At 43.6% G+C, this 144,179-nt stretch overlaps 3 protein-coding genes and 1 long non-coding RNA gene across 4 annotated transcripts; 2 read left to right on the top strand and 2 right to left on the bottom strand.

Moving 5' to 3' along the window:
• Positions 1–7,551: 7,551 nt before the first annotated feature.
• On the top strand, positions 7,552–9,501 carry Tmem121b (transmembrane protein 121B). The gene has a single exon (XM_052174745.1). It carries the CDS (start codon positions 7,552–7,554, stop codon positions 9,277–9,279), a length of 1,728 nt encoding a protein of 575 aa, XP_052030705.1. The 3' UTR covers positions 9,280–9,501.
• An 8,657-nt stretch (positions 9,502–18,158) lies between these two features.
• Positions 18,159–39,915, bottom strand: Il17ra (interleukin 17 receptor A). The gene is made up of 13 exons (XM_052174743.1): positions 39,643–39,915; positions 31,227–31,251; positions 30,332–30,478; positions 29,308–29,420; positions 28,349–28,475; positions 26,028–26,075; positions 25,725–25,888; positions 24,171–24,254; positions 23,675–23,759; positions 23,489–23,500; positions 23,232–23,333; positions 21,744–21,785; positions 18,159–20,779 (listed from the first exon to the last, which is right to left on the bottom strand). Exons 1-13 carry the CDS (start codon positions 39,778–39,780, stop codon positions 19,269–19,271), a joined length of 2,598 nt encoding a protein of 865 aa, XP_052030703.1. The 5' UTR covers positions 39,781–39,915; the 3' UTR covers positions 18,159–19,268.
• Positions 24,629–24,965, top strand: LOC127679130 (uncharacterized). Its single transcript, XR_007976686.1, has 3 exons — positions 24,629–24,726; positions 24,762–24,832; positions 24,869–24,965. It is a non-coding gene; the product is annotated as an uncharacterized LOC127679130 (long non-coding RNA).
• A 30,798-nt stretch (positions 39,916–70,713) lies between the features above and the next one.
• Positions 70,714–141,768, bottom strand: Kdm5a (lysine demethylase 5A). Its single transcript, XM_052174742.1, has 28 exons — positions 140,838–141,768; positions 139,132–139,209; positions 136,950–137,072; positions 130,471–130,641; positions 124,685–124,819; positions 123,769–123,874; positions 122,550–122,641; positions 120,920–121,078; positions 118,949–119,068; positions 118,276–118,434; positions 116,932–117,113; positions 113,817–113,979; positions 109,522–109,641; positions 106,294–106,488; positions 102,805–102,986; positions 102,156–102,280; positions 101,304–101,454; positions 99,679–99,793; positions 95,039–95,394; positions 92,086–92,224; positions 89,035–89,214; positions 88,224–88,385; positions 86,181–86,732; positions 85,506–85,649; positions 84,844–85,003; positions 82,900–83,120; positions 80,327–80,737; positions 70,714–73,443 (listed from the first exon to the last, which is right to left on the bottom strand). Exons 1-28 carry the CDS (start codon positions 141,000–141,002, stop codon positions 73,237–73,239), a joined length of 5,073 nt encoding a protein of 1,690 aa, XP_052030702.1. The 5' UTR covers positions 141,003–141,768; the 3' UTR covers positions 70,714–73,236.
• Positions 141,769–144,179: the final 2,411 nt, after the last annotated feature.

Below are 144,179 nucleotides of genomic sequence, written 5' to 3'. Positions count from 1 at the left end.
GGGGAATCCAAGGTGAACACTTGCTTTTCTGCCTGTTTGTCTTCATGTCTTGCTGGTGAGTCTCAGCAGGCCTGCTGCCGCTGCCACTGTACTTTACCAATAAGAGAACCGAGCCTCTTCTGCCATCCGGTGTGAACTGAAGACCAAGTGGCTCTCCAGGAACCCCTCAGTCTTCCGTTCCAGACTGAGTGCTGAGGCTTCCATCTTCATGGACAGAGAAGATAGAGGTTCTCAGTTTGAAGACGGTCATTGTTGGGCACCCAGACTGTATCATCAAGCCAGTCTAATTAGTCTCCTTTTAATATGTATTCATTCTATTGATTCTGGTCTCCAGAGATCTGTAGCTAATCAGCTTCTGTTGTTGAATTTATTTAATCCTATGCCAGAGTGTCTACGCTGCCCTGGGGGCTGGCCAATTGGAGGTAAGAGCAGCCAGATGAAACATAGTAAGTAATAACTCAGGGTTGCCCATGGGAAAGTGCATTCTAATAGCATAGAGAGGAGATACCTGCCCAGCTCCTGCGCTGCTTAAGGCTTATTATAAGTAATAAAGGTGTATGTCTTTTATCCGGGAACTGAATGATCAAGGTAGTGTAGAATCCCCAGATTGGGATTAAATAAATTCTACAACAAGCTTCTTTCCGGGGTAGAGGCAGGATTCGAGCCTAGATAATCTGCCTTTAGAATATATCACTGATGAAATACCCCAGCCAAAGCAGCTTGGAGGAGAACGGTTTATTTTGCCTCACAGTTTGGAGTCCTCGTCCATCGTGGTAGGGATGCATCTCCATCAGGAGCTTGAGGCGTGGTCAGTGCTGCAGCTACAGTCAGGAAAGAGAATAAAGAAGCGTGTACCCAGAATACATTCTCATTTTTATACAGCTCAGGAGAGCAGCCAGCCTAGGGAATGCTACCACCCAAAGTAGGTGGGTGTCTTAGTCACTTTTCTGTTGCTGTAACAGAACACCATCACCAAAGGCAACTTATCAGAGAAAATGTTTGATGGGCTCATGGTTTCAGAGGGTCCGAGTCCACATGGCATAGCAAAGGAACGACAACAGGAGAGCTTGTGACTGATCCTCAAGCAGGAAGGAGGGAGGGAGCACTAAGAATGGCTCAAGTCTCTTGAAACCTCAAAGCCCACCCATGACACACCTCCTCTAACAAGGCCACGCCTCCCTCCCATGACACACCTCCAAAAAGGCCACGCCTCCCACCCATGACACACCTCCTCCAACAAGGCCACGCCTTCCACCCATGACACATCTCCTCCAACAAGGCCACGCCTCCCTCCCATGACACACCTCCTCCAACAAGGTCATGCCTTCTACCCATGACACACCTCCTTCAACAAGGCCACAACTCCTACCCATTACACACCTCCTCCAACAAGGCCATGCCTTCTACCCCATGACACACCTCCTTCAACAAGGCCACAACTCCTACCCATAACACACCTCCAACAAGGCCACACCTTCTACCCACACACTTCCTCCAACAAGGCCATGCCTCCCCCCCATGACATACCTCCTCCAACAAGGCCACACCTCTCACCCATGACACACCTCCTCCAACAAGGCCATGCCTTCCAGTTCTTCCCAAACAGTTCCACTGGTGGAGAATTTATTTGTATGCTTTCCTTTAATTTCATAAATGAATTTTCTTTAATTCTAAAACATTTAAAATAGCTGTTTTAATTTAATATGTGAGCTTTCTCAGCCAGTTACCATCAACTGCTTTCCTCAAGTGTACAAAAAATACCTTTCTGGTAATTTTGTTTTTACATGTCTTATATTCTGTTGGTAACTAGATATTTCAAAGCCAGGCAGTGGTGGTGTATACCTTTAATCCATCACTGGGGAGGCAGAGGCAGGTGGATATCTGTGTGAGTTTGAGGTCAGCCTGGTCCTTAGAGTGAGTTCCAGGACAGCCAGGGCTGCACAGAGAAACCCTATCTTCAAAAACCAAAATAAATAAATAAGGAAGGAAGGAAAAGAAGGAAGGAAGGAAGGAAAGGAAAGGAAAGGAAAGGAGAAAGGAAAGGAAAAAGGAAAGGAAAGGAAAGGAAAGGAAAGGACACTAGACACTCCAGGTCTATGGATCTGGCTCAGTTGGTAGCATGGCCTTGGATACAGAAAGCATCAATCTCCAGCACCACATAAACCAGGCAGGGTGGCACATGCCTATCATCCCAGTACTAGGAAGGTAGAGACAGTAGTCCCAGAAGATGAATATTATCTTTGGCCATATATCAAGTTTGAGGCAAGGTTGAACAATGTGAGATTGCATGTCTCCAGAAAAAGCACACGTGGAGGTGGGGACCTGGAAAATTTAAATATAATATGGAAATGCTGAAATTTAGGTTTTCCCCGCCCAGATCTGTTATTATTGCTGATTTCTTTTCTCCGGGCCGTGACAGTTAGTTCTCACTGTCACTTTGACTCTGGAGCCATCTATGAGACATGCCTCCCATGAGGGTGTTTCTGGAGTAGTTTAACTGAGGGAGCCCTGCTCTGAGGCCCAGGCTAAAGAAAAGGTATAAGCCAGCTGAGAGCCAGCATTCAGTTCTTTCTTCTGACTGCACACATGACAAGTGGCCTCATCTGCCTGACACCATGCCTTCCCCACCATGGGAAACTGTATCTCTTCAAGCAGTGAGCCAAAATTATCCTGTCTTAAATGGGTAGGTATTTTATCATGATCAGGTAGTAGAGGTATACGTCGTTAATCCCAGCACTGGGCAGGCAGAGATCTCTGTGAGTTCAAGGCCAGCCTGGTCTACAGAATGAGTTCTAGGACAGGCAGGACTACACATAGAGAACTCTTGTCTCAAACAAAACAAAACAAAACAAAACAAAACAAAACAAGGGACTGGAGAGATGGCTCAGTGGCTAAGAGCATTGACTGCTCTTCCAGAGGTCCCAAGTTCAATTCCCAGCAGCCACATGGTGGTTCACAACCATCTGTAATGAAATCCGATGCCCACATCTGGTGCGTCTGAAGACAGCGACAGTGCACTCCGATGCATTTAAAACAACAACAACAACAAATAAAAATAAAGTATAGTATCACAGAAGTGAGAAGGAGCCAGTGCAGTCCAGGCTCCTCCCGACACAGCTGCTCAGGAGCTATAACTCCAGTCCCAGGGATCAGGTGCCTTCTGGCCTGTGAAGACATTCATGGGCACGGTGCACAGACATGTTGGAAATACTCAGTGGTGGAGTGCTAGCCGCGTGAGGCTCTGGGGCTCTGTCTCCTGCACCATAGATCAAAAGAGGAGCCAGGTTTCTGGCACACACTTAATCCCAGCACCTGGGACACAAGGGCAGGCAGATCTCCGAGAGGCAAAGGGTCTATGTGATGAACTCCGGACAGCCAGGGCTACAAGGGAGGCCCTATCTCAAAAACAAAATTGTCCCTTGCATTCTCTTTAGATGAACTATACGTTACAAGGTTGCTATGTTTTGCTTAGGTCTTTTGTAAGATGGACATTTCTCCAATATGTAGTTCACCAGCCGGCACCATCCTCAGAGACTGGGCTCTCCATCTTGCTTCTGGGATTCTCTCTACCCTCATCCCAAGCCCAGCTTCCTGCCAACATCCTTTCCTTCAGAATGGCTCTCATCTAGGCAGGCCTTACTGCCTGGCTCCTAACGCAGGGCTTAGGTGATCCGGGATGTGGAATTTAGTCTACAAGCCACACCACCCAGTGCTCGCTGGCTTCCCTGCTCCTAAGAGGAACTTGTTTACACTTTTCAGGGAAAATCTGTGGAGCCCCAACGCCTAGCCCAGGCTGAAGCATGGGGGGACTGTCCCTGTGGATGGTGGCATCATCGTGAGACTTTCACTGGGCAGCCAGGGCACACCCCGAGCTCTATAAGAGCTCTCTGTGTCTGTGGAGATGCAGCATCTGCTCTCTGAGAGTACCGAGTCGCTGAGGCTGAGGCTTCAAGCCCTCAATGGCCCGAGTCTCCTGCTTTGGTCTCCGGCTCCCGCCAGGTTTGTTCTTTGAGTGCCGCGCATGCTGACTGTGACCGAGAACAGGTGGACTCCACTTGTCTGTCCTCATGTTCACACAAGAGGCCTCCGCAGGTTCCTCACAAGTTCAGACAGCTCCCTTTGAACCTGGACTTTATTCTTGCGCCAGGGGTAAAAGGCAGTGATTCCTAGTAGAGAAAGAATCTGGGAACAGGGCCTCCGTCAGTGCAGGGAAAGGCTGCCCTGCCCCACTGAACCTTCCTCCGCTGCTGAGCTGGACAAGGCCACTTCTTCCTCCTGGTTTGTCTCTTGTTCTTCAGGAAGGCCAGGAGCCATTGGCTTCGTAGGCCAGAAGCACAAGGTGTTATGTTGCCAGAGGAACTTTCTCCAGCGTCTAGGACATGAGGAGTGCTTGGGGAAACAGCTCTGACTGATCCCTTCCTCTCATTGTGAGCCTCTCACATCTGGGTTTGGGAGGAGAGCAGGCAGCCAGGCTGATGGGCAGAGTCTAGATACTCTGCTCTTCCTCACTGGCATTGTGACCTGGACAGGTTGGGGTCCTTCTCTCCAAATGCTTATAAGGGACACTGTGGCTGTTTTCTTTCCTTTTCTAGATCCTTTGATACATTACCCGCCCTGTGTGTGTGTGTGTGTGTGTGTGTGTGTGTGTAAAGAAGCCTGAAAATTATCCAGTCTAAAGAGAGGAGAGAGGCCTCCAGTACTCTGGCCACCAACTTGTTCCTAGCTGCCCTGACTTATCCTGATTATTGGCACACTTGTTACTCAGAACCCTGCGTTCTACAGGAAATTCAGCTAAAGAGCCTCCTCCAGAAAAGCAACTCTATGCAGGGGCTGGAGAGATGATAGCTCACTAGTTAAGAGTACTGGCTTCTTTCCCAGGGAACTCAGATTTGATTCCCAGCAACCGAGTGATGGCTCACACCCATCTGTGACTCCAGCCCCACGGGCTCCAACGCTTTCTTTTGACCTATGCAGTTACCAGGCACGCATATAGTGCACAGAGATACATGCAGACAAAACACCCATGCACACAAAATACGCTAATAATAATAAAATAAAAAAAGAAAGGTAACCCCACTGGCTGGTAGTACACTTCAACAGACGCTTAAAATAATCTGGTCCTGGTGAACGAGAGGATTCAGCGGGATGGGTGGGTCTGAGGCAGGGGCATCAGGTGTGGGAAGATTGGTTCTTTGGTGTTCTCAGGAGTCCCGGTGCTTTCTCGGTGATGTCAGTCTTTTCCAGCTGCCTTCGCCTGCTTCATTGATTAACAAGGAATCCCAGGCCAGCTTCCATGCTCGCTGCTGACTGACATTTTCCCTGGGGAAGACTAGGGAACTGGTCCGTAGCCACTCACAGTAGAAGCCGGCAACTCCCTGAGCCTGTTTCTACCTGGACCGGCTCGACCCAGACATCTGCTGGACTTGGTGGGGCATGCACAAGCAGAAGCTACATCTTCAAAGCTGTCATTTTCACACTGTCTCAAGAGGGTGGCCTTGGGACCAGCTAGCATGGCTGAAGCTCTCATACCATGAGGCTGTGAGGATCCGATTTAATGTAGCACTTTTGCCTGATACTAGTCAAAGTGTATGTGTGTGTGTGTGTATGTGTGAGAGAGAGAGACAGAGAGGGACAGAGACAGAGAGAGACAGAGAGAGAGAGAGAAACAGAGAGAGAGAGAGAGAGAGAGAGAGAGAGAGAGATCATTCCAGGACATCCAGGACATCCAGTGCTACACAGAGAAATCCTGTCTCAAAAAATGAAAACCAACTAACCAAACAACAACAAAAAATGCAGATAAGGGCAAGGCTGTGGCCAGCAGTGTGATGACCCCACCCTGACAGGCAACTGTGGCAGCAGTTTTGAGGCAGTGAAATCAGGGCAGGGGACACAGAGCCTGCAGCAGGAGGAGGAAGGCTCAGGCAAGCTCCTAACTTGATCCTAAGGACTGGGAGTGGAATTACACAGAAGCCCCAGAACCTTCTTGAGCCGAGAATGCTATTGTAGTTTTCTTCTCCCCTAACTCTAAAAGCAGGACTTTACCTCCCGCCCTGCAGAAATCCTACTTGGGGGGCAGTGGAGGTGGGGGGAAGGGGGTGGGGCAGCCTCTGGGCAGATTGAGCTCATGGAACCGTCCAGGCTGCCCTTGAACTTTCAATGCTCCTGTTTCAGCTTCCTGAGTACCTGGGATTACTGAGGAGCTGTCCTGTGACCCCCCCAGATTCAGCTGGAGTCTATTCATAAGCATACCCCCATATCTCTAAGGATCCATTTCCCCCCTCTTCTTCATCAGACATATTTTCCTCTTATTTCATCTCTTTTAGCTTGTTTGTTTTTGTGACAGGGTCTTACGTAGCCCAAGCTGGCCTCAAACTTGCTATGTAAGTTGAAGATGACTTTGGATTTCTGATCCTTCTGCTCTCCCTCCTCAGACCTGGAAGCAGATGTGGGGCGACGGGAAGGAACCCAGCGCTGCATGAATGCATGCTAGGTACAAATCTTCCAGAATACCAGACACGGGCCTGGCTAAGTAAGCAACCGCCCGGTCCCAGGTCTCCCGCCTTGGCCCTGGCCTCGGCTCCCCAAGACTAGACAGTGGTACTTGCCCCCCACCCTCTTTCTAAGCTCTCTCCTCAGCAATTATATTCAGCGAGCTTTTTCATTTACTGGAAACTGAGGATCTCCCGGGGGAGGACAGTATTTGGTTGGGGGTGCTCCGTCTGAATAATAGAATTGGGGGGATGGTTGTGTGGCTGGATGGTTTCTGGTAAAGGATTGGACGTCAGGACAGAATGTATTCAAGGCAGGTCATTCTACCAAATGAGATACATCATCCCCTGTCTCCTTCTGGTTCTCTTTTATTTAACTTTTAAATTATTTCCATTGAGTTTTCGGGGCCTTACAGAAGGAGATGGCAGGATGGTCGGTGGCGCACAGAGGTGGCAGGATGGTCGGTGGTGCACAGAGGAGAAAGTTGGCCTGTGCTTCTTCTTAATTGGCAAAAAAGGATCGTGGTGCTTGGAAGCTCGAAGGTGTGGTCTACACCAAGGCCACCCAGCAGTTCAGGTTCAGCCCTTAGGGCAGCGGAGCTAGCGACTTCAGGAAACCTATGCTCCTGTCCCGCCTGGCTGATGCGCTTTCAACTCTACTCCGGCGCCTCAGTTCTCCCTCCTTTCCTTCCTGCTGATCCGGCCAGCCAGGCTTTCTCCTCCTCTATTCTCGCCTCCTCTCTCCCTCGAATCCAGTCCTGGTTTCCCTGCTGCCGCTCCTTCTGCTGCCTGCTGGGCTCGCTCCCCTCCTCCGCCCCCGCCTCTCCAGTCCCGGCGGTCTGCTCGGCTCCCCGGCTCTCCCCCAGCGCAGCCACCCCGCGGCTCCACTCGCCCAGTCCGGCCGCTCCAGTCCGGATCTCTCTGCCTCCCGACCCGGGTGCGAGTTCTAGCAGCTGGCGAGGAGGCGGCAGCGGCTGCCCCGGGTTCCCCTCTGCCGCCTCGTCAGCCCGAGGTTGGCGGGGAGAGAGCGGCCGGGCAGCCCCCTGGAGCCCCTCCGAGGACAATGCACCCGGCGCTGGGCCACCCTCGCGCGCTCTCGTCCGCGACCGCCTCCTTTCCGCCGCCCCCCGCCGCCTCCCGGCTCCAGCCCCTCTTCCTCCGGGGGGGCTCCTCCCGCGGCCGGAGAGGCTCGGGCGACAGCAGCACCAGCACCAGCACCAGCCGCGGGGGGGGCGGCGGCAGACGCGGCGGGGGCGGCGGCTCCCCGAGCAGCAGCACAGGCGCGGAGCGAGAGGACGACGACGAGAGCATCAGCATCAGCAAGCCCCTGGTGCCCGCCGCCGCCGCCGCGCTCCCGGGGCCCCCGGCTCAGGGGGGCGTCCCGGTCTCCGCCACCGCGCCCGCCGCCGCCTCCTCCACTTCCACGCCCACCTCCTCCTCCTCCTGCAGCATGACCGCCGCGGACTTCGGCGCGGGCGCCGCGGCCGGCACCGTCGGGGGCCCCGGGAGCCGCTCGGCGGCGGGCGCAGGCGGCACCGGGACCGGCGGCGCCGCCTCCTGCTGCTCGTGCTGCTGTTGTTGTTGCGGCCGCCCCACTCGCTCGAGCCGCAGGGGTCGGCGCCGGGGCTGCTCGCCGAGCCCCGGGTGCCGCTGGGGTTACCAGGCGCTGTCTGTGGTGCTGCTGCTGGCGCAGGGCGGTCTGCTGGACCTGTACCTCATCGCTGTCACTGACCTGTACTGGTGCTCTTGGATCGCCACCGACCTGGTGGTGGTGGTGGGCTGGGCCATCTTCTTCGCCAAGAACAGCCGGGGCCGTCGGGGCGGACCGGTGAACAGCACGCACAACCACCACCAGCTCCACCACCACTCGGCTCCGCCTCTGCACCTATCCTCTGCGGCGTCGGCGGGGGCCGGGGCGAAGGCCCGCGGGGGCCGAGGAGGTTCTGGAGGCTCCGGGGCCGGGCCGGGGCCGGCCGGGGCAGCGGGCGAGTTCGCCTTTGCGTACCTGGCCTGGCTCATCTACTCCATCGCTTTCACTCCTAAGGTTGTGCTCATCCTGGGCACATCCATCTTGGACCTCATCGAGCTGCGCGCGCCCTTTGGCACCACGGGCTTTCGCCTTACCATGGCGCTGTCCGTGCCGCTGCTCTACAGCCTGGTGCGTGCCATCAGCGAGGCGGGCGCGCCCCCGGGCTCGGCGGGTCCCCTGCTCCTGCAGCCTCAGCAGCATCGCGCCGCGGGCTGCTTCCTGGGCACGTGTCTGGACCTGCTGGACAGCTTCACGCTGGTGGAGCTGATGCTGGACGGCCGCGTGCCGCTCCCGGCGCATCTGCGCTACCTGCTCATCGCCGTCTACTTCCTCACTCTTGCCTCCCCAGTGCTCTGGCTGTACGAGCTGAACACAGCCGCTGCAGCTCCGTCCTGGGGCCAGGCCTCGGGGCCTGGAAGCTGCAGCCGCCTTTTGCGTTTGCTGGGCGGCTGTCTGGTGGACGTGCCCTTGCTGGCGCTGCGCAGCCTCCTGGTCGTGAGCTACCAACAGCCGCTGTCCATCTTTATGCTCAAGAACCTCTTTTTCCTGGGCTGCCGTGGCCTGGAGGCTTTGGAGGGCTGCTGGGACCGGGGGAGCTGGGTATCCCCAAGTCGGGCCAGAAGCAGCTATGGTGCTCCTCCCTCTGCTCCTCCGCCACCTCCTCCACCACCACCTCAGGGAGGCTCCCAGCGAGGCCACTTGGAAAACGAAGGGGGCCCTCATGGCTATGTCAACACTCTAGCAGTGGCCTCTCAGAATTGAAGCAGCGAAGTGCAGGGACCCTGATCTTGGCTTTAGGGTTTCCGGCCCCCTTGGCTGTGTTTGAAGGTAACTGTTGATAAGGCAGAAGGCCAGTGAATTCTTCTGCACCCCATGGCTAGAGACTCCTTGGAGGGAGACCAGCACTATTTCGTGAGGAAGAAAGGCCCATGTTCACCACAGTCTTCCCTGGCCTGACATTCAAGGGATTGGATACATGCGCCCAGCTGCTTTTCTGATTCCTAATCCTGTGGGGAGAAGGGAGGGAAGGGGTTCAGGCAGGGATGGTGAACTTTGATAGGTGTGTGCGTGCGAGCATGTGTGTGTGTGTGTGTGTAGTGTGTTTGTGTGTGTGTGTGTGTGTGTGTAGTGTGTTTGTGTGTAGTGTGTTTTCTGGGTGTCTGCCCCATGCCCCTTGCAGTGGGAAGGAGATCTCGAGAGGCCTTGCTTCACCACACGCCTACCACCATGCTTTCCTGCCTGAATTGATGGCCGGGATTCCCAGGAGTTGCTCCGTTGCTGTCTGTACTCCAAGGGAGAAGCTCACCAGGCTCTTCCTCCCTCCTGCTCCTCTCTGCTCAGCCTGGGGAGGAGCGGGTCTATGTACAGGGAGGGACCAAACACCGCCCTTTCTTGGGTGAGCGCGTATTTCTACCTCTGTGCTTCCATTTCCAGCGCATCACACACTGATGCTGCTTGCAAAAAAAAAAAAAAAAAAAAAAAAAAAAGACTACTCAGAAGTTGCATTCAACAGGGCCACTGGATCCCCTTGGGGTTTGGGGCCAGATTTTACAGGGTCTGTGGAGTATCAGCCATTGGCTTGTTCTCTCCTGGTTCCTCCCTCTGCACCAGAATAATTATCCTTCCTGTGTTGGTGCTGGCCGGGTGGGAACCGGGTTCAGAGCAACTTCTTTAGTGGGTTCAAGTGTATGTGAGGTCAGGCCTCTGGGGACCCTGGGGAGCAGCACCTGCTCCTTTAGAAAGCTTGACACAGAGCCGAGAAGGTGTCACCTTTCACCTCTCCTCTGCTTCAGGTCTCCTCAGGGAGAAGGCACACCGTGGAACTCTCCTGCCTGGCCTTCCCCAGCAGGGTCCCACCTGGAGAGGCTGTCCTCGGGATTGTCCTTCAAGGGAAGTCAGGGTTGGCTCCAGCAGGCTTCATGCGGGATGTTATTGTTGGAGTCTTTAAGGCAGTATATGTATTCTGAAGGCAATCGAGGTTCAGAAGGCACAGGGAACCAGGCCAGGATGTGCTCACCCCAACAATGGGATTGGGGGATGGGGGAGAGAAAAAAATAACGTTAAGAATTTTGGTTCCTTTTCTTCTGTTTTGGGAGTTTTATGTGGCGTTATGAACCTAGACAAGGGACCAGAAAAAAAGATCTGTAGTTCTGTCTGTTACCTGCTAGGTTTGAACGCCATACCGTTTTACTGCTTAGGCCTCTAGAGTAGTATTCTTTGAGTTCAGGGCTTGAAGGCTCTGGTCACAATGCTACATAAACGTAGACAGGGGAGGAGCTATCCAGGTGGACTTGAGGAGGGCTCTGCTTCTATACTGTGTCCAGCTGGGAGAGCTGAGGGAGGTTTGCTGACTAGGTTGGGGGACAAGCATTGCAGGGTCCCCTAAAGCCCGAAACACAGGGGCAGGCCCAAAGTGCCAAGCCACTGGCTGCTAATAGCAGCCGGGCCCAAGTCCCTCAACCCCTTTGACTCTATTAGGACCTTCTGAGAACCAAGGGCTGCATGGGCCTCTCTTAGTCCACTGCTTGGGGCAATGGGCTGAGGACATCTCTGCATCAGAAGCATGAAGGCTGTGACACTCGGGCCTGCCCAGCTGGTGCCGGCCATGTGGAGGGTGTTTATACTCTGCGCTCTCTGCTCCTGCTCTCTTGACCTCGGCCAGTGCCAACTAGCCGCTTTTCACAGTAAGCCTGCCCTTTCTCCTCACCCTGGCTGACTCTTCTTCTGACTGACTCAAGGCCCTGGGCCTGAGGCCTGGATGGGGGCTGTAGCTGCTCCCTGTGCTCTGATTTTGTTTTCCCAGTTTTGCTGTGTTTCTTGCTACCTAATTCCAATGACTGTGAAAAGAAATGATCTCTGAGCCATGGCCGGCTCTGGCTGGCCCCCAACCCACCCTCTTTCTACTGTTTGGATAGCTGTCCCTCTGCTGTGGAAATGCTGTCCGCTACTGAGAGATTGCCACTGGATTTAAGACAGAAGGCTGCTATTTCCCTGGTATATCAAGAGACACGGTCACATGGCCACTTGTGAGAGAGGCCAGGGCTGCTGAGGGCCTGGTGAAGGCCCAGCGCATCTCCAACACATCAACTTGTCTTCTGTGAGTACTCTGACTCAGGGCGGGACCCTTCCTCTGGGGTATTTATTTTGGGTCTTTTCAGTCATTTCCCTGTTCCATTCACACATGACCCACTACTAGTAAGGTCTATTTGTTCCTTCTCTTGCTTTCTAGGGTATCTGTAGGTAGAGATCAGACTTGAGATGTCCCCAAAGTGTCATGACCAGAATAGTACACTGTCCTGAGGCTTGTACCCGCATGGAAAAGAGGTCTGGGCTCAGAATTTAGCCTTGTCGGCTCTTAGCCTTTGAGCACAGAAGCAGAGGGCCTAATACCTGAGCTTCAAATCTGTGTTTTAAAAACAAGTTAATTACTTTGTAGTGCTGAGGATTAAACCCAGGGCCTCAAGCACGCTTGGCAAACGCTTGCCAGCCTTGCTTGCAAATGCGACGTCCCTGACACCAAATCGTCTTATTCAGTCTGTGCTCTCTCTAAAGGCTGGCGCCCCACCTTTTAAATATTTCTTTGAGTGGGCATCTCACTGTGTTCCCAGGACTGACTTAGAATTTGGGGGTTTAGGGGACCCTCTTTAACCTGCCAAGGAGGCAGGTGTACCCTGCTTCGTCCAACCAAGACTATTCCTGTTAGACACGTCCTGGGAAGCAGGCCGGTATGGGGGCCGCAGAGCTGGGAATTCGAGCCCAGAAGAAACAGAGAAGCGGCACCTCGCTAGCGCTCATCACATTTTTTCTCTCTTTTTAAAAATAAAACCAGACTCTGTTCTGAAAATAAAAACTTGAGACTTGTGACACGCTTCCTGTGTGGTTTAAGACCATTCCTGTCCTGATTTCCTCGCTGAATTCTTAAATGTCACCGTGACATTTGTCATTATTTTTGTAGGTTGGTGTTGGTGTTGTGGGCAAACCTTAGCAAAGTATTTGGCGTGTGACTCGGGGAGACAGTGACTGGGTTGTCTCCTCAGACCTTCTGTTGTTTACCGAGGAATTTCCCAGTTGTTTCCGGTCTTCTTTTACTCCAGGGGTAGCTTGCTAGGGTGGAAAGCAGGAAAGATAATCTGCTTGTGAGAGGGGTTCTCATTATACTGCTCAGACTAGTTTCAAACACCTAGGTGCAAGGAATCCTCCTGCCTCAGTCTGCACAGTGGCCGGGACTACAGCAACGTGCCCAGCAAGAAACTTTCTACTCTTATGATGTGACTCTTCGCCCAAGCGGAAGCAGAGGGGATAAATAAGGTCATTGTTTCTTTTCTTTTTTTAAAGATATATGTAAGTATACTATAGCTGTCTTCAGACACCCCAGAAAGAAGATGTCAGATCTCATTACAGATGGTTGTGAGCCACCGTGTGGTTGCTGGGATTTGAACTCGGGACCTTTAGAAGAGCAGTTGGTGCTCTTAACCGCTGAGCCATCTCACTAGCCCAAGGTCATTGTTTCAAAACAACACAAAACACCAACAAACAAAAACACAGGAAGGAGACTAGTGAGTCTCAGGCAGGCCATTGGGAGTTCATCCACAGTTGCAGGGGCTGCAAAGATGGCTCAAAAGTCAAGAGCACTGGCTGCTCTTCCAAAAGATGCAAGTTCAATTCCCAGCACCAGCGGGGTTGGGAGGGTGGAGTTGTGGGGGGCTCATAGCCACCAGTCTCAGGGCAACTCCAGTCCCTGGGGATCTGATGTTCTCTTCCTGCCTCTCCAAGCACCAGGTACAGGTGGTGAACAGCTATATAGACCAAACAAATAAAAACATTTAAAATGTACATACAAGCCAGGTGGTGGTGGCGCACGCCTGTAATCCCAGCACTCTGGGAGGCAGAGGCAGGCAGATTTCTGAGTTCAAGGCCAGCCTGGTCTACAGAGTGAGTTCCAGAACAGCCAGGACTACACAGAGAAACCCTGTCTTGAAAAAACCAAATCCAAAAAAACCAAAACCAAAACCAAAAAAAAAAAGAAGGGAGTCTGGTAGATGGCTCAGTGGTTAAGAACACCGACTGCTCTCCCAGAGGTCCTGAGTTCAAATCCCAGCAACCACATGGTGGCTCACAACCATCTGTAATGAGATCTGACGCCTTCTTCTGGTGTGTCTAAAGACAATTACATATAATAATAAATCTTTGGGCTGCATTGAGCCAGACCAGAGCAAACAGAAGTCCTGAGTTCAATTCCCAGCAACCACATGATGGCTCACAACCATCTGTACAGCTACACTGTACTCATATAAATAAAATAAAATAAATAAATCTTAAAAAAAAAACATGAAAAAAAACATGAAAAGAGGGGGAAACAAAGTGGTAGTACACACCTTTAATCCCAGCACTCAGGAGGCAGAGGCAGGTGGATTCTCTGAGTTCAAGGCTAGCTTGGTCTACAGATGCTCCAGGACAGCCAGGGAGATACAGAGAAACCCTGTCTAGAAAGACTGGAATGCAGTGGGCGAACAAGATGGCTCCGAGGGTGAAGGCACTTACTTGCCCCTGAGCCGGGTGCCCTCAGGATGGACGGAGCTGTGTCTCACAGCTGTTCCCGACCTCCACAGACGAACCACCACGGCACTGGACGTGTCCTTCCCCACACCACACACAAAATAAATTCACAAATAAATAAAAGTAAGAACATTTTCTTTAATTAAATGAGGTGACATAGGCCGAAATGGTTCTTTTCTCAAGCCTGTGTGATAAATCTCACAAGCCAAAATATGTATATACAGAAAACATCTCCAGGACAACGCAACAGCACATTTTCACTTCTTCTTAAGTTAGACAGAATTAGACACATCTTCCAGGAAGGCCAGCAGTGCCTGTTGGCCTTGCTCAGCTGGCGTTTCTCAGAGACACCTGGGAAGGCTGGAGGAGGGCTCTGGAGGACTGGTTTAGTGTGGGGACAGGGAGGCCACCCTGGGATAACCAGTGGTAGTGCTGGTGCCAAGGAAGAGGACAAAAGTCACACCCTGAGGGACCAGGCCGAGCGAGTGCAAGCTTCTCACTCCTCAGCAGTCACCTGTCAGGGGCTTCAGCTCCTTCTGAAGCACTGGGGGCTAAGAAGCTAGTGGAGGCTACCCGCGGCCAGCAAAGGCTACCCGCGGCCAGCAAAAGCTACCTGAGGCCACTCGGCCTGGGTCTGTGGCCTCTCAGACCTTTACTCCACAGGAGCCTTCAGCTGTCAGCCTCTCAGTGGGGTCAACTTTCCCTGCGTTTAAGCTCAATTGTATCTGAAAGCAAAACTGACTTCTACTTTCTGAACAGGTCTCACAGAAAAGGAAAATGTTAACCAATGGAGGCCTCCTGCCAAGGTGTGGCCGCTCCCTTCTCAGGACACGATTACATCACCTTCTCCCATCTGAGACGAAGGATCCCGGATGCTAGCTCTTACTAAGGTGCCTATAACCCAAGGGTGATCCTTTAGGAAAAGTATCCAGGTGAGACAGGGCAGGCCAGACAAGACCTTTACTCATCCGTAAGCAAGGAAACAGAGGATGTCACATTCCAATAATAGACAAAGGTTCTCTCCATGCAGTGACCACCCACTTTCATTGTTGAAAATGGACAGGGCTGGAGAGGGGACCTGGTGCCAGCAGAGGCCACAGTGGAGAGAGCTGGAGAAAGAGCAGGAACAAGTGGATGGCCCTGGGGGTCACCTGGGTATGGGATGAGGAGGACAGTCAGGAGCGTGCCACCTGCCAGCTCCTGTGTTAGCCTCCACAGCACGCTCTAGTGTGCTGCCTGTGGCTACTTTCCCAGTGATACATTCCCTTGGAGTGAGCCAAGCCTGGGCAGAGATGGCTTTCATCATCTCAGAAAGCAAACACGAAGGGAGAGGGCAGGAAGCAGCAGGAGGAGAGGCTGAGCAGCGCCTGAGGACCACAGGCTGCTCAAACCCAGAACCAGGTCAGAGGCCTGGACCGAGGGAGGGGCCACTGGGCTTGTGGGGAGGGGCAGCAGTTGGCCTCTGTGGTCCAGGAGCCACAGAGGGGCTGTTGGTGGTTAAAACGTTTCCAGCACTTCCTGGGTGTGGAGACATCAGTTCCTCTCATGTGACCGGCAGCTGTGAGGTAGGAACTAAGGCTGTGCCCCTTTTAGAGAGAGCATCCTGGAGCCTGGGCAAACTGTCGATCCAAAGCCTCTGAGCAGCAGGCCCCGGACACTCTTTGTAAGGAACTTTCTGTCTATCACATCTGGCTTGTGAGACACAAGTCCTGAGCCACAGAGCCAACCTTGCCCTGACTGCACCAAAGAGCTCTTGGACTGTAGCTCTCTTACCCAGGCTGGCGCCCATGGTGTCGCCGGGTGGCCCTTGGTGAGCAGGTTTCCTCAGGAGGTGCCGCAGCAGGGCAAAGCCCATCCTTAGAACGGGAGTCTAAATACCTCAGCATCTAAGCATCCATTACACCCCGGACACCATCCTCCTCCTTAGTGCCTACAGTTATTATTACTAAAAACTGGCGTGTGTACCTACACACTCTCGTGTTGTGTGTGTATGTGTGTGCGCATGTGCGTGTGTGTGTGTGTGTGTGTGTGTGTGTGTGTGTGAGAGAGAGAGAGAGAGAGAGAGAGAGAGAGAGAGACATGAAATCTGTGTTGAGATCAGATTCTCTCCTTCCAGGCAGGCCCTGGGGATTGAACTTAGCACATCAAGTTGACACATTTTATTATCTTACTTCCGGGGCTGGGGACATAACCCAGGGTCTCAGGCTGAGCGAGCCATCTGTCACTGAACTGTGACCCTTACCTGTGTCATTTTCATAGGTAAGTAAAAACTAAGCAAATCCATCTTCATTTCCCATCACAGATGGCAGCTCCAACGCAGCTCCAATGCAGCTCCACACAGCAAGGGTGTGTGGCTGAGGGACTGAGTGCTGGCCTTCCGGAGCAGTGCCAAGAAATTAGATCTGGACTGAAACACTGTATCAAGTGACACCCCGGCACCTCTAATTGTCCCTTACTCCTTCCTTGTTTATCTCCCCCACCCCCACCCACACCTCATTTCTTTATTAGGCTCAAGACAGGAAAAGGCAGTCAAGAGCTTGCCTGGAGCTGCACTAAAGTGGCAGTCAAGGGTACAGGTCCCATGCCCGTTCTGGTCACATGCTGAGCCTCCCCTTGCTGCTTTCTAGGGGACAGGCAAAGAGCCAAGAAAGCAGAACACGGTGGCAGCGGCTTCGGGGGGGCGGGGGGGGGGGTGGCTTTTCTTACAAATAAGGCTTATGTGTGTGCACTGTGTGCGTGTGTGGTACCTGGAGTTATAACTGGAGTTTTAGGTGGTTGTGAGCTGCCGTGTGGGTGCTGACTACTGAGCCTGGGTCCTCTGAAAAAACAGCAAGTGCTCTTCAGCCATCTTTCTCTGATTTCGCAGAGGCGCATGCGCGCTAGACGCATCTCTCTCACTGAGCCACACCTGGTCCCCCAAACAGGGGGCCGCTTATTTCTAGTTACTGGCGTGTGTACCTACACACTCTTATGTTGTGTGTGTATGTGTTTGCACGCACACACGTGCGTGAGAGAGAGAGACATGAAATCTGTGTTGAGATCAGATTCTTTCCTTCCAGGCAGGCCCTGGGGATTGAACTTAGGACATCAAGTTGGGCGGCAAGCTCCTTTACCTGTGGAGCCACCTTTTTAAATGTTTTTTTCCTGCCTTGGGACAGGGTCTTGCTCTAACCAAGGTTGGCCTAGAACTCCTGTTGAGACTCAAAGGTGCACCATGTCGGGCCAGAACAGTTTCATGAAGCGTAGTTCAGAGTAACACAAGCATAAAGACATGGCTCTGATGTTCTTGATGATCTTGGCATTTGTCTGACAGCAGACACCAGATTCTAGAATTTCTAACATTCACGACAAGCAAAGACCTCTAAGGATGGATGGGTATGAAGAACATGAAATAGCCAAGAAGCCCCTGAGAATTCTGATCCTATCGTATGAAAAGTCTAGAACCGACATGTCTAGAGAGGGAGGGAAAGCGGGCCTAATGCTGCCTGTGGCTGAGGAGGTAGGAGGGTGAGGAGCACCAGGCTTCACGCTGGGGCACAGACGCGTTCTAAAGCTGATTACACTCTTAGTCACTGAACTCTGAATATGCCAAGCCACTCAGCTGCAGAGGGACGACTGTGAACTGTATGATGTGTGGGCGTCTCTGTAAGATCTCAGGAGAAAGAAATCGTGTGGAAGAACCAACATACTGACGCGGTCTAACGGCAGCAGCTAGAAGCTGGGCTTTGTGAGCCCTGAGTGGACATGGACACTGCGGGAGCAGCTCTGGGCTGATGTGGGGCTGATCTGCTGCTGGGAGAACTTATGTTTAAGCTCATATCTGAAGCTGGGGTGGGGGGTGTCATAGGCTTGACTAGCATCTAGACCCAAAGACCCTTGCTGCCTGAATTTCTGAAGAAACAGAGCTGGAAAAGGCCGATGGGTGGGAGGGGCTTTCTCTCTCTCACTTGACTGCTGCAGGGTTGAATATAGGCCACACACTGTCTGGGACTTGGAACCTCAAGGGCTTGCTAAGGCTAGGCAAGATTTGTCTGTAACAACTCAAAAGGTTGGAACTTCTTGACCTATAGTAAGAGGTAATTCAATTACAACTAATACAGCAACTTTATTAAGTCTTCATTACTGCATACACATAAGCACACACACAATCATTGAATTTGCCCTTCCCACAGCACTTCATGGTCCTTTTCTCACGGAAGTCTAGACAACTGGCAGTGGGTCGCCAGGGCTTGCAGACCTGTGCATTCTCTAGAACCTAAGCCGCAAGGCTGCTGACTGCCCCAAGAGGGCGCCCCCGAGCTACTTTAAACAACTGCTCATACTGCAGTTACACAGTGACATACTTTCCCTTGACCATGTTCTCCACTGTCAGGCCACGCCCCCATTCTCACTATCCTCACATCTTAACTCCTTCACTGTATCCTGAGGTAGGGCTGAGGATCTCAGACCCCCAAGCTCCCGGGATCTGGTGGCTGCATTGCCACAGCCCTCCCACGGCCTGGCAGCTGGTACTTGAGCACAGGATTTCACACGCCTCTTCCTCCTTCTCAAGTTTTGCATCACCGATTTCTATACTGACTCTTTCTAAAAAACTGATCTGAGAAGACTTCTGGGTATATTTGGCATGCAGTTTTCTCCCCCACAGGGCAACAGATGCCCTGGTGACAGGAGTTCCCAGCTGCTCCCCTCCCAGGAAAGCAGCACCCCTCTTGCCCAGCCCCAGACTCTGGGGGTTCTTCTGCAGCCAGGGCAGCCGCCCTCTATTCATCCTGGCTAATTTTACATCCTTACTGAAGTTTAAGCTTCTTTGTGGCCAAGGCTGTGTCATGCAACTTGCTTTTGAGTTCCAAATGCCTGGTGACTAGTAGGCGCAGAGGAAGTGTTCAGGGAACGAGCCTGGCTATGCGCTCTGGGGACGGGCTGTGGATTCTTGTGCAATGATGACCACAGATCAGGTGAAGGGGGTGTTTAGGGATCAGAATCAAGATGTCTGCATTTATTTCTCTGAGGTCTTGCTATGTTTTCACACTGGCCCTGAACCTCTGGGTTCCGAGGATCATCAAGTCTCAGTCCAAGTGCTGGGACTTTAGATAAACAACACTATGTTAGACTCAGAGTCTGCATCTCCAAGCCGGACACCGCCCCCCCCCCCACACACACACACAGTACAGCATCCATCCTCTTAAGTAGCACGGTCAGGAGGTCTGGGAGGGAGCCTGCTCTTCTGTGGTGGATCTCCGTGGCTCCAAGCTGTCCCAGCAAGGGTTCTTCTCAAGCTCCCAGAAGAAAAGCTGCCTCTGGAGGCTCCTCAGGCTCTGTAGTTCCTCGGGAGAGAGAGACTCAACTGACTCACCCAGTCCTAGCTCTCCCTCCTCTGTGAGCCAGTCGGGGGGCTGCGGGGAGCTTCTGGAGATGTAGCCCTGGTCTGACTGCACCGACTGCCGTTGCTCCTCCTCAGAAGGTGTGCAGTCCTTGAGGACCACCTCAGACCTTGGCCAGCTCTCCTGGGCCTGTCCGCTCAGACTCTGCCTCAGCACTGAGAGCATTAGGCTTTCTAGCTGTTCCCTTGCATCGCCTTGCAGGTGGTCAGGTGACATCATTGGAGTGCTACAGAGAGGCAAGGCGTCTGAGTCCATGGAGAGGCAAAGGATGCTGTTCCTCTGGCCCCCCAGCAGCGGGCAAGCCTCACTGTCCTCTGCCATGGTCAGCTGAGTAGCTGTTCCACTGCCGTCTGGAAGATGGACAGGTTCTACCACCTGAGCTGCAGGGACCTGTTCTGCCGGCAGTACCACGGTTTGGAAGGTCTGAGCCACCAGCTCTCTCTGTGGACACAGCTGAGGATCCAGCTTGGCCACCCCACTTTCTTCCTCACTGACACAGACATCTACCACAAGGCAGCCTTCAGAACCGAGCTCCCGCACCAGGGGCTGCTGTTTGACAATTCGTCCCCCTGGTGGCAGTAGTGGGTCTTCAAACACTTCTTCATCCAGGGATGGGAGATCTTGGTCATCCACTAAGCAGAGGTTCTCACGCTCAAACCAATCGGGACACCGGGTTTGCCACTCCTGGAACCTAACCACAGCCTCCTTGAGCTGCCGGCCACTAGGGCTCTGCAGGTAATTTTCCCCTGTGAGCTCTTTGACATGGTGCATCCGGCCAGGTTCAAACATCTCCAGGTCCTGGATCCGGAAGTAAACCTCCTCAAATTTGTCCATGAGTGGGTACCTGGAGGTGATGTTGAAGAGGTCGGGGACATCCTTCTCACTACAGATGCCACTGAAGTAGCAAACAATATAGGTGCCGAAGCAGGCTGGCCTCTTGAAGTCTGGCAGGATCATGTTCATGGCCGCTGTGAAAAGGTCCCCAGCAGGCTTCCAGTGGTCGCACCGGAGCTGGACGGCAGGCTCAGCCCAACCCAAGATGGCTTTCCACTTTGCCTGGGTGCCTCGGGAACACAGCACGATGATTTTGGAGTTGCTCTCCACCATTTCCTGCTTCTGTCGGCTCACCCAGGTCATGACCCCCACCTCAGAGATAACCTGCTCTTCCAGGAGGTCAAGAGCGACTTCAGTGCCACAGGCAGTGATCAGGAATTGGGCAAACTTTAGGACCACCTCCACATAGAGGGGGTGGTCAGCTGAGTAGACGATCCAGACCTTCCTTGGCTTCAGGGGTGGGGGAGTCAGGTCTGTTGTTGGCAAGATGTCTGCAAGAGACAAACACACGCTGATCCTCATGCCCAGGACAGGACCTGGTCATCGATCGCCCTCTAGAATAGCAGTTCTTAACCCTTCTGGGGTTGAACGACCCTTTCGAAGGATCGGATATCAGATATCCTGCACATCAGATATTTATGTCATGAATAACAGTACAAAGGCTACGTAACAATAGCAGAATTATAGTTATGAAGTAGCAGCAAGCATAATTTTATGGTTGGGGTCACCACAGTATGAGGAACTGAATTAAAGGGTTGCAGCATTAGGAAGGTCGAGAACCACGCTCTAGAGCCAGCCTATGAACTATCCGCATTGAAGGCAGAGTCTGGCTTTCTATCTTCAGCAAACAGCCTTCTGGTAGACCAGATGCTGCTACACTGCCTTGTAATGTCTGAGGAAGCAGTGAGGGTCCCCTGTAAACAGGAACCAATCTCTCTCCCTCTTTTGCCACCACCACTTTCCTCCATACAGCTCCAGCTGGTCATTGGCTGATATGTTCATCATTTTAAATGAAAAATGAGTAAAAAGTCAGACATATTGGTGCACTCCTTTAATCCCAGCACTTGGGATGCAGAGGCAGGAGGATCTCTACGCCTGATTTACATAGAAAGTTGCAGGCCAGCCAAGCCTACATAGTGACACCCCCTAAATCAAAATAAATAAGAAGAATTAAAGGTACAATGCCCACAAAGGAGAAACAGCCATTCAGGAAGGGTTCTCTCCAGGAATGTTCCTTCTCTTCTTTGTCTAAGCAATTAAAAAAAAGGAACACCAGACCGTGTGGTTGGAGCATCCCAAAGCCCTCTCTGCACATGGTGGAGACTTGTGTCCTAAGTAAGGATGGGCCTCTGAACAGACTCAGGAGTCTGACCAGAGACACAACAGATCCATCAACCCCAGGGACCCAGCAGGCTTCAGAAAGCAGGCAGACCCCTCAGAGCATGCACTACTGACCATTGTGTTTGGAGTCATCGCCATGTTTCTCTTGATCAGCTCCTGCAAGGAAAAGAAATCTATCGAGTGCTTATTCCAAAGAGAAACAAAGACTGACCGGCTCACAGGTGTCTGATGGAAGGACACTTAGTGATGCAGGCGGAGCAGTCCAGCTGGTGACCACTAGACATTTCCCGGCCTCTGCAGAGACCGCGTCATGTGAGTGTGTAGGTGGGTGGGCTGGGTGAATGGGGACTAAAGCGTCTGACACGGCATTGTTTCTGAGGAGGGAGGGGTGGGGGCTATGGAGGGTCATTCTCAAGGTTATATGGGAATGCTGGGCCCTTCAGTCAGCTGGGGTCTGGATTATTCTATGGCATTGGCCAAGCTGGGAGCCGCAAACCTGAGCTGGGGTGGACTCCCTGGCCCCTTTCTGGAGGGAAGGGCAGTCCGCACAGGAAGCAGACATCTTGCAACACTGCCTGACAGAAGCAGCCCCATGGCCCTTTCAACATTTCCTCCTGGTGTCCTTGAGGTAAAGAAAGGGAACTACACTCTTAAGTAATTGTTCTCTTTAGACATGTGACCAGGAGGGTTATTTCTTTGTGGTCCAGGGTGGGAAACCGGGGCCTTGGGCATATTGGGCAAGTGCTCTACCCCTGAGTTACATCTCAGTTCCTAAAGAAGAGATTTAGAATCTTAATTTCAGTCCCCATCCTTTGGGCCTTTGTCTAGAACTGTCAAAGATGACTCTAATGATTAGTGAGTAAGCTTTCTCCTCTTCTCTTCCCTGTGGTGGGGACACTCAAGGAAGTAGTAGAAAATGTAATAGCAGCTGGGACCTGGTTCAGCATCAGCCAGAAATGTCATGTGACCCTCCCCAGAGTCTGTGGACCCCATGATTCAAGATAAACCATGATCTGGATGATCGTCAGCCAGTGCAGAAGCAGGTTTCCCAGGTCACCAGAGATACATCGTATCACAGGGCAGGGAACCCCAAGTCAACAAACCTTCTCCCTGCTAATGCAGCCAGTGGAGGAGCAGGCGGGGACGAACAAAGGAAATGGAATCTAAGGTCAGGTCTCAGGTAAAGAGTGAGCACCTTCCCTGGAGAGTTCAGGGTCTGAGCCTTTTCAGCCACACCCTGCTATTCCTGCGATTCCTCTCTGACCTCAGAGGCAAAGGCTGGGGACTTGGGGGTGAAGTTGTGTAGGCTGCTGTTGACCTGATCACGGCTGACGTGGGGAAATCCCACAGTAGGTCCTTCCAACCTGCTGACTTCAGAAATACTAACTAACAAAAATCACCGTAGTGAACAGCCTTGAGCGGACACCAAGTGCCTGCTTCTGAGGAAAGAATTCTCGTTCATTGTGTTAATCCTCTCCACAGCCTTATGATGCGCATATCACTATAACTCCCATTTCCATTTTGCCAGAGAGAAGCCTGAGACTCCAGGTCCCACATGGAGCTAGCCTTTAATTCCAGGGGACAGGGAAGCGCACTCCTTACCAGAAAGCCTCCAGGTCATGCAGACGATCAGCAGGATGACAGAGCCCACCAGCAGGATGGCGATGAGTGTGATGACTCCGTACACCCACAGGGGAATATAGTCTGTAACTTACAGAGAAAGTGAGTCTGGGCAGGCCCTGCACCCCCAGCCCAGGCACTGTCAGCTATGGTTATACCAGGCCATGCTGATGATTCCACCCATTGGCTAGCTGTGGGTGCAGCAGGTCTTCAGGACTGACCCAGGGATCAGGACTTACCTGGCTTGGGAACTGTAACAGAACAAAAAGAAACAGGGACAGGATTAGCCATCTGCACTCCACCGTGGGTACAACAGCACTCAGCTAATTCTCGCGTCCCCGTCCCCACAGTCAGGACTTCTCTCCAGTGGACAGCGTCTTACCCCTCCCCCTCCCCTCCCCCAACAAGGATGATTCTTCTCCTACCTGGGGTCTCGGAGACTACTTGGCAGGGCACAGTCACAGCATGTCTCAAGCAGTCATTTAGGCAGCTACTGAAGAAGGGCTGGACCTGGGGGAGCACAAGGGTGAAGACGATGCTAACTCTCATGGCAAAAGAAGCAATCTGTGAGGAACAGACGCTGCTTGGCCAGGCTCTGATCTCCACACGACTGTTGAACAGCATGTGATGGTGTGCACCTATATATTCCAGCTGCTTGGCAAGCCAAGGGAGTCTCCTCAGGCCAGCCTGGGAGACACAGTAAGATTCTATCTCAACCCGTCTACCCTCTTTAGTTTTCAATAAGGTCGCCCACCCACACAGAAGGGTAAAAAGCCCCTACCAGGCTGGGAGGAGCAGCAGGAGAAAGGCAGAAAGGCGTTGTGAGCCAGAGGCTCCTAGCAGTAGTGGCTGGAGCCACCCATCACCGGCCGGCCTTACCCCCCTGAATGGAAGGCCACCTGCGCATGCTCTCCGACTCACCTGCACACGGTGGTGACAGCACCAGTGAGACTTGCTTAGAGTGAATGTGACATTGGCTCGCTGGTGGAATTCCTCTTGCCTGGGCTGGAGAGAGGGATGGAAGAAGCTAGCTGGGTAAGACCCTGGCATTGTCTGCTGAGAAAGTGACCCCTTGTGGACCAGTGCCTCCCTTATAAATGCCAGAGGGAGAATGGTTTCCTGATTTCTGGTCCAGAAAAATGGGTATTTCTGCAGAGTGACTAGCCCTAGATGAACTTGTAAGCATATTTAGTACTGGGCATTCCCCTCTTTGCTGTGGCCGCTGGGGCCTGGGCTCCAACCTATGTCCATGCAGCAGGGGTGCGGGTGCACAGTGCACCCTCTGCTCTCACCTGGCCTCAGCTGTCTTCCTCAAATAAATGCCTTCATTTATTTTTAAACCTCAAATTTTTTTTTTTTGAGAAAGTAGAATAAACACAGCCAAATAAAAAGAGACCAGGCAAGACTGTGGAGATGTAGACCATGGGCTGCGTTACTAACTGAGGAGTCAACAGTAGGTGAGATGACCTCAAAACAGGTAACTATGGGGACAACATAGACAGTAACAAACAGGTAACTATCGGACAACATAGAAAGTAACAAAACAGGTAACTATCGGGACAACATAGAAAGTAACAAAACAGGTAACTATAGGGACAACATAGAAAGTAACAAAACAGGTAACTATCGGGACAACATAGAAAGTAACAAAACAGGTAACTATCGGGACAACATAGAAAGTAACAAAACAGGTAACTACCAGGAAAACATAAAAAGTAACAAAACTTAGCCCAGCCGTGGTGCTACACACCTTAATCCCAGCACTCAGGAGGCAGAGGCAGGTGCATTCCTTAGAGTTTGAGGTCAACAGAGGGAGTTCTAGGACAGTCAGGGCTACACAGAGAAACTCTGCCTCATTAAACAAAGTATCAGAATTTGCCACATTAACCCTCCCATTACCCCGATAACTAGTTCCCTTAACTTCAAGTTTAGGACACGATTTGCCCTAGGCCTTCAAAGGCATAAGCAAACTTTAAGTTTAATTTATGTTATTTAAGGACTACAAAACTTTATCTTTCATCTATTGAATGCAAATCAACTGAGTTTATTAAGCCAAATCCTCACTAGATGATGGGATAAAATACAATTTTAGTTAACAACTATATATCTTATGATTAGCTCAAATCTACTTCTCCCTCCTGTGAGGAGACAGGGAGGAGGCTCTGCAGAGACATTTATTCTACTTCTGTCAATCTGCAATTCAATATGAACTTCACTCTGAGATTTAGACTTCTGTATTTAGATTTACAGTCTGATGCTTCCTCAACCATTTTACCTATGTTTATAAACTATCATTCTCCACAAACTGTAAAGACACCAGAGCACTCTACTTGCTGAGAGGGAAAGGCAGCTGCCAGGTGTGCCCAAGGCCAGGCTGGGCTCTAGCAAGAGGGTTAGCTTGAACCAGTATGGAGGAAGGTTAAGGATTTGAGAGGTATTTTAATCTATGTCCGAGGGGGTAAGAAACACAAGTACCGCAGATATTTGTTTAATTTCATCAAAGCAGCTTTGGTTCTCTGAGTCCGAAAAACTTTCCAGCAGGATCTGGTAGGGGGTGGATTCATTCCACAGGGTGAAGTCCACTCGCAGGTGCTGTGTGTCCAAGGTCTCCACTGTGAGGTTGGGATCCCAAAGGCTGCCTGCCAAGGGTGCAGTGCATGTTGGAAGGAGGAGGTACGTGCATCTCCATGGTATGTGTACACAATTGTGCACATGCCCAGTTTTACTAAGTGCAAGTTACCGTGCCCAGGTCACGGTCTCCTAGTCCCGCCAAGTTACCTGAGCTCACACACGATGTAGTCATCTTCATCTTGGTGTCTTCACAGCCTGCCAACCCCGATAAAGGAGAAATTGGTAAGTCTCCGCCTTTAGGACGTTTACAGATGTTGGTGCTTTTATTTTGTTTTCTGAGACAGGGTCACTCTTCATAGCCCTGGCTGTCCTGGAACTCACTATAGACCAGGCTGACCTCAAATTCACAAGGATCCAACTGCTTCAGCCTCCCAAGTGCTGGGATTACAGGTGTGAGCCATCACACCCGGCTTGTCCTTCCACAGTTTTGACACTGGGGGCTGGGGGGGGGCAAGACTGTCATGCACCTGGGGAGCCTGTTCAAAGACACACTTTCACAGCCCGTTCCAGGCCTTGCCAGCTGCCCCTGGCCAGAGATCCCATTAAATTGGGGCACCCTGGCTGGCAGTCACACCGTCTTCTTTTAGGAATCCCTCCTGACTCAAGCATATTCCTCCTGAGTTCAGAGCTTGCTTCACGTAACCAGAAATTCCTGGTTTACTCCAACTTTCTCCCATATATAGAGAGAGTGAAGAGTCACTGCTATCGTTAACAAGAGTAGCCCTGCCTTTCCTTCCGTACTTCGGAAGCCCTTCTGTGCCACTGCAGCCTCTGACTTCCCCCTACTCATTATTAGATTCTCACTCAGGAGCCCTGGGCAGGCAGCAAGAGTTGGTATTCATTCATTCATTCATTCATTCATTCATTCATTCATTTTCTTTTCCTTGTTTCTGTAGAGCTGTGGATCAGACCCAGACAGACACTTGCCACTGAGCACCTGGAATCAGTGTTTCTAACAAGTCCCCAGGGGGAGGGGAGGGAGGGAGGGAGGGAGAGCAGTTCTTCAGTAAGTCCTTAGTGAGCCCTCCCGGGTGTGATGTCCTGGGCCCAGCACATAGAGTGGAAACAATTGTTTTCTGCAGATTAATTCTATAGAAGAGTATTCCAGGATATTTGATCACACTGTGAACCCTGGGATTGTGTTATTTACTGAAATAAACTGTTTCTAGTTGTGGTGTGGCTCAGCCCTTGATACACACATTTAATCCCAAACAATGAAGGTAAAGTTAGTTGTAGAAGGAAGCGCCTGTGTTTTAAAGCAATGTCTAATTCTGTGACAAAGAGATGAATCAGAGAGATTTGACAGAGTAGGATATGCCCAGCTCTCACAAGAAGAGAGAGACAAGGGAAGCTACTTAGAGCGGTGCAGAGAGGGGCAGGAGGCGGTTCCACTGGGACAGTGGTGCAGAGACCGGCTGTAGAGAGGTAAGCAACACATAGTGAAGACAGACGCTCAGAGCAGATTGCCAGAGCTAGTTTGAGGCCAAGCAGAGCAAAAGGAGGCTGAGAGAGAAGCCAGACTGAATCAGTCAGCTTGGAGAACAGCTGAGCTGAACCAGCCAGAGTTCAGAAAGCACTAGAAAGGTGAGCTTATTCAGCAGCAAGTCTCAGAGGCTGAGAACATTCTAGGCCTAGATTAGAAGGTACTGAGGCTAGAAGCTTCCAGGTTAGCAGACAGGCAGTAATTACTGTAGGCAAATAAAAGATACTTTTACAGAGAAGATAAGGGAAAGCAAACGGATGGTGTCTGGTATCGCGTCGGAGGAAGGCTGTCTGGGAAGGAAGCAGGTAAGCACATGTGTGTGTGCTCATTTGAGTGTGTGCTTCAGGGTGAGGAGTCCCTGTCATCTTCAACGAGCCCTTCTTGGCTGGGATGTGGCTAACTTCCCAGTGTGTATGCCTAGGCTCCAAGTTCCCTCTCCACAGCCACCAATAAAACAAAAAACAAAATTTCCTGACTACCCTCTAGGTGCGATGAGCAATGACGGCAGCGATGGCCAAGGTTCTGGGGAAGGCAGAGAGGGAACGTGACTCCGAAGAACGGATGGTTCCTAAGAGGGGAGCTGGCAGTCACAGACAGCATGGACTGGTGGCCCAGGAGAGCAGGGTGTGCGGGGTGGGTGCGAGTCATAGGAAGGTGGGAATGGGGAAGAGAGCAAACTGAGGGAAACTGGCCAGGCCGAGTCCACAGGGCACCGCCCTTCAGGGATCGGGCATTTTCTTGCGATGGAAGCTACTTTTCTGCACAGAGGGAGGGACTCTAGTTGCCAGCACACTCTGGGGTCTCGCCATACAACAGAGGACAAACTCTGCCTTCAAGACATAAAGGCTCTGGCCTCAGCTGGAGACACACCCAGCCCCTGAATCTGCAGTCACTGTGGAGCAAAGTTAGCCTCTGCTGTCTGAGTCCCCTGCTGCTTTCTTCACCCAGAGCCCAGTACCAAGAGGAAGCTTGGAAGGGCACTTACCAGGCACAAAGACCATCTTGGATTTGTGGTTTGGGTCCCCATCAGGGATGGGCTTGGGCAGGTGGTGAACGGTCACTTCATACTCCTGGCCAGGATCTACCACAAAGTGGCTGAAGGAAAACCGCCACTGAGGAAGAGAGGCATGGGGTGGGTCAAACAACACCCTCACCCATTGTGTGCCAACAAGCAAACAAACCGAAAAGAATAAAAGGATAACCACGTTTGATGTATCTCCAAAGCCTACAGCCACCTGACCCCTGACCTCTGGAAAGAGACTGTTCACCAAGTCTCCTTATCAGGAATTCACTGATCATCTTGTGAAAACCCACACCAGAATCTCTGTTCGGAGGACCCAGGCTCCAGCTGTGGCTACCACATAGGGGTTTTTATACAAGAAAAATAAATGAATTAAATCTGTTTAAAAAAAAAAAAGCTGGGCGGTGTTGGTGCACGCCTGTAATCCCAGCACTCTGGGAGGCAGAGGCAGATGGATTTCTGAGTTCTGAGGCCAGCCTGGTCTACAGAGTGAGTTCCAGGACAGCCAGGGCTACACAGAGAAACCCTGTTTTGGAAAAAAAAAAAAACAAATCCAAGAAACAAAAAACAAACAAACAAAAAAAGAGTCTCATATTAGAGGCACGCTATCTTTGTCCTTTCTGTTTAAAAATTCTACCAGCAGATGGCCATGCCATTTGAATGTGCATGCACATGTACACGTGCATTTCCAACACACACACACACACACACACACACACACACATGCACGAGAGTGAACCAGCCTTATGGAGTGCCTCGGTCAAGTGGGAGGAATAAGAAGAAGCAGGTGTGTTGGGCTCTGTCCCTCACTGTGGCTCATAGCAGCCGCCATCTTGACCTCGCCCTTTCAGTTAGGTGTGCCTTTGGGACAAGAAGCCCAAAGCCAGTACTGGTGTCACTTAGGCACACAGCCCAGTTCTTACCCGCTTCTGATGATGCTGCAGCCTGGACAGAAACTGGAACTTGACGCACAGCCGCTCATTGGTATTCAGCTGTAGGATGGACAGCTCTGCACCCTCAAGGTACAGGATGCTGGCTGCAGGCCAGGAAGGAAAGGGGAACACAGATGCAGACCACCCCTGCCAGGGCGTGGCTCTTCCCCATCTGCCCTGTTACCTAACTCTCCACTTCCCCCCTCCTAGGCCTTGCAGAAAGTACCTCCTAGTGGGACAAGGGACAGTCTACAGCCAGCAGGAAGCAGCAGACTCGCAACCATGCGGCCTTCCAGCAGTGCATGCTCGCCCTCCCAGAGGCTGCTGGGGTCATCGTCTAGAGCACCAGCTAGGGACCCACAGAGAGCACTTGCTCTTGTCCCTTCACAGATCTGGGGCTGGCTGTGCTCAGGAATTCTTCAGCCAGTCACCCCGAAAGACGTTTGGAGTATGTTTTGAAAAGTTCTGGCTCCTAAGCCAAGAGAAAAAGCAGCGGGAAAACTGCTACCTTTTTTCCCCTACCAAATATTTGGAATTATTTATAAAATTAACCGCTTGCCTTTTTCTTCCCATGTAATAATAAGTTAGTGCCAGGGAAGGCCTGTCATTGGCCAGAGTGAACTGTCATAGGCCGGTGTGAACTGTCACAGGATGGTGTGAACTGTCACAGGCCAGTGTGAGCAGAAGACACTCTGTAGGCATACATCTAACACCGGAAAGTCCTCGCTGGGTGAGTTAATAACAAGTTGGTGCAAAGGAAGGCCTGTCATAGGCCGGTGTGAACTGTCATAGGCCGGTTTGAACTCTCATAGGATGGTATGAACTGTCATAGGCCAGTGTGAACTGTCACAGGATGGTGTGAACTGTCATAGGACAGTGTGAGCAGAAGACACTCTGTAGGCACACATCTAACACTGGAAACGTCCTCACTGGGTGAGACGGAGCCTCCCAGTAGGGCTCAGCAGTGCTCTCCTCCCAAGGGCAAACCCAGGCGCTGGCTGATGAGGCCACTCACCGTCTGTCTGCAGGGTCCACTCAACGTGCAACACAGGGACTAATTCTCCGTGCAGGGTAGAGGCAAGGCTCAGATTGGTATGGATGTTTTTCGGGGAAGACGGTGTCAGGTTTCGAGGGTGGATCCAGCTGTCATCCAGGCAAGCACCTGTTGAGGAGAACAACTATCAGACCTGCAGCCAGGATGCTAAGACCTGCTTGGAGGGTCCAGAGACCTGTGAGCTCCATCATGGTTCAAGACCTGCGGCTATTCCCAACCTCCCAGCTGTGGCCGTGGCAAGCCCTGGGCCCAGCCTGCTCTTCTCTAATGCTGGTCTGGGATGCCCACAAAACTCTGCAGACAAAGAACCAAAGAACATTTGGGGAGAAGGTTTTGAAAAGAAGCAGCCATTGGAAATGGGGGCACAGGAGGGAGGGGCAGCGTGAGAGCTCCCTTATGTTTAATTTGTCACGGCCCCTAATTAGCACTGACACTTGAAGTATGCACCTCATCCTTAAAACAAAACCAGGGGCCGGGACTGCAGCTCCCAGAGGAGAGGTTGTCTACTGAGTCTAAGCAATGGGCTCTATATCCAGCACAGGAAAAAAATTTCTCCCAGACAAAAAACGAACAGGCAAACAAATAAACAAACAAACCCAAAACCCCAAAGCCAAGCCAGCACTGTTGGTGCTGCGACAAGCAGCATGGGAGCATAGTGCTTGGGCACATAGTGTAGGCACTCCGGCAACATCCAAAACCCAGATGGCCATGGGACACCACCTGCATTCTGCACGGCCCAGCTGACAGTGACGACCCCACCCAGAGCACGGCACACAGGAGGCTGTCCTGTGGCAGTCAGCGGGAGGCCCTCGCTGTATTAACAGAGGCAGTAAATGGAACGAAAAAGAGGACTTACTATTCTCGACTCTGCAGCTCAGCCCCTGTGGGAAGAAAGGAAGTGTTGATTACAGATGGGAAAGACCAGGCTCACAGTGGCCTGGCTGCCTGGTCGGGCCCTGGGAGCAGTTCACACGGCCCCACGTCTCACTTCCCAGAGCTGCTCTGCTACCAAGTAGCCAAAAGCCTTCTGCACATTTTTTTCCTCTTGGCGGTGGGCAGACAGCAAACAGAACTGGAGGCTTTTTATCTTTTTTTCTGGGGGGGGGCTTCTTTTGGGGGACAGGGTCTCACAGTTAGCCTAGACTTGGCTGACCCAGAACTCACAGAGAACAGCTTGCCTCCACTCCCTGAGTGCTGGGACTAAAGGCAAGGGCTGCCAAGCAAGGCTTGGGAGGCTTCTTGAGTAACAGTTATGGGCTTGGGAGTTTAAACAATACAAAGAAATAATAATAAAAACAAAAAACAAACTACAAAACAAAAACAAAACAGAGAGGGGTGTCTGGAGAAGAAGGTCTTTACATTCTGAGTTTTCTATTTTCCTAAGAGGTGAAGCATCAAATTTATAAACTTGTTAGGAAAGGTTTAAATAACTGTTCTGGAGCTCTCTCTCTCTCTCTCTCTCTCTCTCTCTCTCTCACACACACACACACACACACACACATACACACACACACACACATACACACACACACACACCATATACACCCACCCCACCCTACCCTCACAGCCCTGGTTGAACCACCTTACTCAAAGCCTCAAATTCTTCAACATAAAATTGGAATAGTCTAACACCAACTTCACCCTGTCGTTGGGAATTAAACGCACCATAGGAGTAAAGCCCCAGGGCAGGATGTAGATATGGGAGATGATGAAGCAGAACTTTCACTTCTCACTTCCGCTTCACAACACTGTAAACACTGGGCTGGTGTTCTCAGACTGGGCCATCAATTTAGGAAATGCCACAGTACTCTGACCTAGTTGGTGTACAGCTCACGAAACCCTGACTCATTATGTAACATTCGCTGGCTACCGTGCCCAGACACTACCTCCCTGCCTATATCTGTCACAAGTGATAGGGGACATCCTCTAGAGCTGGAGTCTGGGACTCTAAGCAGTGACCATCGTCAGTGCTGGCAAGGGAGCCAGGACGCTCTGGATTCAGGCTCTGCCACTTCCGGCCTGAACTGCCCAGGTTGGCCCACGCCATCCCGTGAGGCTGACGCGAAGCAGAGGCAAGACCTGGATGATGGTTGCGCAGTAAGAACTGTGCAGGATGGACCTTGATTGAGAGCTGCCTCTCCGGAGGGAGCAGAGTGCAGGACTCAGGGCGATGTGATGCCCCAGGATTCATTCATAAAACAGGCCCCAGATGGTCCTGAGGTGGTGCCAGAATCCATTCTGAGTCTGCTATTTCATCTGTGTCCTTCCTACCTGTTTGGGACACCAGTTCACATGCTCCCGGGGTCCAGACTTCCTGTACCTCTCTCACTTCTTTGTGATTAACTGTCCTTCGCTGCCCCTGGGCTAACATCACAGCCTGCCAAATGTTCCTTGCATTTTAAAACAAGACCCATCTCAACATCTCTGCTCACTCCGACAGACACACACCATACTGTGTTCTGAGATTAACTCCCATGAGCCTGTTCCTCTCTTCCCATCTAGCACTCCTGTGAACTGGGACACAGACGTAAGAAACTGGTCTTTTTTTCTTTTTGGATTTGGTTTTTTCGAGGACATGGTTTCTCTGTGTAGCCCTGGCTGTCCTGGAACTCACTCTGTAGACCAGGCTGGCCTCGAACTCAGAAATCCGCCTGCCTCTGCCCCCCAGAGTGCTGGGAAACTCTTACAGAAACAACAGGCAGTGAAACTCCATTTGGGGTACCTCCCTGTTATCCATCCGAAGCTACTTAAAATCCAGGGCAAGATGGTACCTATCCCGACAAGAGGAGGAAGTAGGAGGGGTTTGGAAACACTTGGCTGCCAAGCTTGCTACAATTGACAGAAATAGCTTGATACTTCAAGCGCTACAGTTTCAGTCTTGCTTGTTGATAGTTGGCTGTCTGATCATCTGTGAAGGGCAGAGGGGAAGAACTACCAGAAAAACGCATCTCTAGCCTCACCAGAGACAACAGCTGCCTTGCTGTAACATTAGGACGCTGAAGATCAAAACACAATACAAATGTGATGGGAAAGGAGAGGGCAGCCACACATGATGTTTCCTATATTACCAGAAGTACAAAGGCACATCACAGAAATGTGGGTGTCAAAAGAAACGTGCAGGTACGTTAAGTGTCTGCCTTTGGGGAGCAGGTTTGGGTGTGACTTAGGGAGCTGTTTTAAATATCACAGCATATTTTTTTTTTAAAGGAATCCCTACATTACTTGATAAAAATGAATTTAAAGGGCTGGAAAGATGGCTCAGTGGTTAAGAGCACTCTCTACTCTTCTAGAGGTCCTGAGTTCAATTCCCAGCAACCACATGGTGGCTCACAACTATTTATACTGGGATCTGATGCCCTCTTCTGGTGTGCAGGTATACATGCAGATAGAGCACACACATATGCAAAATTAATTAATAAATCTTTGAGGGGCAACATTTGGGATGTAAATAAATAAAATTACTAAAAATTGAATTTAAAGATGAAAGATTATGATATTAATCTAAACAAAAGATTTAAAAGTGAGATAAGCGAATGAAAATACTATTTGGGGAAGAACCTATTTTTCTTTAAAATTAAAAATAATTATTCTATGTGTCTGGTGTTTTGCCTACATGTATTTCTGTGTGCCATGTGCATGCCAGCAGGAGTTAGAGAAGGAAGTAGGATCCCTTGAGACTGGAGTTATAAGTCGTTGCTAGATACCATGTGCTTTCTGGGAATTGAACACTGGTCCTCTGGAAGAGCAGCCAGTATCCTTAACCACTGAACTATCTCTCCAGCCTCTGTTTATTTTTACTTATAATTTAATTTCAATGTAGAATTAGCTCTGATGTGGGGGTATGCACATGCACATGTGTGCAGGTGTGTGGAAGCCAGATGTTGAGGTCAGGACGCCTTCCCCAAGAGCTTCTCTACCTTTCCTTGTTGTTCTGAGACAGGGTCTTACTCTACCTTAGTTTTTTGAGACAAGGTCTCTCAGTGAATTTGGAACTCACTGTTCTAAGCTGACCAGTGAACCCTCTGGGTCCATTTGTTTCTGTCCTCGGACACAGGGGTTATAGGCACACCTAGCTTGTGGTCGGTAGAAATCTGAGCCCACGAAGTCCCTCAGGCCACGCAACTTTTTTTTTTTCATTTTTATTAATTGTGTGTGTGGATGCAGGTAGGTCAGAAGATAACTTTCAGGAGTTGGTTCTTTCCTTTCACTTTGTTGGTTCCAGGGATTGAACTCAGGTCATCAGACATGGAGGCCAGCATCTTTACCCACTGGACTGGCAACAGCCCCTGTTATCTTCTTAATAATATAAAATGCATTTGGTATCATCTTTGGACATTACTAACATAGATCTTGTTCTGCCCATAATTTCCTCCCCAGCTGCCTCCTTAATCCTTTCAAATTTCCTATTCCTAGGACTAAGGGATAAGTAACTAGGAAATGTTTAAGGACAAACACATGGCCTGGGTTCAATCCCATCAGCACACATGCAAGCAAGCCCCCCCCTCCCTCCCCGCCCCACAGGCACAAACACCAACCAACCACGCCTTCCCCCAAACAGAAGGACACATCACTGGGCAGTAGAGGTAGGTGTGTGTGTGTGTATGTGTGTGTGTGTGTGTGTGTATACAGGGTTTTTCTTTATATTCCAGCTGTACACTCACTCTGTAGACCAGGCTGGCCTCAAACTCAGAGATTCTCCTGCCTCTGCCTCCTGAGTGCTCAGATTAAAGGTGAGTACAAGATATACTCTTTAAAACAAAAACATCAGTGTCTCCCTAGTGGCCAGCCTGGTCTACAGAGAGAGACCCTCTCAAAAAACAAAGCAAAACCAACCAACCAACCAAACAAGAAGAATATCATTGTCCAGCTACCTCCTCATGAATGGCATTGTTAGTTATCTTGGAGAAATCAGAGAATAGTCAGAATGATGAAGAGATTATGACAGCAGCTAATACTTACTGGACTGCCCTTATTATCATCATTTTAAGCACACTCCTATACTTTAAAACTTCACTGTAAACTGTACCACTGGCAGCAGCCTTGCATATCTGCTTACCACATCTTTGCTACCTCAAGAGGCTGCACTGATGATACCACCTAGGTCTGTGTATGTGTACTCTGTGATGTCCACTCGAGGATTAGGTCACCTACCAAGGCACATCTCAGAACATGTCTCCACTGTTAGGCGACTCACACCTGTGGCACAGGGAGAACAGCCAGGTGGCTCCAGATTCCAGAGCTACAGTAAGCCTGCTCTGCTCCAGAACCTGCCCCAGCAATGCTCCCCTGCCTCCAGTAAAGGAAGGGATGCTTATAACACATAGTCCTCTCCTCTGTGCTCATAGCAGGATGCTTAAACGAAGAAGTGTTTAGCTCTGGGCGTTGGGCAAACATCACCAACTACGTAATACGGGTTGGTAGAGCCCCCCAGTGCACACAGCCTGAGGCCTTCACAGACAGAGCCAAGTGGAGGCCCTCCCTACAGCCTAGGAGGAGATGACACGGGGCTGCAGAGCAGGAGATGGGGACGCTTGGCTGGGGCCAGCTCTCCTCGCTGAGCACCAGGTCCTTTTCTGCTCCATTGTTAATTGATGCTAAAGTCTTCTGATGGCAGAGAAGCCTCCTAACAAAGGCAGGCAGGGTGGAAGCTGGTCTGGCCTGGGCAGGACCTGCTCCTGCTGACTGATGACATCACTGGCGATGACATCACTGGCACTGTGGCCTTGCCTACAGGACGGTGTCCACCAGAGAGGCACCCGCAGAGCACAGCTCTTTAGCTTAGGGAAGAGGGGGAGGGCTGAGCACAGCTGCCAGCAACCACAAGACAAGGGGCGATGCCAAACAGTCAGTCGACCACAAGTCAAAACCACAAGCACTCAGGAAAAGGAACTGGCAACGGTAGCATGCGCCCTGTCTGCGAGCGGTGTGAGTGTGCTTGCTGACGGACTCCAGGGCGCTGCTTACAGGGAGGGCTTCCTCAAGAATGGCGGTTCATGGGCAACTAAGAAGCCCACCTAGGCAGGCCAACAAAAAACATGCCGGGAACTACGGTCACTTCCGGGGTCTTCAGGGTTGGTTTCTGTGGGGCCATTACAGTCATGCAGGTTTTGAGGCGCTGATTCCAGCCAGCCCAAGCACTGTGCAAAGGCCTCAGCTTACCACTGCTTGGAAAACAGGGGCCCCTTCCTTCCAGTTTCTCCTCCTTCTCCTCCTCTTCCTTCTCCTCCTCTTCTTCCTCCTTCTCCTCCTTCCTCTTCCTCCTCCTTCTTCTTCCTCCTCCTCCTGCTCCTAGTTTTTGTACTTCATGCCACACACACTCACCAAGCCCTTAGAGCATGCAGCACGAAACAGGGAACAGAGCAGGCATGCTGAGGCCTCCTTCCTTTCAGTCACACGAGGGAGTCACTGACTGCTAAATCTGTTTTCAAGTGAAAGTGGCCCGTTCCCTTTGAGCTGTCTCATCCAGTCTTCTCAAGATGGAAATAAAGCATACAGTGACCAATAAAACGACGTGCATGTGTGTGCATGTGTGTGTGTGTCAATATGCGTGAATGTGTATGTAAATGTATTTGTATGTGTATTGTATGTGTGAGTATGTGTGTATGGTGTGTGTCAATATGTGTGAATGATGTGTGTTTGTGTGTGTATGTATGTGAATGTGTTTGTATGTATATGAGTATGTGTATGGCGTATGTGTGGTATGTGTGTATATGTGAGTGTGTCTATATGTATATGCTATGTGTGTGTGTATGGCATATGTATTTGTGTGTGAGTATGTGTGAATATGCGTGTGTTGTGTGTCAATATATATGAATGATGTGTGTATATGTGTGTATGTGAGTGTGTTTGTATGTATATGGTATGTGTGTGAGTGTATGTGTATTTGTGTGTGAGTGTGTATGTGAGTGTGTTTGTATCTGTATGGTGTGTGTATGTATGTGTGTGTGTGTGTGTGTATGGTGTGAGTGTGTATGTGTGTGTGTGTACAGTGTTTTTCCTCTGTGTAATTCTGGGGATAGAAGCCAGAGACCACTGAGCCACACCCACAGCTCTAGTATCTTTTACAAAGGGCTTTAAAGCCAACAGAGGTGGAAGATGTCTGTCTATGGAGCCCAGTTGTCGGTGATGAGGCAACAGAAAAGGCAGAGGGGAGGCTGCAGGGAAAGGGGTCACCAGCAGCTTTCCAAGTAAAGGCGACCCCTTTAGGGGGCTGGAGAGATGGAGGCTCAGCAGGGAAGAACACTCTCCTGCAGAGAGCCTGGTGGGACCGAGCACCCACGTGGTAGCTCACCCAGATGGTCTATAATTCTAGTTCCAGAAGATCCAATGCCCCTTAATTCCACAGACACCAGGTATACATGCGGTGCACACACATATATGAAGGCAAAACACATCATACAAACAAACAAGCAAAAAAAAAAAAATAACCCAAAGTCTAAGTTAAAAATAAAAACCTTGACTGGGCCATGGTACTTCAGAGGCAGAGGCAGGTGGGTCTCTGGGTTTGAGTCCAGCCTGGTCTACAGAGTGAGTTCCAGGACAGCCAGGGCTACACAGAGAAACCCTGTCTGGAAAACAAAACTAAATAAAACAAAAACAAATACTCAAAATTAAAACAACAACAACAACAACAAAAACTAAAACTAAATCCAAACCAAACTCCCAAAGACCCTCAGGATTTATGGCCGGGACTGTAGCTGACAGTCTGGGCGAGCTTCCACAGGCCTCACAGCCTTTTTGGCCCAGCTCCCACCCATCTCCCCCTCCTATTCCACAGACACCCCTATCTTCCACTTGACCCTGCCTCACCTAGGGACACTGGCCCAGTCCGTTCACCAGTGGGAGCGAATGCCTTAAGCAATGTTTCTGAGGCTGCCGATCTGGATCGGAGCTGCTTAAATGTCTTCTCAATGAAGAACAGCCCAGCTGGAAGTCATTTTCTCCTGGATTCTGCATACACACACTGGTTGTGCAAAGAACTCTTGCTCCTGGCTGCCTTGCAGACAGCTCCTACATCCAAGACAACTTAACTTCACCCTGGACTCTGGAGTCCCAGGCGTATTTCTTTACTTTCAGTTTACTTGTATCCAGAGGCCACTGGCAAATGACTAGCCAGAGACAAACAGCAGACCTCCACGTTGTGACACTTTTGTCCTGTCTGAAGATGTCACTCCCATTTGCCAAGTATGGGGATCACTATGACATTTCCCAACAACCCTCAGACTTTTGAAAAACACGTTTTCCAGTAAAATAGGCACTCTCTCTCCACCCTCTTTTGGTAAATCTACAAAATTAGATAAGGAGAACTATCCTTTTGTTTCATATCCTCTGACTCACCTACTGAACACTGACAGTTCCTGGGGTCAGCGGTAGAAGTGGAGGGGAAGGGTCTAGAAAAACCAGTGGAGGAAGAGAAGAAGGCTTGAAGGGGAGAAACGGCAGAAAGTTTATTTTGGGAGGAAAGTTTATTTTGAACAGGCACTATGTTTTGCACAGGTTCGTTGTTTTTTGTTTAGTTTCAACGAACAAGTGGGTTGCACAGTAAGGTTCAACCGCCAGGGGTGTGTCAGTTCCCTAGGAGCGCAGCGGGGGTGGGGGGTGGTCCTCCTTTGCAGTAACAGCCTGGCAGACTTCCACACATGTTAACTCAATTTTGGCATTCTCGGTTCTGGGACACACGTGGTGGTGAAAAAACATGGGATGGACAGGCATCTTTCAACCCACATCCTGTTTGATTCCCCTGGGCACCGGGCTCGCCCGCACTACCCAACCTGTGGGGACCTTAGGGGCCAGGCTGGGTCTCCTGAGCATAGTAGGTCTGGAGGATGACTGCTCAGGGAGCAAGGAGTTAGGGGCCAGTCCAGACTGGTTCAGCTCCTGCCAAGACCCCTTCTCTAGGTCCCTGTCCATCCTGAGCTGCCTTCCTCTGGTGCCTCCATCTTCCAATCGGACGGGACGGAATTGTCACCCCGCCTCGTGCTCCAGTGACACCGCAGCCCGCGTAGTTTCCCTAGAACGTCCCCTCACCGCGACTCCACTCCCGGAGTCCTTGCCAGCGCGCCTCCACGCTGCGCCCCATGCCCGGGACCTCCTCTAGTCCCTAGGGCGGACTGTCAGCCTCCCCGGCTCGCCGGAGCCTGGGCTGTCCGCCCCTTCGCACAGCCGACGGCTCTCAGCACTCCTGCCCATCTGACACCTCCTCACCACTCTCCGCCGTCCTCCCCACCACCCCCGACGGCCCGGGCATCCCCGCTCCGCCCGGCTTCTCTCACCTCCTGCGCGCAGTCCGGAGCCGGGAAGTCGAGGAGGCGCGGGGAGGCGCGGCCCGGGGCCAGAGCGCTCAGCAGCAGAAGCAGCCATCCCAGCGCGGGCCCGGGGACAACTCGTGGCCAGCGGCGCGGAGTCGCCATGGCCCCCGGCCCGGTCGCGGAGCGCTCGCGGCTGGCTCCGCGGGTCAGCGAGGACCCGCAACGGGCTTCCCCAGCCCAGGACTGGCGCTGATCGGCTTCGCAAGGCCTCCTCTGCCCCGCTTCCGGCTCCCCCGAGGACAGGCAGTGCGGGGCGGGGCTTGGGCGGGGCTGTCCTTCCTCTGTCCCCGCCCCCGCCGTGACCCAGGTGCGCTCTTGGCCTCTTTGGCTCTTCATGGATTTCGCTCTGCAAAGACAGGAGCCCTCTTTAGCAGCCCAGTTGTCAACTTGCTGTGGAGCCATGACTGTCCTCGCCATCCCCGTTGACACTGTTTCTCCATTTAGTCATTTTACTCTAGTTCCCGACTCGGGACTCAAGGGAGTTTGTTAACTCATTTCCCCTTCAGTTTTTATGCGTTAATGGAGAAACGAACCCATCTCATCGTCGTAATGTTCATTTCTCGTTTTTTTTTTTCTACAATTTTCTAGTCTTTGATAGCCGGACCACGTAGCTTAAGTCCATGAAACCCTGTATTTTCTCCCTTTAAGCGTTGACTCATACATTTTCCTGGACAGTGAATTAGTCACCTCAAGGCTTGAGTAAAGCAAACACATCATTCTGTAGCAGAGATGGGGGCATTGGCATTGCTAAGTATGAAGGGTTAAAAGCGGACCAGAGGAGGGAAGTGGAGACAGCTCTTTCAAGGAGTCTCACTGTGGCCCTGCTGGGTGCAGTTTGGCTGGGCAGGGTACACAGCATAGGAGGGCTTGAGTCCAGGCTGAGGGCAGAGGCCCGGGAGCTGAGGGCTGGAGGACGGGGAGTGAGCAGTACAACGGACAGAGTCTCTGACAGGCCTGGGAATGCCCTCTAGAACCCCCTAGAGAGAATGGCCTTTCCACTGCTCTCAACGCAAGGGATGAGAGAAATGATGAAGATTACTTGTGTGGTAGCAAACGCCTTTAATTGCAACACTTGGGAGTCAGAGGCAGGCACATCTTCGGGTTCGAGGCCAGCCTGAGTGAGTTGCAGGCCAGCCAGGGCTACACTGAGAAACTCTGTCTCGAGAAGCCAAGGCGGGGGAGGGGCGGAAGGTGAGCATAGGCTCGTGGGTTTGGAAGGAAAACAAGGGTCTTGGGTGGAGATTTCTCTGCTTTTGGCTTTGAAGCAGGAGATGCATTGCAAGAGCCGAGTCTGGAGACTTGCAGAGAACAGAAAGGCGTCGAGGCTGCCCGGGGGAACAGGCTGTTGGTTTTCTCCAGAATCAGACATTTGGGACCTTGGAATCCAGATGCATATTGAAGAAAAAGGGACAGATCCCGACAAGAACAGCACCGGGGCCCTGAATTACCTTAGAGCAGGCTCACAAACCCCTACCTTGTAAACCACAAAAGGTTTATCTTCAGATTCCCAGTGGGTGACTGGCAGAACCCAGAAAGACACAGTCCCTGGGGTCGCTCCCCAATGGGGCAGTTGGCAGACAGGGAGAGGTTCCCTGTGCAGGACGAGCTTCTGCAAGAGGCTAAGGGATTCAGCCGTGGTAGCAGGTCAATCTAACTGCCAGCTGGTTGATTTAGAGGTAAGTCTTCGGAGCAGAAATTAGATGTCAGTTTTCGAATTTCTCAGTCAGCAGTAACTGTGTCCAGTTTCTAAGGGCGAGGTCCATGACCGTTCTCTTTGTAGGAAGGCGCTCAACAGAAGGATCGTTGTTCCCTTGACCCCATCGGCTCCTTGGCCCTTTTTGAGCCACACCACACCGCTTGGCAGGGCCATCGACTAGTCTAGACTGGTGCCCACCTCTTCTGCTGCCTGTGCGTGAGCTGCTCCAGTGCCACCTGACACTTAAGCAGTTGCCTGCAAGAAAATACTTGTATAGTACACATATCCAGAAACTCTTCTGTAGTGGCTATGTCAATAGAACTTAAATTATTATTTCTTTTTTTACTTAAAAATTATTCTTGGACCATTTGATACGTGTATACAGTGTAACTTGGTCACACCCACCCCACTCTCTATTTCTTCTCCCCCACCCCACTCCCGCGCCCTCCACGTGTTTCCCTCCCACCTTCACGCCCTCTGTCTTTAAAAATGACTCACAGAGTCCAATTAGTATTGTCCACGTGCCCATGGGCGTGGGGCCATCCACCAAAGCGTGGGCAACCTACCGGAGGTCATAGACACCAGAGAAGACCAACTTTACCTTTCCCTGCACCGACAGCCAATAGCTTCTCAGCTAGGGGTGGGGCCTAGGGAGGGAGCGCCTCCCTCACCTTGGCTGGAATGCGGACTGCCCTGCTCATGCGCAGACGATCACAGCCGCTGCGAGTGCAGCAATCACCACGTCCAGAAGACGGCATTTCTCTCAGCGCTCCTCCCCGTCCTTCCCCTGTCTCTTTCACTCTTTCAACCCTCTCTCCTCCGTGTTTCCTGAGCCTTGGGGGGGGTGTGTGTGTGGGTGGAGACAAAGTCTCATTTAGGATTGAGCACTCAACCACCACGTTACTCTCAGCTCTTTGACTATCTACCGGTTTTAACAGTTGCACACTTGGCTAAAGAGGGTTCTTTAGCCAAGGCTGAGAGCAGCAGTAGTCTCTGGGTATAAAAAATATTTAGAAGGTAGTTTAAGAATGTGAGCATTGAGAAGAAGGAAAAAATTAAAAATTAAAAAGGTTCCTTAGAAGCTATGACTCCTTTTACTACGGACTTTTTTGGTCATATTTACAAAACCAGGCATGACTTCCTTCCTGGGGAACAGGCCTCTAATCCAACCAGAATCTATGGTTACTCCCATAAGATCAATAAAAGTCACCAGCGGTCACCCACCACCCCTTCCCTACTGTGAAAGCTAGTCAACAGGAAAATTTCAGGTCAGTTCCAGATTGATGTCACTGTCCTGAAAACAAAGTGTATCATGTCTTCAACAATCTAGACGGGTCTTACCGTCTAGTGATAGGGTGCAGCCAAGATCGACGACCACAGACAAAGTTCTTTTGGGAGTTTCCAGCATCTCCCTGACTCATGAGGTTTTGTTTAAAAAGCATATTTTGCCAGGCAGTGGTTGCCCGTGTCTTTAATCCCAGCACTTGGGAGGCAGAGGCAGGCAGATGTCTGAGTTTGAGGCCAGCCTGGTCTACAGAGTGAGTTCCAGGACAGCCAGGGCTACACAGAGAAACCCTGTCTCGTAAAACCAAATTCAAAAAAAAAAAAAAAAAAAAGAATATGAGGCCACAATCTGACCACCCAGGGGGAGGCCCAGGACCCTTCAGGTTGGGAATAAAATCCAAGCATGACTCTCACTGGACGTGCTTGTGCACTCAGTTTGACACGGCTGTGCACCCTTTTGCAGAAGGAAATGTTTGCCTTACTGAAACCCTTTGCATTGTGTGGTTATTTTCTTGAACTGATCCTCAGACCCAACAGAGGGCTCTCTCTTCATTACCAAGGTTCTTGGGAGCTGATTCCCATCTCGGGAGATACACTCTGCGCCTTGTGGCCTGGATGTAGAGACACACTCTAGCTTCCGGACTGACAGGAACCCAAAACCAGAAGTAAATCAGGAACGCAAAGGCTCAAGTGGGTGCCATGACGTGAAGAACCGCACTGTGGACTCTGCCTTGGCGGCTAGGGATTTCCCAGGGATGAGACTGTGACTGAGGTGGCATCAGGCACGAGTTTGAGCTGAAAATGGGAAACAAAAGGTCCAGGGACAATACAAGAAACGGCCAGTGTGAGTGGTGGGGATAGAGGTGGAAGGACTTGGAGTAAATCCCGGGTTGTGGATGAAAGGAGGAAGGGCAGGTTAATTACTCTCTCCAACAGCCTCCCGGCATTGCATTAGGGTGGGTGTGAGGCTCTGTGAAGACAGCTCCCAAACCAAGAGGAGGAGGAGGAGGACCAGGAGGAGGAGGAGAAAATCAACGTCTCACAGTCCTGTTTTGGTGGCTGCGGCATCCCTGAGGTTGTGTGAGACACAGCACAGAGAGCAGGTGCAGACTCCCAATCTGAGGTTCCTGTCTCCCAAGAGGGACCAGAGACAGAGAGAATGATTTGGACACTCGTAAGAACCCTCCATGCAGAGCTAAGGAACCTGATCTGGAGGACACCTCCATGTGGCATAGGGTGGTCAGCACAGACTCTAGGAGTGAACCCGGCAGGAGTTTACACGGACCCCATCAGTAGCCATGAAGGGCCTCGGAGATGCCCCTGGCGGTTTTCACGTAGGACGGGGAGGATGAAGCCTCTGACCCAGCATCACCGCACAAGCTGGGGATGGAAAGCCAGGCTTCCTTTTGTGGAAAGGAGAATAAAATATCTGAGGCCCGTAAGAATATAATACTCAGGGCTGGAGCTATAATTCTCAGGGCTGGAGCAATGGTTCAGCGGTTAAGGGCACTGACCTCTCTTCTTCAGGACCTGGATTCAATAAAGCACCCATACAGTGGCCCAGGACCGTTTATAACTTCAGTTCCAGGGGATCCAATAAGCTTTTCTGACCTTCTAGTGCACCAGGCAGACAGTGGTACACAGACATACATGCAGGGAAAATACAAAATAAGCTTTAAAAAAGTTTCCCTTATAATATTTATAACACAATATATAATATAACAGGTAATATATATGTTATAGAGAATATATTAGCTAATGTACAATATAATAAGTATTATATATTGTACATAATACATTATATCATGCCATATGTCATAGATCATAGAACACATACTAGATACTATATACCATATACTATATATAGTATACATTATACATTATATAATATATAGTATACATTATACAATACAATATACTGTATATATTATATTATTATATAGTATAATATAATATGTTATACTGTATAATATTACTGTATAATATATACAGACTACTCTATTATATATTATAAATATATTATAATGCAGCATATATCAAATATAATATATAATGAAACAATATATAATATACATTATAATTATATACTATATATGATTGTTATATATTATGAATTTCCTCTGAGGCACATAGTTCTGTAATTGGGGAGATAAGCCTCATACAAAAGGAATAAAATCAGCAGGTGAAGATTTGTATGTAAACTTCTTACAGACTATGATAACAAAGGAAAGAAACAGATTCGGAAAGGGATCTGACCCTCTTTTCTCTGAAACACAGCAGTGACAAAGCAAACAGAAGGGAAGCCTGCCTTTGGGTGGAATCCCCTTGGCCACCTTCAGTTTTTGCTCTTGAGCAGGGACCCTCAGTGTTTGACCTGGCCAATGCAGGCTCCAGCCTGTGCTCCCTCTCCCCAGCCTGTGCTCCCTCGCACCAGTCCTCTCTCCTCCCCAACCCTCCCCTCTCCAGTCCCTCCTTATTTTTCTTTTTTGTTTTTTTTGATGTTGTTGTTGGTTTTTGTTTGTTTTTCAAGACAGGGTTTCTCTGTATAGCCCTGACTGTCCTGGAACTCACTCTGTAGACCAGGCTGGCCTCGAACTCAGAAATCCACCTGTTTCTGCCTCCCAGAGTGCTGGGATTACAGGCGTGCGCCACCACCGCCCAGCTATGAAATGTTCCCTTCTTAACAACACAACCATATCCATCAGTGTTCCCCTTTAGGGACACTCCCCTGCTGCCAGGATGAACTCTGTTCACTTTTCCAATTCAGAAGTCCGTTGCCTCTGGCAGGAAATCCACATGGTGTGGCTGGTCAGCTGGCTCAGTTCCTTAGGCCTCAGCTCCACATCTGGCCAAAGATGGTGTCAGTATTCAATATTCTCTCCTCTGGTGCCACTAGGGATGGCTGCTTAGAAAGAAACATCTACCCAACGCTATATAATGATAACATTTTAAAAAAGATTTATATATTTATTATATGTAAGTACACTGTAGCTGTCTTCAGACACACCAGAAGAGGGCATCGGATCTCATTACAGATGGTTGTGAGCCACCATGTGGTTGCTGGGATTTGAACTCAGGACCTTTGGAAGAGCAGTCAGTGCTCTTAACCACTGAGCCATCTCATCAGCCCATAATACTATTTTTTTTTTGTAAATTTTATTTTCTAATGGCATTGGTGTTTTGCCTGCATGTATGTCTGTACGAGGGTGTAGGATCCTCTAGAACTGGAGTTGCAGTCAGGTGTGAGCTGCCGTGTGGGCGCTGGGGACTGAAACCCTAGTCCTTTGGAAGAGCAGCCAATGCTCTTAACTGCTGAGCCATCTCTCCCACCACTAATAACAACGAACTGAGAAAAAAAACAAACTACAACCAACACCCAACATGGGATAATAATAATAACTCCAACAGCAGCCACAGCAGCAACAACAACAACAACAACAACACGCCCCTCCAAGGTCACAACTGTGAACCATGGTTTCACCCTCTTAGGACAAGATTCTTATTTTATCTGATATCCTCCTTTTTAGCACCCCTTATCCCAGAAACTCTTCTGTGTCTATTCTAGCTATTATCTCATCTGATTCTTCAATTATCTTTTTTTGTTTGTTTGTTTGTTTGTTTTGTTTTGTTTTTCGAGACAGGGTTTCTCTGTGTAGCCCTGGCTATCCTGGAACTCACTCTGTAGACCAGGCTGGCCTTGAACTCAGAAATCCACCTGCCTCTGCCTCCCAAAAGCTGGGATTACAGGCGTGCGCCACCACCTCCAGGCAATAATTATCTTGATAGAGTGACTTTTTAAAAATATTTTATCACTGATTCATGTGCCTGTGAGTGTAGTTCTGCAGGAAGCCAGAAGAGGGCATCAGATCCCCTGAAGTAGAGTTTCAGGTGGCGGTGAGCAAGCGGGGCCTCCATCTCTTTCTAACTCTTAGGCCCCAGGGTAAAGAGAGCATAGCACGGAAGGGCCAAGTGGAGAGAGAGGAGGTTTTTCTTGCAATAACGAGAAACAGTATGGTAATTAAAAATAGAGGCAGCTGGGCGTGGTGGTACGTGCCTGTAATCGCAGCACTTGGGAGGCAGAGGCAGGCAGATTTCTGAGTTTGAGACCAGCCAGGTCTACAGAGTGAGTTCCAGGACATTCTTAATTTTCTATGATATGCCATGTACATAATTTAGATTTAATTTATACTTAGCAAGGAAAAAAATAAATGATTATGAGAAAGAATTGTTGAAAAGGATGGAAGTGTGAAGTTAAGGGGTTAAAAGAAAAAGACTTTTTTTGTTTGTTTGTTTTTTTGTTTTTTTGTTTTTTTGGAGACAGGGTTTCTCTGTGTAGCCCTGGCTGTCCTGGAACTCACTCTGTAGACAAGGCTGGCATGGAACTCAGAAATCTGCCTGCCTCTGCCTCCCAGAGTGCTGGGATTACAGGCATGTGCCACCACCGCCCCGGCTGAAAAGACTATTTTAGATGAGGGTGAATGTTATATGGAAAAACAAGATTTTTGTTCTAAGAACAAGGGAGAAACTTAAGTCACCGAGGTTTTGAATAAATTGTACAAGGTTTGTGGAGGATGGGCCATTACTGAAGTTTATGAGAATTCCTAAGGCTGTATTGATCTACTCATGCCTACATTTATAGGAGCTGGCCAAAGAACAAGAACATATATCTAATTAAGTTAACTGCCTGTGCTTTTGCTCACTTTTTAAGGCTTTAACCATTTGAGGGAAATTGAGTCATGGCAAATCCAAGATTTAAAAATTTGGATTATTTCGTAAACGTTACCTAAATGTTACATAGACGTTAAAGGGACAAGATTGGTGGCGCTGCCCTGTGTTCCTCAAGGCTTGGAAGCCTACAGCAATGGGGACAAGGGGGCAAAGGCATCCAGCCAGCACCCCAGAGGAAGGACACCCTTCTCATAAACTAGCCCGTCCTCTTGATCAGAGTGGTCACAGATCCCCGAGACTGGGCTCCTAACCAGTACGCACCTTCTAAGAGCTCTGGGCCCCAGTCAGGTGTCATGAAGTATAGAAGTTATCATTGCTGAAGCTCTCTCTGAACATAGCTCAACAGGTGTGTGAGGACTGTGGAAGTTGCTGAAGACAAGGAAACAGACCCCAGGGGAGGTCTCCTGAGTGCAGACCCCGCAGGCAGAGTCACAGACATGCCCAAGGTACAAAGAAGGAGACCCTGACGGAGGACAATGGATGGGCCCCCTACACAGGTGGGTAGGGGCCTTCTCCCTCCCAATTGCTCCAGCTGGTAAGGTGATTAAGATTATTTTAGAATAAGTTGAGACATGATTTGGCCTTGTGAAAAAAAAATAGAGACTCAGACAACAGAAGCCACCTTGCTGCCCCTCTTTGAAGAGACTCCATTAAGAGAGTGGACGTTAACTGAGATCATACCTCGAGGTACCCTCTCCTAAATCTGGTAACACAGAGGGAAATGGTTTTAAAATTTATATTTAAAACCTGGACTAAGAATCTCCCTTAGGTTTGCCTAGGATTAAAATAGCTCTAGGGAGTGACGTGTGCCTGTTACCACCGTTGTATGACCTCACGTGTCTTAGTGATCCACAGAGCTTCCTACCGTAGAAAGTAAGAATCAGTTTCCTCTGCTATTCTCTCTTTCTTTCTCTCTCTCTCTCTCTCTCTCTCTCTCTCTCTCTCTCATTTTTTTTCGAGACAGGGTTTCTCTGTGTAGCCCTGGCTGTCCTGGAACTCACTTTGTAGACCAGGCTGGCCTCGAACTCAGAAATCCGCCTGCCTCTGCCTCCCAAGTGCTGGGATTACAGGCGTGCGCCACCACCGCCCGGCCTGCTACGCTCTCTCTCTTGGCCTTCTTACTCAGAATCCTCCACTCAAATTCCCAGCCTATCCTTTTCAGCCTGGGAACCAAAGGCTGATGTAAAGCAGAAAGAAGAGATCAGAACTGACCTCAGATGATCCTTTCTGGAACTCTTAGCCACTGAAACCAAATCAACGGAGGAAGGTGTCTATTTTTGCTGTATGGTGCCAGATGGCCAGAGCCCCTAAAGTCAGGGGAGGCAGGAGCCGGAAGCTGAGAGACCAACATCTCAACCACACACAGGAAACAGAGAGAGCGAGTCAGAAGTAGGTGAGGCTATAAATCCTCAAACCTCATCTCTGGTGACATTCTTCCTCTGACAAGGATCTTGTAACGGTTTCATAACTTCCCTGGGCAGTGCCCCAATGAAACCACACGTTCACATACACCAGCCGGTGATGAGCAGTTCTCATTCAAACCCCGGTGTCTGGCTCTTAGCCACCCTCTGCTCGAGGCTATAGCATAATGCAAAACAGATTTGGTCTAACTTCAAAAAGACCCCATGATGTTTCACAGTCTCCACACTGTCTTCTGAGAGTCAGGCAACCGCGTGGTAATTTGAACTTTGAATGCTCGTTAGCAAGGAAACGCTAATTAAAGGATCCAGGAGCAAAAGTGCAGAAAGCAGCACTGAGGTCCCACCGAGGCTGGGACTGAAGTAAGGGAGGGAAGGGAGCTGCCACAAAATAGGTGACCTGTGAAGTCAGAGCTAGCCCACAGGGTCATCAGCGGGTGCTGTGAGAGCCAGCCCATCAGGGCTACATGGTGAACGGTGTCGAGCCCCAGCCAGCCCAAAACCATGCAGGAAGCAGCACCAGGCAACAATGCCCCTTTCCTTCCGCGGCTCTCCGGGATAGCCTCTGCACACTCCCACCGATAAGGCATCTGGCAAGGCAGAAGGTACACGGTGGGCGGCTCTAGCATGAATGCCTGGGGAGAAAGGTAGAGGCCGAGAGACAAGACCGGACAACAGTGCCGAGGGTCACTCAGCTTCCACAGTGTATCCGACATCTGAACAGCCACACAAGGAAACAACCTTCCGTTTCTGCTCTAACTGCCCTGCCCCCAAGGGAAGATGATGTCCTCATTCTCCCTCCTAACAGTGAAGTGCCCCACAGACGTCACATCCATTACACCGGGTGCTTAGAGTTTGCAGTTAGCCGCAGCCCCCTGACAGTCCTCTTACCCAATAACCAAACTTTCCTCACAGTCCTTGTAATTAGCTACAAGTCTGTATCTGAAGTTTTCTCTTCTCTCTTTAAAATGTCTGTCCCTCGACATTGGGGATCTAGCTCAGGGGTGGAGCACTTGCCTAGCAAGCACAAGGCCCTGGGTTCGGTCCTCAGCTCTGGAAAACAAAATGACAAAACAATAAAAAGACCAAACCAAACCAAACAAAACAAAAAACAAGGTAACTGGCACACACAAAAAATGTCTGCCTTCCCTGGGTAGTAGATCTAATCCCAGCACTCAGGAGGCAGAGGCAGGCAAATCTCTGAGTTCAAGACCAGCCTGGTCTACAGAATGAGCTCCAGAACAACCAGGGCTACACAGAGAAGTCCTGTCTTGAAAAACAAAAACAATTTTTTTCTGTCCTCATCTAAGAACATATCTAGATGGGGGGGGAGGGGTTGTTTGCGAGTGAGGTGACCCATCCCTGAAAGCCTTGACTTTCCTCCCTGTTGTTTGCTACAGTTTTGTATTGACATTTACTGTTGGCTGAGGAGCCTCTGGTGGCTTCCTCATTCCCTCCTGTGTGCTGGTGGCAGCCCACTTTCCCACTGGTAGCTGGGATCCTGTGCTCATTGGTTCTGTGGTGCCCGAGCCCCACTGTCTGAGCGGAAGCAGTCTCTGTAAAGGTGGAACCAGGGTTGTATCCTTTAATCCCCACCAAGGCTGGTGCCAATCCAGGAAAGTTTGAGGCTTCTCAACGCTGTTATATAACGAATAATAATAAGAGGAACTTGTCTGACTGCCTCCCTGTGGTTCCCAGTACACAAGGTCTCTGCCTCACAGCGCCCGCTGCCACCCTTGAGACATGTTCCATATTTTTAGGGTGTCATCTCACAGTTGACACCGTGACTAAGTGCCTATGATGTCACCCACTGGCTTCTGGGTGATGGGATTGTGGTAAGGGTGCTGTGAAATTCTTTCTTTGATCAGATGTGATCTGTGGGCACGACCGTGCATGAGGCAGCCCACCGGTCTACAGAAGTGTTGGCAGAAGCACTGAGCAGGAAAGGAAAGTTCACGTCCGGAAAAATATATCTTCTCCAGAGAGGACAACTCTCTCCTCTTACAGTGGGAGAGGTCAAGGGTCACCAACTTGTCATTGGTGTCTGGCTGGTACCATAGGGAAACAACTCCACACGGCCAGGCTGTTGGCACATACTGTGAGTGAAGACTCCTCTGGGGCAGCCCCCATTTCAGTCAGGGGGGGATCTCCGTCTGTTCTTGAGTATCTTCCATCTCTGCCACCAAGGCTAGGTTGCTCAGGGATCCATTGAGAAGTCAGTGTGGAGCTGGGGAAAGAACCTGACAGAGTGTTTGCGTGCTTGCTTGCTTGGTAGCTTTTTTTGAGATAGGGTTTCTCTGTGTAGCCCTGGTTATCCTGGAACTCACTCTGTAAACCAAGCTGGCCTCAAACTCAGAAATCTGCCTGCCTCTGCCTCCCAAGTGTTGGGATTAGAGGTGTGTACCACCTAGCTGACAGAGTGTATTATTTTGTCCACTTTATTATCAAGCATGTTTGGGGGGGGGACAAAAATACTTCCCTGTGACAATCCTGTGAGGTGCTTCCACTTTTCTGTTCCTTTTAGGTCCCTCACCACACTGTCAGATTGTTAACCGCTCATTGGGTGTGGCTGTCTCTCTGCATCTGTCGGTCTAGCAAGGTGATGACCAGCTGTCAGCCAGGGCACTTGGATCCTCTGCTCCTCTCTTGCCCCCAGAGTCGGTCATTCTTGACGGCTGTCATTCCTTCCAACACCCCATCGCCAGACAGGAGAGAAAGAAGGTTAGAGGGGGAGGAGGTGTAGGTCTCTTTAAACTGCCTCCTGTAGATGAATAGGGGCATCGAGTTCCTTGGCCCAAGTCCAATATTCATAGTCAGGTCATCCACAACTTCCTCTTCTAGTCGTCTTCTTCTTCTTCTTCTTCTTCTTCTTCTTCTTCTTCTTCTTCTTCTTCTTCTTTAAAAAGATTTCTTTATTTGATGTATATGAGTACATTGTAGCTAGCTGTCTTCAGACACACCAGAAGAGGGCATCAGATCTCACTACAGATGGTTGTGAGCCATCATGTGGTTGCTGGGATTTGAACTCAGGACCTCTGGAAGAGCAGTCAGTGCTCTTACCCGCTGATCCATCTCTCCAGCCTGCTTCTAGTCTTCTTTTCTCTAGACCACCAGCAACAACAGCAGAAGAAGCAGGAACCAGCAAGAGGAACAGCTGCATCTCCTCCTCCTCCTCCTCTTCCTCCTCCTCCTTCTTCTTCCCACTCCCACTCCCTCAAGTGCACCCTCTTGGGGCTCTGGCATTTATACCCTCTCCAGACTCCTCAGAATGAAACTATCCGCAGCTGGCAGAATCAGGCCCCTGCCGGAGCACGCACAAGGCGAACAGTCTGCTCTTGTGGATAATCTGAAGCAGCCCCATATCCCACACCTTGGATTAAACTAAAAACATGTTTACATAACATAAATGGGGTTTTTAAGAACCCAGCATTCTCCCTACCCAGCCCTCTGTGAGGGGTGCCGCTGCTGGCCAGGTGGACCTGGATTATGTAAGGATTCAGTCCGAGCAAGCCAGTAAGCTGGAGTCCTCCTTGGTTTCTGCTTTAGTTCCTGCCTTGGGTTCCTGCCTTGCCTTCCTTGATAATGGACTGTAAGATGAAGCCAAATGAACTCCCCACCCCCCAATCTGGGTTTGGTCCTGGTGTTTAGTACAGTGATAGAAAATAAACAAAGATAGTGTATGTAACAAGCACAGCATGGGTGTGACTGTAAGAGCATGCGTGTGCAGGTGTGCACACCTGTGTCTGGTCAGAGAGCAGAGAATAGAAGAAGGTGCTGGATCACTCAGAGCCGAGCTATAGGCTTTTGTGGGACACGAGGCTTAGTTTGTGAGTTCTGGGATTGCAGAGAAAACACTTGACTACTGAAGCATCCATCTCTGCAGATGGCGCCTGATAGACTCTTCCACTGTGCATGAACTCATTGATCTGGCTGGCCGGCCAGTGGGCTTCAGCACGCTACCCCTCTTCATTGCCCTAGTGCCAAGGGCTACAGCCTCTTGACACAGTGCCCAGGCTTTACAAGGATTCTGGGCGTCTGAATTCAAGCCCTCATTTCTGGGCACACACTTACCAAGCCCTTATGCTGCAGGTCTCTGTGTGGTCCATGTATCCTGAGGAACCCTCTATAAACCAGCCTCTAGTCCTTTCTCCTTCAGGCCACTGATCTAACTCGTGATGAGACCTAGAATGAAGGAGTTAATATGAAAGACTCAGTGTCAAAGGTGACTGGCTCGTAACTTTCCTGTCCTGTGTTTTTATGAGCTCAGAGTGCTAATAACCTCTCCACTTGATGGCAGATCGTTGAAACACACACCTAACTTTATGTCTGACACAAGATAACACAAAGTTTAAGACAGAGAGTTCTCCACATCTTCAGAGTTACCTGTCATTGCATGACTGAATATATAATCTTCTTTAATTTTTAAATTAATATATTAAAATGTGTGTATGTGTATGTTTGTGCCTGGTGCTCACAGAGGCCAGAGAGGGTGTCACACACCTCAGAACTGGAGGTACAGTTGTGAACCACCATGTGGGTACTGGGAATCGAACCTGGGTCTTCTGGAAGAGCAGCCAGTACTCTTAATGGCTGAGTCATCTCACAAAGACAAATCCATGGCCTCATGAAGGGATCCTTCCTCCTCCCATCTCCTTATCACGGCCTCAGGTAAATCAGCCTTTCTTATTCTTCCTGGGTAGGTAACTGACAGGCCTAGCTGAATTAAGTCTTTTCTTTTTTTCTTTTTTAAAGAATTTATTTATTATATGTAAGTACACTGTAGCTGTCTTCAGACACTCCAGAAGGGGGCATCAGATCTCATTACAGATGGTTGTGAGCCACCATGTGGTTACTGGGATTTGAAATCAGGACCTTTGGAAGAGCAGTCGGTGCTCTTAACCGCTGAGCCATCTCTCTAACCCCTGGATTAAGTCTTTTTTTTTTCTTTTTCTTTTTCTTTCTTTCTTTCTTTTTTTTTTTTTTTTGAGATAGGGTTTCTCTGTGTAGCCCTGGCTGTCCTGGAACTCACCCTGTAGACCAGGCTGGCCTCGAACTCAGAAATCCACCTGCCTCTGCCTCCCAAGTGCTGGGATTAAAGGCATAGGCTACCACCGGATTAAGTCTTAAGTGAAAAAACAATAGTATATAAATTCCGGGCATATGAAAATGTCCCGTCTCTATCCAGGGCCCGGGGTAGAACCCAGAATTTATTGTTTTGACTGGAAGGAAGCTTTCACTCAATGGCTTCAACAATTCCTTGAAATTTCCACCTTTTTTAAAAAATGTTTTTAAAAGATTTATTTATTTATTATATGTAAGTACACTGTAGCTGTCTTCAGATACTCCAGAAGAGGGCATCATATCTTGTTACAGATAGTTGTGAGGCACCATGTGATTGCTGGGATTTGAACTCCGGACCTTTGGAAGAGCAGTCAGTGCTCTTAACGCTGAGCCATCTCTCCAGCCCCCGAAATTCCCACCTTTTATATGGTAATTGAAATCTTAAGGGGCCAATGATAATGCTTTGCTTGGACAGTGGAGCTCCAAGAAGCTCATCAGGGAGGGGCGTCTCTTCAGTGGCCTCCAATCTCTGCTTAGCTACTTAACATCAGATGAGTTGTATGGAAACTATTACCAGAAGGGATCTAACTACAATATTTCATTTCATGTGTGTGGGCATTTTGCCTACGTGTTTGTCTGTGTACCACGTGCAGACTTGATGCCCATGGAGGCGAAAAGGGAGAGTTATTTAAAGGACAAAAACAAATTCTAGAAATAGTGTCCTATATTTAGGTTTAATAATCTATGGTTTATCCCAGAACTCAGGAAGCAGAGGCAGGAGGATCTTTTGAGTTTGAGGCCAGCCTGGTCTACAGAGTGAGTTCCAGGACAGTCAGGGCTACACAGAGAAACCCTGTCTCAAACAAAACAAAACAAAACAACAACCAAGAAAGTTCAAAGTTCAAACTCTCTTCTAAGACTCAAAGTAATCCCTTGTAAAAGCAAAAAGCAAATCCCATACTTCCAACTAATAATGGCACACAATATTTATTACTACTCCAATATAAAGGATACATAATACGGAAATATTGGACCAAAGAAAGACCAAAAACCAGCAGAGCAAACTTCACACCCTGTCGCTCCCTGTCTGGAGTCCAGGGGCTTGAGGTCGCGTAGCAAACCTCTCTTTGGTTTGCTAGGAGACCTCTTCCGGTCCCTACAAGCAGCTCTCCTCTCCTTGACAGGCTTCCTCTGATGACTCTAACTCCTTGACAGGCATTCCATGGCTCTGCAATCTCCAACACAATTCAAGCTTCACTCTCAGAGTCCCACGGTGGCCTTTCTGGATCGTCCACGCAGGAAGGGACAACCCTGCCACGTTCCTGGCTGTCTTAGTTTGGGTTACTGTTTCTCTGATGAAACACCCGGACAAAAGCAACTTGGGGTGGAGAAGGTTTATTTGATTTATACTTCCATATTGGTGTTCTTCATTGAAGAAAGTCAGGACGGAAACCCAAAGAGGCAGGAACTGGAGAGAGGAGCTGACGCGGAGGCCATGGCGGGGTGCGGAGGCCATGGCGGGGTGCGGAGGCCATGGCGGGGTGCGGAGGCCATGGCGGGGTGCAGCTTACCGCTTGTTCCACGTAGCTTGCTCGGCCCGCTTTCTGATAGAACCCTGGGCCATTTTTCTCAGGGTTGGCACCACACACAGAGGGCTAGCCCTCCCCCATTGATCACTAAAATGCCTTACAGCTGGATTTCATGGAGACATTTTTTTCAGCTAAGCCTCTTTCCTCAGATGACTCTAACTCAGGTCGTTGACACACAAATCAGCCAGTACATCCAGTTAGCCATGGGGACTGGTGTGACTCTTTATGGATGGAAGAAGAGAGATCCTTGTGGTAATGGAGTTTCTTGTCTTGGCTGGTGCAGTGGTCACACAGAGACACACGTGTAATGGCATGTGTCACAGAGGCACGCTCATACCTGCATTGCTTTTTGGTTTTTATATTATGTCATATGTAATCACTGGAGGAATTGGGTCTATACTTCTTAACTCTCTGTGCCTTTGTATAAGATTTGTTTTTATTCACGTGTATTGTGTGTACTGATGTACATGTATGCTATCTGTGTAGATGTGCAGGTGCCCACAGAGGCCAAAAGAAGGTTTCAAATCTCCTAGAACTGGAGCTGCAGGTAGTGTGAGCCACCCAACCTGGGGGCTGGGAACTGACTTGGGTCCCCTGGAAGACGGCAAGTGCTCTTAGCCACTGATCTGTTTCTCCAGCCCTGATCTGTGCTGTTTTTAGTTACATTTTAAATGTTGTTGTATGTGTGCATATGATTCCAGTGCACATGTGGAAGTGTGGGGACAGCTGTGGGAGTGGTTCCCCCTCTCATCCTGTGGGTCCTGGGGAACAAACTCAGATTGCCTGGCATGGTGACAAGAGTCCCTGTCCACCAAGCCAGCTTGTGGCTTTTCTCTACACTATTTTTATAACTCCTTGTGTATCTGCTTATTTTGTAACAGGATTTTTCTTTTAAAAGCTAAAAGATCATAAACATTTGGGGGCATTGCATCAATTTCATTTAAGCAACATAGGGAGCACAGCATTTACTTTGTGAGACTGTGAGACACTAATAAAAGTCATTATTGATGGTTGTGAGCCACTGTGTGGTTGCTGGGATTTGAACTGAGGACCTTTGGAAGAGCAGTCAGTGCTCTTAACCACTGAGCCATTTCTCCAGCCCCCCAATAGTCCATTTTTATGTTTGTGACCTCTATAAACGTTATAAACCAGGCTGGCCTCAAAGTCAGAAATCCCCCTTCCTCTGCCTGTTTGTATTCTTAAGTATTTAATATTCTTTTATTATTGGCAAAGCTTTCCTCTTCTACTGTTCTGATTATTGTCTTGGAAATAAAAGTTATATTTCATTTTAAAAAATATATAGCTCTTATTATTGTCTAATGTAAGTGACAGGAGACAGAGAGGAAGAAAGAGGGGGAGAGAGATAGAAAAGGGAGAATGGTGTGAAGTGTAGGAAAGAGAGGCTCAGTGGTTAAGAGCACTGACTGCTTTTCCACAGGTCCTGAGTTCAAATCCAAGCAACCACATGGTGGCTCATGACCATCTGTAATGGGATCCAGTGCCTTCTTCTGGTGTGTCTGAAGACAGCTACAGTGAACTTATATACTTAAAATTAGTAAATCTTTATTTTCAAAGAGTAGGGAAGAGAGTGGAATAAAGAAAGAGTAGGAAGAGTGAGAAACAGGGAGAGAGAAGGCGGTGGGGAGGGAGAGAGAGAAAATGTACACAGAGAGGTCACAGAGTCTCTCCTTTCCCCTGTGGCTTCCAGGGCTCAGACTAAGCTCTTCAGATGTTTGCAGCCTTTTAGCCACTGATCCGTCTATTTGCCTCCACTGCTGTGTTTTCTTGGGATAAGGCCTTGCCTTAAATATGCAGCTGAGTGGGAGGGCTCTTACATACATGTTTTTCCTGCCATCCCTTTTTGAGTACTGGCATAATATAATATAATATATGTGCATAATACAATACAGGTGCATAATAAATATAATATAATATAATATAATGTAATGTAATGTAATGTAATATACAAGTCTATGATGACACTGTTACACACAACTGATAGCCAAGACGGCAAACATACTGAACACACACACACACACATGAGATTTTGCACTTACGGAGGGTTTGCACTACAGGTTTTGAAATGACTGTATGTAGCGATGCAGGAGCCCTAAGCACAGGCCAGAGTGCACAGCAGCCATATGTACTTAAGGAATGTAGTCAAGAGGGGGAAGCTAGAGAAAGCTGCTGTATCTCACAGTGGTTAACTCAAGACCGAACGAAGATGTAACATAAAGAATAAAACTATCAAAGTATTAAGCCATTGGGGAAGCCCTTTATATCATGACACAGCAAAGCTCATTGTAAGCATGTCAAACAAACAAACCCAGGACCCATAAAATTTAAAAAATTGGTTTTCATAAAAATTAAAGCAGACATTATAAATAAGGTTGAAAGACTAATAACAAGGTGCTCAAATTTTGAACACAAAATAAAGAATGCTTACAACATATATAGCTCTTAAAAATCACATAAAATATCCCAGCACTTGGGAGGCAGAGGCAGGAAGATTTCTGAGTTTGAGGCCAGCCTGGTCTACAGAGTGAGTTCCAGGACAGCCAGGGCTACACAGAGAAACCCTGTCTCGAAAAACAAGACAAAACAAAACAAAACAAAACAAAACAAAACAAAACAAAAAACACATAAATTAAAAATTCACATAATGCAAATGACAGTCTTTAACAAAGGCTAAAATCAGTAATTATGGTTACATACCAATGTTCTCAACCAACTAAAAGGAGGCAAGGCACAAAGCAATACATTGAGTGTGAGATCCCTTATGTAAAGATGCACATATTTGTTTAGATAAATATGAAGAGTTGCCTCAAAATAAATAGTTAAGCCAGGCAGTTGTGGCACAACTTTTTAATACCAGTGCTCAGGAGTTTGAGGCCAGCCTGGTCTACAGTGCAAGTTTCAGGACAGCGAGAGCTACACTGAGAAACCCTGTCTAGAAAAACCAAAACCAACCAACGACCAACCAGCCAACAACAACAGCAACAACACAACAACAAAAACCCAACAAAACAATCACAACAAAAAACATTAAATCTCGCTAGTGTGTTTTTTGTGTGGAAAATTATTTTATTATTTTATTTTATCTTTTTTTTTTTTTTTTTTTTTGGTTTTTTTGAAACAGGGTTTCTCTGTGTAGCCCTGGCTATCCTGGAACTCACTCTGTAAACCAGAATGGCCTTGAACTCAGAAATCCACCTGCCTTTGCCTCCCAGTTGCTGGGATTACAGGCGTGCGCCACCACCGCCTGGCTGAAAAATTATTTTAATTATTGTAGCTCAAAAGTAAATGACCCACACGGAATTAAATGGCATCTTTTACCATATAAGCTTGAAAGCAGATGTTCAGGCATAAAAACAAAACAATGTCCTTTAAGAGAACATTTTGGGGGGGGGGGCTGGAGAGATAGCTCAGATGGTTAAGAGCACCGACTGCTCTTCCACAGTTCAAATCCCAGCAACAACATGATGGCTTACAACCATATGTAAAGAGATCTAACACCCTCTTGTGCAGTGTCTGAAGACAGTTACAGTGTACTTACATATAATAAATAAATCTTTTAAAAAATCTTTTAAAAAATCGGAGAGGTTAATAAGTGAAAGATTAAAAAAAAAGAGAGAGCTGGGTGGTGGTGGCACACACCTGTAATCCCAGCACTTTGGGAAGCAAAGGCAGGCGGATTTCTGAGTTCGAGGCCAGCCTGGTCTACAGAGTGAGTTCCAGGACAGCCAGGGCTACACAGAGAAACCCTGTCTCAAAAAAAAAAAAAAAGAAAGAAAGAAAGAAAGAAAGAAAGAAAGAAAAAGAAAAAGAAATAAAGAAAAAAAAGAAAAGAAAAGAAAAAAAGAAAAAGAGAGAGAGAGAGAACATTTGGAAGCCATTGGTGCATCTATAAAGGAAAATGCCTAGTAAAGGGGCACCCGGGTGAAAGAACCTTAAAGGGGAATTGTTTTCATTTTTACTTTTTTTTTTTTTTTTTTTTTGGTTTTTCAAGACAGGGTTTCTTTGTGTATCCCTAGCTATCCTGGAACTCACTCTGTAGACCAGGCTGGCCTCGAACTCAGAAATCCGCCTACTTCTGCCTACCAAGTGCTGGGATTATAGGCGAGCGCCACCACTGCCCGGCTCAATTCTTAGATTTTTATTAGTTACTTGTGTGTGTGCAGGAAAGAGGTCAGAGGACAGCTTTCAGGAGTCAGCTCTCTCCTTGCACCACGTGGTTCTGGAATCAAACTTAGTGCAAGAAGCATGGGGTGAACGCCTTCACCTGCTGCACCATCCTAACAGCCCCCAAATAACTTTAAGAATGGCAAGAACACATTGCCAGGCAGTGGTGGCTCATGCCTTTAATCCCAGCAATTGTGAGGCAGAGGCAGGCAGATTTCTGAGTTCGAGGCCACTCTGGTCTACAGAATGAGTTCCAGGACAGCCAGGGCTACACAGAGAAACCCTGTCTCGGAAAAAAAAAAATGGCAAGAACGCAAGTACCAGTCGTTTCTGAAGATCACGTTATCTTAGGCAGATGTTTCTCATATTCCTTCTAGCACTGTCAGCCTAGGGAGAAGAAAGCTGCTTAGGGAGGTTTTGATTTAAAAAAAATATACATATTGTTTATTATGTATAGTGTTCTCCCTGAACGTATGCCTGAGGGCCAGAGAGGACACCAAAATTATCATAGATGGTCATGGGCCACCATGTGGTTGCTGGGAATTGAACTAGGACCTATGGAAGGGCAGCCAGCACTTTTAACCTACGAGCCATCTCTCTACCTACCCCTCTTTAAGACCAAGTCTATTCTGCAGCTCTGGCTGTCCTAGAACTCACTCAGTACATCAGGCTGGCATGAAACTCATAGAGATCCACCTGCCTCTGCCTTCCAAGTGCTAGAATTAGAAACATACAGCATCACTCTGCTAGAGAGGTTTTCACAAGAACCAGAGGAGAGATGGGAGGCAATCTTGAATATGATACTAAAATGTGCAAGGTGAACTAGAACTGTAGATTAAGGTCCATTATCAAATTAGTTGTATCAGTGAGGGATCCTTGCATCAGCATGGGAATGGCCACAAACACAAAGTTGTGTGCAGTATTCTTACTACACACAGTTGTTAGTATTCACTGGATTTCTCGCAATGAATTTAAAGCTGTGGTCCTCCACCATAGCTGCCTATTAAAATAATCTGAGAGCAGCTGGGCGGTGTTGGCGCACGCCTGTAATCCCAGCACTCTGGGAGGCAGAGGCAGGCAGATTTCTGAGTTCGAGGCCAGCCTGGTCTATACAGAGAAACCCTGTCTCGAAAAAACCAAATAAAAAAAAAAAATCTGAGAGCTTTGAAAGAAATCCTGATTCATGGTCCTAGAGAGGGCCAGTCTGTGCATTGCTGTGGCTGCTTGGGGCTGGAGTGGACAGAGGGAGGAACTGAAAACTGGGTGATGGACACAGTCTGCAGCTCGTGTGTGGTGAGGGCCCCACTGATAGCGGAGCTCCACTTCTCGACTCTTAAGATCTAATTACCTAGAATGGTAATGGCACCATTTATGGTTTATGGTCTTTCTCTTGGTTGGCAGGATGGTTCAGTGGGTAAAGGTGCTCACTGCCAAACCTGAGAACCTGAGTTCGAGCCCACATGGTGGAAGAACTCTGAATCCTGAATGTTGCCTCCGGTTTCCACATGCCGGCCATGGAATGACACACACACACACACACACACACACACACACACACACACACACCTAGGAATACATGTGCTTAAAAACCTCTCTGGAGCCGGGCGGTGGTGGCGCACGCCTGTAATCCCAGCACTCTGGGAGGCAGAGGCAGGCGGATTTCTGAGTTCGAGGCCAGCCTGGTCTACAGAGTGAGTTCCAGGACAGCCAGGTCTATACAGAGAAACCCTGTCTCGAAAAAAAAACCAAATCCAAAAAACCAAAACAAACAAACAAACAAACAAAAAAAAACAAAAAACCAAAACCTCTCTGGAGAGTGTGCTGTACTGTCTGCACAGAGAACCACCACTTCAGTTATGTGAAGCCATTTTATATAGTGACTTACTTTGATGCCTCTTTGGACTTTATACAACTCCCATCTGTACAAATGGAATGCTAGCTATGTTTTTTTTTTTTTTTTAATGAACTCTGTCTTTTTAGAGTGATTAAATAGACACTGCCCAGAACTGATGCTAGGAATTGTAGCCTGATGCCCTGAATGGGTATTTATGCGGAGTATGAAGTTAGAGTTTGTCTGGTAAGTGACTCAAAGTCACGGCACATGAAGAAGAGTTCATCTTAATGCATGAACCAAAGGAGAGGCAGACAGCTAATGGCTGTTCTCCTCCATTAGTGACACGCTGTCTGAACTATTTTCTCATATCTTTAGAAGAATCTAGACCAGTGGATCTCAACCTTCCTAGTGCTGCGACCTTTGAATACAGTTCATGTTGTGGTGACCCCCAGCCAAAAATTTTTATTGCTACTCCATAATTGTGATATTGTGCTTATGAATTATAAACATCTGTGTTTTCTGATTGTCTTACATGACCCTGTGAAAGGGTCATTTGACCCCAAAGGAGTCGTGAGCCACAGACTGAGAACTGTGGATCTAGATGAAGCCTGGCATGTCAGTACCTGCCTGTAATCCCAGTACTCAGGAAGCTGAGGCAGGGCTGTGTGAGGAGCTTTCTGCACAAGCCTTTCTACCTGAGTTTGATTTCTGAGACATAAAAGGTTGAAGCAGAGAACTGACCCTACCATGTTGCTCTCTAATCAGACATGGATTATGACCTATGACATATGCATGCACACTAATAAATACATTATTTTATATATAAAAAGAAGTTAAGGATCATGGTGGGGCATGTGTTTAATCCTTGCACCCAGAGGCATGGGGATGTCAGAGTTTGAGGCCGGCCAGGGAGGGCTACATAGCAAGACTCTGTTTCAAAAAATAAAAAAAAATAGGAAAAAAAAGAGAGAAAAAAGATCACTGTGAATTTCAGCTAAGCTATGTTGTAGAGAAATTAGCATTTTTCACTTATCTTGTGGGAGGGAAGGAAAGAGAGCATCTAGACGGATGAGGCTATAGGATGATGGCTACCAGGGCTTTGTAAGTCTTCTACAGTAATCTTGTTCTAGGCACTGTGTTAAGTATTGGAAATATAAATGCAATGGCTACACTAAAACTCATTGGGCATTAGCATCACTTAGAGAGCTTGTTAAAATAGAGGTTGCAGAGTGTGGGGCCAGGGAGCGGTGGGACCAGGGGTAGAAGGCCTGGAGTAAGAGTGGGGTTGAGGCATGTCCAAACCTGGGAAATCTCATCCTGAGATTGGCAGGAGTAAGATCACTTCCCCCATGCCCCAGGCCTGTGTGTCCCTGTGCACATAGCCATGTTCCCTACCTTTGGCCACAGGTGGTGGGGAGTAGCTAGGTTAAACTTCCTCTCCCCTTATGAGGTCAAGTCCAGGAGCACCTGGAATTCCTCTTTATGCAAATGAGGCACCCCCCTGGCCCCAATGATGTACACTCATCCCGAAGGCCTCTACCCATCCCGGAAAGGTTGAAGTAGCCTTTGTTCTCCCATCAAACGGGCTGTCTCACTGAAGCTGTCTTTCAAGAGTCTGTTCTCGAAGGGCTCCCTGCTGCTTGAGGGGGCCTCTGTTCCTGTCCCGCCTTCCTTCCCTTCTCAGGATTTGCTGGGGATGGGAGGCAGAGACTGAATGCAGCAGAAGGATGGACCTCAATCTTGTATTTCTGTCAGATCCCCGGGTGATGCCGCTGTCTGTTAGGACAAAAGGCTAACTGTGGTGCCTATTTAACACGCTGAAGTGCACGTTGGCCAGTCTCTCAGTGTAGCCAGTTGCAGAGTCCCGGCTCCTCCCAGCATTTCTCACCCTCATCCCCTACCCTAAACTTCTCCAGCCACGGAGCTTTATCTCCCTCCCCCTAGCTGCTTCCGTTTAAGGCCAGCCATTTGGGCCATGTGCTCTCTTGATTCCCCCTCTCCAGGTCTCCTAACTTGGCCCCTCTTTCTTCTCTTCCTCTGTCACTCTTTCCCTCATCTGCCTCTCATGGCAATCTATTCTGCTTGCCATGTTCAGTCTGGACCTCTTCAGAAGTTTCTGTTTTCTTCCTCATATCTACAACAAAAACATTCTCCTCAACCATACCTAGGAGCAGTCATGCCGTCATTTTCATTCACTGTTGATCCAAAATCCACTGTGAGGACTGTTATAGAGTCTAAATGCCAACAGAACCTCAGGAAAAAGGGCTGGAAGGTGGGTGGCTCAGCTGTAAAGAGCATTAGCTACTCTTGGTTCCAAAAGACCAAATCACCAGGGTTCCAACTCCCAGCACCCACAGGCAGCTCAGAACTGTCTGTAACTCCAGTTCCAGGTGATCTGATATCTTCACACATACATACATGAAGACAAAATACCAACTGACATAAAAAATGAAATGAAAATAAAAAACTTCAGGAAAACACATTGAACTTATACTAGAAGCGTAAGCTGAAAGACTTCCGAAGTTTAGGGATAAGCTCAAGTCTGAATGAGAGAACAGAAGAAAAGGCAGGAAAGTGTGGTAAGCTAAATGTAAGGAGTAGAAAGGGTCAGTAATGTACAGAGAATCAACATGAGTGTCAATCAGTACTTGCTCAACGGTGCTCACAGAAAGTAGCTTGTATGAATAATAATTTTCTTTTAGGTAGAGAGAGATGAGGGAAACAAGAACCCTCTTCTCGTGGGATGTACAAATACATCACATACTGCAAAATCACACACAAAATGGATGAATGCGTCACTTACTGTAAGCTCCCATAAAAGGACAGAGTAGGTCACTGTGAGAGAGCAAAAGGGCCACTTTGAGGTAATACTGGCACTGGCTTCTCAGAAGTAAGGAAGTTACAGTATTCCAGGGCAATGCTGCAATATCTAGTGACAGCCAGTATGTCTGAGGCTACGGACTTGTGAGGAAGGCGAGCTCAGAGAGGGAAACCAGGCAGATGGCATGACCAAACACACCAGCTCTCCAGTTACCAAACTAAATGATGGTCCAGGATCAGGAACCCAGGGGAGAAGTGACAAGGATTTGAACCATTGCATCACAATGGCGACAGAGGAGATGATGATGAAAAGTAAATACATTTAAAGAATTTAGACAGACTTGGGAATCATCTCACCAAAAGTAGTACTTAGAAGAACATAGGATACAGGAAAGACTCCCTAATTGTATGCAGGTAAAGAGAAAACAAAACAAAACAGATAAAAACAAAGAAAACCCCCAAAGCAAAAGTTAGTGACTAAGCCAACAAAGTAGTTCTTGAGGTGGGGTGCACAACTGCCAAGGTTGGAGAAACAAGGGACTGAAATGTCCACTGATTTAGCAGCACAGCATTAACTGATGGTGTTAACAGGAATAATTTCAGTGAAGTGTAAAGGCAATAAGTGAGTGACTGGAAAGTGATATCATTTGGCTACAATAGAAAGAGCAGGGAACAGTATGATGATCCAAGAGAGAATATTAATAGGAGAAACATGAGCACATTTGTGTGCCAAAAGAGTGAGCACCCCAAAATAAAAGATAAAAAAAATGGATTGAAAAAAAAATGGATTGAGGACATGGTTCAGTGAGTAATGTGTTGTCTGTACAAGCATGAGGACTTTAGTTTGGATCCCAAAGGCCAACAACAGCTAGGGTGCAGTGGATTCCGAAGAGGTTAGTGAAGAGCTGTTCTGAGTCTCAACATGGCTTAGCCCCCATCAAACTCTGGCAGGACCAGATCATAAAGACAAGCTGCTTTACCCAGTTGAGCTACTAGGCACCTGTGGAGGCTAGAAAAGTATTATGCACGTTTTGGGATGATGACTCTGCTCTTGATCCACAGAATTGCAGTCTTGGGGCCCACATGAAGTGCTTCTGCAAAATCCAGAGCCAAGCTCCAAGGTCTTTGGCCAACAGTTACACGTTTCTAAATGTAAAATGAAGACAGTCAACATGGGTTGAAGGGATATGCCATCTTTCCACATTTCATTACGATATCATCATTTATAGATGACTTTCCTCCTAAAGGTTACAAATAAATTTTGTATCTTTTTTTGTGTGTTTTTTTTTTTTTTGTTTGTTTGTTTGTTTTGGAGACAGTGTTTCTCTGTGTAACCCTGGCTATCCTGGAACTCACTCAGTAGACCAGGCTGGCCTCAAACTCAGAAATCAGCCTGCCTCTGCCTCCCAAGTGCTGGGATTAAAGGCATGTGCCACCAGGCCCAGTAGGAATCATATTCTTTTTTTTTTTTTTTTGGATTTGGTTTTTTTCGAGACAGGGTTTCTCTGTGTAGTCCTGGATGTCCTGGAATTCACTCTGTAGACCAGGCTGGCTTCGAACTCAGAAATTCACCTGCCTCTGCCTCCCAGAGTGCTGGGATTACAGGCGTGTGCCACCACATTCCCGGCTAGGAATCATATTCTTTAAAGAGTTCTCTTTCTTTGTCCAAGTGAAAGGGAAAGGCTATAACTTTAATTCCTTTGGGTTCCCTTTAATCTACAAATGTTAGGAAAACATACTAAGATAATATATCTAATATAAGGTCACACAGAGAGCTGAAGTTCAAATCACCTCGTTTCTAAAACCTTTTTTAATTCTTCCTAAGTCCATGGCAAATCAAAAAGGTTCCTAAAGTTTACCACAGCATTTCTAAAGCATTTCAGTGCCTTTCTGTTCAGTGAGAAAATACACAATCCAGCTCCAAACCTCACATCAAACCTCACGACTATATGGAATTTTACAATATTTCCTTCCTACCAAATTACAGCAGAAACACACCTTATGGAGCAAACAGATGAGAATTAACAATAGTTCACAATCACTCAGTTTTTCACGTAATACTTAGCTATGTTCTTTTGCATTCTCTATTTCTGTCACATGACCTTCTATTTAGTGATAAAAAATGAAAATCTGGATCTTCCTTTTTTTTTTTTTTTTTCTGCTAACTAGAGTGAAATCCTCAGGATATACTTGATCTAAACTAAAAAAATTCCATGACTATTAAAAAAAGGCTTGCCGAGCAATGGCGGTGCATGCCTTTAATCCCAGCACTTGGGAGACAGAGGCAGGAGGATTTCTGAGTTCGAGGCCAGCCTGGTCTACAGAATGAGTTACAGGACAGCCAGGGCTACACAGAAAAACCCTCTCTCCAAAAAAAAAAAAAAAAAAAAAAAAAAAAAAAAAAAAAAAAAGAAAAAAAAAAAAACAAAAGAAAACAAAAGAAACATACACGGAACCATACACTACATACACTATCTGAAGCTATTGGAGATACTATTGCCAGGCATTATTTTCATGTATTTTCAACAATGATATGTCAATCATACTTGCATAATCTGGTAGTCTTTGGCAACAGGAATAAAGCTTCAATTACTTTTTTTCTCCCCCCCCCCCCCCCCAGACAGGGTTTCTCTGTGTAGCCCTGGCTGTCCTGGAACTCACTCTGTAGACCAGGCTGGCCTCGAACTCAGAAATCCGCCTGCCCCTGCCTCCCAAGTGCTGGGATTATTCTTTTAAAGTAACTTGGGTTTAAATTATTTGTAAGCATTTGAAGGCCAAAGAAAAAAAAGTACTTGTTTCCCCCACTGTTGGTTCTCAGCAAAAGTATATCCTAAGAACCTAAGTGGTAAGGGCTTGAGGCACTATGTGGGAGCCAGGAGTAGACACAGTGTAAACACCAGGCCCACCTTGGTGACACTAAGGCTAGCTAGCTTGGGCAACTTGACTATACAACATAGAAAGGTGGCCGAGAATACAGCTCAGTAGCAGATGTGCGATCTCCACTAGCTTGTGAAGGGGCTAGGAAGGATGTCTTTTGTTTTTGGTTTTGTTTTTTTTTTTTTTTTGGGGGGGGGGATAAAAACAGGACATGCATGGGTTGTACATGTCTGTAATCCAGGTAGGAGGACTCAGCTAAGAGAACAGGCAAATTAAACAGGCCATCTTAAAAGGAAAACATGGGCATGAGAAGTCCTCAAGAGTTACTTCTTTCCACACTCTGCATTTCCAACACACACACACACACACACACACCCTTTCTCAGCAGTGATAACAGGCTAACCACACCACTAATCAAATCGTTCTTTCAGCTTAGCTCTTTATTTTATAGACAGCAAGTTAAATGAAACAGCTTTGGCCCAGGTTAAAAGTGGCTCCTGTTTATTGGCTAATTTTCCTCAGGATTTTCAGGACTCATTTTCAGAGTTTACATTTACTTGGCAACCATTTGAAATCACCACCAATGCAAATGATGGGACTGGCTGAGAGTTGGGATGGGGAACTTGGAGCACACACATAATGGAAAACAAACAATGTAGTAAAATTAACCACAGTTCAGACAAACAAAAACAAACAAACAAAAAAAACAGAACATGCTCAAACATCAAGAAATCAAGTTATAATTTCTGTAAGGCACAACTGTGGAGAAACTTTAATTCAGAACATGGCTGCTCTGGCAAGAAATCCCATCCAAAGACCTTCTAGGTCTATGTGTTCTGGCTGGAATACAGACATGCCTTTAATCCCAGGAGACATAGGCAAGCAGATCTCTGAATTCAAGGCCAGCCTGGTATAGAGCAAACTCCAGGAAATGAGAAGCTGAAGTCCAGATGTGGGGGTACACACTTTTAATTCCAGCACTCAGAAGAGAGTCATGCAGATCTCTGAGTGCTAGTCAGTTCGCTTGAGTCAGTTCAAAAGTAGGCAGTGGAGCCGAATTCGCGGAATCCATAGGCAGTTTTACTTGGGAGTTTTACAGAGACAAATGAAGAAAGAATGAGCCAGAGCATGAAAAGGAGCCAGACAACTGCAACAGATTGCTAGCGTTAATTTGTGGTTAAGCAGAGCAATTCAAGCAGAGCAGAGAGAAAAGCTAGAGCTACAAAGGGTGAGCAGTAAGTCTCAGAGGCTGAAAACATTCTAAGCTCACGTTAGCAGAGGGAGGCAGTAAACTCGAGAACAATTAAGTCAGGCAAATAAAAGTTACTCTTACACACAAAATCCCTGGTAAAATTTAATGAACGTGTAAGGGAATCTTCAACTGAGGGAGGCTGAAGTTCTTAAAATGTATTTCTGTTTATACAGACACATTATTGTAGATGTTGTATCCTTTTCCAGTGTACATCCTATGCTGCATAGTGGTGAGTGGATCCAGGCCAGGAGAATAATCCAGTCTCAAAATATATCAATGTCCATTCTTTTCCCTCTAGTGCTATATCACATGGCAAATTCAAAGTAACGGTGTGTTTTGATTTAAAGGGACAGGATGCCTGAAGGGTACTGTGCTTAAGGACTGCAACATTCTACACACATCAACTAATTCATATGTGAAATTTCATTGTACTTGGGTTTAGGGTTATGTGGGACTTACACGGCTTGAAATATTCACTTTGCAACTTTCAAACCCCACTCCAAATTGTTGCTTTCTCCCAAAAGTGTACTGTTTTAATCTTTTGAAAGGCAAGGTCTCTCTGTAGCCTTGGCTGTCTTTTAACTTGTTTTGTATACCAGACTGGCCTCACACTCACAAAGATACTCCTGGCTCTGGCTGTCTGTCCAGAGTGCTGGAAATAAAGGTGTGCACCATAACTGCTTGGCAAAAGGCAGGCTTTATTTTTCTATTACTTCTACTTTACTGACACGATGACAAGCAGTTTCTTTGCCTTTTTTTTTTCTTCTTCCCGTGACAAGTTCTATTATGCAGCTCTGGCTGTCTTAGAACACATTCTATAAACCAGTCTGCCTCAGAGTACCAGGATTAAAAGTGGATACCACCATATTCAGCCGACAAGCAGTTTTCTTCATAGTCACCGAACTGTATCCAGCAAACTAAGAAAAACAAATTGATACTTCTTGGACCCTGTTGAGGACAAAGGGCAGAGCTGGAAGGGAAGGACTAGTGAAATCATGTCGTTCTAAAGAATCTGGCAGTGTCTGCCATGCTCCTCTCAGGTCATGGGAAATCACAGATTGAATGTTTGCCTTCCGGCTCTTCCAAGTATGACACACAGGAATTCATATTCTCGCTGAGGCTCAAGTCGGAGTCAGACGGGCAGAGCTGGCTCACAGCAGCCATTGCTCATGGCTTCTGCAGCAACACCAGGAGGTGAAACAAACATCTGTGAGAGGATGATGATGCCTCTTCTCCCCAAACTAGGGACCAGCAATTATTGTTAACTTGTAATTCTAAAGAATTCTAAATGACCTTCCCTGTGAACAATTATCAAAGACTTAGCTACTTTTTTTTTTTTTTGAGACAGGGTCTTATTATGTTGCCCTGGCTTGTGTAGAACTCACTATGTAGACTACACTGGTCTTAAAAGTCTTGCCTCTGGCTCCCAAGTGCTAGGATTTAGTATGTGTGCCAAAACACCAGGCAGACTTTCAACTCTTACATTCTGTTACCTTTGTCAAAATATTTATAATGGAGGCAGTTGAGAAATAGTTTAAAAAATATTAAATGCTTAAATTAAAAATCTAATAATCGGGGCTGGAGAGATGGCTCAGTGGTTAAGAGCACCAATTGCTTTTCCAGAGGTTCTGAGTTCAATTCCCAGCAACAATATGGTGGCTCGAGCCACCCATCTGTAATAATGGGATTAGATGCCCTCTTCTGGTGTGTCTAAAGACAGCTACAGTGTATTCATATACATGAAACAAATAAATATTAAAAAAAAAAAACCTAATAACAAAGAACTACAACTTTGAGAAGGCAAAAAGAGAAATATAAATCAAGTTTTAATACAAAATGTAAACAACAATACAGAAGAAAGGAGTTACTTGTAATTCTTGTGAAACAAAGCTTTACATTTGAACATCTACTTTTCCTTAAATAGATGACTCTTATTTCATTAACTCACAAACTAGAGTTTTTAGTTTGTGGGTAGAGTGCTAGTTTCTCTTATATCCTTAAATTTTTAAAAAAAGATTTTAATTACTTGTATTTGTGTTTGAGTATTTTCCAGAACAGATGTCTGTGTATCACATGTGTACAGTGCTACTGGAGTCCAGAAGAGGACATTACAGATGGCTGTGAGCCACCATGTGGTGTTGAGAACAGAACCTGGGTCCCCTGGGAGAACAGCCAGTATTCTTAACCAGTGAGTCATCTTTCCAGCCCCTCCCTTATGGTCTTTTGAGTTTTTGTCTAAATCTATGGTTAAGACAAATCAAATTCTTCAAATAATTACAGAAGAGCCACATGAATCAATTAAATTATATATTTAAAAGTTTCAAAACATCAGAAGATGACAGGCAGCTATTCACAGGTACAGACTGCCTATTTCTGAGGTCTCCAACAGACGAACACCGTACAAAGAACACAAATTATTACTCAGTCACCTTTCAGTATCCTCATTATTCTTTACTACTGATAACACAGTTAATGGAAAAGTAGTTAATTGGAAGGAAAATCAAAATTTTAAAATGTATTCTCAGATTCTATCACATTGTAAATTTCTGAAGGGTTGGCGTATACTCAATTTTAAACCACAAGTATCTCAAGTCTTTTACAAAGACTAAAAGGTAAGAAATATTGTGCTTTTTTTTGTCATTATAACAATAACCAAATAAAATTCTTAAGTGATACTCTTCATGTTTGGCAAAATGAAAGTGTGAAATTAACTATTTACTTAATTAACCTTGTAACCACTACTGACATCTTAACTCAGTCACACTGAGATGGAAATCGGCAACACATTCAAACAACATAACTGGTCAAGATATGTTACTTAACATTAAGCGAAGAGACCAAAAAGTAGGTAGTATAAACCAGAGTAAGCATTTTCAGAAACTGGACGTTGTACCTATAGCCGTACCACCTGCATGTGTATGTCTCATCTGACTTTGGAAGCTAAGCAGGGTCAAGCCTGGTTAGCACTTGGGATAAGGGGTTTTGTAAGAAAACTTTTTCTTTTCCTAAGATGCCTTTTGAGGTAACCCTCATACCCACACAGTCTGTAACTGGACAGTACATCTCACTTCTAGTTACTAGAAGACATTTCTTTAAGAGACTAGGGCAAAGGGGAACAGAGGCTACAAACTTTCTAGGTTTGCTCAATGCCCCCTTTAACAGGGCAAGTGATGAGTTTAAGTCAAATTGAAGATTCTTAAACCAAAATAAGGAAAAAAGGATAGTGAAGATAAACACTATTTTTAGAAAACCTTTTTGTCCTTTAAAATATATTAGTCCCCTTTTAGCAGGAGTTTACAGAGTCCGCCTAAAATCTTTATAAGAACACAGAACCCAATGGGGACAGGGAAGGGGGGGCACAGCACCATAGTTTCAAACATACAAAACATTCAGCACTGACTAGAATAAGACCAAGCTGCCCAACAGACAGGGATAAGTCCCAACATAGAGGAAATATATTATCTATTTGAATAGAAGAAAAGTGGAAGATATGTTTAGGTGAGAATGGAGAAGGAAGTGCTAACTCCTTGTACTACAAGGAAGGAATGGGATTTCTTTATCAAAAAGCAGAAAGAAAATGCAAGCTCCCAAGTGGATTTCTGATGCTCAAACTCTATCATACACTGCTGGTAACAGTAAATATATATATATATCTATATATATCTATATTCATATATGTATATCAAAAAAGGAAAAATAATCTATAGAACAGTCAGTAGTCAGAGACATTTAGAAAAAAGTAAAAACAAGTCTTTCTTTTTAAAAACGGATTTACTAGAACAGCTTCACACCCAGAGGACCTACAGCCCCACATCCTCTGATGAAGCCATGGTGTTATTCATCAACATCTGCTGGGGCCATGTTGGAAACTACAGGCATTGGGGTTAGGGCTGCAAGGCAAAAGCTGTTATCTGCCAGTCTTGCTCATGGCCATGCGTGGAGCATGGTGGAGTCTGGAATACTTGTGAATGAGGTGTCCCAGATAGGCATGCATCACCGAGGCTCAGTACAGCGTTCCCATTAGCCATCCTACTCCCTCCAGAAAGCCAGATCCGTGTACCTACCTTTCTTCTCTAAAACACAGACCCAGACGGGCTTCTCAAACCAACGGGCTATTTGCCTTGAAGTAAGAAAAAAACAAACAAAATAAAACAAAAAAAACCCCTTCTTCCCAGAATCCAGTCTAGTCAAATGTTCTAACCTGCTGACATCCTCCTGAGCAAAGTGAGGGGCTCTTTTGGAGGATTTTCTTAATGGTATAAATAAGCACAAGCAGCAGAGGTTACACACTGCACTGCCACCCCAAGACTTCTAGAAGGGAAAACTTTGGCCTGCTTCTCTTAACTGGATTAGTAGGGCATAAATGTCAGTAATTACAGAGTTGTGTTCTGACTCCTGTCCAATTATCCTAACTAAAGAGATTCAAACAGTCAGAGCCTTCTGGTGGTACCACCTGTAGGTTGTAACCTTCTACAACTGGGATCAGTTGGTTGAAAGCCTCACTAAGCACATCAACGTGTTAATGCCAGCCTCCTGAGAGTTCCATTAGACCCTGACCTTAATTCAGCAAACCATACTCAAAGGAGTCAAGAGTTGAAATACTTGGCTGCTGCACTAAAGAAGACAACCTCTGCACAGATGATCAGAGAATGGAGCCCACACAATTCATGCAGAGAGGAAGCCAGCACTAAGAGGACTTTTTCTGAAGTCCATCCATCTTTGGAAACAACATTCTGAGTGGTCAGAACCACTCTGATGATGAGTAAAGTCTCAATGTGGTCCACTTCCCCCCATGCTGCAAGCTAACCAAACATCTGCTAACTGGTCTCTTTAAGATCCTCCATTGGTAGTTTGTAGCTCATTATGAAGGGAGGTGGTGGTGCTTGGCCTGGGCTATCTGGGCCCTGCTTCTTTGCACAGTTTATACAGATGTAATCTTCATTTTCAGCCATTTCTGGGGATACACCAACACAAACTTGATGAAACCACTCATCACAGCCACCATCACACTGCACCCAGTCTACCTGTAGGAGATAAAGATTGGGAAATGTTTAGCATCATCACAGTAAGGCCAGAATAAAAGCAAACCAGAGAACTTTCTTGGAATTAAGAAGAGCAAACAACTGGGCTATCCAGAGATAGATATGACTTCTTATGGGGTTATTTTTCAAAGAAAGAAGCTCAGAAGTTAATACCCCCAAATTATATTTTACCATAGTGTGTCCACAAAATTAGGCCTCTTAGGTACTCCATTACCTCATGAATACCTGGGGTTCCTTGTGAGGCAGAAACATGATTGGGGAATACTTAACAAAAAAGAAACTTCTAATAGAGCAGCCAAGTAGTTTTAGCTAATATTAACAATTTCTAGGCTCTAAAATAATGCAATTAACAATCAAGAAAGGAAGAGGACAACAATGTGAGGCAATCCTGTGGATTAGCTTTATTTCAAAGAGATAAGCCAAAGTACTAAGAGCATTAAATACCTTTTTAGAAAAGCAGTCACATAGGCCACTTTTAAAACTACTATTTTTTATTCTTCTCTTCTTCCGTTACAAATACAACTCCCTATAAAAAGTTAGCAAATATCAGAGGTCAAATCTTACAAGTTAACCAATTACAACAGTCAAAGACACAGGTCAATAGATTAACTCTGGGGTTTAAAATGAGTCTGAGAAAGTGGCAGGTGTCAGCGGCAGATGCCAGGCAAACACTGATCCTTCAGACCCTACAGTGACTAGAGGAGGCACGAAAGGTGACTTAAAACCTTTTAAGGTGACTTAAAACCTTGGCGCTAACAGTAAAGTAGGAAAGTGGTGCAACTTCAGGCTTTTCTGTTCGGAAGGTGACCTTATACTTAATGTCCTATCAGACAAGATCATTAAGATAACAAAGTAACGGGCATCCCCCTTCACAATACAAAGGCTGGTCATTGTGGTGGCAATACAGGAAGCCACTTAAAATCATAAGCTTTATTAGACCTTGGAGCAAAAAATTATGAAGGGATCAAAGAAGTCCCTTAACACAGCTAGAAGGACAAAGGAGGCCTCGGCTAGGTAAATAAGTTTTATTTAGGGAAAATGAGTGGTTTTAAAATGCTTCGATAGCTTGTAAAACAACAGTCATGTCAGTAAGTTTTGGGTTTATAATAGAAGATAGAAAAATTATTTATAAAATATTGTGATTTGGTTTTTATTAATCTTTATCATTTCTATTCTAAGCATTCTTCAATATTTGTATTGTTCTTAAAGATCTCTCCGTTCTGTCCCCTCTGTAATTAAATTCTTTAGGTGTTCCCTCCTAAGCATGTAGTCTTACTGTGTAGCCTAGGTTAGCCTCATCTTCATCTTTTAGTATAGCACTCTGGCAGGCTCAGACTTGAGATCCTCCTGTCTCAGCCTCCAGAGTGTTGGGATCACTGTGGCAAAGTTGTAAGTTTATTAAGCAAAGGAAAGTACATACTCCAAGAACTAGTGTGGACTTTAAGACATTCTAGATGATTCCAATGTATTTCAGACCATTGCTGTCTGTGATACTGCTTCCTGTAAATTGAGTGCAACTTAATTATTCCCAACAAACTAAGTTCCATTTGTTAATAACTGGATGTTTTGCCTCAGAAAAAAAGCAAAAGCACAGTTATGAAACTGATAATAGCCAGGCAGTGGTGGTACTCACCTTTAATCCCAGCACTAAGGAGACAGAGGCAGGCAGATCTCAGAGTCTGAGGCCAGCCTGGTCTACAGAGTGAGTTCCAGGACAGCCAGGGCTACATAGGAAAACCCTGTTTCAAACAAAACTAAACAGAACCCCCCACACCACCCCCAGATCTGGCCCAAAGAAATAAAGAAAAGAACCTGCTATAACCAGAGAAAAACTAGGATGTAATAGGCTGTGGAATAAAGTAACTATAAAGGAGTTGTAGGAAAGCAGACACTTATAACTGCTGAACTGAAGATGAGTGGTTTTGGGTATTTGGAGCCTGTAAGGGAATTAGAAAAATGACCAGCATTTCATGGGATTTGAGATCCTATGTCAACAGATTCCTTCATTTCTACCTCTAACCCTATTAAGTTAATCAGGTCTTTATTTATGCTAGTCCACAGTAAAAAAAAAAAAAAGTTACCAAGTCAGATGTAACTGCTACCTAAAAAACAAAAACAATGTTTTTTTGGTTTTTTGGGTTTTTTTTTTGGTTTTTTGGATTTGGTTTTTTTGAGACAGGGTTTCTCTGTGTAGCCCTGGCTGTCCTGGAACTCACTCTGTAGACCAGGCTGGCCTTGAACTCAGAAATCCGCCTGCCTCTGCCTCCCAGAGTGCTGGGATTACAGGCATGCGCCACCACTGCCCGGCTAAAACTATGGTTTTTAAATCTATTTTTTCAATGTATCCACTGGGTTCAAGTTTCTAAAAATTAAATCTATTATTTTCTTTCAAGTAAGAAAGGCAGTATTTTCTCTTTTGTGATCTTGACTAGAAGTACCTTCCTAATCCTAGCTCTTCCACTGTTTCATAAATAAATAAATAAATAAATAAATAAATAAATAAATAAATAAATAAATGTATAAATTTTTTCTTGAAGTGGGCAATCATTTGTGCAGATTCTAATTCAGCCTTCTGGTTATATAACAACTTACTCTGATAATTCAAGTAAGGAAATTATATCCTTCATGCACCAATTTCTTTATTAACAATCAACTTAAGTTGTACTTCTGTATGAAAAGGCTCACAGGAGTACAAACCAAACTAAAGTTCAGAATGTCAACTGAGTCCAGACAATTCTGATAGGCAGTGACCTATATAACCTATAATGGTGAGTGAACGTTCAAAACCATAGAATCTGGCTAAGTGAATACTACATTCTAATCATTACCTCCTACCCTGCCCACCCCCCCATTAGAGGAAAAGACTTTATTGCTTAGGAAACTACAAAAATAATAACCTTCCCCAAAATGCAAGCATGGTGGCAGGTGTCTCAACTATGAGGTGACAGATTAACTAGTAAAAAGCTACTAAAATAGAACAAATAGGTTACTGTCTTCATGTCTGTCCTGTTCAAAAGAGAAATAGGGCCAAAGCGATCTTTTGTAGGTAAGAACACTGCCGCCAAGCCCAACAACTTGAGTTGCCTTCTAAGAGACTCCACTTGGTAGAAGCAGAGAACTCACACTATTGCCCTGACTAGCGAATGTACACCCTCCTCCACAAACACAAACATTCATTCATATATTGAGGTTGGGTGTCTACAATCTCAGTGCTAAGAATGCTTGCCTAGAGCAGCTTAAAGGATCTGGGTTTTGTCCCCAGCACAATCAAGACAGAGAAGTAACGGAATGGAAGTGGGAGGGAAATGGAGGAGCAGAAATAATGACAGCTTGACCTTCTGTTGTATCATTTCATACTCAGACTTAAGTTCCTGGCAACTTGTATTTTGTTGTATACCTTACAGTGTGAAACTGTTGGAAGAAGAAAAGAAAACTAATATTTAGTGATAGTCTGAGTTTACTACTTTTTATCAATTTATGCACTCTAAGCATTTTGACTAACCATTCCAGTTTGCCTAGGACCAAACTAGGATACAGGAGCAGACCTCAGGGAGAAAAAGCTTCTAGATTAAAGCATTAACAAACATAACTCTATCACGATTTAAAAGTTAATTTCAGCTCAAATTTCATAGCTGATGGAAGAAATATACTTTCAGAAACCTTCACCTTACTTTGAGGTTATCTTTCCTTAATCTTTGTTGGCTATTTTGAAACTGAAGATTGTTTACGTTCAAGTAAACAATCTTAAAAATTGTTTTCTCAATCCATTTTTAGAAAAAATAATATCCATTATTGATAGGAGAAGTGATGAAGGGCCATTCAGCATGATTTTTAAAGAATATATTATTTTCCTGAAAAGTGTTTTTTTTCTTTTTTCTTTTTTTTAAAGATTTGTTTATTTTATGTATGTGAGTACACTGCTGCTCTCTTCAGACACACCAGAAGAGGGCATGAGATCTCATTACTGATGGTTGTGAGCCACCATGTGGTTTCTGGGAATTGAACTCAGGACCTCTGGAAGAGGCATCAGTGTTCTTAACCACTGAGCCATCTCACAAGCCTGAAAAAAGGTGTTTTTCTTATTCTGAAGTTGTACATCAGACGTTCATTGGATACTTATTTATAAATTAAGAAAGTTGGAAAAACTTTAAAACAAATAAGAAAATAAAAAAAGGATCGCTGTGCAGCCCTGGCTGTCTTGAAACTCCCGTATAGACCATACTGGCCTCTAATGCAGATTCACCTTCTGGTGCTTCATGAATGCTGGAAAGGTGTACGCCACCACAGCCCAATGAAAAATTTTAATTTAGTAAACTAGTGCCAGAAAAAAAACTGCAAAATAGCAATGGAGATGAAATATTTATAATCTGAAATAATCGGCATATAATTAAACAAAGAAATATAATATAGATCTTATTTTATGTAAGTTAATGTCAGGGAAGAACATAATGTTCACCTTTAAACATTTTCCCAAAATATGTAGCTAAATCTATGTTCTATCAAAATGTACCCATAGCTATCAATTATGGTAGGAGCAAATCTCACCTCTTCACACTTACATAGCTTTTCCTGTTACCAAGTGCTCTCACAGACTGTGCCCTCTTTTTTTCATGAGTTAATTTATATTTAATTGTACAGTGAGTGGAGTGGTGGTGCCTGCAGTGTTTGCATGCTGAAGGAAGAGGAGGGGGACACATTGCTAGTATTAAAATTACTGAAAGTCAGTTAAAGAGCAAAGAAGATAGAAGAAGGATTTAAGAGCACTCATTTGCTGCTGTTTCACAGCCAAAGAGGAAAAGCTAACTTCCCATTGGCCCGTTTGGTTAATGAATGAAGAATTGAGTTGGGGGCTTAGCACAGAACCTGAATCTGGAGTAGTCGAAGACCAGGGCTGGCCTTTGGTTCTGTGACTCTGCTACTAGTTAGTTCTGTAATTTTGCTCAGATCATCATCTGTAAATGTAAGAAGCTAGAACAAGAGACTTCTTGGTCCCTTTCAGGCTCTAAAAATGTGTTAAGTTTGTAATTCACAAAGTGGGGTACAACTTTCAAGAAAGTTTTATTTATCCTTTATTTTCAAACTGAGGAGCTAGTAAGATTCTAAATATCAAAATGGTGTGAGAATGCATTTAAATTTACAAACTGTGTCTAACAGCAGGAGGCTGACTGATATCAGGAGCCTTCCTCTAATGCTCTACCCTGCAGTTTTTGAGACGGGATCCTAGAACCTGGAACCCAGCAAGTGGCTGGGTGGTGGCCAGCAAATCTGGGGGCTGCTCCTGTCTCACCTCTGTCGTCCTCCTCCTTACCTCAATGCTACTGTTGCAGCTCAATGCTGCTATGCCCAGTTTTTACATAGGTTCTAGTACTCAGAATCCTACATGCTAGCTTCAACAACTGAGCTGTCTCCCTAGTCCTTTAAAATTATCTCAATTGGTTTTAAAATTTAGGTAGCTCAAATTGGCCTTTCACTTGAAATCCTCATTTTCTCTGCCTTCCAGGTGCAGAATTGTTTTGTATCACCACAATAACTCCTTTCTAGTATTCTTGATAGGAAGAATAAAAGATGTCTTCAATCACTAAAGAATTGATTTTTTTCTCCAATAAAGTCTGTCCATTTCTCCCAGAAACTAATGAAAGCATCACTTAAAAAATAGCCAACACTGAATTACCGTACTTAAAATTTAGGGTTAAAAAGTTACTACATAGCCGAGTGTTGGTGGTGCACACCTGTAATCCCAGCACTATGGGAGGCAGAGGCAGGCGGAGTTTGAGGCTAGCCAGATCTACAAAGTGAGTTACAGGACAGCCAGGGCTATACAGAGAAACCCTGTCTAGAAAAAACCAAATCCAAAAAACAAACAAACAAACAAAAAAACCCAACAACAACAAAAAAAAGGTACTACATGAGCCAAGCAGTGGTGGTGCTCACTTTTAATCCCAACACTCAAGAGTCAGAGGCAGGTGGAGTTCTCAGTTTGAGGCCAGCCTGATCTACAGAGTGAGATCTAGGCTAGCCAGGACTACACAGGGGAAAGTCTACCTCGAAAAACTAACAAAACAAAACAAAACAAAACAAAACAAAACAGCCCAACCAACCAACCAACCCACCCACCCACCCACCAACCAACCAACCCACCAACCAAACCAACCAACCAACCAACCAACCAACCAACCAACCAACCAACCCACCAACCAAACCAACCAACCAACCAACCAACCAACCAACCAACCCACCCAACCAACCAACTAACCAAGTTACTACTTGTATTTGCAATATACATAACAGTCCATATTTAGGGGTCAGAGGACAACTTGAGGAAGTTAGCTTTCTATATATATCATGTGGTTCTGGGACTGGACTCCTGTTGTCAAACTTGGTGACAAGTACCTCTAACAACTGAGCCATCTACTAGCCTAGGCTGAAAAATTTTAACAATAACATTATGAGCCTGAATTAACTGCTAAAAAATCATCACTTTCTACTTAAGAGTGTATCTTATTAAGTAGATATTAAGAGAGCACCTTTCATCTAGAGTGTGAATAAGAATATAAGGATGGACTTTTCAGGTCAAAAGGATGGACTGAGGATGGACTTGGACACTATATGTGAGAAGTACAGTGCTTGCCAGGATGTCAAGTAAGTTTTCTACACTTCTGTATGTTTCTAGTAAATGACTTAAAAACTTCTTCCATCAATGCATACTTAAGGAGCTTAATTAAAATGGTTTACAAAAACTGTATAAAAAAATATGTTTGAAGTCCAAATTCTGGAATCCCAACTATACTGTTACCACATCATATATACATCTCCGCGCCCACTAGCTCTAGCCCGTCACAGCAGTCAATGAACCCTTGCACCTCACCTTGTCCTTACACGGCCTTTGGCAGTTCTGGGCTGCACACACAGCATTCTCATCGTCAGACTCCTCTGCGCCCGACCAGTCGTACTTGGAGGGGATATCCAGCACCTTCCTCTCCCGTTTCTTCTCGGTGCTCTCTTTCACAAGTTCCACTTTGGCGGCAGCAGCCTTTTCTTTCTTTTTCTTTCGCTCTTCTTCTTTTGCTAACTTCTTGGCCAATTTATTCAGTTCTTTTGATCTGTCCACATTTAATTTTAATTTTTTCTTTTTAGGTTTATCTATTTTCTTTAGCTCCTTGGTCTTCTGTTTTCCTTCTCCAAAAAACTGTTCTACCTTTTCTAGCTTCCGTTTCCGTTTCTTCTCTGAAGAATCCTTTCCTTTCATTTTTAATGGTTTCTCTTCTATGCTATCATCCTTCAAAATATAAAATTAATCAAATCTTAATACAAAACTTTAAAAGTGTCATTATCTTATGTGAGGTACTTAGAACAAAAAAATTAGCAGACACAAAAACCAAAATAGGAGATACAGGAGGGGAAACAATTGTTTTTTAATGGTTCAGATTTCCTGTTTGGGATGATTACAGAGTTACAGGAAGGTAGGCATTGGTGGTACATATCTGTAATCCCAGGACTTGGGAGGCAGCTACAATGGGGTTGCTTCAAATTCAAGGGTAGCCTGGTCTACTTATTGAGAGTGAATGAGGTCTAGGAATGTAGTGTGTTCGTATTTGTATACAATATGAATGTACATAATAAGAACTCAACTGTTTACTTAAAAAAGGTAGGATGATAGATAGCTCTTGTATTGTAGCTACCATACCAACATCTTAAATTTTTTTTTGAGTTTTAATTTGTTTTAATAAAATTTATGGCCAGGCAGTGGTGGCGCATGCCTTTAATTCCAGCACTTGGGGGGGGGGGGGGCGCAGAGGTAGGCAGATTTCTGAGTTCAAGGCCAGCCTGGTCTACAGAATGAGTTCCAGGGCAGCCAGGGCTACACAGAGAAACACTGTCTGTGGGAGGAAAAAAAAAAAAGTAAATGATTTATGTATTTTTATTTTATGTGCATTGGTGTTTTAACTGCATGTATGTCTATGTAAGACTGTCTAATCCTCTAGAAGTGGAATTACAGACAGTTGTACACTGTCATGTGGTTGCTGAGAATTGAATCTGGGTCCTCTGGAAGAGCAGCCAGGGTTCATAACTGGTGAGCTGTCTTTCCAGCCCTCAACATTCTTTGTATGACAAAATGTATTATTCTAAATACCGTAAGACCAGATGTTGGGGGTGTGTGCCTGTAATACCAGCACTTGGGAGGTAGAGACAGGAGGATTAGAAGGTTAAGGTCATCCTTTGTTACTCAGAAAGTTTGGGGTTAAACTTGGCTCCTAAAGCCCCTGTCTCAAATAAAAATAAGTAAGAAACTGGTTAAGTCAAGTGTTGTTGTGTACACCTTTAATCTCTCAAGACTCTGGAAGAAGGAGATGGTTCTCTTTGAGGTCAAAGAATAGAAAATAATACCAACCCTCAATTCAGAAATGGACTGCTCATGCCTACAATCCTAGCATGATCAACGGGGATCAAGGAGGTTAAAATGCCAATATGAAATGCACACTGCTAATGCAGATGTAGTATGTGACTGTCTCCCAACTCATGCAGTTCAACTTTACTTCCTCCTTGCCTTTTTATCTGTGAGCACGTTTGGAAGTGCGGGTGGTGTGAGTGCTGATGTCAATAACTATAAATTGAGGTACAGTCTTTTATTGGACATGGAACTCACTATTTTGGCTAGTGTGGCTAGCTAGTTTGCTCCAAAGATTTCCCCACCTCTGCCTCTACCCACTGGGATCACAGGCAGGCCACCAAGAGCATCTACTTTTTTTTTTTTTTTTTAAAGGTATGTGCCAAACTTTGGTCCTCATATTTGCACAGCAGGCAATTCCCCAGCTCAACCTTTTAAAAATTTCAACATTTATCCAGTTATCTAAAGCGACTGTTATAAAACTGTTTTTTTTTTTTTTAAAGAGGCATTTCAAATTATGTGTGTATATGTGTGTGTGTATGTTTCTGTGTGGGTATATGCATGTGAGTTTTGGGCTTTTGAAGTAGAGGGCTCAAGTTACAGGTGGTTGTGAGCTACCCAATTTGGGGGCTAGGAACTGACTTAGAGCATGAGGATAATCCTAACATCTCTCCAGCCCCTAAACTGCTTTATTATTTTGTTTATGTGTTTCTCAGAAAAGAACTTGTGTAGTGGAGTAGCTTCAAAGTAGCCAAGGATGGTACTGAATACCTGATCTTCTTGCCTCTACTTCCCCTGTTTTTAGGGTTATAAGCCTGAACCATGATATTTGGCTAAATTGTTTTTTAATCCTTCCTTCTCTCTAGCAGAAATAAAAGAATTATTACACAAAATTTCAATGAAGAAAACAAGGAAACAAATATTTTTGCTTAAATGAGAGAACATGACTACCAAACTACTACCCACTCAGCCATCCCATTGCCAGTATTGTAGCACTACTAAGGAACATGGACAGGCTAAAATCACTAATAAAGTTAGTACGACGTCCATACCTCCATGATATGTAAGAATCTGTCCTCTGAGGGTGGATGTGTGGCCTGCAAAATCCGCCATATATGTTGTGTCTCATCCAGAGATACTTCTAGGAGGTCTCCAACCATCATGAGCTCTTCCAACTGGGCTTTTGCTCCAGGAGACAATTCCAATACTGGAGGCTCCAAACTTCTGGGAACCAAAGGGCTCTTCCGAGGTTGCTTTCTTGGAGTGCTAGAACCTTTCCCCCAAGACATCAAGAAACAAAGCAAAGAACTAAAAATGGTATACATATATTACGATAGTAAATATTTAGAAAAAAAATTTACCTCTCCCTTTATAGTAAATTTAGATAACTGAGTTCATCATTTTAGTACAAAGAAAAAGATTTTTAAAGTTGTACTAAACTGATAATATAATGATCCATAAAATTCCTAAAAGTTTATCATAGAGAAAATAATCTCCATTTTCCAGAGGAGTGAAATAAAGTATTACTTATTTTCTCTAGGTCGAGAAAAGTGAACATCAGTGAGAAAGACTTCACCAAAAGAAAGAAGTTCCTAACAATTAAGAATACCACTCATACACTTAAAAACAAGGAGAAACTCACAAGACAAAAATAACAACAAAAAACCCAATACTGAAGTCTAACCAGCTACAGTGTCACACTTGAAATCCTAGTACTTAGGAAGCTGCTACAAGAGGACTGCGGTAAATCTAAAGCCAACAGAGGCTACACCAAGGGAAGCTTGGTGCACGAGACAGAGTGGCTCTGAATCCCAACCAGGAATATTACATGAAAACACACACACACACACACTTGAAAAACCCAAACAAACAAATAAATTCCACAAAAGAACATCCCAAAATGAATAAATTCCACAAAACAAAAAGAATATCCCTTGTGGCTATTAAGCCATCAGTGACTTCCTTGACAGCTGGTACTGATCAAGTAGAAGGTAAATGATGGTCTAACAGAGATTTGCAAACAAATATGACATGCAATCATGTGACCTAAAAAAAATTCCTAGTTGGGACTCTATACTTCTATTATCTTTACAGGTCATCATCTAATGATAAGAAATGAAAACAAATTTTGGCTTTTGCCAACCACAACTTCTTTTCAAGTTCTCTCACTAGGTTATGTATTCAAGAGGGGTTGACAATCTGGGTTAATATGTTTTTTCTGTTTCAACTTACTTTCTTTTCTTTTTTTTCCTTTTTGGTTTTTTCGAGACAGGGTTTCTCTGTATATCCCTGGCTGTCCTGGAACTCACTCTGTAGACCAGGCTGGCCTCGAACTCAGAGATCCACCTGCCTCTGTCTCCCAGAGTGCTGGGATTACAGGTGTGTGCCACCACCACCCGGCTCAATTTACTTTCTAAATATATATCATTTTGTTTTTTTCAGGGCTTAGGACCAAACCTAGGCCTTTCACTTGCTAGGTAAACACTACCACAGAACTTCATCTCCAAACCTTATGTTTTCTGTTTTTGTTTGCTTTTTATTTATTTTATGTGTTATGTGCATATGAGTCCAGATACACGTGTGCCACAGCATGTGTAAATCAGTCGACCATCTTTTGAGTGACCTATTGTTTCTCCTGTTGTGCTACTTACTACAGATTAGCTGGCCTGAGAATTACCAGCCATATCTGTCTTCATTCCCTACCTCCTATATCAGTACCAGGACTATATACACATGCCACTGCATCAAACATTTGTATGAGGGTTCTAGAAATCAAACTTAGGAAGTCAGACTTACACAGCTGGTGTTGAACCATCTCCCAGGCCCACTTCTGTTTTTATGAAGACAGGGTCAGGTAGCCTAGGCTGGCCTCTAACTTATTATCTGATAGTCAGGAATGAACTTAAACTCCTGGGCTCTCAAGCCTACATCTCCAAGTGCTTGGCTGCCAAGCATGGACCACCTTGCCCGGATTGTACCTTTCCAGGGGTAATTACCTTGAGAACAACTCTTAGAAGCAGAAGAATATGCATGTTCAGCACAGAATGAAGGTGCTGTCCACATGTGAGTCACCACTTCCTCAGACTTGATGGGAATTTCTTCGTCACAAAAGAGATTGGGTTCCAGACTGCTAGAGGACTTCACACTGGCTGTATCCTAAAGAACAAAGAGATGTTATCAGAATTGTAACCACTTAATTTACAAAAAGCTAAAAAAATGAAAGCTTTCAGCTTAAAAAGTTCTGACCTGCCAGGCAGTGGTGGCGCACGCCTTTAATCCCAGCACTTGGGAGGCAGAGGCAGGCGGATTTCTGAGTTTGAGGCCAGCCTGGTCTACAGAGTGAGTTCCAGGACAGCCAGAGCTACACAGAGAAACTCTTTCTTGGGGGGAGGGGGGGAGAAAAAGAAAAAGGAAAAAAAATAACTATAATATTACATAATACATAATCACCATGGCAGGGGCACCTTACCACAAGTGAAAGATATTAATGTTTCACTGTTTTTTTTTTTTTAAAGTTTTGAAAAACTGCCATCACCACATACTCAAGACAAATATATGACTAGGTTTCTCTCCCACACTCATTTCTTAAATACTGATGGCAGCAGTTTTAAAAACAGAACTTACCAGATAGGTATCCTTAGCCTGTCCCTATAATTACCTTCATGTCATAGCCATATGTTTCCCGAATATCTTCATCAGAATCTGTTTCTTCATCATCATAGTCCATTGTTTGGTGGGGTGAAGATGATACACTGCTCACCACCCGGTTAAAAGCAGACTGCTGGAAACTAGGTAAGTGTCCCTAAACAACAAGAAGAACAGACAGACTAAACAAACACAGGCAATTAATGTATGCTTAATACCAACAAAATGCAACTATTTTACTTAAAAAGCAGCTAACAGACTTCTCTTTTTTTTGGCTTTTTTGAGAGGGGGTTTCTCTGTGTAGCCTGGTTGTCCTGGAACTCACTCTGTAGACCAGGCCGACCTCTGCCAGAAATCCACCTGCCTCTGCCTCCCAGGTGCTGGGATTAAAGATGTGCGCCATCACCGCCCGGCTGCTAACAGACTTCTTTAATGGTTAGCAGAAAATAAATATGCTACAGTCTACCTGAATATTTATAGACAGTATTTTACTAAAATGACTTGAATTTCACTGAGCAGAAGCAAAGCAAAGCTGTGTATGCAGAAGAAGATACTATGGGTCATAGAACTGCTGGCAAATTATAATTGCTTTCCTACCCAAGTCAACAGGTTAAATACATTTAATTTACGAGTTATATACTAACAGATACTATCACATGAAACTTAAGAAGGTAAGTTAGAAGCTGACCTGTAAATCTGGATTGGCAGCTGCTTTTTGGAGTTCTGCACTGATAATCTTTTCAGTTTTCTCTCTAGCTGCTTGTTCCACCATACGTTGGCTTAACACAGAGAGTTTGGCCAGGGCAGAGGACAGTTCATCAGTGGCTAAAGCTTGTCGTGCTCTATCTTGCCAACTCATGGCACGTTCTGTCAGACACTGCAGTGCCTCTCCTTCAGGCAACCGTACAGGCAACTTCTGAAGGGATACCAGGAGTGACAGAATAGTCTCGAGCCTTGGCCTCCGAGATCTCATGCAGAGAGGGCAAAGGAATTTCCCGTCTTTAGCCTGCCCACTGGGCCCCTTCTTCTGGGAAGTGGGCTTAGGAAGGGGGACACAGCTGTTATGGAACCAGTCTTTGCAGAGCTCACACTGCAGCATGGACCCACTGGCTGTCTTGCGGCAAATACAAAATTTCACTTCTTCTATGCGGTCCACAATTGTCATCTTTGCTAAGTTGGCTGCTCTGAGGGAATGCATGGCTTCAATCTCCTTTTGCTCTCGTTCTTTGAAAACTGCCACCTATACACAACAAGCATTTAATTAAAAGAAATCCTTCTAAAAGGCCCCCAAAACAGCAACTGAGGGACGTCTCTCCGAGTCCCAGCATCATGATAACAAAGCACTACCCATATAAAGTACAGAGGCAGCTTCCTGAAATGGGTTATCACACAAACATTTCCATACCAACACTTCTGACCTTTGAAATGGACATCATATCATAGTACTTTACGTAAGGTATAGTATAAAGAGGATATTTTCTTGAAATCAAGCACCCTAGGTACCAAGCATAGCTATTGAACTTACAGACCACTGATCTGTATTATACATTTTCCGAATTTCAGTTTTTCTGAAAAGTGCAGGCATGCCACCAACCACATTTTGTTGTTTTTAAGGATTAAATACAATAATACACCAAAGTCTAACCTAAACATAAACAGTAACTAAAGGTTTCCCATTCCCCAAGGGCAAGTTCTATTCAGATAAACATTCTTCTTTCCTCTGGAAGATCTCTCTATTTCATTCAAATGTAGAAGAAATCATGATGATCAAATATAATAGCATCTTGTAAAATTCATTTTAACCCAGTAAATAAGAACAACTAGAATTTAAAGATCACATGTACCACCAGCATATTTTCTTTTTAAATTACTGGTAGGTTGGGAACAATTTTGAAATAATTTCCAGTTCTATTTGCTGACAAGACTGACTTACTAGGCAAGCTCTCTCAAATGGAAGATCATTTTCTTTGGCCTCAAATTTGGATTATTTATAAACAGAAAGAATCTTTAAAAAAAATTATTTATTCATTATATATACAGCAGTCTCATTCATATATATATATATATGCCTGAAAACCAGAAGAGGGCACCAGATTTCATTAAAGATGGTTGTGAGGCACCATGTGGTTGCTGGGAATTGAACTCAGGATCTCTGTAAGAATAGCCAGCACTCTTAACTGCTGAGCCATCTCTTCAGCTCCAAACAGAATCTTATCAAGTTATTTAGTGTATGCAAACCCCTTCAATTACATATTTCATAAACTAATCTTTATTTTCTCTTTACTTCTCAGGTTCCTGATAGTTTGTAAGTCCTGAATAAGTCACTGCCAGTGCTTTACTGCACACACTCTACTGCTGAACCCTAGAAGGGAACTGTGAGAGAGGCTTGCTGTTGTTGTTTGAGACAGGGATTCTCCATGTAGCCCCAGTTGTCCTGGAACTCACTCTGTAGACCAAGCCGGACTTGAATTCGGACATTCACCTGCCTCCGTCTCCTGAGTTTTGGGATGAAAGGTATGAACTACCACTATCGACAGTTTTTTAAAATACTGTTATCAATAAACTGGTGATTTCTTACTATGATAATGCATTCAGGTGCGTGTGTGCGCACACATACACACATATACATATATACATACACACACACAAATAAGATAGGTAAATAGTTAAGAACCTACAAACATCTTCGTAAAATTTTCATTCAGAGAGCAAATGTCCCTTGGATCCTTACCACCATGGCTGTATCTCTCGACTCCTCCAGTCCTTCTTCTAAGTCACTCAAATGCTCAAGGTCTAGGTCCTTCTCCTTTTCTTTTTCTATTATTTCCTTTACTTTTTTCCTCCTGTTTTTACCACTCCCATATACACCAATGTCAGTTCGTGGACTTAGCACCTGCAAATATTTAAAAATTAACTCTAGTTTAAAAATTAAAACCCTTGAGAATAAAAATAACCACTAATGGAACACTAAAGGTTCATTTAACTTGAATATTTAAGAAGCAAGATCTTACTCTGTAGCCGCGTCTGTCCTATAATTTGTGGTGATCCTTCTCCCTTAGTCACCACAACACAGGTATGTTATCTAATTAAACTTTTACAACAACACAGCAGTTACTACTTCCTAGATTTTATTGATAAGAAAAACAGACTCAGACAATGGACAACCTGTCAAAGGATAAAAGCTGAAATCTATCAAAAAAAGTTTATATATAAAAGTTTATCTCTCCTCTTTAACTACTGTTAAAGACATTCAACTGCTCAAGGCAAAAATAACTAAATTTGCCTCTGAGGGTTAAGATTCTTCAGCAGTCTATTGATAGAGGTTTAGGTATTTGCTGGTTGCTTTTTATGGATACAGCATAGATTAATAAAAAAGAGTTTGCCTAAGACTCCAAGTTTTAATTCCACATCTGATACTAGTGAACAGAAACTAATTATAATGATTAAGTTAACCGAAAAGAACCTTTCACCAACATTTCTACCGGGAGTGGTTTATTGACTGCTTTGAGAGTGCTAAAGCACACTCATGAATTATTTTTCACCTGTAACAATGTATGGCTGGAATTCTTCTTAAGGAAGGTCCGCCCAGTTCGTTCTCTCCAGGCCCGTGCTGCTGCTACCTGTGATTCCACTTGAGGCAAGGCATCAAGTCGCACAGGGATAGGGCGTCCTTTGGCAGATAAGCTCTCAAGCTGTTCCAAGTAAGCATAGTTGTTGCCGCTCTGGAAAAAGAAAAAGTAGATCCGTACAATTTTAATTCTTTTATTGGAGGAACTTAGTTAATGCTTTCTTTCATTTTTTAATTCAAAAAAGGAAATGGAACCTATCTATGCCTTGTAGATTTAGGCAGGTGTAAGGGACATCTTCAGTATTCGTTTTAATTTCTGTTTTAAATAAAGTAAATGGGTCTCTTTAATGAATTTAAACTTCAAATTTTCTACCGAAAAAGTTAGTAAAAATTAATTTAATATAGTGTATTTATTTTTGAGACAGTGTAGGTCAGGATGGCCTCATACTCACAGATATCTACTTGCCTCTGCCTCCCAATTAAATTTTGTTTTGTTTAAAGATTTATTATGTATACAATGTTCTCCCTGCATATATGCCTGCACACCAGAACAAGGTATCTGATTCATCCCATTACAGATGACTAGGAGCTACCATGTGGTTGCTGAGAATTGAACTCAGGACCTTTGTTTAAGAGCAATCAGTGCTCTTAACTACTGAGGCATCTTTCCAGCCCCTTGTTTTGTTTTGTTAAGACATTGTTTCTTTGCATAGCCTTGATTGTCCTGGAATTAGCTCTGTAGACCACGCTGGCCTTGAACTCACAGAGATCCACCTTCCGAGTGCTGGGACTAAAGATGTGTGCCACTACCACCCAGCAAGAAATTCATTTTTTAATGAACAAATTATCGAAATTTCTCTTTTAATAATTAATAAGAGAATCAGTACAAATACAAAAAAAAGAGAGAAAGAAAAAGAACCAGTAAGATAAAACACTACTTCAAAGGACAAGCTGAAGAACAGAAATCTATAAATTTAATTAGAAATTAAGAATGAATTTGCTACTAGAAACAAGTAAGTATTTTTTAAAGATTTCATGAGACTGTCTTGCCAATATGTATGTGTAGCATGTACAGTGCCTACAGAGAATAGAGCTGCTGGAACCCCTGGATCTGGAGTCACAGATGCTGTGAGTTTCCATGTGAGGGCAGGCTGGGAACTGAACCCAAGTCCTCCACAAAAGCAGTAAGTCCTCTTAACCTCTGAGCCATTGCTTCAGCCTGCTTAAAGAGTATCACAGACTACAGAAGAATCTTTTTTTTGCAGTGTAGAAATCTATCTTACCTTTACAATCTCAAATTTAATTTCTATGAACATAAGACTAAAAACAGTATCTTAGACTGGATAGCCACTACTGTTTTGTTACAGAATAAAAGCTATGAATGATTACTTTCCTTCTAAACACATGGTGTTTCAGCATTTCCCTGTTCTGTTTTTAGAATCATTATATTACATTCTAGGAAAAGATTATCCATGTAACAACTGATATAGTATGGTTGAGTGAAATTTTATTTTGAAAGATACACTGGCATGTCTTGGAAAATAAAGACAAGAAATTTATGAATTTCTGCTGGTGTACGCATATAATCCCAGCACTCAGAAGATAGGAGATAAATTCAGAGTTCAAGGTCTGCTGTAGCTACACAGCTTGAAGCCAGTTTAGGCTACATGAAACAGTGTTTTAAAAAATAACCAATTGGGCTGCAGAGATGGCTCAGTGGTTAAGAGCACCAGCCGGCTGCTCTTCCAGAGGTCCAGAGTTCAATCCCCAGCAACCACATGGTGGCTCACAACCATCTGTAATGAGATTAGATGCCCTCTTCTGGTGTGTCTGAAGACAGCTACAGTGTACTCATATACATAATAAAATAAATGAATTAAAAAAATTAACTATCAATTCTTTACAATAATAAAATAGAGACAAGGGACTAGAGAGATGGCTCAGAAGTTAAGAATTGTTTGCTTACGTATAAGACCCAGGTTCAGTTACCAACACCCACGTGACATCTTACTATAGCATGTAACCCCCCAGTTCAAGGAAACCCAAAACCCTCCTTTAGTTTTTCTGGGCTTGTGCATGAATGTGGTACACAAACAAACATTCAGGTGCAAATACACACAATTAAACAATGATTTAAATCATAAGATATTGTGTTATTATGAAACACTAATGGCAAAAATCACTAAGGTAGCAGGATAAGAAGAGTTAGCTTAAACATACAAATAAAAACACTCAGATATCCAAAGGGCCAACAAAATAACATATTAGTTCTTACTCCTTCTGAGCCCAATGATTGTCCCTTGACTACAGATTATCTTCTAGGTAAACCTAGAAGCCATGGAACCTGAAGTGCTGTCCTAGTAAAAGAACCTACTCACGCAGAGCCTCCAAGTCAGTACTCTACCAAAGGATGGACTGATAGTCCATAAAAATCATCAAGGAGGTAAGTCAGAAGTGGTGGCATATGACTTTAAGGCCAGTACTGAGGTAGCAGAGGCAGGCAGATCTCTGTGAACTGGAGGCCAGGCTGCTCTATGCAGTAAGTCCAGGCCAGTTTCCAATGTGTAAGAAACTCATATTCATGAGCTCATTCTACTCTTATCATTCTCCCACAAGGCAAACAAAGCAGCTGCCATCTTTATTTCTATTTTAGAGACAAGAAAATGGTTTTATTTCTCATAAAATAAATGAATGTAGTACAACTTTATTCTGAGTTTCAGACCAATCAGAGCTACACAGAGCATGTCTCAAAAAAACAACAGCCCCCCACCAAAAAGAGTAAAAATGGTGAAATAATTTATAGTCATAAAATATAACTGCCCCTTTCTCTGAAAAGTTGATTATCTAACTCTATTAACTTTCCTAATCAAAATTAGTAACCTTTAAATATTTAGTATTTATTCTGAATTTTAAGATCAGAGGAACTTTATCACTTTTTATGCATATTCTAATGAAGTAAGGTTTATATAATTTATTTATGAAAAGGTATTACCTGATAGGTAGGCTAATCTGAACATTTCTTTACCTGAATAGCTTCCACTTTAGCTGTCCATTCACGAGCCTTTTGTAAGGCTTCTTTTAAGGACAACACATTGGGTAGAAAGGCTGGAATGTTCTTGGCTTCATTCACAATATTTTCTAAATTTGCCATACTGTGCCGTGGTCTAAATGAATAATAAAACAGTAAGATACTAAGTAAAAGTCCAATTACTAAAAGAATTAAAATAGCATTTTCCAATGTGTAAGAAGCTCATTTTCACCAGCTCATTTAATTCTTATCATTCTCCCACAAGGCAAACAAAGCAGCTGCCATCTTTATTTCTATTTTACAGACAAGAAAACTATCTTATTTCTCATAAACTAACTGAATATAGTACATGACACACCTGATGTATTGATTCAGAATGAGTCTAGGCTCCAGGCTCCTTTTACTACTGAGTCCAAGACAACCTCTACTCTACCTCTCTAAAATACATGCAATAATCAGAGGTGGCATGGCTAGGGACACAGGAAGGACAGAACAGAAACCCATTTATGCTGACCATTCACTTACTGATGAACAAAACAAAGACCTTATTCTCATTCATCAAAATCCAAGAATTATACTGGTACTGAAAACTAGGAACAAATTATTTTAGGTTCATAGCCACAGGCAACAGTAAGTAATTCTGCCAAGAGACTTGAAAGTGCTTTAACCAAGGCTCTAAACAAGTACATTATCTTATGAAAGAAAGTGAAAAAAAGAAAATGTACGAACAAAATCTGTTTTTAAGTTGGTGGGTTTCACCTTGAGATTGGAGAAGTATGGTAGGTGCAGGAACAGATAAAGAGAGTGAGTAAGCATGAACTAGAAGAGTTTGGGCAGTCACACACCCACTATGTAAAGCAGTGGGACGCTTTAAAGGAGGGCCAATGTCTTATCATCATGAATTCCACTCCACGACGGAGACAAGTGGGAAAATTAAATGGCATTAGCTAAAAACAAACAAACAAACAAACAACCAGGAGGCATTTACCAAGGAAACATGTTATTGATTACAATTTTATGAGTTAGAATACTGGGCAATCCAAGAGGACTACTGTAAACAAGTTCCTGTCTCTGAACAATAAGAGATCACCAGTGAAAAAGGCCGCAGCCCAGTTTCTGAATGGCTCCTGGGGTGCTCAGAAACAACAAAATGCCAAGAGGTTTAAAAAACGGTGGATGGCTAGAAAGATGAAAAAGAAAACCTATAAGTGAATCAAAAATAAAGTTAAATAAAGAACCTGAAATAAAGTTAAAAAAAAAAAAAGAATACTGTGCTGATTTATGCTTTAATGCCAGCACTTGATGGGTCTCTGTGAGTTCAAGGCCAGCTTACACAGAAAGTTCCAGGACAGCCAGAGCTAGATGGTGAGACACCCATTTAAAAAATAAAAAAAGTTTTGTTATATAAATATACACAAAGATGATAAATAAAACCATGAAATTTCCAAAACTCATATAGAGTAAAAAGAAAAGCTGTTATTTAAGCAGCAAAGAAATGGCAAACGGAAGACATAGTAATCAATGCTAAGAGATGAAATGTACTAAGTTACAGTTCAGAAAGGTCATTCAGTCAGAATTAGAAAATTACACGGCTACCTTTTTTTGTTTTTTTCTTTTACTTTTTGATATAGAGTTTCTTTGTGTAGCCCTGGCTATCCTGGAACTTGACTTGTAGACTAGGCTGCCCTAGAATTCACAGAGATCTGCCTGCCTCTGCCTTTTGATTGCTGGGATTAAAGGCATGCACCACCGTCACCTGGCCAGACACCACCACATTTTGTTTTCTTCAAGATATAAAGTATCTAAAATTCATTTATCTACCTTTCTCTCCTCACTGAAATATTAGCTCTATAGGGATCGGGACCTTTTGGGTCTTATTTACTTCTGTCCTCACAGAATATAGAAATAGTGTGATATGTAGCACATACTCCACAAACACCACACTACAAAACTCAAGGGAAATATATAATGATTATTACAATTAAGCCAGCGGCAACAGAGTTAAAAGACAGATAAAAACATTGAGACAAAATCATCACAGAATTTAGTGACTTAATAATAAAAAATTGAGAAGAAAATTATAGTTAATTTAAAAATTACTAGATTCTTATTCTAAAGTAATTTCCCTTTCTCCATTTAAAATGTTCCCATCTCCATGAACTGTCACAAACAGATGATAGTTATTTGAATATTTAGGATATCAGAAGCTATAAATATCGCTTTGTATTTCTACAAAGCATTTACAAAGCAAAATAACCAGGCTATGCAGAGGTCCCTTTGAACTAAGCAAAACTGTATGAAGTCACTGCAGTTTTTCCTACCAAATGCTTCCAAGGATGTTTTGCCTATGTGCACGTCTGTGTTCGGATCCTCTGGAACTGAAGTTACAGACGGCTGTCAGCCACCACATGGGCGCTGAGAATCAAACCAGGGATCCTCTGAAGAGGAGCCACCGCTCTTACCTGCTGAACTAGCAGTCTTCCCCCTCAATGAGCATTCTGTAACTCGGATTTTGTAATTGTATTAATAGCATAGACTTGAAACAATATTATTTCCCATCATTTCAGTTACTTAACAACAATCACTACACAATAGTCTGGACTTATCTGAAACTCTCTACATGTAGCCATATTAGATAACTAGTGATTGGTTAAAAGGCACAAGATACACAAGATGAAACAGGCTTTATGTTCCTCCATCTCATCTACTCTTTTACTTCAGATGGGTATTTTTTCTTACATATATGTCTATGTACTATGTGTGTGCCTGGAGTGACAGAGGCTAAAAGAGGGATTCTCTAGGATTGAAGTTACAAATAGTGTGTGCTACCTTGTGCTGATATGTAAACCAAAATCCCCTGTAAGAGCAAGCAGTGCTCTAAACACCAAGTCATCTCTCTACCCCTTGACTTAAGTTATCAAAGAGAAAACTGTCACCAAAATGTGCTCACCTTGCTTGCAGACAGACCTTAGCCTTCTCTTCCCATCGTTCAGAGACTGTAAGGAGTTCCTGCAGTTCAGCCATCGCTTTTTCCACAGCATGGTGAGGTGCCAAGCCTACCCCAGAGTCAATCAATTTCTTCATGACATCCAAAGTGACTTGTTGTGGATCTGATAGAGTTAGTCTTACTTCATCTAGCCACCGAGCCTGCTGCAGCTCTTGCTTTAGTCGGGGCAATTCAGGTAGCTCCACATAGAGACTAGAGCCCATGTCTATCAACATTTGGAGTTTGGAAGAATCTGGGGTTTCATCCATCATGGCCTCCTGGGCACGTTCATGAAATTCTTCTACATCATCCAGCAGATTCTGAAAAGGTAAAAAATAAAACAAAAATAAACAACAGATTTTGTCTGACAATACAGCTAGTTATAGAGTATTTGCCTAGTATGTACAAGGCCTTGGGTTTGATCCCCAATCCTTAATATTACTACTAAAAAAATAAAGAGCAAGTGCTAGAAATAGTTCAGGCATAGTGTCAATTCTAAGCCCTCCTACAGTCTCACCAAAATAGCACATGATATTCATACATCTGGAAATCTTAGCATTTACCTGGTAACTAATGTCTTTCTATACTCCTCTTTAAAAGGATTATTTACATACCTGAGTATTCTCCCTACATGTGTATATGTGAACATGTATGTGTGGGTGCCTGGTGCCCTGGGCAGAAGACTTTCAGACCCCATGGAAATGGAGTTAAAACTGGTCCTAAGCAACCATCTCGGTGCTAGGATCCACACCTGCATCCTCAGGAAGAGCAAGCAGTACTCTTTACTGCTGAGCCACCTCTCCAGCAGACGTCCACCTCTTCAAGTAAAATATGGCTAAACTGGGCTGGAGAGATGACTCAGCGGTTAAGACTGACTGTTCTACCAGAGGACCTGAGTTTAATTCCCAGCAACCACATGGTGGCTCACAACCATCTATAATGGCATCTGATGCCCTCTTCTAGTGAGTCTAAAGACAGCAACAGTGTACTCACATACATAAAATAAATAGAATGAAAAAAAATTAAACAAATATGGCTAAACCAATAAAATATGTCTTATGACAAGGAAAGTACAACTGATTCATTCAGCAGATATTAAATGCTGACTTAGACACAGGCATTTCTATAGCATGTCCTTTGTTCTTTTTTTTTTTCTTTCATGGAGATGGGGAGAGAGGAATGTGCCAATGTCAGAAGACAACTTGTGGGAGGTGTTCTCACAACACATTACATAGGTATCAGGAACGACACTCATTCAGCCTGGTGGCAAGCACCTCTACCCACTGAGCCATCTTGATAGACCCCATGCATTCTAATATGGATAGAGAGTAGTAAATATCTAAATAAAACTGTTTGAATTAGTGTTATACATCCTAAATGTGAAACAGGACAACCAAAGAGAACAGCCAAAGGTGAACAAAGGTATATCAGTTAGTAGGAGCAACCACACGAGAGTGAACCACAACTAAAACAAAGGCTTAGGGAGATGGATGGCTCAGTAGATAAAATGCTTGCTGTATAAATGTGAGGATCCACCCAAATATGGGGCAGGAATGGTGGCCTGCTTGTACTCCCCGGATTTGAAGCCACAGAAAGAGAAGCTCCAGGGCAAGCTGGCTGGCTGGCTGGCCTAGCTGAATACGTGAGCTCCAGGTTCAGCAAGAAACCCTCTGTAAATAAAGTTGAAAGAGACCTCACCTCATTAAATAGAGAATGGTTGAAAAAGACACTACCGGTCTTCACATACACATGAATCTGAAAAAATGTGTTCACATGTGAACATACATCTGTAAGTGCATGCATACCATACATAAGGAAGGAAGGAAAGAAGGAAGGAAGGAAAGAAGGAAGGAAAGGAGGGAGGAGAGAGGGAGAGAGGGAGGGAGGGAGGGAGGAAAGAAGAGGGAAAGGAAAGATTAAAGGAAGAGGTGTGATGGGAATGTAGTAGAAAATGTTCGAGCCTGGCAAACATTAACCACCACCCTACACTTTTGAGGCAGGTTTTCATGTAATCGAGGCTGACTTTGAACTTCTGATTCTCCTATATTTATCTCTTCAGCACTGGGATTATAGATGTTTATTGCCATACTGTTGTTTTTTATTAATCTGATCTCTGGTGTGTTATATACATTCTTCGAACTGAACTACACATAGCCCCAGAGCCACTAAACACATGATTTTTAGAGATGCTTGAGCTCAGTATGACGCTACATGTGAGTAAAGTACAAGTAGCAAACCTAAATACACAGAAGACAGACGAGATAATGTCTTACAGATTATAGCAAGTTAAAATTTCACTTGAAGCCAGGAGGTGGTAGCATATGCCTTTAAACCCAGTACTCAGGAGGTAGAGGCAGACAGATCTCTCTGATTTAGAGGCCAGCCTGATCTACAGAGCAAGTTCCTGAACAGCTATGACTATACAGAGAAACCCTGCCTTGAAAATTAAACAAAACAAAAAATGATTTCATTTGGTAACTCTGGAGATCCACAAGAAAATTTTAATCATAGGCAGGAGTCTAGTTTGACTTATATTTAAGATGACCATTAACAGTAAAAGGAAAAGAGAAAAGCAGTTAAGTAAGAGGTATTGCAGAGGGATCAGAGAGACGATTCAGCTGCAAAGTGCACTGACTGGCTGTCCTTCCAGGAAGATTTGGATTCCAACATACACAGGGAAATTTACAATCATCTCTAACTCCAGGTTCAGGGAATCAGATGTCCTCTTTTAGACTCCTTGGGCATACACTATACACACAAGGGGTCTACAAATATACAGACAAAACACCACGCACAAAACTGCACACACACACATACACACACACACACACACATACAGAGAGAGAGAGAGAGAGAGAGAGAGAGAGAGAGAGAGATGTGGCACAAAGCAAACTTCAAGTAACAGAAATAAGAGGTTTACTGTGGGATATAGTTTGAAGCTAATAATGGAAGATACACTGGAAACAAAGGAAACAAGTATTTTGATTCATCAGAAGGTTATTACCATGCTTTTTAGTCTGTCTACAGAAATAAAGAGTATGCATCAGAACATAGGGTCTATGGGAAGGGACAAAGGAAAGGAAAAAATCTAAAGAGAGATTTGAAAATCAACATGATATAATACATGATACTTATTGAAACCAGACAAATAAGAAGGTATCAGGAAAGGACATACCTAAAGAAAGAGGTATGTTTGTTGATATAGTCTAATACTTATTAGTCAAGCTAAGAACAATAATAAATACTTAAATGAATAAACAAATAAATAAATTTATTTTTTAAAGGGGGAGAAAAAGCAGAAAAGAGACACAAATTGTGTCATAAGCAGCCTTAGAAGAAAACTATTCCTAAAATAGGCAGCTAACAAAATGCAATAAAACAATAATGTAACTGATACTAATATATTACAAATTGATGACTTAATAAAAAAACTATCAAAATTATTAACTATGCAAAATAACTTCTTGACAGAGACCTTTGCCTGTTTTTGTTTTGCTTTGCTTTAAAGGCATGTGCCACCACTGTCTGGCCACCTTTAAGATTTTTATATGATCATTAAATAATAATAGTTCTAGAAATGTCAGAGCCCCGATTTTAAAATGTCATGCATTAGTATTAACTTATCACTATACTCTTGGTTCTTTTTATATACATTGCACTTAAAATACATTTGTATTAGATGTAACTCTGACTCAAAATTAGCATAGAGAAGAATAATTAAAGGCAATGGTGACACATGCCTTTAATCCCAGCACTTGGGAGGCAGAGGCAGGTGAATCCACCTGAGTTTGAGGACAGCTAGGGCTATATAGAGAAACCCTGTCTCGAAAATCCAAAAAAGGGAGCTGGAGAGATGGCTCAAATTTTAAAAATTTATATAGTTTAAGAAATGGTTTGGGCTGGAGAGATGGCTCAGCAGGTAAGAACACTGACTGTTCTTCCGAGTCAAATCCCAGCAACCACATGGTGACTCACAACCATCTATAATGAGATCTGACACCCTCTCCTGAAGTGTCTGAAGACAGAAGACAGTTACAATGTACTTACATATAATATAAATAAATAAATCTTGAGAGAGAGAGAGAGAGAGAGAGAGAGAGAGAGAGAGAGAGAGAGGGAGAGAGACAGACAGAGAAAGAATGAATAATTCTAAAGTACTCATAGTTCAGGATTTTTACATGGAATAAAGGCCAAAGAGTTGGAGAAATGATGGTTCAGTAGTTAAGAGCACTAGTACTGGCTGCTTTTCCAGAGGACCCAAGTGTGATTCCTAGTACCTACATGGTATAGAAAACAACCTGTAACTGCAGTTCCAGGGGATCTGATGTTTGCTCCTGGCCTCCGTGAGTGCTGTACACAGATGATGCACAGATATACATGCAGGCAAAACAACTTAAAAAAAAAAAAAAAGCTAAGAGACTGCCTTGTCCTTCTAAAGGTAGTCTATATAAATCTCAAATCTCACATATCAAAATCTCATATCTCATATACATGCTAAGGAATAGCATATATAGGAAGGAATACACAGAACCTAACACTAGTCTATACATAAAATTCTAATTTGGAACAGAAGCTCATAAACAAAACAAAAAAGAATGTTTCACCTTTACTTGTCGAGTTTGGCTGATGACACACGGAAGACTAACAAGTTGTTGGACAAAGGCCTTCAATTCTTCTACTGTCAGTTTGGTCCGAGTCTTCCCACTATCTGAGCTCTGCCTGATATGAAATAATATTGAAACAGAAAAATACAGTCAATCTGATATCAATGGGGCTCCTACTCTCCTATGAATTAAACCCTTAGCAATCCCAGAATTCTAGTGCTGAATAATCACCCCTCCCCCGATAATTATCAAGAACAGTCCTTCTAATCTACAACTACTATACATTTGAAACATTAAATAAATTCCCATGGTAGAATATGAAGCTCACTGAGAAAGTGAAATCCTTGGGTCTTTCTTAAAGAGGCTCACACTGTGAACATAGGATTTTGACCTGCTTTAGACTACTGAGCCCCCTAAATACATCCCAATTCTGTTTTGCTTTACTATAGCTATGTGTATGTTCTGTGTATGGAGATTTTGCTTACATGTATGTTTCTGTTTCACATGAGTACAGTGCTCAAGGAGGACAGAGGGCATCAGATCTCTTGAAACTGAAGCCATGTGGGTGCTGGGAACTGAACCTGGTCCTCCGGAAGAACTGTCAGTGCTCTTAACCATGGAGCCTTCTGTTCAGTCCCCCAAAATCCTTTACATGTATACCTATTTTGGAACAGGTCTGAACTCTGCCTGATATGAAATAATACTGAGACATAGAAAAATATGGTCAAGTTTTCCTAAAAGCAAGTTACTGTCCACTGGAAAATGTCTCTAGCAAAGTTTCTCTGATTAGATTAAAAAAAACAAAACAAAACACTAAAATCCAATGTAAAGTACTACAGAAATAGTCACACGGACAGAAGAAATATATTGAATAGCTATAAAATAATACCACAGAAAATGTTTATAAACCAGGAAGGACAGAAGGAGAAAGACGTGAAGAAGCCGCCTAAGACACGGCGGGCAGAAGACTGCAAGCTGCCTGCAAAGCAAATGGGAGCCCTAAACAAGAGCATTCTTGGTATGTATGAGTGACAGCAAATCAGAGAGTGCTGCAGAATAGAATAAGAGTTTACTGAAGAAAAGAAAAATGTGAAGTATAACTTCTCCTAAAAAGTAAATCAGTTCTTACAAAAGGTAGAAAATAAAGCTAATCACCTGAACTCAAAATATTTTATTCATACTCAAATCTTCTGTTATTAAGTATCTTGTCCATGCTGTTAAGAGACTTTTATTTTTTGGATGTTAGTGGTACATGCCTTTAATCTCACTGCTTGGGAGGTAAAGGCAGGTGGATCTCTGTGAATTTGAGCCTATGTGTCTAAGTTTTTAATTACTTCAGATAAAGTTGAATATACAGCTAGATCTCTGTCCCAAAGATACTACATAAACTTCAGTATTATTTTCAGCACTAAAACTAGCAGGTCTTTTGCTGTTTTCTTGGTGTAGTTTTCAACTAGCCTAAATTTAAAGAACTTTTTACAAGTTATGGACATGGAGAAAGGGAGGGAGTAAAGAGGAAGAATGGAAGAAGCATGGTCACTGGAGCACAGTATAAAACAGGGCCTCATAGGCCAATGACAACAGAAAGAATAGGAATCCAGACAATTCCACTTTTCTTGGTTTACCTGTGTTTTTGCTTTTTGCTCAGAAGCAGCTGAGCCACAGAACCACAGGTCTCAGCTTCTTTGACTGCATCCCTGAGCTTTCGAAAGAGATCATTCTCTGGGTATTTCCTATCCTCAGCATCTTCTAGCATTACTCTCAATTCAATCAAATCTGTAAAGACAAATATGATAATGGACACAAAAAAGCCATTCTACAATGGCCATAAAGCTCAAACAAGAGTCACTAACAGTAGTAGAAACAATGGGGCTTTGAAAGTCTCTAGTGTATAAAACCTTCTGATCAGATGCTTATTCCCAATGGATGACTTCACTCAAATAAGGTATGCTTGGTCTGTCTCCTTTATCCCTATTCCCTCCCCTCTTTTTCCTTATCCCAATTTGTCTCTCTTGAAAACATTCAAAAGTCTTTTAGTGTCATTAAACTAAATATGGCTTTCTAAAATACATGCCTAATACAACCTATCTGTCACATTATAAACCGGCCTTTTCATTTAAAACAGATTCTCACTAGGTATGGTAGCAACTGTCATGCAATTTCAGTGTTCATGTAATAAACACCAAGGGAAGAAAGGTCATGAGACTGAGGCCAGTCAGAGCAACAAAGCACATTCTGGGTCACAGCAAATAATCTTAAAACTAAGCATAGACTACAGCCATAGCAAATGACCATACCTGCTATCTGATCTCAGAAGCTAAGTTATCAGGTCTGTTAAGTACATAGATAAGAGAAAACTAAATGTATATTCAACTCTGTCATTATAAGCTAGGACTTCTATTTGTTAATGGGGAACAAAAACACACAAAACATTTTTTAAAAATAATGATAGTTTTTCATAATAAAGGAAACTTAACCTTTCTTATGGTTGAAGCTAGCTGACAATGCTTCTGTAACACGATTGACCCAAGTGTCGTAGGACTGTGCTCTCACTTTGACACCATAAAGCAGAGATGGGAGGTCTTCTAGTGGGTAGCGGTACCTAAAAAAAAAGGCAAAAAAAAAAAAAAGGCAAAAAAAAAAAGAAAAAAAAGGCAAAAGAAATTTGTTTTTTCAAAAAACCATAGAAGTAAAAGCTTCAAAGTACAACAACCTGAAAATAAGGGGGGGGGGGGGGGGAGACAAAGAAACTCCTGATTTCAGTGCAGAGAGAGCGCAGAAATAAATGACATTAACTTGCCATGAAACTATTAATAGTTAAGCTGGTTAGGGCTGATTTTAAAGGAAATTTAAAATTTGGGAAGTAGATAGTCAATGAAAAGTTTTTTGTTTAGGAACAGAAAAGAAAGCAAAGAACAACATTAAGGTAGTTTTCTTAACAGATAACGGGAAACTGCTTTTATACCAATACTCAGTAGGCAAAGGCAAGAGAATCTCTGTGAGTTTAGGGCCAGCCTGATCTACATAGTGAGCTCTAGGCTAGCCAGGATTACACAGAGACAACCTATCTCAACAACAACAACAACAACAACAACAACAGCAACAACTGCAATAACTTTTAAATACCTAAGACATTTGTTCTGCATGGGGCAGGAGCACAAGTCAGTTGGATGATACAGACATACAAGTCGCTCCGGATTACAGGAACATGTGAGAGCTGAGAGAAAACATGTGGTTCTGCATGCAGAACACTGCCGCTCATCATCAGGAACAAGTTCAAAGACTTCTTCTTCTGACATCACGACACCCTAGAATATAATTTATATTATCAGATCAGGTCTCAACTGAAAATAAAACAGCAGCTTAAAAAAAAATTTCAAAATTAGGCATGGTGATCCACTCTTTTAATCTCAGTACTCAGAAGATAGAAGCAGGTGGGTCTCTCTGAATTTCAGGGCAGCCTGTGTCTTTAAAAACAAAGAAACCAACCAACCAAGACATACAAATAAATCAATAGAAACTACTACTCAAAAGATTAAGAAAGGTCAAAAGGTAAACCCTAAAAGCAACCAGTATTTGAAGAAATAAGAAAGAAGACAGAGTAATCCAATCTGACAGTCTGGAATCACACAACTTGGATGAAAAACAAAACAAAGTGGATTTAATTTTCTTTATTTAAAATAATTAATATTAGAAGGCCAGGTAGATGGCTCAGTAGTTAGAGTTGCTTGAATGAAGGCCTGACTCATTGAATTCAATGTCCAGATTCCATAAGGCAGCAAGAGAAGAACAACTTCAACATGCACCATGGAAATAGATGATTATATTCACACATATATACATATAAAATAAGTAAAAATTCATTAATATTAGGGCTGGGTGACTCGCATCTGTAATCTGAGAACTTGAAAGGCCAAGCCAAGAGGATTGCAGGGATTGTCACAGCTTCAAGGCCACTCTGGAATTCATAGTTAGTTCTAGGCCAGCTTGAGCTACAGAGTTTGAATCTGTCTTTAATAAAAAAGAAGAAAATGGGGGCTGGAGACATAGCCCAGTGATCAAGAGCGCTTACTGCTCTCAGAGGACCTCTAGGTTCAATTCCTATCATCCACGTGGTGGCTCACAGTGTCTTTGGCCTTTGTGGGTATCAGGCAAGCATGTGTTGAACAGGCAAAACACAAATATGCACACAGAGACATATAGCATCTCTCTCCAAAATTAAATCAAATCTTACCCTAGTCAGAATGGCTAAGATGAAAAAACAACTGGGGCTGGAGAGATGGCCCAGTGGTTAAGAGCTGGCTCTTCTTCTAGAGGACTCAGATTCAGTTCCCAGCATCCAAATTCCTCACAACTATTTGTAACTCTGGTTCCAAGGGAACAAAAAGACTTTTGTCCTCCAAGATTACTACATTCATATGCTGCATATAGATACATACGGGCAAACACTCATACATATTAGAAACAAAAAACAACTGACCACAAACACTGACAAGGATATGAGAAAAGAAGAACCCTCAATTCACAGCTGGTCGGATTGCAAACAGTCCAGACATTCTGGTAATCAGTTTGATAATTCTTACAAAGCTGAAAATAATCTTCCATATGACCCAGTTGTACCATTAGTTGGCATATGCCCAAAGAACTTAACATTCTTTTCTACAGTAAGTTGCTTACGCATGTTCACTGCTGCTCTATTCACAATACCTAAGAACTAGCAACTACCTAAATATCCTTCAGCTGATGAACGGATAATGAAAATGTTCATATACACAATGGAACACTATTCAGCTATAAGGAAAATGGAATCAAGCTGGGCGGGGATAGCGCACGCCTGTAATCCCAGCATTCTGAGAGGCAGAGGCAGGCAGATTTCTGAGTTCGAGGCCAGCCTGGTCTACAGAGTGAGTTCCAGGACAGCCAGGACTACACAGAGAAACCCTGCCTTGAAAAAACCAAATTCCAAAAAAAAAAAAAAAAAAAAAAAAGGAAGCATAAAATTTACAGGTAAATGAAAAGAACTAGAAAGCATTATGCTGAGTGAGGTGACCCAGACCCAGAAAGACAAGCACTACAAGATCTCTCTTATTTGTGGTCCCTGGCTCCAAATCTTCAAATGTCAGTAATATAACCTGAAGTAACCACAGAAACTAGGAAAGTACAAGTGGATCACAGACAGTGGTTGATAGTGTGGGAACAACTCTAGAGGAGAATAGCAATACAGGTGCTATGAAGGGCAAAATGAGAAACATGGGGGAAAGGCAGAAGAGGGATTAAGTAACACTAAGGCTATTTGTGAAAGCCATAGAGAATCAAACTGTTTATTATATACACAAATGTATGTACACACACTCCCCCCACAGTTTAAAGTTACATGACACTTGGAGTGATAATGCTCTCCCTAAGTACTAGACGCAAAAAATAAGAATTTTTTTTATAATAAGAAACCCAGTACTAGACGCAAAAAAGAAAACTCCCTTTTGACTTGCTGATCAAGTGAGTCTATGTGACTCTCAAAAGAAAATAAGACCAATGTCTTTGCTTGACTCCCAGAAGTTCAAGGTAAGTCCCTATTGCTGAAAATATCAGAAACTTTAGAAAGAGGACCAAGAAGAAGTAAGTGTGATCTATCTCAGAAGCCTCCCCACTGAGGCCTAACTTTCATGGTACCAGAAGGATTTATACAGGCTGCCAAAGGAGAAAAAGCAATCAACAGCCCTACCCAGCTGTGACACTTACAAAGCTCAACAATGACCAACAAGGCAGGTATCACCAAAGGTTCAATAGTGGTGCTTATATACTGGCAGTAACTAACAGCTCTCTGATTGAATTGAAAGCCTGCTGAATAGGAGGGAATTCAAGCCTCGTAAACCTTGCCAATTGCCTAGAAAAGAATCAACTACTTTCCTAAACCAGGATAATTTCTAGCTGAATTCAAAATAATTAGCTTTATAACCACAGATTAAATTTAGCTTTCATTCCTCATCAAAGAAGTTTCTTTTTGACAGACACCAGTACAAAAACCTATTAATCAGACAAAAATGGAAACAACAGCTGACTGTAGGTTTCGCAGACCTACCTGACACAGCTACAAACACTAAACCTAAGGGGTCAGAAAACAGGGAAGAGGGGCAAGGAAAGGTAGATGACCAGTGTCTACTGTGCCTTCTATTATGACAGGGAAGCTGCACTCATGATCACCTAAACAAGACCTGAACAATGATACCACCAGATGACACACCAAAATGGAAGGGACAGTCTCACAAAGCCCTACTCCTGGGTAATTCCTAATGACTGTTCAGAGAGGGAGAATCAGTCTTTCTAGCAATGAATCCTCTAATTGGTTATCTAATGCTAAGTAGTCAGCCCCAAAACAAGAAAATACAAGACTCTCAATAGACTCAGTGGGTTGTATTTATACATATGTAACAATAATAATAAAGAAAAAGAGGCCATGAATTTGAGACAGGTGGTGCTGGGAATGTGGGAGGAGTTGAAAGGAGGAACAGGTAATGAAATACAGTTCCTATATATAAAATCCCTAAGGAAAACCAAAACAAAACACACAACTGCTATTTAAAAGAGGGAAGAAAGAAATCTATTCAGCATACTCACCATTTGAGTAACTGATTCCCTTAATCGTGTTTCTTCTTCAGTCATGAGAGTCAACTCTTTGCATACCATGGCAGCCAGCCCCACATCTAAGCATTCTGGATCTGCTGCCATCTTGAAAATGAGTTCCTCATGTGAAAAGACACAATGGCGCCTGAGCCGGCGATAGTGATTTACACACTGACGTCCAATGGGCAACTGGAAACAACAGATTTCAGAATTAAATTATTTATGATATATTCTAACACAGACCTTAATTTTCTTCCAGGTATTCATTTTTATTATAAAGAAGGTAAAATAAATCCCATCTGAACAAAAGATATAACAATAATTTTAATTCTTTGTAAGCCAGCCAAAATTTCACAGGATGTTTCCCCAGATAATGTCCATAAACTGAGACGCCTCTACAGATTCAGCCCTTTGAGGCCAGCCTGGTCTACAGAGTGAGTTCCAGGACAGCCAGGGCTACACAGAGAAACCCCGTCTAGAAAAAAACAAAACAAACAAACAAAAAATAAAACAACAACAAAAGAACAAAAACAATGGATGATTTATTTAGATTCTAACCTTTAGAAATTCTTTTAGTAACAACCAGCCTTGTAGAAACAGATTTCAAAACTGTGAAATCACTAAATAATACATTTTGTTTTCTCTAACAGTAAAATCTATTCAGACTATAAATGACTACTTTTCAAAAATTAATGGATATACTCTATAGCTGGAGATGTAGTTCACTGGTACAGCATGCCTTAGCAAGCACAAGGCCTTGGGACCCACATCACCAAAAAATAAAAAGCCAAATACTTAAGACAGTGACTGAAAATTTCTAGAGCTAGTTTGTAAACCAAATTATGATATAAAGTACACACTCTCATTTCATCTTTCCTATTCCCAGCAGAAAAATTATGGTGGTTAGAGCTTGTATTTAAATTTAAAACCTGTAGCACAAAGGGACAAAAAAAGAATCAGAGAAGAATCAGACTCAGAGTATATGAGAGTTATCTGAATCAAGTAGTGTTGTTGTATTCATTAAATGAATCCAAGAGAACATATTTTGAACTTGTGGTTATAACTGTCCACTAACGGCATACAATTCCCCTGTATCTTAACCTATACCCCCCCTTCAGGTTTTCTGACACAGGTTCTTATACTGTAGTCTAATCTAGTCTCAAACTCATGGCAATCCTTATGCCTCACCTACCATGTGACAGGATGAGCCACCAGCCCTCACTCTTATTTTATTCTTAAACTCGTTAAGCATTTCTTACATAGCTATGATCAAAAAGTAGAGCCGCTAAACTATTTTATTTTTCAGTCTTTAATTACTATAACACGTGAGGAAGCCAGAACTGATGGTCACTGCAACTTATAAAAGCTGTTAAGCTTTCATTCACATCACAACCTACACCTTAAAAGAATCAACAACTCTCAACTATTAACATTTACGTGGTTTAAGGTTGGGTAAGTTAAGGTATTAGTCTAGTGACACACAAGGTGAAAAAACTTAGGCCTAGGCTGGAGAGATGGCTCAGTGGGTAAGAGCACTGACTGCTCTTCCAGAGGTCCCAAGTCCAATTCCCAGCAACCACATGGTGGGATCTGTAATGAGGTCTGATGCCTCTTCTGGTAAGTCTGAAGACAATGAGAGTGAGAGTGGACTCATATACATAAAATAAATAATTAAAAAAAAAAACTTAGGCTGTTGGGCTGATGAGATTGTTCAGCAGGTAAAGGCACTTTGCTGCCAAGTTTGATAATTTAAATTCAATCCCTGGGACCCATGTGGTAGAAGAACCAGTTGTCTTCTGACTTCCACATGCATGCTGCAGCACACACACTAAATAGATGTAGAAAACACAACAAAATTCAAAAATCTTAAGACTACTAAAATTCAAAGATTCTCGAGATCAAGTTATCAGTATTTACTGGGTATGGTGGCCAGCACTCAGCACTCAGGAGACAGAGGCAGGTGGATCTTTGTGAGTTTGAAGCCAGTTAGGGCTACATAGTAAGACCTTGCCTCAGATAAATGGATAAAAATCCATTATTAGTAATCATGGTGAGGGTTTTTTTTTTTTTTTTTGGTTTGTTTGTTTCTGGTTTTTTTGTTTTGTTTTGTTTTAGACAGGGTTTCTCTGTGTATCTCTGGCTATCCTCAAACTGAGAAATCCACCTGCCTCTGTCTCCCAAGTGCTGGGGATAAAAGGTATGCGCCACCACTGCCTGGCATGTTAAAGACATTAAAAATCATCTCCAATTCTTGCTTGAATCATCCTGTATCTACCCAGTATTGTTTTAGTTATTTTTCAAAAGAGCTCAGACCCAAAGCAAATCTTTAACTGAATTTTAATTACACTGTATTATGTGCTGCCACAGCCAAATATGGAAGAAGTTTTATAAAGTACTGGACCAAAACCAGACAGCTCATAGTCCATGCCCTAGTTCAAGGATAGGCTAGGAAACACAGCAAGGTTCCAAGCCAAATACAAAATGATATCCATTTTATTATTGCATATTCTTTGTATGACTGACTAATCATGAAATGTAACAAACTAAATTATCCTCAGAAAATATAAGATCAGTGTTTTATTTGAGTGTTCCCACACCAAAAGTAATAAAAGGCCAAAGAACCCAGGATTATTTGGGGTGGAAAATAAAGTCAGCGTGTATTAAACACTCATTCAAACTTTGCCAGTCGTTTTTCAACATAACATGATGTAGCCACAACTAATTGTGTCTTGATATAGCAATTGTTGTGTTTTATTTATACATGCTTTGAAAAGATTTATTTTTATTGTATGCTCACTGGGTGTCTTGCCTACATATGTCTATGTGAGGGTGACAGATCCCCTGGAACTGGAATTGTGAGCTGCCATGTGGGTGCTAGAAATTGAACCTGGGTCCTCTGGAAGAGCAGACACTGCTCTCAACTACTGAGCCATCTCTATAGTCCCATCATTTATACATTTTAAGATCTACAAGAGCTCAGAAAAAAAATGAAGACTAGAAGAAACACATCTATTCCCTCAGGAAAGACAAACAAGTAACTGTCCATTTAATTGCAAACTTACCAGGGAAAATAATAAGGAGAGCAATGAAAATTCTAAATTACAATAGCTACTCCAATATACCCTGAAATATTCATGGGCTCTACCCAAAACTCAGCTAAGTAAAATACTGTTTTATACGGGTGTTAGTAGACGTACAACAGTCACGTGCTATAGAACAGACCCAGTCAGCAGTACAGAAGTTCACTGCTTCAGCAAAGTTGTATCCCTGGTTAAATCCAGAATGATAGGCACGAGGAAACGTCACCACAAACTCTCCAGCACACTGATTAGTCCTGTACACCTAAATGCAAATTAGGAACAGAGATTAAAATTTCGGGGGGTGGGGGGTGGGGGGATGGGGGGGTGGGGGGGTGGGGGTGGGGGTTGGGGGGGAGGGGGGAGGGAGAGAAGACAGGCAGACTCAGATCATTTCAAAAATATTTTCTAAAATTGAAAGTAACAGATTGCCTTCTAAGTATCAGAAATAAGATTTAAGAAACAGCTACAATTTTGCCTCCTTGCCCCACACCCTACCCCTGACCCCTCAAGACAGGAATTCTCTGTGTAGCCCTGGCTGTCCTTGAACTCTTTGTAGACCAGGCTGATCTCAAATTCAGAGTTCCACCTGTCTCTGCTTTCAAGTGCTGGGGTTAAAGGCTTCTGCCATCATTGCCTGGCAAACCCTGCTTTCTTAAAATGTTATAATATATGACAAGAATGAGCAGCCAAAAGAAACTCTCAAAGAGGAAACTGTACTCACTTCCTAAGATTAGTCTTATAGTACTGACGAATGTCTGTAATTCTCGTACTTGGAAAGTGGAAGCAGAATGGTCAGGAGCTCAAGATCATTCACTGCTACAAGCTTGAGCTAAATGACAACACTGGTTTTTGTTTAAAAAATATTTTTTCTTAAAAAAAGAAAATTGAGTTTTTTCCTGTGTTGTAAATAAAAATAAAAAATTAAATTTCCTTCAATCATTGGATAATATTTAAAAGTGGTCAGTTAATGTCATTAGATATTACCCAATCCATTTGACCAAATATAACTTTGCTTTGTAATATTATGAATGCTTTTTAAATTAATTTTAAAACCAGTTTATTTTTTTTATTTTATTATTTCGGTTTTTCAAAAACTGATTCTCTGTGTATGTAAGAGAGCCTCGGCTGTCCTGGAACTCGATCTGTAGACCAGGCTGGCATCAAAATCAGAGAGCCACCTGCCTCTGCCTCTTGAGTGCTGGGATTAATGCCTTAGGTGTTTTAATTATAACCTTCAAAAGTATATTCTGAAAATGTAACTTGATACATATCAGTTTTTTGGTTTTTTTTTTTTTTTTTTTGGTTTTTGGTTTTTTCAGACAGGATCTCTCTGTGTAGCCCTGGCTGTCCTGGACCTCACTTTGTAGACCAGGCTGGCCTCGAAGTCAGAAATCCACCTGCCTCTGCCTCCCAAGTGCTGGGATTAAAGGCATGCGCCACCACCACCCGGCTCATGTCAGTTTTTAATTCTAACAGAATTAGCATGTAAACATGAAAGATATTTCAAGACAGTGGCAACAACTGTTTCAAGTAGGTTTCACCTTCATCCTCTGGGTCCTAGTATAACTTCACTTTGAAGACAAAGGTAACATAAATTATCTACCTTTGTATTATCTACCATTATATGAAGTGAAAGTAGTAGCACATACTTGGAAACCCAGAATCCAAGAGGCAGAAACAGGAGGATCACAAATTCAGTGCCAAACCTGGACAAAACAAGTAAGCCCTGAGGGAATGTAGCTTAGTGGTAAAGTAACTGTATGAAGTATACAGGGCCTCGAGTTCCAGCCTCAGCAGCTCAAACAAACACAACAACAAAAAACAAACAAATAAAAATAAAAGTTTTAATGAATGCCAAATTGTATGTAGCAAACTTATACAGTAAATTCAAGGCCAGTTGCTACCTGAGACAAGCAAAAAAAAAAAAAAAAAAAAAAAACTCACTCTCAAAAGAAGAAAAAACCCCCACCAATATCTGAGCTAAGTGGTAATGTCATGGAACATTTTTATGTCATTATCTTCTATATTAAAAATGGAAATGTGGGATGACTTTGATTCCAGCATTCAGGAAGAAGGAGCAGGTAGGTATTTGTGAGTTTGAGACCCTCTTGTCAATATAATGAGTTCCAGACCAGCCAGTGCCACATACTTAAGACCCTATCTCCAATAAAAATACAAAAGATTAAAAAAAGGGGCGGTGGGGTGAGGGAAATCTGGAAATGACCTCCCTAATGGGCAGGCACTATCACATCCAGCTTAATAATGTCTTTAATTATAGGGGATTTTTTTCCCCTCTTAGCTATAACGGCTAACTTGACACTCCCTAGCCTCACCTGAGAGGAGTGCATCTACTGAAAACTTTCCTAGATTAGACTGGCCTGTGAATGAAGACTATCTTGATTAATGTAGGCTGGCCAGTGTACCACCACACTAGCTCCACCATATGGTGGTACCATTATTCCCTGGAAGATGGTCCTGCACTATATGCATCATCTGGAATTTTAAGCTAAAATAAACATTCCTTAGAGCAAAAGAATGAAACTAGAACAGCTACCATTTTAAGAACCTGATTATTCCAGTTGAGTAGGGAGACTATAGAACATTAGATCTGTGAGTCACTGAGCCAGTGGGTACAGGCTCTTGCTACTACTGCAGTTCGTGAATCACCACTCAAACCACATTAACACTGTACTCAGCTAAGCAAAAGTAGTTTTATTGAGCACACCTTAACTGAATATTCAGGACCACAAAAAGGACTGGGAAACTTAAGTACTAGTCTGCTCTCAAGGCAGGCTTTTTATGGGAAAAACCAGGTTCAGCTGTTTAAAGGGCAAGGAGGGGAGCTGTAGGCTCACTAGACAAACTATAATCAGCTGACTTTTAAGCTGTCTGGTCCTGAGTAAGGTAAGGGGGGATGGGTGTTGAACAGGGAATTTTAGAACATTGAAATAACAGAGCATGAGTATTGGAATCATAACCTTTTGGCTTATTAGTAGCATTCTTCAATGTCAGGCACAAAAACCATAGTGAGCTCATACATAGGTGCAGGAAGGGCTGCCTATTGGTCAGCTCTGATTCAAGCCACTTTAGACACAATTCATATTGACCTTAGATTTGATGGGTCCTACATAATAAAGCTTTGTGGAATTTTGTAAGATTAGCAAACCTCATTCAGAAAATACAGAACAAAACATGGTATGTGACCAGCATGTCCTTGAGCCGAGTTACTTCTCTGTGTAAATGACTGGCAGGCCTGTTACAGCAACAATATGAACTAGCTTGAAGGCATGGAACAAAATGGCTACTGCTATTCTGGGGGGAGTCAGTTCATAAAACTACCATGCCTGATGATCTGAATTCAATTTCCAGGATCCACATGGTATAATTAAAGAACTGAATCCTACAAGTTGTTCTCCAAACTACAACGCATGCACCACAGCACAACAGGGCAAAGTCTGGGCTCAGAACCAAAAAGAACCTAGGTCAGTTTCCATCACTCACTTGGCAGTTAACAACAAGCTATAATGCCTATTTCGACAGGCCCAGTTGTTTCCTTTCCGCCTCTTCACACATTTAAGTAATGTCTGAAATAAAATACTTATTTTTGTTTTTTTTGAGACAGAGTTTGAGGGCAGAGATCCACCTGCCTCTGCTTTTCAGGTACTGAGATTAAGGGCTTGTGCCACCATTGCCTGGTGAGATCAAAGTACATATTAAAATCAAAAGTATATTTTAAATTGTGAAAATGACCACACATAATATTTAAAAAAAAAATCTTAAAGTAAAAAAGAGTTGGGCATGGTGGTATACACTTTTAATGCCAGCACTTGGGAGGAAAGAGGAGGTATATCTCTATGTATCTGAATACAGTCCAGAGCTGGACAGTGGTGGTGCATGCCTGTAATCCCAGGACTCTGGGAGTCAGAGGCAGGCGGATTTCTGAGTTCGAGGCCAGCCTGGTCTACAGAGTGAGTTCCAGGACAGCCAGGGCTACACAGAGAAACCCTGTCTCAAAAAATCCAAATCCAAAAAAACCAAACAAAACCAAGCCAAACAAAACAAAACAAAATGCAGTCCAGCTTGGTCCACAGAAGAGTTACCAAGTAATACTCTATAAAAAAACAAAAAACAAAACAAAACAAAACAAAAAAAAGCAGGCAAACTAAAACCAAACAACAAAAGTTTAAAAAGAAAATAAACAACAGTTTTTATTGAAAAATAGAAGGTTATTCAAATAGGTAAGACATAAAATATGACTCATACTTTAAGGAGTCCTTCCTAATATTAAAGTTCTAGTCCAAGTATGAATTCTAATTTGACTATACTACAAAGCCTTTCACATACAGCTGCAACTCCCCTCCCCAAAACAAAACAAGAACCCTAATTAAAAGCTAGAAAATCTTTTAAAATGCTGAAGGAAGACACAAGAAGACTCACAGGCACACCATGCTCCATGAGCACATTTGGGTTCATGATGGTTACTAACTGATGTAGGAGATCAGGCTGTGATTCAAATAACTCAGGGGCCAGCTCCCTCATCACCTCCTCCAGTTGTTCTGCAGCATGAGATGGGACACCATACCATGTCTTTGGCTCTCCCCTAGCAAAAGAAATAACTGTTTAGCTAGGTAAAACATGGAACCAAATAAAGCCAGGGTCTTTCATTCAAACCCACTACATTATAATTAACCATGCCATATTCCTGGGCATAGGTTATATGCCCAGAAACCTGGCATCCATCCCATCAATAAATGCTACTACTAATATGGTAAATAAGGTAAGGATATATGGACAGGTAAGATACACATTGATTGCCACTGGGAAAATAACCCAAAGTACATAAATAGGGGATCAGTAAAAGTAACTTTGAACAGAAAATAGATTACATGGAAATCACTGTTCAAAAGGATATGGACACAACTCTCTTGAATCCCAGAACAGGAGTCTTTCCTATTACAATCAAATGGTTAAAGAGTCAATGATCTCCAGAGTATATATAAATAACTTCATTCAGTTCAATTTTCCTCTCCATGGAAAAACCTAGTATTACAAACTACTCAAACTTTAAATATGGTTATCTATAAAAAGGACCAAAGGTTATTCATTATTAATTTATTATATTTTAATGGATTAGAGTTTATTTAGAATACTCAGGAAATAGTGCTGGCTAGCTGTATGTAAACCTGACACAATCTAGTCATTTTTGAAGAGGGAAATTGGAAAGATGCCTCCACCAGACTGATCAGTGGACAAGCTTGTGGTATATTTCCATGATTTATGATTAATGTAGGACGGCCCAGCACACCATGGGTGGTACTAACCCTACACTGGAAGTCTTAAGTCATGTAAGAAAGCAGGCTGAACAAGCCATGAGGAGTAACCCAATAAGGAGTACTATACTCCTCTATGACCTCTAAGTCAATTCCTACCTCTAGATTTCTGCCCTGACTTACCTGGATGACTGACTACAAGCTATAAAATGAAGAAATGAAGATAGAAGAAAGAACTTATTAATCAAGCAATTTAAAACTAGTTGCATCTTCTAATTCTCAAAATTCAGAAGACTATAGATGAGAGCTATTCCATTCCCTATAGAATTTACTATAGTAATATCTAGGGCTAGATAGATGGCTCAGCAGTTAAAGAGATTTTGCTGTTCCTGCAAGAATACCCAGGGTCAGTTCATATCACCCACCTATCTTATAACTGTCTATAACTCCAGTTTAAGGTGATCTTTAGAGGCACCTGTACTCATGTGGTGTGTATATGCATGCATGCATGCATGCGCGCGCGCACACACACACAGAATTAAATAAATCTTTTAAAAAGTAATAATTTTAGAAGTATTATTTTGAGGGCTGGAGAGATGGCTCAGAGGTTAAGAGCACTAACTGTTCTTCTGAAGGTCCTGAGTTCAAATCCCAGCAAGCACATGATGGCTCACAACTATCTGTAAAGAGATCTGATGCCCTCTTCTGGGGTGTCTGAAGGCAGCTACAGTGTACTTAGATATACTAATAAATAAATCTTTTTTAAAAAAATGTATTATTTTGCTTGTGCTGGTAAATCAAATAGCTCCTAATCATATATAATCATAAAGCATTTGAAATTAGGCTACTCTGAAGTAGTAAATTTTCAATTTTACTTACTCTTAACTAGTATTTAAAATGAAGATAAAAAGACAGCCAGTTATTAATATAAGGTAAGGAACTAAGTGAATGAAAATCTTTTAAGTGAGAGAAAGGATATCAGTACATATATATCTGAACTCCAGTTCCAAATGATCTGTTGCCCTTTCTTGACTTCCAAAAGCTCATACACACATGTGTACACACACATACACTCAGACATACACATGTATACACATAAAATAAAAACAATTTAAAAATATGTATGGCTAGGTATACAGCTCAGAACTTTAGTGCTAACACTGAACACAGGAACGAGGTCTTTTAATTCCTAGTAAGTCATCATTAATTATTTTCTTATAATACTACACAAGAAACATTTAATTTAAAACTTGGGGGATGGAAAAGATAATTCAGTGGTTAAGAAAACTGGGTGCTCTTTCAAAGTATTTGAGTTAAATTCCCTGAATCTATGTGCGACCTCAAAGCTGTCTATAACTCGAGTTCCAGAAGATCTAGTACTCTCTTCTGGCCCTTGTGGCACAGCACACATGTGATCCATATACATACATGCAGTCAAAAGCACCCACATTAAAAACACACACACACAAACACACACACACACACACAAAAACCAACACACAAACCAAAATAACCTGCTTTAGGTTCTGGGAATTACATATACTTCCAAAGAGTAGGTAGTCTGAGACAACTCCCCTCCTTTCCTCAGTATACTATTTTGCTTTTTTGTAAAATATACTTTTGAAGTCAGTTCTCCCTAAAATATCAGCTAATATTATTACATCTTAAAAAGAACAGACCAGGCCTAACATGGTGATACATGCCTATAATCCTAGCACTCTGGAAGTAGTAGAGTTAGAAGATCCAGCAGCTCAAGTTGAACTACACACAAATAGCTAGCTTGTCTCAAAAAAAAAAAAAAAAGTCAGGGCTGACGGTATAGCTCATTGCTAGTTCAAGTACTTGGCATATATGAGTGTAGAGAGAGTATTTTGTCAATTAAAAAGCTTATGGCCTGTGGCTTAGACAGGAAATGGAAGGTGGGATATCCAGGAGGACAAAGAATTCTGGGATAGAGCCAGGTGCAGTGAGATCCACCCAGGAAAATGTGAGGAGATGGACACACAGGTAACCAGATCTGAGACAGAATGTGAGTTAAAATGGTCCAGTTATCTAATTTAGTCAGAGAAGAGCCTAGCTATATGACCAAGGTGTCTGTAAATGTGCTTTGAATCTGAGTCTTATTTCTGGGAACATAGGACTGGGAGGTACCTACCAAGCCTAACTTCAACATGAGTCCCTGTATTTAATTCCTAATACCACTCCATGTCCCCTCACTGCGTCCCCCCATCATAAAAAGCCAAAGTCACTAAATATATATGCTGTAACAAGATTGGACATACCAATGCAAGTAGTTAATGGAGTAACTCCAGTGATCTTCAATATGCCAGCAAAAAGAAGAAAAGCACATCCCCACATAGAGCCAGGGCACCTTCATACCAGAAATGTCCACATTAATATGTGCAAGAACAGACTGCTCCAAAACAGGCATGTTATTCAAATTCCAACCAGAAAGTGCATATTCCTATTAAAAAAAAAGTTTAAAAAAATTTTTTACAAGTGCTAAACAAAAATCTTAAAGAGAATTTTGTAATCCAAGCTAATCTACAACGTATCTACTAATCCTATGTACTACAACTAATCTAAATAAATATTTGGTATCTAAATATTTAAACCTTTACTGACATTTCCCTTTATTTTAGGTGTGTGTGTGTGTGTGTACATATATGTGTGTGCATATATGTACATATGTGTGTATGTATGCACACACATACCTTCATAGGCCAGATAGCATGTTGGATCTCTGGAACAAGTATTATTAAACACTGAGCCATCTCTCCAGCCCACTTTTAGATTGTGGAACAGAAAGAACTAGGCAAAAACTATAAACGAGGGCCAGTGAGAAGGCTGGGTAAGTAAAGGTACCTACTGCTAAACCTGACAAAGTCAGTCAGATCCTTGAAACACTCTATAGAAAGAGAGAACTAACTCTCATACACTGTCCTACCCCCAAACAATCCTCCAACATGTGACACAACACAGACAAAACAAAAAGAGGCTTGTTTTTCCTGGAACTTAATATGTAGATCATGCTGACCTCAGAAAGAACTGTCCACCTCTGGCTCCCAATTATAATACATTTTTTAAAAAACAACTTTCAGGCCAGGCGGTGGTGGTGCACGACTTTAATCCCAGCACTTGGGAGACAGAGGCAGGCGGATTCTGAGTTCCAGGTCAGCCTGGTCTACAGAGTGAGTTCCAGGACAGCCAGGGCTATACAGAGAAACCCTGTCTTGAAAAAACAAAACAACAACAATAAAAAAAAAAAAAAAAAAAAAAACAAACTTTTAAACTGGATTAAAATTTTAACTAAATTAATTTTAAAATTTAGAGATAAAATAATTCTTAAAGATATTTTGAATATACTTTATTTATGACAATCTCAGTATGCAGCTCAAACTGAACCACTCATAAATCTCATACCTTAGTTTCCAAATCATTGGGATTATATGTACACCCATGGTCAGTTCAAACTCACTGTCTATGAAATCAAAGTTTATTTATATTGTCTAAAATCTACATGTTTCATATTTGACACTGGCAAGGTCCCTTAGGATTAAAGAAAATTTTCTATGAAAATGCAACATCAGCTTCAGAGTAAGAAGTTTACATAACAGTATCCACACCTCCTCTTCTGGCAACATCTTTCTCTGACCATCCTTTATAGGAAATCCACTTCCAAAATCTTTTGAAGAGATATCAGCTCCATATTCTACAATAACATCTTCTTCAATACTACTTACTAGCCGCCAGAATTCCTTTTCTACTAGCTCTGTAGGAACCATCTAGAATAAAATCAAAGATGATAATTAACTCATTATAATTATAATCCCCCTAAAACATAATATATAGACCAATTGAACAAAAAAAATGATAAAAATAAACAAATCACCCATTTCCCAGAGCAGAATTAACTACTATTACCTCTACACTGAGAATAGGGAAAAGCTAAAGATAACTAAAATTTAAACATCAAAATGTTTTTCCTATGAGTTGTGGTGGTATATACCTTTGACCCCAGCACCAGAAGGCAGAGAATCTCTGAGTTCCAGGCCAGCCTAGTCTACAGATTAAATTCCAGGCCCGTCAATGCTACACATTGAGACCTCATTTCAGAAACAACAACAACAACAACAACAACAACAACAAAAAGGTGAAATTAACAAAACACATTATTAGGTCCCTAATTTTAAGATTTGGTAGTCTTAACCTTTATCATATTGTTCCCAATTTCTACAATACTTAACAGGAAAAATATCTTTGTTTCTCTCTAAGCCAACCAAATTGATAGCTACTCACATGGACTGGCATATTGAAATAATCAGACTTAAAATTATCTGCCATCTCTCCAAAGCTTTGAAGTGTATATTCTCTTATAGCTTGCTCAAATCCAAAGGCTTCTCGAGGTTTGTTACATTCCTGTGGGGGGAAAAGATGCCTGAGGTAAACTCACTGAACATGAAAAAGAACACTAAGAGATATGGATGGTAATTCAGTGGAATAAGCTCTCATGCCCTAAGTTTGATATCCAGTCATACAGCAAATAAATGTCTCAAATATAGCTTTTCTTGATTATTCCTTTAGCTGAAACAAATCTAATCACCCTTATATAGCAAAACAAGTATCAGATTAATTGCTTGAAACCAGAATCTCAACTGAATGGTCACTCTAAGGTAAAATTCTGCTACCAAAAGAAGGCTCAAAAGGAAGACTAATTAGGAATCAAACACAAGGATGCTAACATTCTGTCTGGAACCATAATTCTAAGTAAACTTTCTTCTACAAATTCCCTTTGCCATATGTTTTATCACAGAAATAGAAAAGTAACTAATAATGGATGTGATGCCCTCTTCCATCCTTCACGTGCATCAAGTATGCATGTGTCACAAGGTAAGTTATGTCTCCTATAACTTACCTTAATTTTTAATCTAGCAATATCAATAGGGAAGCTGAGGAAAGAGGCTTACATTGAGTTCAAGGCCAGACTGGGATATGGTATAAGACCTTGTCAGAAAAAAAAAGTAAAGAAAAAAAACCAAAAAGTCTTATTTTTCAAAATGATGTTTCCAAAAGTCAATCTATGTGAATAAAAAGATCCTATAGGGGGGCTGGAGAGATGGCTCAGTGGTTAAGAGCACTGACTGCTCTTCCAGAGATCTTGAGTTCAATTCCCAGTACATGATGGCTCATAAACATCATAATGAGATCTATGTCTTCTGGTGTGTCTGAAGACAGCTACAGTGTACTCATATAAATAAATCTTTAAAACAAACAAACAAAACAGATCCTATACATACTGTCACAGAAACTGAGTCTTATTTCAGTAATTTGGGGTTTAGTAATATAATTTCAGGAGATTTGTATTTCATACTTGTGGTTTTGTTAACAAATACACAAAGAGTTTGGTAATCACTTTATATTTGCTAATCCTTGATTTTGAGACCTGGTGGTCTTCTAAGGGTAGTTCGTATGTCAAAGACTAGTTAAATGTAATGCTAATCACTGTTTCAAGTCTAGGAAATAACTACCATCTAAAATATTAATAATTTCAAGTAAACCAAGAGGTTTGGAACTTTTTAATCCCCACCCCCTCAAGATAGGGTTTCTCTGTGTAGCCCTGGCTGTCTTGAAATTCACCATTTAGACCAGGCTAGCCTCAAACTCAGATCTGCCTATCTCTGCCTTACAAGTGCTAGGATTAAAGTTGTACATTAGCACCCCTTGGTCGTCCTTTGTAATTTAACTTTAAAGCTCTTAGGTGTATGAGAATTTTGCTTGCATGTATATCTGTATACCAAGTGTTAGCCTAGTACCCAGCAGAACAGAAAAGGGTATAGGATTTTCTGGAATTAGGAATTATAGATAGCAGTGACTTACTATGTGGGTGCTGGGAATCAAACCTGGGTCCTCAAGAAAAGTAGCAAGTACTCTTAACCGATGAGCATCTCTCCAGCTCCTTAAAATGTTTTTTATATTCTTGCTTAGTTATATTTAATTTAAACTGTTGCCATTTATGTAACGAAATAACTTACAATTTTCAAAGTCTCATTCAACTAGAATAATAAAATTATCTAATAGAGAAGAAAAAAATGTTAGGACAAGCTTCCCAAAATACAGTTGTTACACAGCCATTCAAAATAGCTCTCGTTAAAGTCCTGAGATTTTTAACAGTTATAAACAAGAGACGGGCGAGATTTTAGAAACGTGTTTATATTACACGCATGGATTACTGTCATTAGCTTTAAATGGATCCATAGGTTAAGTTTGTACCTCAGCAACACATTTAGGACACCTCCAGTCTCCTTTGGGCACATCAGGAAGTGGTGGAAGTAGACAAAATGTATGATAGCTGTCATCGCATCCATCACACAAAAGCAGTTTATCCTCATTGTTTCCTCGACCACAAAACATGCAAACATAGAGATCAACCTATGAAGACAAATAAAAGTAATTATATTTCCTACAGTATTATATTTTTCCCATGAACTACTCCATAAAACAGATAAAATGAAAACTAAAAATTAAACATAGCTTAATCCTAAAGAGATCTATTTCAAACAATTCTCCCCAGAACTTCTATAGGCAAATTAACAAAAATATAAGAAGGTGTCAGAATAAAGAAACAGTATAATCTAGGGAAATGGGAAAGTAAACTTATACTTCAAAAACATCACTCACTCCACATACAAATACTATACTACAGAACAAATTCTGAAAAACACCACACCTCAATGATTTTTAAGAATCTTTGGAGAGAACTAGAGAGATGGCCCAGTGGTTAAGTGGCTTCTCTCCTAGAGGACCCAGGTTCAATTCCCAGTATCTACGTAACAGCTGACAACTGTCTCTAACTCCAGGGGATCTGATACCTCAGACAGACATTATATGCAGGCAAAACAATATACATGAAATAAAAATAAATAAAATTTCAATACTTGGAGTTTTCCAGGGTTTAGCCCAGGATCCAACCATGCATACCCATCCCAGTAGATACCAAAACCTACAGGTGATTAAATCCCTTATATAAAATAAAATGGCTTAATAGTTGTCTATCTTCTATATATCCTAAGAGTAAGTCATCTCTAGATTATTTATACTAACATTATATAAATGCTTTAGACATCGCCACACTACATAGTTTAGTAAATAATGCCAAGGAAAAGGGATCATATTTTATGGTAGACTTGCTGATTCACACCTGTAATCCCAGCACAAGAGGTTAAACCAGAATCACCTCCTATCTAAGGTCAGTTGGGCTTCATCCTAAGTTCTAGGCCAGCTTGGCCTATGTAGCCAGAACCTGTTTTATGTTTTTTAAAAAAGACAAAAGAAGGAAAGAAAAGAGCTCTGCGTTGCTCAGTATAGAAGTAACTATTATAATTTTAAAAATATGTATGGACTTTTCTGTTGTTGTTGCTGGTTTTATGTTTTGCTGTGTACCATGTCCATGTCCATGCCTAGTACTCTCAGGAGTCAGAGGCCAGAAAAGGCATCAAATCTCCTGCAACTGGAATTACAGATACTTGTGAGCTGCCAAGTTCATGCTTGGTGTTGAACCCAGGTCTTCTGGAAGAGTGTCCAGTGTGTTTAACACCTCTCCAGCTCCAAAAGCAAAAGCCTTTCATCTATACTTGGTTAAACCAACACAGAGAGAAGCTGAAGACACAAAGGACTAACTAGGCATAGATTTATATTCCCTCCCTAACTCTGTTACCTACAGGCATATGATTTAGGGGAACGGACATAAAATCAAGCACAGTTAACATCACATAAACCAAAGCTGCAACTTGAGACTTTCCACCATTTCTTTTAATCAAATAAGCTAATTGAACATCATATATCAATATACAGCAAGACAAAAATAAATCCTTTCCTGCCTGACAAATCCCAAAGCACTTACAAAGTTAACAGAGAGAGTTCCTTTCCGTTGTCTCATTTGCATGTTAAATGCGTCTGACCTGTTGGTAACTTTTCGTCTTCGGGTGACCTCATCTTGAAAAAAAAAGTTATATAATAAAATAAATTGATATTTAAAATTATTTAAATTAGATAAAAGTCTCACAGCACTATGAGACAGACTTGGTTCTGTTGGCAGCTCATGATAAGGAACCTAAGGTATGACAAAACTGGACAACTTCTTTAAGATCATATAGTTAGTATATAGCAGATCTGGGATTCTAATCTAGACAAATCTGAAGAGTTAAAACCTTCAATGACCTCTGGGAGGCAGAGGCAGGTGGATTTCTGAGTTCGAGGCCATCCTGGTCTACAGAGTGAGTTCCAGGATAGCCAGGGTTACACAGAGAAACCATGTCTTGAAAAAAACCAAATCCAAAAAACCAAAAAAACAAAAACAAAAACAAAAAAACAAACCTTCAGTGACTGCCTTTATGCCATACTTATTATATACTGTGTATATGTATGCTTTAGAGGGGTCTCAAATTAGCCATAGCTTTTTCTTTAGGATTATTGTCAGGCAACACAATAATCTAAGAAAGGTTATCAGGAATGGTTGGGTACAGCTTTAATCCCAGTTCTCAGGAGACAAAGGCAGGCAGATTATGTAAGTTTAAGGCCAAACTAGTCTACATAGTAAAATCTAGGACAGCCACAGATATAAAGTGAGAACCTGTCATAAAAACAAAAACAAAAACAAAAGAACAGAGCCAGACATGATGGCTCACATCTGTAAACCCAAGCTTGTGAGGCTAAACAAGAGAATTGTCAAAAATAATAAAAGAAATCCAAAAACAAAAAAGATGAAAGTTTATTTAAAAAAAAAAAAACCTAGGTCTTATAATAGCTGAAGTAAGCCGGGAGGGGGTGGCGCACACCTGTAATCCCAGCACTCTGGGTGGCAGAGGCAGGCAGATTTCTGAGTTCGAGGCCAGCCTGGTCTACAGAGTGAGTTCCAAGACAGCCAGGGCTACACAGAGAAACCCTGTCTTGAAAACCACCCCCACCCCCCCAAAAAAAAGAAAAGAAAAAAACCCTAAACAAACAAACAAACAAAAAAAAAAAAAAAAAGAATTCCCAGCATAGAGTGAAATTCAAATATCACTTGAGCCTTGTAACAACCATGACATTGCATTTCATTTCATAAGAGTAACAGATTTTACCTTCTTTATCTTTTGCTCCCACTGCCAGGCCCACAACTTTGGGTCCAGCCCCAAAAATCTGAAGTTTCTTCAGTTCTGTGTTTCTATTTACTTCTCCAGAGTCTGACTAAAAATAAACAAACAAACAAACAAATAAAATGAATATTAGTATTATTACTTGGAATCATATAATTAGTTTATGAGATAGAGTCTCAGTTGGGCAGTGGTGGCTCGGGTCTTTAATCCCAATAGTTGAGAGGCACCGGCAGGCAAGCAGATCTCTTAGTTTGAGGTCAGTCTGGTCTATAGAGCTAGTTCCAGGACAGTCAGGAACACAAACACAGGAACAGTTTACACAAACTAAACGACACCTACTACTCCCACAAATTACTAAGTTCATGAGATCCTGTCTCTAAAAAAAACCAAACTCTAGATAAATTCTATTAAAAAATAGTCCATGGGATTTTTGAGTTCCAGGCCAGCCTGGTCTACAGAGTGAGTTCCAGGACAGGCAGGGTTACACAGAGAAACCTTTTCTTTAAGAAAACAAAACAAAAACAAAACAAAAACGTCCATGGGAGCTAGGTGGTGGTGGCAAATGACTTTAATCCCAGCATTCAGGAGGCAAAGGCAGGTGTATTTCTAAGTTCAAGGCCAGTCTTGAGGTCTACAGAGTTCCAGTATAGCCAGAGAAACCCTGTCTGGAAGGTGGGAGGAGGGAGGTTGAAGGTCCACAGGGCTACTGAAGATGAGTCACCACGTAAAGGCATTTCCCACCAAGCATGACAGCCAATGTTGTGTCCTGGGACCCCATGGTAGGAGGAGAGAATTGACTTCCAAAAATTGTCTTCTGTCCTCCACATACATACTGTGGCATGTACACAAACACACACACACTAAAATTTTAAATGGCCCACAGGCACTGACAGGCAGGTACCTGAGATTTCACTCGTCTCGTTCTCTTCGGTGGCACACTCATTCTTGTTCCCCGCTCTGGGCAAGGCTGGATGTCAGTGCTGAGAACCTCAGCCTCAACTTTTTCTTTAAGGTCTAAATCAGGCATTTGTACACCCTAAAGGAGAAGACACAAAAAGAAAATTCACTAATAAAACAAGTTTGAAAATGAGTGAAAATATAGCAAATTTCCAGATAAGCCCCTAAAACCACATGAATCCAGGTGTTAATCCTGACCTCATAGTCATCTATAAACTCTATACTCATCTATAAAGCAATCCCTGACAAAGCAAATTCTGCTTTGTTCTTCAGAGTATCTTATGCAGTCCATAAGACATCGGAACTGACCTGGAACTCTCCATAAAATAGAATGATTCAGAAGTTTTGATCCTCTAGAATTACAGGCATGCATCACCAAACCAAGCTCCCAATGGGATTTGTTTGTATTTTTCAACATGACTAATAGGATTTCTTTTCATGAAAATTGAAAACACTAAAATTTATGTGAAAATGCAAACTGAAAATATTTGAAACGGAATCAAATTAGAGACCATATAAGGTTTCAAAATTTACTATAAAATAACACTAAAGATCATACAGTAGGGGTTAGAGATGGCTCAGCAGTTGAAGACTATCTATTGCTCTCACAGAGGACCCAAACATGGTTCCCAACACCCATAGCAGACAGCTCTCAACTCCTATGCTCCAGCTACTGGAGGAGACAAGGCCTCTGACCTCTGTGGCACCGGTACTCATCTGCACATAGCCATACAGACATACACAACTGAAGAAACTGGAGAGGTGGCTTGGCCATTAAAGAGTAGGTTCAAACCCAAACAAGACATGCATAAACGTAAAAGAACTTTAAAAACAAAAATACAGTGTAGTACTGGTGATAGGGTAGAAATATAGAGTCTGATAAATATAGACATTTGAAATTGTGCATAGTGCTGAATCCTATATACCTTTTCTGTATATTTATAATTAGAATAAACTTTAACTTGCAACGGTTTTTTAAAAAAATTCTGTGTTTAATGTTTTGCCTGTATACATGTAAGTGTCTAGTATCCTAGGAGTCAGAAAGGACATCAGATACCCAAAAACTGGCATTTCAAAGGGTTGCAAGCTACCATGTAGAAGGCTACCATGTAGGAAGCTAAGAACTGAAGCTAGGTCCTCTGCAAAAGCATCAAGTCTTTCTGCAGTTGAACCATCTCTGTGACCCCAAAACTTTAACTTATAAATTAGGCACAGTAAGATACTGACTATAGCTGGGTGGTAGTGGCAAAGACTGTCATCTCTCTCAGTTCAAGGCTAGCCTGATCTATAGGGGAAGTTCCAGGATAGCCAGGGCTACACAGAGATACCCTATCTCAGAAAAAAACAAATATACTGACTATAAAAACAGAACTAGTAATACGAAGTTATATTAATGTGGCCTATAGCACTGAAAGTTCCTTATTATACTTTCATCTTTTTACGTTAATTTATCTGTAAATTTGGAGTTTTTCTTTGGTGTAAACTGCCAACTTCACATTTTCAGGCTATTATCAACTAAAATAAAAATGGCTTACACACAAGTACCATAATTCCAACAGAAAATGTAATACACAAAATGTCTCCTAACTACCTACCTAGAAGGCAGAGATAAATAGACGCTCCACTACCAGGGCAAGAAGGAACTAGATTTAACCATATTATTCAAAATAGTAAAACATTGATTACATATAAGGAAAGGACTACTGTGGAAGAATAGGAAAATACAGAAATAAGCACATAGTTTTAAGGTCAACTATTGGTCAATAAAGATGACAAAAGAATCAATTGGAAAAGCTGTCTTTTGAAAGGGGTATTACCAGGTATGGTGACACACACACACACACACACACACACACACCTACGATCACTGGTTTTCAAAGTTGACTTGGTCTCCATATAGAGTCCTGGCCTGCTGGAACTACATAGCAACAATCTGGCTCATCAGAAAATAAATTTAGTAAAAAGAAAAAGAAAAAAATAAAAAGAAATAAAAAAGAAAAGAGAAAAATAGAGAGAAAGGCCTGCTAAAACTTTGGGAGAACAGGGCAGCACATAGATATGCAAGTTAGTGGTTAGATGTCAGATCTGTTTCTCAAAAAACAAAAAAAAAATTTTTTTAACTTAGAAATTGCAATAACTCTATATTTCTTTGAGCTCCAGAACAAGACATGGTCTCAAAAAACAAAGCTACATCAAAAACAATTTATTGGGGCTGGAGAGATGGCTCAGCAGTTAAGAGCACTGACTGCTCTTCCAAAGGTCCCGAGTTCAGCTCTCAGCAACCATATGATGGTTCACAACCATCTGTAATAGGATCGGATGCCCTCTTCAGGTACATCTAAAAACAGCTACAATGTACTCATATAAATATAATAAATAAGTCTTAAAAAACAAAAAACAAAACAAAACAAAACAAAAGCCGGGCAGTGGTGGCACACGCATATAATCCCAGCACTCTGGCAGGCAGAGGCAGATGGATTTCTGAGTTCGAGGCCAGCCTGGTCTACAGAGTGAGTTCCAGGACAACCAGGGCTAATACAGAGAAACTGTGTCTCAAAAAAACCAAATCCAAAAAAAAAAAAAAAAAAAAAAATCAATGGGACTGATAAATCTTCAAACAGACATCGCTATAAAAATGTCAAACAACATTTATCACAAAATACTTACAAAAAAATATTATCTAAGAAAAGGCATATCCAGAATAAATACCAAGCCCTTACAAGTACAAGGCAAACAGCTCAATTTTAGTGAAAAAAAATATAAGACACTTTATGAAGATCACAAAAAATGGAGGAAAGCTAGAGATAGCTCAGAGGTTGAGAGCACATGCTACTCTGCAGAGAACTTGCATTCAGTTCCCAGCACCTACATGGCAGCTCCCAAGTCTCTGTAACTCCAGTTCCAGAAGACATATGCGATGGGATGTATATGCTTGGCCCAGGAATTGGTACTATCAGGAAGTGTGTCCTTCTTGGAGTAGATATATCACTGTGGGCGTGGGCTTTAAGACTCTTACCCTAGCTGCCCGAAAGCATTTTGCTAGTAGCCTTCAGATGAAGATTTAGAACTCCCAGCTCCTCCTGCATCATGCCTGCCTAGATATGCCATGTTCCTGCCTTGATGATAATGGACTGGACCTCTGAACCTGTAAGTCAGCCCCAATTATATGCTGTCTTTGTAAGAGTTGCCTTGGACAACTGGCTGTTCACAGCAGTAAAACCCTAAGAAAGAAGTTGGTAGCAGGGACTAGGGTACTGCTGTGATAGGTCTGACCATGCTTTTGTCTGGAACAATGTGGATTTGGGAACTCTGGATTTGGACAGCAGTAGAATGCTTTAAGTAGGGCTTAATGGGCTATCCTAGTAGGAATTTGGAAGACTTTGTTGCTCAGAGTGATGTGAACTGTGCAGAGCTTTCAGTAGAGAAAAATTTCAATAAGTGGTGTAGAGACTATTTTTGTAGTATTTTGGTGAAGAATGTGGCTGCTTTTTGCCCTTGTCTAAGAGTCTACATAAGGCTAAAGTAAAGAGATTTATATAATTGCATTGACAAAAGAAGTCTCAAAAAGCCCAGCAGACTTTATTCTCATGAAGATCATTTTGAACAAGTGTAGCAAACTTAGAAAGAAAAAATATAAAATGTATGGTTCGAGTATTAAAGGGGCACCAAGAAGTGAAATGAAGCTGAAGTCTGTGTTCTAGGTGATAGCAAATTAAAGGAGTGGGACTCTAGGGCAAGATCCTACCCAACTAAATTTAGATCCAGGCACAGTGGGACACAACTTTAATCCCAGGAGACAGGCATGCAGACTCTAAGTTCAAGGGCAATCTACAGAGCAAGATCCAGGACACCAAACTTATGCAGTAAAGGGAGTTGGAAAACAGAAAGCTGGTGATAATGTATAGAACAAAGGGGCTATGCTCCACCTCCAGCAAGGGGCAGAAATCAGCAGCTTCAGCCATGTGGCTCTGGGTTTAGAGTCAAAATTAAAAGGGACAACTGGGACAACAGATGCTGGTTAGCTGGAGCTAAGAAATTAGTGGGAATTAAGAAGAACCAGTATCACTAAGGTGAAATCTTCGGGGAAGTATTTTCTGAGAGCACAAAGAAGCTGTTTCCAAGATTTTCGAGATGCCAAAGCCATAGAATATCTGCTGGGGACTGCTGCTAACAGGGAGTGGACCCAGCCTGGGAAAATAAGTTTGTTGCAGTCAAGAAAGATGAAAAAGGAGTTGGAGAAGTGAAGACCACTTTGATATCAGACACGGAGATACAGAGTTTGGGAGTTTGCCCAGCTGGTTTCTTGTCTTGATTTGGGGATTACAGTTAATTGATTGGATGGCTCTAAGAAGAGACTGAGCTTTTAACAGTGTTGAGACTGCTATAGACTATGAGGACTTTGAAGTTGGACTAAATGTTCTTTTTTATTGCTATTGCTAGGTATAGCCCCCATAGACTCATTTGTCTGAACAAGCCTATGAGCGCCAGGGAGTGGAATGTGTTGGCTTGTATATACTTGGCCCAGGGAGTGACACTCTGTTGGAGTAGGTGTGTGCTTTAGGTGTCACTGTGGGCTTTAAGACCCTCATCCTAGCTGCCTGGAAATCAGTATTCTGCTAGCAGCCTTCAGATTAAGATGTAGAACTCACAGCTACTCCTGTACCATGCCTGCCTGGATGCTACCATGTTCCTGCCTTGATGATAATGAACTGAAACCTCTGAACCTATAAGCCAGCCCAAATTAAATGTTGTCCTTATAGGAATTGCCTTGGTCATGGTGTGTTCACATACTGTGTGTCCACAGCAGTAAACCCTAACTAAGACAGTCAGTGAGAAAAAGGAACATTACACTCCTCACAAAAAAAGTTTACTAAGTTAACCCTGAATGGTACACTACCAACTTGCTAGACACAATGGGCCCACTAGTATAATAGTGGCATGATAGCCACAGTGGGAGCTAACTACAGTGGGAAGTTAATCCACTTCTTGGATTTGAGGTCTGTTTCACAAAAGGGAAGTCACCTTTGATACTATACACATAATCAAAAAGTCAATGGCTGGAAAAATGATAGTCCGTAATGAGAAATTTACTGCTATTTTGCTAAATAGTCAAGATATGTCTGTCAATTGGATTTTAAATATTTATGACCATGTATTAGTGCTGCCATCCTCTCTAGCCAGAAAGCTTCTTTGCAGTAAGTGGTGGATAATACAAAGACTCATAACTGTTTAAAGCTGTGAGGCTATTTAAGGCTCAGACTCAAAACAGAAACCTCTGAAATACCTACTTTAAGGTTTAGCCAACATTAAGAAGTGAGGTTGGGGCTGGGTGTGGCAGCTCACATTTCTAATTATAGAACTTGGGAGACAGAAGGTAGGTATCTATAAGCTGGAAATCAATCTAGTCAACATAGTGAATTCCAGGCTACACAGTGAGACCTGTTTCAAAAATCCAAATTAGACCAAAACAAAACCAAAACTTTTTTCCAGAAATCATGAAGATTTATAATAAATATGAAGATACCCTTCATTCCCATTATCCTTTACTCTGCAAACCACTAGAAATAGTTCTAATTTTTAAACTTTAACACACTTTTTCTTCTCAAATTCTGGCCTAGAAACAGCTATCCCACATTGCTATGCATAAGCATATCACTTATAGTGAATATTATTCGAAGTTTATACTTGGCAAATTAAAATTTCCACTGTAAGAACTATGATGCATCTCACCATAAGGCTGACACCAGATTGGAAAAGCTCGTATGGGTAGAGAATTCTTTCATAGTGTGACTTCAAAAGAGACCCAGTTCCTTTTCCTGGCAGATATCCCAAGCGGCTACCCACTTTAGACCATTTCTTCTCTTTGGTGACTATTTCAAAACCTCCTTTACTGGCAACAATCTGGAAGAAAAAAAAATGCAGGAATTCATTAGGGAAAGAGAATAATGTCAAGCATCCTAACTTGTATACTCTCAAACGCTTTTTCCTAGAGCAGCCAGTGAACGCTTGCCTAGTAAGCATGAAATCATTGATTTTGACCGCTAGTACCATAAAACCTAGGTGTGGTAGTACACACCAGTAATTCAAGGGTAAAGACAGGAGGACTTGACATTCAAGGTCATTGTCCAATACACAGTAAGTTGGAGGCCAAACTGGGATACATTAGATCTGACTTTAAAAATAAAAACAGTAGGCCAGGAAGGTGGTTCCTCAGGTAGCCTGTTGCTCCCAAGTCTGATGATCTGAGTTCCATCCATAGAACCAACATGATAGGAAAACCAGTTCCTATAAGTTGTCTTCTGATCTCCACAAACACTTTATGTCCAAAATCGTGCATGCGCATACACACAATTAATGTTTTTTTTCCAAAGGCAAATGATTTGTGATGGTACATTCTTTTCTTTTTTAGAAGATTATTTTATGTATGTGAGTACACTGTCGCTGTCTTCAGACACACCAGAAGAGGGCATCAGATCCCATTACCATGTGGTTGCTAGGAATTGAACTCAGGACCTCTGGAAGAGCAGTTGGTGCTCTTAACCACTGAGCCATCTCTCCAGCCCCCAAAATTAATGTTATAAAATAAAAGTTTCACAAAGTAAGTAAAATTCCAGCAGCTTAACTATGTATGTTGTCTATAAATATAAACATTATTTTTGACTTAAGATGTAAATTTCCTTTAACTAAAGTGATACTGTTAACATACAAAGGAATGAAGACAATCAAACTTTAAATTTGGTGTTACTGGGTCCACTTTCAAGATATTAAAAAGTACTTAATAAATTTATACTTCATACATTATATAGTATGAAAAAAATGTATGCAAAAAAAACTAGCATCCCCACAAAAAAACAAAAACAAAAACAAAATCAATAAAAACTCCAACCAAAACCAAAAATATATATGTATTTTTGAATCAAGCTGTAAGGCAGGACACATTTCTGTAGTTAAGAGAGCTCGCTCCTCTAGCAAAGGACCTGAGTTTGGTTCCTAACACCCATACTGGGAAAGTCACAAACACTTGTTAATTTCAGGTATTCCAGGGATCCAATACCCTCCTCTTTAGTACTCCACAGGCACCTGTATGCACATGGTGCATATACACACAGAACACAAACACACACATACATGTATGGGTGTATACATATATAGATAAACAGACACACCAGGGTTGTGGGGTACGGAGTAGAGTATGCTCAAACCTTGAGAATACCAGTTATGTGTATCCCACTACTCAGGTAAGAGGATCAGAGTTAAGGCCAACCTCTGCAAATATAGTGAATACACAGGTAGTTTTGTGTCACATTGGATTTGGTTTGGGTATAAATATATTTATATAAACAAAAATCCTAAAACTAAGGGCTGGAAACATGGCTCAATTATAGGTGGAGATATTCAGATTAGGTCAACCTTGGCTAACTCATCAAGCTGGAGACAAATGAGAGCCAGTCCCTTAGAGAGGAAAAAAAAGAGAAGTTAATATAAGGGGCATGAAGTGTTCTAAACTTAAGATCTTTTTATGTTGTTTATGGCTTTCAATCCCAGTAGCACTCAGAAGGCAGAGGCAGAGAATCTCTTAGTGTAAGGCCAGCTTGGTCTACAGAGGGAGTTCCAGGATAGCTAGGGCTACACAGAAAAACCCTATCTGGAAAAACTATAAACCAACCAAACAAACAAAAAGATCTTTTTATTTATTGGGTATTTATACTACGGGGGTACCACAGCACTCATACAAAAGTCAGAGGACAACTTTGTGGAGTTTATTCTTTCTTTCTCCCTTCCTTCCTTTACTTGGGTTCCAGGCATCAAAGTCAGGTCATGAAGTGGCACACTTTACTCAATGAGTCATTTCATTAGGCATAAGATCTTTTAGATCTACAACTCAGAGTAAAAAAATTCACATATAATACACAAAACCAAAAAGGGAAAAGTACCATAAACCCTTTGTTTGGAAACATAAAAGTTCAAAATCAGTAACAGCCAAAAGCACTGCAAGTAACTAGCATGAGAAACAGGAATGGATGTGGATGGACAAAGAGAATCATTTTCATTTTAAGTCTTATTTATTTTGTAAAAGCCTATTACTCAGGTCTGACCCAAATATTTCAAAAACAAATCTAATTTCAAAAACAAATCTATTCCCAACAAAAGGAATTAGATTTCTCAAGATTTAGCTAAACAATATGGCTGATAAATGAACCCCTGGAATTCTGGTTAGTTTACCTCCAAAATAGAAATGCAATCTAACTTCAAATTAAAACTAGCAATGGCAGCCGGGCATGGTAGCACATGCCTGTAATCCTAGCACTTGGGAGGCAGAGGCAGGCGGATTTCTGTGTTCGAGGCCAGCGTGGTCTACAGAGTGAGTTCCAGGACAGCCAGGGCTACACAAAGAAACCCTGTCTCAAAAAAAACCAAAAAAAAAAAAAAAAAAAAAAAAACAAAACAACCAAAACAACCTAGCAATGGCTTTCTAATTGGGGAAAAAGAAAATCACAGGAAGTTCAGATTTTTGTTGAGTGTTCGGGATCTTTGGGTTTGTGTGTGTGTGTGTGTGTGTGTGTGTGTGTGTGTGTGTGTGTGTGTGTGTGATGCACGCGCCTACAAGATTTTATTTAGTGCTTTCTGGTCATGTGTGTATGTGTATCTGTGCAGGGCTAGATGCATGCAAGTGCAGGTACCTATGGAGTCCAGAAGAGGGTATCAGATCCCTTGGAATGAGAGCTGTAGGTGCTGGGAACCAAGCTCATGTCTTCTGCAAGAGTAATAAGCACTCTTAATTTTTGAGCCATCTCTGCAGCTTGCTTGTTTCAGAAACAGTCTTACTCTTTTATAGCCTAGGTTGGTAAAGAACCCAGTATTAACTCAGGCTGGCCTTCAATTTGTAACAATACTCTTACCTAAGCCTCGAGTGCTGGGCTTACAAATGTATGATGCTGTACTTGGTTGAGAGTATGCGTGAGAGGTCCTCTCTCATTTGTATTAAGGCAGGGCTCACTATGCAGCATAGTAAGGCAGATCTGCCTCATCCTCCCCAGTGATGGGATTAAAGGTATGGACCATCACATTCACCCAAAAAAATTTTTTTCTTTTTTCTTCCTGTCTTTGAAACAGGATTTCTCTGTGTAGCCCTGGCTGTCCTCAAACTCACAAAGATGCATCTATCTGCCTCTGTATCGCCAGTGCTGGGATTAAAGGGGAACATCACCATCACTAAGCAAAAACAGAATTCTTAAAAGAAACTTTTAGGGCTAGAGATAGCTCAATGATTATGAGCAATTGCCATGCAACCAGGAGGACCTAAGTTTGCTACTAGCACCCATGTACAAGCTAGGCATGCTTTCATGTATACCTATAATCCTGATGCTGTGGAGGGCAGAGACAGGAGGATTGCTAGGGCTTGCTGGCTTCCAGCCTAGTGGAAAAAGCTAAGTTCAGGTCCAAGAACTTAGTTTTCAAGACTCTGCATCAAAGAAGTGGTTTTCAACCTTAATAATACTGCAACCCTTCAATACAGATCCTCATGTTGTGTGACTCCCAGCCATAAGATTATTTCATTGCAGCCGGGCAGTGGTGGTGCACGCCTTTAATTCCAGCACTTGGGAGGCAGAGGAATGTGGATTTCTAAGTTCGAAACCAGCTTGGTCAACAGAGTGAGTTCCAGGACAGCCAGGGCTACACAGAGAAACCCTGTCTTGAAAACACACACACACACACACCAACCACAGAGAAACCCTGCCTTGAAAAAAACCAAAAAAAAAAAAAAATATTTCATTGCTACCTCATAACTGTAATTTTGCTGTTATATAAACTGTAAATATGGTATGTAGGATATCTAAAATGAAATCCCTGTGGGGGATGAGACTCAGAAGGTTGAGAACTATTGGAGTAAGGCAGAGTGTGATAGATAAACATACTCAATGCCCTCCTACGAATTCCAAATGTACACAGGTACATGCGCGCACGCGCGCGCGTGTGCACACACACACACACACACACACACTCTCTCTCTCTCTCTCTCTCTCTCTCTCTAGAAATTTTAGGGGCCAGGCATGCTTTTATATGCCTATGTAGGTGATACCACTAAGGACAAGGCTAAGGACATATACTTCAGTGGGTATATTCAGCTTTGCCACATGTGATAATCAGTATTCCTTGCCAACACACTTTAAAATCACATGGAAGATGGGTGTGTGGCTGTGCCCATGATTGACTATCTCGTTCAAGTTATCTAATATGGGATAACCATTTCCTGGGTAGGGAACCTGCACTATATAAAATGCAGAAAGGGAGCTAGGGACAAGCATTTATTTATTGTATTGCTCTTGACTGTTGATACAGTATGATTAAGCCACCCTCACATTCCTTAATAGTGACTGCCCCACTATGATAACACTCTAACCTAGAACTATGGGCCAAAATAAGTCCTTTATCCTTGAAGTTGCTTTGCCAAAGTATTTAATCCCAGGAAAAATAAAAGACACTAAAACAACATGCAAGCAAGTTTAAGGACCTGAATTCAAATCCTCAGAACCCATGCAAAATCTGAGCAAGGTATTGAGTCTGTAATTTCAATGTTCCTATGGTACGATGAGGACAAAAAGAAACTTGACCGGCTAGCCTGGTATACTCAGTAGAGAACATCAGTACTAGATCCTGCCTCAAATAAGGTGAACGCTGAAGACAAGCACCCAAGGTTGTCCTCTGATCTCCATATACACACATGCTTCATATATGTACAAAGAAAGTCTCAGGCTAGCTTGATCTAAATAGGGAATCTGAGGGCAGCCATAAAGCAAGACCCTGCCTTAAAAAGTTAAAATTAAATTGATTAATCGATAGATAAATGGAGTTAGTATGGTGGCACACACCTGTAATTGAAACACTCAAGAAAGCATAGCAGGAGAATCACATCATGGCACAGGGTATCCAGGGACATAAAGCAAAATCTTGCCTCAAAAATCCGAAAACACAAACAAAAAAGGGGGATAGTGATGATGGCTGGGACCTGGGGAGATGAGTCTGAATGCATGGCCTGTTCTTGTTCAGGCTGGTGGCTAACAGAAGATCCATGGAGACAGATGGCCAGTGAACCCCAGGCCTTGGCCTCCATATACACATTAAAAAAGTATCAATAGACATACCAAGATTGTTAAAAAAAAAAAACAAAAAAAAAAACAAGTTAATAAGCTGGAGAGATGGCTTAGCAGTTAAAAGCACTGGTTGTTCTTCCAGAGTACCCACTTTTTCCTTTGTCTGTCTGTTTTTAGACAGGGTCTCTCACCATGTAGTCCTAGTTTGGCCCAGGATCACAGACCCATTTGCTTCTGCTTCTCGAGTGCTAGGACTACAAGTATGCACAAGCACACTGAGCTACATATTTTCTAACACAGTAAAAATCTGTGGCTGCTATGGGGGCTGGTGAGATAGCTCAGCGGTTAAGAACACTGACTGCTCTCCCGAAGGTCCTGAGTTCAAATCCCAGCAACCACATGGTGGCTCACAACCATCCGTAATGAGATCTGACCCCTCTTCAGGTGTGTCTGAAGACAGCTACAGTGTACTTACATATAATAAATAAATAAATAAATAAATCTTTAAAAAAAATCTGTGGCTGCTTTGACTTTTGAGTTAAGACACTCTTATTATTTTTGAATTTTCAGTTTTATTAGCTTCAAATGCCCAGCACATACACAGTATAACTCGTTTACATTTGTAACTGTACAGAATCTGACCCTTTTGATTTCCATGGACAGTAAGATACAGTGTACAGACACACATGCAGACAAAACACCAATGCACTTAAAATAAAGATAAGTCTTTTTCAAAAATCAAGTAAATAAAAAGAAATAAATATGAACCAGGGATATGGCTCAATAGCAAAGTGTTTGCCTAGCAGTGCAAAAAAAATTAAAATATTTTTTAAACTATATTGAAAAATCTGCAGAGCATGGTGGCTCATGCCTCTGAGCCTAAGAGGCAGTGGCTGGCAGATCTTTGAATTTGAGGCCAGCCTAGTCTACAAAGCAAGTACCAGGACAGTCTGAGCTATTATACAGAAAAGATTATTTAAAATTCCTAATTTTATGAATCACAAACCTCTGTTCAACTTCCTCATGGGAGGACCTGGTACAAACCAAGAACTATTAACCACCACTGAACTATATCTCAACGTTCTGCCCAACTTCTCAGACAAGTCTTGGCCTCACCTTGCTTAGAGCATACAAATCCAGGATTTTTCTCTCCACCACGGGGATTTTCAACGTAGATCCTTGAAGTTCCCAAAATTTTGCCAGTTGATCCAAGAAGTCCAATCTTACTCTAGTCATTGCCTAAAATGATTAAAATACAGAAGTCAAAAACACAGGGCTGGGGATAAGCAGGGGAGGGTGGTGATGGATGGTTCTGAGTGTTGAACTCTGTTGACCGAGTTCTTTGGCTATCTGAAAAGATTTAATAAACTGAGTCTTAGCAGGCTTAGACACAGAAAACAGCAAAAGAAATGGAGTTTCTACTATGTAAGCACAATCATAACTGTGAATATGGCAGAATATATCAAGTTGCAACTCTTCAACACCTTATTGGCCAACAAAAGCCCAAAAACATTTTGCTATCTTTGCTTCCAATCCAGGGAAAAGTATCCATGCCTCTATTACCCTACCTCACCCCCACCTTCTTCCCCATTGTCCTGTCTGTATCAGCTGTCTCTCTTAAGTTTTACTCTAAGTTATCTGCCTCAGCTGGGCAGCGATAGCACACACTTTTAATCCCAACACTCTGGAGGCAGAGGCAGGTAGATCCCTGGGTTTAAGTCCACACTGGTCTACAAAGTGAGTTCCAGGACAGCCAGGGCTACACAGAGAAACCCTGTCTCAAAAAAAAAAAAAAAGTTTCTCCTTCCATTTAAGGTCTGTTATGCTCTTCTTGGTTTCTTGGTTGTTTGTGGTGTTTTAATCTGTATGCATGTAGTATGTCTACAGATACTAAAAGAGGGCATCTGATCCCCCTGGAACTGGAGTTTCAGAGGGTGGTCAAATACCAAGTGGATGCTGGGATTCCAACCCAGGGCCTCTGAAAGAACTGTTGAGTCATCTTTACAGCTATTGTTATGCTATCTTAAATGTAATTCTATTTCTTCCCAATGCTCTCCTACTGGAAGGCACAATCATGGTCTACCGGCCCTTTCTCCTAATGAACTTCATTTCCAAAGAGTAATTATTTGTCAGCTTCTCTACTGAACCAACAACTGCTGACTTCATTTTTTTTTAATCTAACAATATGATAATGACATAACAAAATCCATTATTTTGTATGCTATCTAACATACATATAATTAGGGAAAAAAATTCCAAGTTTGGAACTGGACATCATAGCAAGCACCTTTTGTAACCCCAGCACACTCAGGAGGCTGAGACAGGACTGCCATGAGTAATAGGCTAGCCTAGGCTACATATTAAACTCCAGTCCAGACCACTTATTAGCTACAAAGAAAGACTGGCTCAAGAAGGTGGGAAGGTGGAAAAGGGAGCTGAGGAAGTGGCTCAACCGATGGAGCACTTGCCTAGCTTCTTGAAGCCCAAAATTCTTTCCCTAGCATCATAAAACTGGGCATGAGATTCCAACACACAGAAGGTAGAAGCAGGTAGATCAGGGGATCCAGGTAGTCACGGATTATACATCAAGCTAACTAGCATCTTGGACTACGTGAGACTCTGCTTTAAAAAAAGAAAGTAGCCGGGCAGTGGTGGTGCATGCCTGTAATTCCAGCACTCTGGGAGGCAGAGGCAGGCGGATTTCTGAGTTCGAGGCCAGCCTGGTCTACAGAGTGAGTTCCAGGACAGCTAGGGCTATACAGAGAAACCCTGTCTCGGAAAAAAAACAAAAAAACAAATCCAAAACAAATCCAAAACAAAACATAAAATAAAATAAAGAAAGAAAGGAAAGTAGGAAGAAAAAAAGAGAGAGGGAGGAAGAGATTACCATTTTTCTAAAGGTAAGCACTAGAATTCTGACTAAGAAAATATGTTAAAAAATTGTTTTCTATTATCCCATTGAGTGAAGAACCAAAGGAAAAAAAGTAGTAACTACTTGAAACAGTCTTAAAAGACACTTTTCTCAAATATCAAGTAACTATTATTCATTAAATCCCAGTAAACTCTGAGTTCTCGTATGAGCTTGTCAAAATTCTCTATCTAAAATCCTAAGGTAATTAATAAAAGTAAATCAAGTTTTGGCAAAAAACAAAATAAAATCCTAAGGTAAGCCATCAGGAGATTGGAGCTATATAAAGCCATGGCAGAGCATTTGTGTGAAGCCCTGTATCCCAAACACCACCACTACTAAGGAAAAAAAGAATAAAATAGAAAGCAGAAATATTGGTTTAATACTCACCTCAAGTTCATTCAGGCGCTGGACTCTAGGAGTGAAACGGAAGGTTTTTACTTCACAGGCAAATGGAGGTTGCCAATCCTAAATAGAAAGAATTATTCTGGTCATTTAGCATGGAGCTGCCACAAACCATAGCATATGTAAGTCTTCACTATAGAGACCAATAAAAAAAAAAAAAGCAATGTTCTTATAGTTTATATTTTAATATTACTTGGAGAAGCAATTCTCAAATCTTACCATCTCACAATATGCAGTTATAGTCTCCAAGGTTATCCAGGAAAAATACAATGAGCTTATCAAATGCAAAACAGTGTCCAATAAACACAAGTATACCAAATAAAACTTAAAAAAACTCACTGAGTAGGGCACATGCCCTAATCCTAGTGCTCCACAGTCCAGGCAGGAGGCTTAAGAGTTCCAAACCAGCCTAGACTACACAGCCTGACCATCTTAACAACAAGGACAAAAATCATCTGGGCACCCGCTAGAAAAGAAGAGTACTGCAGACCGTCTGCAGCCACACACTGGTTCTACTTTAACAAGGTACAGGGATCGCATCTAAAAAAACATCCAGGTGACCCTGGTGCTGATTTTTCAGCAACACTTGGACAAGGTTTTCTCTCCCATGTTAGTGATGAAAGCCTGAGCCTTGCCTCACTCTCCCACACCAACATTATTTGGAAAGCACCTAATGAATTAAAAAAAAAAAAAAACCCTTTTGACCTTGAGCATATCACCTAACCTCCTAGGGAATTAATTCCATTCATGATGGGGTATCATCTGCTTTCCTAGCCTTAAAAAGTGAGGGTAATTAAGCAATTGATAGGCAAATTTGATTATTTATAACAGTCTGGGAATCGTCCCTTATTTTCTTACATCTAGAGATTTTGACGTTTTCTTCCATCCCGATTTATTGACCAATTCTTTCTAAACCTCCACATTTAAAAAAAAAAATAACTAATTAATGTTCTTTGTCTTCCTCAAGGATGCCTTTCTTGTTACAGTAATAATTATAGCGTGGGGGTTCTAGTCTAGTGACATCACTCTGTAGACAACCTGAGTTCGGATTACATTTTAAGAAACCCGAGTAGGGGCCTGCGAAGGTTTGATAAACTGAGCATTAGCAGGCTTGGACACAGAAGCAGTCGACACAAGTGGGGTTTTTGATACGCAAACAGAACGGTGGTGCATGAGCGAAGGACAAGACACCTCAAACGCCTTTCCCTACGAAAAGCCCGAAGGAGGCCTTTTGTTATCCCTCCCTCCAATCCACACAATATCCCTAAGTTCTGGAAGGGAAAAGATCCCAGAGACACCTATTTCTGCCTTTTGAGAGGTGGACCTGTGGGCTGAGAGTGAGACGGCTCAGTCGTAAGGCCCAAGCCTGACGATCTAGAGTTCGAGCCCTGAGACCCACACCCCACGACGCAGGAGACAATCGACTCCTAGAAAATGTCCTCTCCGCGAGTGCAAACCCATCCACAGTCAAAGAAAATGTAAAATAAATAAATAAATAAAAAAGTGGACGTGAAACTGCGATCAGAAACCGGGGCAAAAACATCCTCAAAAGTAGCCTCGGGATACCCAGAGATGAGGGAGGCGCCCCACGGAAGCCCCGAAGCCCCCCAAACAGGAAAGCCACTGCGAAAGTAACGACCCTCCCGGCCGCCCCCACGCCCACGCCCCCGCCCCGCCCCGGGCTCCGCTACCTTGGGTGGGCGGATTTTGCAGATGCCAGTCTTCTCGGCCAAAGGCCGGATGCGGCCGATGAAACTTAGCGGGTCTGTGAACTCCTCCCAACTGGGCTCAAAGACCGGGCACTCGGGCGGCGGCACGAACTCCGCCGCGTAGCCCCCCGGGCCCACGCCCGCCATGGTAAAAGTCGGGGGTCGGGGGGTGGCCCGAGGTGCACGAGCGGGTAAGGCTTGGCTGACCGCCACCAAAGCCCTCTCACGTCCCCTCACAGGGGCCGCAGCGCATCTTCTCGGGGAGAGAACTACTCCTCACACAAGACCCAGAAGCTCTTCCCCCGGTCGTTTGTTATTGTTTCCTTCGGGGCTTTTCCTCACAGGGACAGGACGCTTCCGGAAGTTAACGTACTGCTAAATCAGTCCGCCGCCGCAGGAAACAAAATCCGCCGCTCCCCCCTCCCGCCGCCGCCACGTCTAGTCGGGTCTTCTCCCCTTCCTCCCTTCCATGACAGCCGGCGTGCCTTTCTTTCTCAGCCTGCCCGTCAAAGTTCTGCGCTCTCCGGCCACTCTGCGTGCGTGGCGCCCTCAAGGCTCCGCGACCTCTCCTCGAGGAGAGGCGAGGGAGAGAAGCCCTCCCGCAAGGTGGACCGCGCTCTTCCGGCGCGCGGAGGAATGTGTAATGCCTCAGAGAGCAGAGGTACTGCTTCCGGTGAGGTGGTTCCTGTTCCTCTTTGTGTGGCGGGGACGCGACATCAAGGTGGGCCTCGCGATGGCTGGTCTTCCTTGTTTGCTCTCCCGAGACCTGCGTTAACACGGTTGTCTGCGTCTGGACCAGTAACCCTTGTCTGACCCTTGGCAGGATTTCCGAGTCTTCTTTCCAGTGCTAGTCTCGTACGAGTCGCTCCCCTCGATCGATCGCTTCCATACGGGTCTCTCGCTTCTCCGTGACTGATTGGCTTCAGCCCTGTTCCGTCATTATAGGGGCGGGCCTTAGCCCCCGCTGCGAATTGCTTTTTCTCACTACCCAGGGAACTATATAGTTCCTGGCCCGCCTATTCTAGCTGTTGGCAGTCATCCGGAAACCTTATGAGACGTAAGCAGGACCTGGAAACACCTGCTTGCCAACCCTTTTTCAGTTTGTCCTAAAACTGGTCAGCTTGTCTGACACCTCTCCGTGTAAGACCAGGCATGGTTGCGCATGCAGAGTCCAATCAGCAGCGGCAGTTTTGGGAGAAAAAAACAAACCACGTTTATGCGTTTATGCCTGACTCTACAAGGGTGAAGGCAAGAACCAGCTAAAAAAGTTATCCTGTGCCCTCCACATCCATATGTGCAAAGTAAAGTTAGATGGTTTAGGGGCCGTCCGAGCTGCGTGTGATTGATAGACGGTTTAGGGGCAGTCCGAGCTGCTTGTGAATTTGAGGCCTGATTAGGCTATAGGAGACTTTGTCTAAAATAAAGAAAATGCCTGTGTGGTAGCACAAGACTAAACTCAATTTTGGGGAAGGAGATGTAGAAAGGGAAGAGCACCATAAAGCCACGTGGTTCCTGCAATACCCAAGACACATCTCACATATCAAAGGATGCCCAAGAAGGAGAAAGAACAAAGTATGGATACTTGGGTCCTTTGTAGAAAGGGAAACAAAATACCCACAGAAGGAGATACAGAGACAAAGGGTGGAGCAGAGTCTGAGGGAAACACCATCCAGAATCTACCCCACGCAGGGATCCATCCCATATACAGTTACACAACCCAGACACTATTGTGGATGCCCGAAAGTGCTGGCTGACCGGAGCCGGATATAGCTGTCACCTGGGAGGCTCTCCTAGTTCGTGACAAATACAGAGGGGGACACACTTAGCCAGCCATTAAACTGAGCACAGGGTCCCCAATGGGGGAGCTAGAGAAAGGACTCGGGGGACTGAAGGGGTTGGCAGCGCCACAGGAGGAACAACAATTTGAGTCACCCAGTACTCCCAGAGCTCCCAGGGACAAAACCATCAACACATGGAGTTACTCATGGCTCCAGACACATAGGCATCAGAGGATGATCTTGTTAGACACCAAAGGGAGGAGAGGCCCTTGGTCCTGGAAAGACTTGATGCCATAGTATAGAGGAATACCAGGACAGGGAAGTGGAGGAGGGTTGATTGGGGAAGGGGAGATGGCTTATGGGATTTTCGGGGGAGGGGGAACCAGGAAAGGGACAACATTTGAAATGTAAATAAACAATATATCTTTAAAAAAAAAAAAAGCCACATGGTTACAAATCGAGTTGCAGATTGGTCAAGAATATAGGGTAAGGGCCAGAATGATGGCTCAGCTGTGACGGGTACTTGCCACCAAGCCTGAATCCTCAGTTTCTTTCCTGGAACTCACATGATTAAAGGAGAGAACTGAACTGTCCTCACATCATCTGTACGCACGTGGGTCCACACACATTCATATACATATCCACATGGTAAGTAAACAAGGGGGGAGGGACTACATGGTAAAACACCCTCTCAGAAAAAAAAAAAAAAAAAAAAGACCCAGGACCAGGAATGCAAGGAAATGGACTCAGGGTAGTTTGTTCTGTCACTTTCTGTACTAGAAATTGAACCCAAATCCTTGGAAATATTAGGCAAATGTGCCCTGAGCTGCAACTTCAGTTAGTCTCCATTTCTTGTTTAAAGAAAAAAAAAGGTACAGGAAGGTATGATGAATTATATACAATTATTAAAATAATTTATAATAAGACTTGGGTCATTTAGTACTTAATCTGAAACAAAACCTATGCACATAAAAAAAGAAATAGTAAAATTCAAAAGACTGTTTTAAATTGTTGTGTTTGTTTTCCAAGACAGGGTTTCTCTGTTGAGCCTTGGCTGTCCTGGAACTCTCTCTGTGTAGATCAGACTGGTCTCAGATTCCCAAGAGGTACACTGGTCTCTCCCTCCCAAGTACTGGGATCAAAGGTGTGCACGACTATTACCTGACACACTTAAAATTTTAAAATTCATCAAAAATAGTTTTTTCATTACATATGCAATCAAAATACATTGATTGAAGCCCGAGAGGACCTGTGATCCCAGCACTTAGGGGATGGAGATGAAAGGATCACAATTCCAAGACCAGCTTGTCTGTGTCATAGCTACCCAGGGATTAAAAAAAAAATGGCAACAAAAGAAGCAACTTTTGAGGAAAAATAAATTCATTTCAAGTAAATTGAGGAAAGTACATTACAAATACCACATATTTATTTGTAATTTATCAGAGTAGAATGAAATTAAGACCTAAGTCTGGTAATTATTTGGCAAGGCTATGAACTATGGCCTCTGATATATTTCATTTTACTTTTTTGAGCCAGGGTGTCTCTG

The sequence above is a fragment of the Apodemus sylvaticus genome, chromosome 2 (assembly GCF_947179515.1).
Source record: "Apodemus sylvaticus chromosome 2, mApoSyl1.1, whole genome shotgun sequence".
NCBI classification, from domain to species: domain Eukaryota; kingdom Metazoa; phylum Chordata; class Mammalia; order Rodentia; family Muridae; genus Apodemus; species Apodemus sylvaticus.
The sequence above is the reverse complement of the archived record's forward strand: the minus strand, read 5'-3'. Positions and strand labels throughout refer to the sequence as shown.

Bases quoted from the DNA above. Each gene is read 5' to 3' on its own strand.
- Tmem121b (XM_052174745.1), top strand. From the start codon at position 7,552: ATGCACCCGGCGCTGGGCCACCCTCGCGCGCTCTCGTCCGCGACCGCC.
- Il17ra (XM_052174743.1), bottom strand. From the start codon at position 39,780: ATGGCGACTCCGCGCCGCTGGCCACGAGTTGTCCCCGGGCCCGCGCTG. The intron at 28,476-29,307 runs GTAAGAACTGGG...TCTCTTCCTCAG, and splicing joins TGCAGCATCATCAGAAGCGG to TGGCGGTTTTCCTTCAGCCA. The intron at 20,780-21,743 runs GTCAGTAGTGCA...TGTCTCTTGCAG, and splicing joins CGATGACTCCAAACACAATG to ACATCTTGCCAACAACAGAC.
- Kdm5a (XM_052174742.1), bottom strand. From the start codon at position 141,002: ATGGCGGGCGTGGGCCCGGGGGGCTACGCGGCGGAGTTCGTGCCGCCG. The intron at 123,875-124,684 runs GTACCTGCCTGT...GTTTATTTTTAG, and splicing joins CGAGACGAGTGAAATCTCAG to TCAGACTCTGGAGAAGTAAA. The intron at 83,121-84,843 runs GTAATTACCCCT...CTTGGGGGAAAG, and splicing joins TTCTAAGAGTTGTTCTCAAG to GTTCTAGCACTCCAAGAAAG.